The 144,179-nt window shown below is 37.9% G+C and overlaps 6 protein-coding genes across 8 annotated transcripts in view; 3 read left to right on the top strand and 3 right to left on the bottom strand.

Annotated features, from left to right (window-relative positions):
* Positions 1-725, top strand: part of LOC149021469 (oligouridylate-binding protein 1-like) — a 9,535-nt gene extending 8,810 nt beyond the window's left edge. For both annotated transcript variants that reach the window (XM_089149700.1, XM_089149699.1), the window contains exon 12: positions 197-725. In XM_089149700.1, the coding sequence (XP_089005826.1) occupies positions 197-469 (273 nt within the window). In that variant the 3' untranslated portion in view covers positions 470-725. The remainder of the gene's footprint in view (positions 1-196) is intronic.
* Positions 726-7,854: 7,129 nt separating this feature from the next.
* On the bottom strand, positions 7,855-22,909 carry LOC149021468 (protein FLUORESCENT IN BLUE LIGHT, chloroplastic-like). Its single transcript, XM_089149698.1, has 5 exons — positions 22,742-22,909; positions 19,440-19,759; positions 12,518-12,680; positions 11,812-12,132; positions 7,855-8,965 (listed from the first exon to the last, which is right to left on the bottom strand). Exons 1-5 carry the CDS (start codon positions 22,851-22,853, stop codon positions 8,763-8,765), a joined length of 1,119 nt encoding a protein of 372 aa, XP_089005824.1. The 5' UTR covers positions 22,854-22,909; the 3' UTR covers positions 7,855-8,762.
* Positions 22,910-29,258: 6,349 nt separating this feature from the next.
* Positions 29,259-30,265, bottom strand: LOC149021467 (ethylene-responsive transcription factor ERF017-like). Its single transcript, XM_089147125.1, has one exon. It carries the CDS (start codon positions 30,202-30,204, stop codon positions 29,569-29,571), a length of 636 nt encoding a protein of 211 aa, XP_089003251.1. The 5' UTR covers positions 30,205-30,265; the 3' UTR covers positions 29,259-29,568.
* A 6,311-nt stretch (positions 30,266-36,576) lies between these two features.
* LOC149021466 (auxin response factor 16-like) lies at positions 36,577-50,681 on the bottom strand. 2 transcript variants are annotated; one of them, XM_089149697.1, is made up of 14 exons: positions 49,504-50,681; positions 49,162-49,398; positions 48,234-48,346; positions 48,045-48,140; positions 47,618-47,674; positions 47,353-47,508; positions 47,160-47,244; positions 43,486-43,576; positions 43,234-43,398; positions 42,942-43,137; positions 42,015-42,153; positions 39,217-41,039; positions 37,221-37,411; positions 36,577-37,124 (listed from the first exon to the last, which is right to left on the bottom strand). In XM_089149697.1, the coding sequence occupies exons 2-14, from the start codon at positions 49,202-49,204 to the stop codon at positions 36,944-36,946; spliced, it is 3,336 nt and encodes a 1,111-aa protein (XP_089005823.1). In that variant the 5' UTR covers positions 49,205-49,398; positions 49,504-50,681; the 3' UTR covers positions 36,577-36,943. The 2 variants fall into 2 exon arrangements, with proteins under 2 accessions (XP_089005823.1, XP_089005822.1); XM_089149696.1 differs by having other exon boundaries at positions 49,162-50,681.
* An 11,336-nt stretch (positions 50,682-62,017) lies between these two features.
* Positions 62,018-128,021, top strand: LOC149021465 (nuclear pore complex protein). Its single transcript, XM_089149695.1, has 25 exons — positions 62,018-62,293; positions 63,278-63,657; positions 65,172-65,241; positions 74,695-74,810; positions 77,588-77,619; positions 78,604-78,729; positions 84,724-84,882; positions 87,511-87,603; positions 87,689-87,856; positions 91,158-91,256; positions 96,656-96,891; positions 96,983-97,040; positions 104,310-104,398; positions 104,943-105,074; positions 106,550-106,672; positions 111,336-111,434; positions 111,530-111,721; positions 113,425-113,599; positions 113,736-113,892; positions 113,983-114,182; positions 117,144-117,285; positions 117,356-117,516; positions 117,668-117,784; positions 123,126-123,222; positions 126,806-128,021. The coding sequence occupies exons 1-24, from the start codon at positions 62,214-62,216 to the stop codon at positions 123,198-123,200; spliced, it is 3,279 nt and encodes a 1,092-aa protein (XP_089005821.1). The 5' UTR covers positions 62,018-62,213; the 3' UTR covers positions 123,201-123,222; positions 126,806-128,021.
* A 1,437-nt stretch (positions 128,022-129,458) lies between these two features.
* On the top strand, positions 129,459-138,624 carry LOC149021464 (uncharacterized). Its single transcript, XM_089149694.1, has 8 exons — positions 129,459-129,734; positions 130,017-130,328; positions 130,683-130,776; positions 135,316-135,434; positions 135,847-135,990; positions 136,234-136,326; positions 136,419-136,506; positions 137,014-138,624. Exons 2-7 carry the CDS (start codon positions 130,017-130,019, stop codon positions 136,482-136,484), a joined length of 828 nt encoding a protein of 275 aa, XP_089005820.1. The 5' UTR covers positions 129,459-129,734; the 3' UTR covers positions 136,485-136,506; positions 137,014-138,624.
* Positions 138,625-144,179: the final 5,555 nt, after the last annotated feature.

The raw sequence follows: 144,179 nt of genomic DNA, 5'->3' as shown, positions 1-144,179 counted from the left end.
CATAAGGTGGAGGAGATCTTCTGCTACCTATCGACATGACTGATTACATTTGCACAACATTTTGTGACTTCTAGTGGCTACAAGCCAACTCTGTATGGTCAATGTATATGTATCCGTTTTCGTGTCTAGATATGTGCTGCATTTTTAGCAATGGTCATGATAATGTCCTTAATTTATTTTCATATTGGTCTTGCAGTGTTCTTGGGGTAGTAAACCTACTCCACCAGGGACAGTATCTACACCTCTTCCTCCACCCTTCCCCCCAGGCATCTCGCCTGCAGAACTTTTAGCCTATGAGCGCCAGCTAGCTATGAGTAAGATGGGTGGCGCCCAGGCACTAATGCATCCACAGGGCCAACATGCTCTCAAACATGGAGCAGCCATGGGTTTGGGTGCCGGATCAAGCCAGGCCATATATGATGGGGGTTTTCAGAATGTTGCTACAGCGCAGCAGCTCATGTACTACTGAGAGATGATACCCTTGATACTATAAACGTTGGTACTAAATTTTCTCCTCTTTTTTTCACCCCCTTCTATGGGAAGCCGTTGTACGGATGTAATTTGTAGTTACTGTGCAGTGATAGATGTTCAGGGGAACCACTTGGGATCTACAGGGAGGAAAGAGCTATGTCTTGGAGGCTTTGCTTTCTATTCTTTTTTTTTTTTTTTTTTTTTTTTTAAATATTTTACTATTATCATAGTGTTCCCCCATAAATGTTTGTGAAGCTGTTTTATGGATGATGGACCGAGCATCAGGTCTTGGTAGTTTTTTTCTTCCCTCTTACAGTTGGATGTTTGGTCATATTTGTCTGTAAATGTGTCTAGCAGAGATTTCATTAAAAAGATCGCAGGTTTGCTTAAGCCCATGTTAAAATATTCTCTTGAGCACCCATCAGCGGTTAAAGTTAGCTACCGTCTATTGAAAAGAATGAGGAGATGGGGATGACCTTCGCATTGAAAAATGAAATAACCAAAATGAGATGGATATCGTTTCACTGGTCTGGAATTTCTTTTGAAGAAGCAAAGCTACCTCTCTCATCAACTACACTTTTGGCTCTTACTACCAAAACCTCGGATCCCTACTCGGTAACGGATTACCAACCTATTAGCCTTTGTAATGTTTCTTACAAGGTCATTGCCAAATTCTTGGTCGCAAGGCTTAAACCTTTTTTATCCTCTTTCATTTCCCCCTTACAAGGTGCATTTGTTCTTGAAAGACTAATTCATCGTAATCTTATGATTGCATATGAAGTCTTTCATGTCCTTGGGAAGAAGAAATCTGGGGAAATTGGGTTATGGGATCTCTTGAAAGCTTATGATCATGTTGAATGGGACGTTGTTCAGGTTCCCCCCGGTCCCCTTAAAGGTGTTGTGGGGCACCCACTCTCCTATTGCTCAAGGACCCTTTTTCTCGCCTGGGGTAGCGTTATCTCTCACCTTGTTTCTTCCTTCTATGGGTGCTTCCGGTTTTGGGGTTACAGGGATCTTAACTCTTTTCAAGGTATTCACATTGCTAGACAAGGCCGTGAAATTACTCACTTTGTTTTTTATTGACAATGCGTTTACTGTTTTTTCTTGGATCTGTTCTCTAGTCTTTCTGGGCAGGAAATTAATTTTAAAAAGAGCAGGTTGATCTTTAGTACTAATGTTCCTAGCTGTCTTCGGGATGAGCTTGGTGCTGCTGTTGGTATATCTCATTCTGAACAAGTTGAGCAACTACCTAGGAACTCCCTTCTCTTGCTCTAGAACCTCAACCAATGATTTCAAAATTTAAATCTAATTTAGAAAGCTAACTCTCTAAGTTATGCTGGTCGTAAGATTCTTATCTCTTCAGTCCTCTCCTTTATTCCCACTTATTATATGCCTGTCTTCCAAATTCTGGAATGTAAACATTTTGGAAGCTTCTAATCCTTCTCGTATTTCTTGGAACAAAATGTGTCTCCCCACTTCTATGGGGCAGTTGGGCTTTCGGAAGGCAGAGGATCACAATAAGGCTCTACTACTAAAACTCTTATGGAGACTTCTCACTCAACCTGCCTCTCTCTGGGCCGAAGTGTTGAAAGCCAAATATTTTTCTAACTCGCCACACATCGATTGCACATTGGCAGTCTACTAACCTGCTTTAGGAGAGGGACGGGCACAAATGAGGACGCTCAAGACCTGCTACTTCCTGAAACTGGATAATGGGGAGGTCAGGGGGAAGGTATATGAGTCAGGCATGGGCCTGCTTAGCCAACCTATCGCTTCTCTCGGATGCTGTCTTGGAGCATTGAGAGGCTTTTGGCGCGAGTTAGAGCGACTCTTCTATTACATTATGGAGAAGTCCATTCTCGGTCTAGGTCTCTCAAGTATCATTACCGAGAAGGAAGAAGAAAGATTGATTGAAGGTATTACGTTGCCATTTAGCAAGACAAGTATGGTTTGCCCAACCACTCTCTTGGAGAAGTTCCAATTTGGATCAGTGGTCGATTAGGACTAAGAGTGGAACAATGTGAAAAATGATTGTGGAAGTGAAGAGGATAAGATTCATAGCCTCATGTACTTCATCGCTTGGTCACTTTGGAAGGCCTGCAATGATTGAGTTAGAGGCAACAAAAGGTGGACAACAATGGAAATACTACAAGGAGCATCTTTGGCAAATGAAGAATATTGGGCAAAAGGAAGACCATGGAGAAAGGTCAGTCCAAGATCCATGGGTCATAGTTGATAAGTTGATTTCATGCATATTATTTTAGACGATAAATTTACTATATTTCAATGTGTTTATAATTGTTTTATATCAATTCACCCTAAAATATGATATGAAAATGAATATGTTGCACCATTTCCTTTAATTTCTATAATTATGATGATTTTTTATATTTTCTAACAAATTCTAATTAAGATTTATTATTTTTACATGTAGGAAATTATCAATCAAATTTGCAAAGTATTATTGAAAAATTTTTGTCAAGAGAGTCCTAATGGAACCAAACTGGACTCTAAAAGCTTCCTCAAGTAAAAAACATGGAGAGAATGAGTCATTGCATGCTTCTATATTTATTTTCTATTTAGGACTTGATCAAAGAAAGAAAAAGAGGAAAAAGAATCATATTCAAATAAGAAAGACAAAAAAATCCCGTTTTTGAGCGTCTCCGTCCAGTTTTGATCAAGCCCTTCATCGGATGGTTATCTGGTGTCCGATCGAGCCAATTTTTGGAGGAGAGTTTCACGACTTCTTGATCTTTAAATCCAACGATGGTATTGGGCATTTGATATCTCTAAGTTAGTCCGATTTGCACCGTCAAAACACTCCTTGGTTAAGTCAGATAGGAACTCTGAGTTTGATTCGAACTCTTTAGCAATTTAGGGAATTTTTATTGGTACTCGAGAGAGACTAATAGATAGCTAAGAGAATCTCGACTATCAATCAGAAAAATATTTGTTAAATTATAAAAAGGATCAAATGGTGAGAATGTTTAGTTATGGTGAAATCCGACCCCAAGGTTTTTAGCTATTAATAAATCTCAATTTGCATTAGAGTCTAGAATAATTCTCTTTCTTATTATTTGTTCGAGTAAAACTGGTATAATTAATTTGGTACTTAATCTATAGTCCTCAAGGGAACGATCTTTTATCATTATATTACTTGTTATGACAGCGTGTACACTTGCGTTATTATTTTTCACAACAATAGTGATGTAGGGAGCAACACATGCACCCCTCTAGTTTAGCCCTTTGTGAAGCTTAACATTGATGCATCTTGGTTGGGAAAAGAAAAGAAAGGTGGTTTGGACATTATCATTAAGGAAGGCTGATGGTAATCCTATCATTGCAAAGTCTTCTCCTCACATGTTTGTCTCAGCGATGAAAGGTGAAGCGTTGGCGGTTAGAAATGGCCTACTTGAAGTTCTAGCCGATTGCCATGATTTTGTGCATGTGGAGACCAATGATCAACAGTTTGTCCATATGAGGTGAAACCAATGTACATGATATCCTTGAAAAAGTAGCCAGATTCTTGGGTTTCAAGATATCATTTATTCCTGGGACCATTAATGTTGTTGCAAATGTCCTAGCACGGAAGGTGCTTTTGGTTTCGGGCCCGACGGTTTGGTTGTGTTCTACTAGGTGATTGTTAGAGCTTTGGTTGGCCACCTCTTAAGCCCACTTTCATTAAACTACAAGGTTACCCCCCACCCCCCCCCCCTTATGGGAGAATATTGATCAGAACCATGTCTTCACTCCTTTGTTAGGTAAGGTTTTTTATTATTTATGTTGAAGTTATTGGAGAGAGTACTTGAAACCTGTTTGAGACAAGAAACCAATTTGGTTTTATACCAGAAAGATGCATAATAAAAGCCCTTTACTTAATTAGGAGACTTGTGATTTTTACTGACATAGAAAAAACTTATGATATAGTCCCTAAAGTGTTAATTTGGCAAGAGAAGAGAAATGTCACAAATAAATGTGGGGATATAATTAAAGATACGCATAATGGTTCAATGACAACAACAACAAGCCTTGTCACAATTAAATGGGGTCGGCTACATGGGTTCTTGCCTTTTAATCAGTTTTGTTTAAGGTCATGCTAAAATGCCTAAGCTATGCATATCTTTTCTCACCATTTCTCTTAAAGTTATCTTAAGTCTACCCCTAGCTCTTCTAATTCCTTCAATTTAGATTATATCACTTCTCCATACAGGGGCATTTACAGGACTCCGTTGAATGTGGTCACGCCATCTCAAATGACTTTCTTGTAACTTACACTTTTCAAAGTTACTCTCAAACCAAGTCTAATATGATTATTCTCTTATTTTATCCTTCCTAGTTTTGTCACTCATCCATATTAGCATCTTCATTTCTGCTACACTGAGTTAATATATATGATTATTTTTAACGGTCCAATATTCTGCACCATTCATTATACTTGGTCGAATGACGGTCTTATAAAATTTTCCTTAAGCTTTAAAGGAATATGTCGCTCACATAAGACCCTAGACACATCTCTTCACTTCATCCACCATATTTTAATTTTTTGGGAAACATTATCCTCTATATCACCTCTTTTATTTATGATTAAACCAAGGTACCTAAAACTTTCACTGTGATAAATCTCCTTATCATAAAGTTTACCATCTCATCATCTGCCCAATCATGACTAAGTTACAAAGTGGATATTTTGCCTTTGTTCTACTTAATTTAGAGCCTCTTGATTCCAAAGTTGTTGTCCATGATTCTAACTTGGTATTAATCCCTACTTGAGTCTCATTAATCAACACAATATCATCTACATACACCAAGGACCTTTATCTTGAATGTCTTTGGGTAATTCATCCATCATAAGTGCAAATAAATAATGGTTCAATGATAAATGTAAAATAATAGAGAGACAAGGAAGTGATTTCCCGATTATAATTGGGCTACATAGAGGATCAACTTAAAATTAATATTAATTTACACTCATAATAGATTATTTAACCAAAGACATTCAAGATGAAGTTCCTTGGAGTATATTGTTTACTGAGAACCTTATTTTGATATATGAGACACAAGTAAATATTAATACCAAATTGGAATCATGGAAAGTAACTTTAGAATCAAAAGGCTTTAAACTAAGTACAACAAAGACAAAATAGGACTATCAAAAGCAGGGATGGAGGGATTTTTAATCACCAGCTAGGACTGGCAGGATGGAGCATTGGGAGATGCAGAGATAGACATATAGAGTCTATCAATTTTGGAAGACAAAGCACGAATCCTTGGGAAGCAACTCTTTTGGGTTACAAACCGGGATGGATATAGCGTGTGGATTGAGATGAAGAATATGGATTAACTATCAACCTCGGATCTTCTACCTCAACCATCAAAAGGAACTTGGCCTCTAAGGGAGTCGAAACTAATGAGCTTGCCAACACAACAAAGCGTTAAATATGGCACTTTCCCAAACTCTTGCTCCAAATCTACTTTGACAATTAGCTTTTCAGCAACTAATCTACGGATGCGTATAGCTATTATCCTATGGTTGTAGGTGTGTTCTGGACGTTTAATTTATAATAGTAACTTCGATCAAAAAAAAAAAAAAACAAAGACAAAATATCTAGCGTGTAATTATGATCTTGATTGGACGACCAATTAAGCAATAAGACTTGACGAAAAATATTTCACAAAGCAATTATTTTAGGTACATTGGCACAATTACAAATAAAAATGGTGACATAGAGGATAATATTTCCCAAATAACTAAAATACCCCTCATGCTACCTCATCAAACTCTTTCTAGTGCCTTTTTTTTTTTTTTATCTTTTTCCTAAATTTGTTTATTTATTTACTTTTATTTATTCATTTAAAGAATTATTCACCTTTATAACCATGGTTGGAGAACAACATTTTCTTTATTTTTATATAAAATTATTTTTCTCTTTTTAATTTTTTGAAATTGGTAGTTTTATTAGGGGATGGGAACCAATACATATACCACACAAAGAGTGGAACAAGTGACTTCTTCAATAAGAGGTGTGGTGCCGCTCATTAATGATTGAGCAACCCTTTAATGGTAAGAAAAACATCATTTGATCAAATTGAATCCAAAATTTTGATCACTGCTTAATGAAGGGGTTCTAGTTTCAATTCTACCATAAGATATATTATGTAATATCCCAATCCCCAATATATAAAATCACTTGTTTTAAACATTAAAAAAAATCATTAAAAGAGGAAAGACCAGTCCTAATAATATGTTGTTGAATGTGGAATACAGTCCTTGAAGGATTACTTACTTTTGTTTGGGGAGAGCGGATGGGGTTGGATTAAATAGGCTTCAGTTTCAGCTGGTCTCTTATGTATGAGCTTGTCATTGCCTACTGAGAGTTGTTTTAGGTTTAAAAAAAAAAAGGACTTGTTGAAGGATTGTCTTCTCCTCCGAGTATCCAAATCTTATGGCACCTCAGTCCTCTGATTTCCTTTGTTCTTGCAAATCTAATTTCGTGAGGAAGAAATCAACTACATGTTAGTTTTGAACTTATGAAGAACATATTAAACATTACAACACCTTCCACATTTGCACCATACTATTTCTCCATTGACTGTAAGTTTGAGTTCCAGAATAGTCTTCTTTCATGAAGTCAATCCCAGTTCTGATTCTAAACTTATAATAAAATCCTCTCCTTTTCTTGTTTCTTGGATTCTGACTAAAAAGGTATGCCCAGTGCACAATGGGGAGGGTCATGATGCACCCAGGTTTACCTTGCTTCATTGAGAGGCTGCTTCCTGAATCAAGGAGCAACCTTACCCCGTTGCATTAAGGTCCACAGGACCTATTCCATGAAGCAGTTTTCTTGAATTCCTACTCCGACCACAAATTTTCTATCAGCTTCAAAAATAACCATATGGATTTCAGTTCTGCTTCCATGGTAATTGGCCTATACTCTAAACGTTTGTACTCCTCCAACTTTTATTTTTATGCTGATTGTTTTGAAGTTCCATTTCCAGCTGGATTTCTAGTTCTACTCTATATAATATCAGATTTTATTTTTTTAACACAGTTACTACTTTTATTACTATTGTTGAAACCAGTTGGTTTGCTGATTTGTTAATTTTTTTTTTTAAAAAAAAAAAAAAAAAAAATAAAAATAAAAATTGTTTGGTTATTTTTATTTTTAAAAAATTTTATTTAAAAAAAAAAATAATTATAAATTAATAATTTTTGGGTAAGGGGGAGGTCCCACCCCAAAAAACAAAAAAAATATGGGGGAAAAAAAAAAAAAAAAAAAAAGAAAATAAATAAAAAAAAAAGAAACACAAAAAAAAAAAAAAAAAAACCCCCCTTGAAACCAAAAGATGAAAAAACCCGGACCCAAAAAAAAAAGCCCCAAAGTTCTATTTCTAGTTGGATTTCATACTCTTGGAATATCAGATTTGGTTTTCTCATTCAGCTTACTAGTCTTATTTCATTGCTGAAATCAGTTGGTTTTTCAATACTATGTAGACTTGGTTATGGTGTAGTTCCAATAAATGATAAGACATGAGAAAGTCATTTGAGGTGCCACAAATACATTCAAGGAAAGCCTTTAAATGCTCCTGTACGAAGGAGTGACTTAATCCAGATCGTAGGGACTAGAAGAGCTAGGAGTAGAGCTAAGAGAACCTTAGGAGTATTGGTGAGAAAAGATATGCATGGTTTAGGACTTCTATCAACCATGGGCTCAAATAGAGCTGATTGGAAGGCACGTAATTGCTGGGACAAGACTTGTTGTCGCGTAATTCCTGGGTTGAACCCTGTGAGGTCTACCATTCTTGGTCACCACTCAAATTATCTTTCCTATTCCTAGTAAGATGTTCTTTTAACTCCAGATGAGACCATTGGACCAAATTCATATTTTGAGGAACTATTTAGTAAAGTGACCTTCGATCAGATTTTTATTCCCACCAGAGCTGTGATTAGTAATTATTGCAATCCTTCTAATCTGATAATTTTATCTTTGCTGCAATTCTAGTTTTCAACTGAGTTTCCAAACCTAATCTCTTAGGTCTCTAGATACCCATTATGATGTCAGATCATAATGCTAAATTTACAATAAAACATTTTTCACCAGATTCCCAAATGATTCATGAGTGCATAGCACAAAGACACCAAATAGATGAGTTATATTCTTTATACCAAAAAAAGGACTATTCCCGGAGGTATGGATTAGCTGCCAACCTCAAATCCAAAACAAGAGCTCTACTAATTTTGGACAAGCTGCATCATTGGCAAGGACAGCAAGAGCATATGAAACAGAGAAAAATCAGTCAACTTCTAACCTCGCAATGTACTTATCATAGAATTTTCCAGCTTGCTCAAGATCTCCAAGCTCAGTATAACAATCTGCAATTGCACCATAAGCATCGGTGTTACCAGAATCCTCTCCTTCTCGCTCAGAAATTGCCAGAACCATAGAGTGGTATTTTATTGCTTCCCGGAACTTCCCTTGCCTTTGCAGAGATGCCCCTGCAAAAAGCGTCAACATTAATAAAAATAAAAATAAAAATCAGAAAAATGTATCCAAGCATATGTACTTACAAAAGTATACACATTCATATGCATGTATTTGTCGCTATAGGTCATATTGCCATGTTCATGCATATTTATTCAATTTGGGCTGTTCCCAGAATTCAGGAAGGAAAAGTGTCTCAGGTCCTTCACGCCAAAGCCAGGTTATCCATTTGTCATATTAACTGTGTATTACCACAAAGTGCATACTTATCACCTATATTTAAGAGAGTGGCTAACGCTAATATATGGTAGCTTTAAACTCGAAACTTTTCCATCATAGATAATACACAAAGCCCTCACCAACTAAGCCTATACACAAACTAGATGTAACAAATTCGGACAACTGCAATCAGCTTCTTCAAGTTACCAAAGACAACCACATGAATTCTAGACTCTGGATTCTTAATATATTTTTTCTGTACAATTCCAGCAGGAGACCATCCTATGATGTTTTTAGTTGCTTCACTGCAACCTACTACACCAAATAACTTCAAGGAATTAAGTTGGTCTCCATTTTTTGAATTAACATAATTTTACATACAATATGTAATAAGAATGCGGTTGACACACAAATGCATACATAACACTTTGCATTTTTCCAGTTAATTCAATCAATTATCCATAGCCTCCATACCTAAAGCGACACCTTCTCCTATTTCCCTAGAATGTTCAGCCAAGTTCTAACTGCAGCAGTTATCATTAATGAAATGTTTTAAGTTTCTGCATTCTCACTGAAAGGACTGTATCAAGAAAAGGGAAACAAAAATGGAAGAACCCAAAGAAGTAAAGAATTCAAAACTTTGGATTGGTAGGAAACAAGTAGAAGAAAAAGTGATCATTATTTACATTCATTTCTAAATCCACCACCACCACCCCCCTTGCCCCCAAAAAAAAATCATTTACATGGGTACAGGAATTCAAGTCATATCTCCAATTTCCAAGCCTCAGCTTCTATTATTTTCTATTTATAATCATTAATCTCCATGAAAAGATCCAGAAAAGCTTGCCTTGTGAGCATCGGCACCCAAAGCACAATGACTATCTCAAATATATGAAGTTAGATGAATGAATACTATTCTGACAGGTTATTAGCAAAACCTTGATTAGCTTACCAGTACAACATGAAGAAATTCTGTACTACACGAACACCGAAATTAGATATTCCATTACACATCACGTCATACAATGCCAGCATACATTTTTTGTCTGAAAACTGTCCAAGTTCCTTGGTGCATAGGAAGGATCATACAATATTCTTTTTCTCATTGCCCTAAATAAAAACATTAGTTCACAACCAGTCAAATCTTGTCTCCAGGATATTATAAGGTTAAAAGAAAACCCTTGACAACTAAGAACCATGCATGTGTCGTTTTAACAATTTCAACTTCCTCTGAAATGGCCAAACAGCCCCTCTCACAAGATATTTTTTTGGTGCTAATTAAAACAAGTTGAAGAAGACCAACTCAACTTGGCCCAATCCCATATGCTTGGGAACAATGACATGAAATCTATGATATGATTCATGTTTAATATTCTGGTTTTTGCTAAGGTTTTTGCCTGTTTCTGATAAAACCAAGCCCCGCTCCATCTACTTGGGCACACAAGTCAAACCTGAAAAGAACAATACTGTTGAGTATTTCCATTTGGTGCAGAAGTCTGCAAATGCAAATGAAAGTGAGTTTACCAAGCAGGAATTATCTTCTTTTTTTTTGGTAGAACCAAGCAGGAATTATCACACCTGCCTTGAGTCGAATCTTGTTCACTATAATTTTTCAATTTGTTAGTTTGTACCATCATGTTGAGTGAGCATTGTTCTAACAGTCAAGTTGCATACTGCAATCTGTTGATTGTGGGTTCAAAACCTAGAAACAGCTCCTGCAAAACAAGGGGCAAGATATGCTACATAAGCTAAATTTGCCCCCCCCCCACCCCCCGGACCCTGCTGCAGCAGGAGTCTTGTACACTGGGACACTCTTTTTCAGTTTGTTCGATCATAGTGATTGAGACTGTGAGTGCATTCCCCCTCTTCCAATAAGCCAATTGTTATCTTCTAGAGAATCTTTGGATTTGAAAATCAGATGTTTTTCAGTCAATTAAATATATATTGAGTTTAGTAGTTTCAATATTACCTAAGAGCAAGCATATACATACAGAATGCAAAACCAAGGATCTTGAACAGGATATGCCACTAGCCAGCTAAGCTTCCTGGGCTGCTTCTCTCAATTACCTTTTTCTCCAATTGCTTATTCTGAATTTACCAACCAACAAATGAACAATGCTAGCTGGACAGTGTTAAAAAGCAGGATATGCAAGGTGTAAGCCAAAACAGGGGAAGTCCCTCTATTGTGGTTGTATACCAGTGGTACTCTTGCTTTGCTGTTACTTTATCTCTTTATTTCTTTACTAGCCTATAACACCTCTTAGATACTTAAATTACTTTTTGTTTACTTTCCTAGTCTGAATAGGAAAGTCTTAGTCTCCCAATCTATCGCAAGGACTTATAGTCCTTGCCATATTGTAATCTGGAACTTATTTTTAAATACAACAATATACAGGGAAGGCTATACTCATGTCTGTTCTAGAAGCCTTCCCTCTCATCTTTACTTTGATTGCAGGTTTTATACTCTCATATTGTCAGACTAGATTCTTTAAATGATGCAACTGGATAGACTACCCAATTGCAACACAAGGCTTCCTACTCAATTGCAATAAATACATGTGCATAGTGCTCAAATTCATTAAAAACAGACAAGTTAAACATAGAGTCATAGACAACAAGCAAAAAAGTAGGAAACACAGACCCAAGCCTCGAGCAGCTTTTTTCTCCTCTACAGGATCCTTCATACTCTGAGCAAGCTCAAGAGCTGCCTTAAATTCCATAAATGACTTCTCTGGATTTTGGTTTCTCAAGAAATGCTTCCCAGTTTTCAATCGTGAAATCAGCTCCTGCTTTCTCGAATCAACAATTACTTCATCATCTAGAATTCTACCACCAACAGGAGCATAGCTCAAATTGGGGGCATAGGACTCAATCTTTGCTTGCCTTCTCAAGGCTGCATTGATCTGGCGGAGTTGATCATTTAATCGTTTCAATTCCTCTTTCCTCTGCCGTGCAAGCAATCCTGATAAACGAAGTGTTTTTAGTGCAAAATGCTGAAAGAAAACAACATGAATTTGTATCTCCTAGTATTGGGTCCCTCATGGGCTATGTTATCCAACCTCAGACAGAGCTTTACCCATCTCGTACACCATGAAGTAAAAAAAAAAAAAAAAATGCCAGTCCTTAGAGATAGCTCAAATGTTTCTAGGTAATCTTGGATTCTAAGGCAGAAGGATGGCACAAGAGAAAGACTGTACCACCCCTAGCATGATGCTAATTGTGTTAGGCCTTTTACAAGGACCAGCACGCCATCAACATTCCATTTTTCAATCCAATATATACACTCGCATGAATTAAAGCTCCATGGATAGAAAAAAGAGGTGATAGTGAGGTTGCTATTATCTTACCTCCAACTGCAGCCCCTACAAGAGCTACAAAGAGCAGTAGAGGCATGTTGAAGAAAGAGTTTCCAGTCTCACATGTTTCTGCTAAAGCGTCAAAAGGTATAGTCAACATCAAAACAATTGATACAATAATCTTCTCTGCTGATAACCTGAATGATAACATGTGCTGCGACAGACATAATATCAACTAATTGTCAGCACTCAGAAGTCCGTGAGGCAGACAGCATACAAACATCAACATGACAAAATAAAATGCAAGTTTCATACATCAGTTTCCTGCTTTCTTAATAACTTATGGTATGAGGTTTTCTCAAATACAGACTCAGACATGAGATGAGCCATAACGGAAAAAAGAAACCCACAAAATAAATATCAAACGTGGACTATATAACCAAGGTTGATAATACAACAAAATAGGCAAAAACAATGGCCTATGGTTGGATTTGGGAATGTCTGGAGGATCAGAATCAAGGAAATTGAAATTCAGTCCATCAAACCAAGAATGTAGTTAAATAGTTTAAGTTTATTATGCATGATTAGTGAGAGGCTATGGGTGTATTCAAGTTTTCACCAAAATTTTGGAAAGGGCTAGACATCTTATCATATGGTCATCACACTATGTGTCACACCCCGATTTGGCCGAACTGGAATGCAACACTGGGAACACTTACCGGTCTGCTCCCAAACCAAACCAGGATCAAGTTGCCGTATGCACCCATTCGACCACAAGAATCGACCACAACATACTAACAAAGTTAGACCAATAACTGAGGAACCGAAAAGAAATTTGTGTTGTTTCATTTCCATCTAGAAGTCACTGACATGTATTTACATAGCCTCAAGGCTAGAGGGCATCACACAAAAGATAAAACCCCGATACTGTCTCCGAACAAGTGACATGCTTACAACAAAAAGGAAACAACACAAACTCCTCATTCAACACTACTTGTTATGCTCAAACTAGTTGGAACTCATATTTCACGGTGATGTCTACTACAACTAGGTCCAATGTATCCCCGAACACCTCACGTGGCCTATGTAGATCTACAGTAGGCACAAGTGTTGCATACACAGTCATCTCCATGATCAGGAAGAGTGAGATTCCACCAATCCTTGCAACTCGGAATGTGCGGCAATGAGTCCCTAAGCGCGAGGTCGGATGTAGGTGATCGGCATCTTCGGACACTGTAGAATCTATAAAACATACACACACAAAAGTGAGCTCACAGAGCCCAGTAAGGGGAACATCTAATGCGCAAACACAACAATATATCATGATGCACAAATATATGCTCTAGCACACAAATGCCTAAGTCCATGAAGGTTAAGCGCTACTCCAATCACAGTACAATATTCTTCCACCTTGGAATAGTTTCATATCATTCACATAATACCCCAAATATCATCAATATCATCAAGGGCCTCTAATCTTCCATCATAATCACACATTCACAAGAATACCACCAAACCGTTGGATTACTGACATTTCACCCCAAGTCAGCCATATAGTACTCACACATTGGACTACTCGAATTTCACCCTAAGCTACTCACATTTCAACCACATCCCATTGGCTGGCCAACACCTAACCCCCTATCAGCAAGGAAAGTAGCATTGGGATATGCCCTCTAGCCATGCAATCTACTATGATGATTATGCAAGGTCTGAGGTATATTCTGCGTCCTATACCACAATCATACAGCAGACCCTCGTATGTAATATAGAATCATAGCAAAGATGTTGTCCATTTAATTATAATCAATTAATTTCATACCGATCATTATCTGAGTAGTAATGAGTGTAGGAATGCGAAGCATGTCCATAAGTATACATCCATCATGCAATCATACAAGAGTGAGCCATTAATATCCATCTTATATTCCCACCAGAGTGAGTTGTCACACATCCACGGCATCCCTCGCACCATCACCGTTGGGCATGTATATTATCATTTTATTTAATATATGCAAATGCAATAATGTGAAATGACATGCCATACTATGCATGACCTAATTGCATCAGTTCTACACAAAATATATGAATGAAAATATAACCGAAGGAAATAATGCAAAAGATCCATGATGCATGAGGTTCCTATATTCCCACTCACCGATCATTGCTGACTCTTGATTTCAATATGATCCCTCCTTAGAGCTATTTCGATCAATCCAATACTTAACGGTTAGAGATCACTTTTACATGCAACAATCAACTCTTTCTCTTTGTAATCAGGCATCAACGTATCTCCTTTCCTATTACAACTATTTATCGTTGCAGCCTAAGCCTTGGCTTATTAATTTTCCACTAATATTATATGTCATGCAAATATTACTGCCCAATTCTATGTTTTATTATAATATGTATAACCTCCTCACTAACCACCGTCCAATCTCTTCACCTTACACTTGGCCTTCCACGTGGAGCATAATAGTGAGAAGGGAGGCAAGATGTCTCTTCTTTGTGCCACCTCAAGCTTACATATCATTGCAATCCACCTGTAAGTCGCTTCCAATGACACGTAGCTTCTATACATAGTATTCATCAATCCTTGGTCCCACTTAATTACCGCGTGGCTTAGTTATTCTGCGCACCTTTATACTCCTCGAAATATGGTGTCAAAAGTCAATCACTTGATGACCACTCCACTTCTCAGAGCTTGGTTGTTGAATTATCTTTTGGCCACAGTAACATTCCGAGCTCACCTTCCGACCTCTCGACCATCAGCCCTCAGCAGAGTCATTCTTCAGAATGTCTTTGCTATCAATCTGGTGGAGTTGAACCAAGGTTCACCGGTTCGAGTTGGTTTAGGTTAGACCAGAATCTTGAGGTGCAGGTGTTACACTATGTGTTCTTGATATTGCCAATTTCAGGATACAAGTATGAGTGCACATATAGGGTGTGCAATGAATCAGCTCACATGGGAGTTTTGTATGTCACTGCTAGATGATGAGGAACAACATTCTTTTGCTTGTAGAATTCAACTGGCCCCTTGACCAAACAAGTCCATGTCATTGCCACAACAATGAGGAACAACATTCTCATTAGTTCTGGGGACATCAATGGTTGATATCATCATTTGACTATATATTGATGTAATGGGTTCATAGGGTTTGATCATGAACAAGAAAGACACTCAACATGAAATCCACTGCTCTACTGGGCATATCTATGAGAGAGAATTTAGGTGTGTTGATAGATGGATATCCAGATCCAGGAACAGTTTTGTGAGGTGCTAACAAATTGCTGTGAAAATTAACGATATTCTTCAGTAAAAATAAATATTTCAGTTCAATAACTGACTGAATCTCCATAGAAGCATGTGCCCTGGACTGGGATTTGGCAGTAATAAATTCCACGGACTATAATCTATCATGTGAATTGTGCAGTCGATGGACTAATATGCAATCAATTGGATTAATTTGTGAATATACACTTTTTCGGGGATTAGGTACTAACTTATGTAATCCATCTATCACTATAAAGGATATTATAAAACCATTCAGATTAGACAGGATACCCAATGGGACTCCACCTCTTTCCAATTTTGGAAAAAAAAACCTGGGGACCTATTAGCACATCATGGTATTGTCGCAATTTAAAATCACATAGGGATCCCAAACACACTAAAGCCAGGTAGCCCAAATTTAGTGCCTAACCTCACCTATTAGAGAGAAGGAGAGAAGATGTCCATGATTTGGCCATTCCCCACTCCCCCTCCATTGTACTCCCACTCTCTCTCTTAGGTTGTCAAAATTTGTGTTTCTGAAACCTGGATGAGGAAGTGCCAGTCTGATTGTTTACCAATAAATGCAGGGAGTTGCATGAACATGTTCCATGGAGTGCTTAAGTGAGAATTAGCTAGGATCATGTTGAGGAGCTAGACTTGCAATTCAAAAGTAACATGTTTCTTCCCCATTATTAATTGTATGCAAATCTTGAATGCAAGAGAACAGTGTCACAATCCTCCACTGCATCGGGCTCTACCTACCTAACAGAAATCCTGTAAAATTCTTGATGCAAGTCCACATGTAAATGTGGTAGCCAGTCCTCTGTCATGCATTCAGTAGATCAGTTGAATGGCTCAAGATCAAAAAACCATCGTCATTAGAAGAAGATTGTTTAATTTCTCCCTTTCATTAAACCTTGAGCAAGTTTAAGCATGCAAGTATGTTTTTTTACCAAAATTCCAAATCCGGTTTTTCTCAAGCAGCAGGTCATTGCGAAATATTTTGGGATACTTTCATACCTACTAGCTTTTATCTCATCTTTGAATTTTTTTTATTCTTCATAGTTCTTCTAGTTTACCTCTGAGTATCTTTGAATGTGTTCTATTCTCAAATTCTGCAACTATAAATCTTCTGTGATCTGAACTTGTAGTACCTCTATCTATCACTGTTCTCACCACTCATATCTTCCATATTCATTCCCAATGACCCCCCAACAGTTCCAGGGGTTCCAACTAGGCAGAATTTCCATTTGTGCAGAACTTAAAACTGAACGTGCCACCAAGTTGAACAAACCTGAAAGCTTGGTTCCTAATCTGAGGCACTCCTTTGAAACCTTCAAAATTGAACAATTTCAAATAGATCAGTACTGATTTGATCTCAATCTAACACTACATTGAGTCCTAGGCATGATTTTATCACTAGAACCCCAAACCTTTCCTTGCTTAAAAAGTACCTATTTTGTCTTCAACGCTTAATTGTAAGTTTTCTTTTGATCTGTGATAAGGCCCACTGATAGTTGGACTTATCTTTCTCAAATCAGAAAATAGAAAGAGTAATTGCTCATGACAAAGATGAAGAACAGTAAAGTAGCCGAGAGTTGGCTTTCAATTTCATTGCATCACTCTGATTATCATACGTGAACAGAAAGAACTCAGATTCTCTTCACTGATAGTCAGTTCTTGGAATAATAAAATAAACAGAACTAAAATGTAAACCACTACCCCACAAAGACCATTACCCTGCCTGAGAGGCTCCCTCTCCCTGCAAGCTCAGCTTGCTGTTCTCCTTTTTCTCCCCCTCTCTCATCCTTCTCCCCCTCCTCATATATTCCCACCCGCAGCCTTCATAACAAACTCTAACAAACTCCTATTCTCCTATCCAATGTTCTTCTGCCATCCGGACTGTCGTTTCTGCTCCTCTGTCCATAGCAGAGTGGTGGTTGCTGTCCAATAAGGGATTGCCATTTGTCCTCTCCCTTTCCCTTGTTGCGAGTGTTGCTGCATTCTCCCCTGCACCAGCTGCTAGTTTTGCTGCATTCTCCCCTGCACCAGCTGCTAGTGTTGCTGTATTCTCCCCTGCACCAGCTGCTGCTACTGCTGTCCTCCCCTGCTTATTTCTACGTTTGTACACCTGAGTATGAGGAGCTTATCAATCTGAAATTCCAGTGATGGCAGTATCTCCATTACGAAATGGGCTAGGGCCCATAAAATCTTCTATTCCAGGTAATGTATATTTCATCCTTTTCTTCTCATCCTATTTCAGTTGATTTCATCCAAAATGGGTCTTTCATTCCTTGTTCAAAGAAAAAGATTTCTTACTGTCAACATGAAAAGAATTTAAACATATGAACATTCTTTAAGAATCAACCAGAGCTTTGGCAGGCCACATCGCTTGTGCTTAATATCAACAGTTAAGTACAACTCAAGAACATAATATGCTATGCGCATATATATACATGCATCAAAAGGCTCAAAATTTTCACTTCCACCCTCATATATTGAAATAACCAGCAAGTGAAATTATCAACTAAGAATGCAATCTAAGACTAGAACCACAATACCACTGTCTCAGGCAGGATCAAATAGCAAACTCCCAGATAACAAGAAAGAGAAGGTAAAATGTTGATCGGTTGGAGAAGGGGATGATCTCAAATTGGTAACCTTCAGTAAATATGAAAAAGAAGTAATACAATCCTTCAAAGTTCAAATCAGTGACATGCTGAAGCTGCAAATAGGGCCTACACAGAAGGATGAACCCCCAAATTGAACTAGACCAGAACTACAGAAAGAAGAGGTCAGTCAGGCTTTAGGGTTCTTGGGAAATCTTACATTCTCTTGAATCCATGGTGAGGTTATTCCTGCTAGATGGTCCTTGGCATCAATAATATATTGAATATAACTCCAAAATATTGAAGAAAGTAACTTGCTGTAGGAAATCCCAGCCACTTGCAGGAATCTTGGAATCAACCAAGCAGAAATATGGTTCAGAATCAAGAACTAGTAGAAGGAATGGACATCTCACCCTAGGTCTCTTGCCTATCCTATCTGAGGATTTCTCTCATTAATCAAAGTCAAAAAACAGAACTGGACACTAAAAGGGAAGGCCAAACCCAATCTTTAACTAATAAGGTGTATCCTAAGTTGTGTAGGAAAATGAAATAATAAAGAAAACAGACTCAAAATAAGACTGACTAATCTAATGAAGTAAATCTCATTTCCTACTTTCTACCCAAATTTTATGCTTACAGAATTGGTCAATTACAAAAAAAACACAATCAAAGTAATAATACATACATAACCCATCCCAAGGCTTACACCAAAATAAGCCTCTAAGCAGCTTCTCTACATCAGAATGTTTTGCAAGTATATAGCAAACCTAGCGTATAATCACATTAATTCCCCCATCCATCCTACATCATTAAGTCTCATTTAGATTGACGGTCTGCTTCTTGAACAATGATCAGAAAGGGGAAATGTTATGGTGCCATATCATCATAAAAATGAGATAGAACTTTCTTATCTTAATGCACATAAAAGAACTGATAACAAAATAATGATTTGAAAATTGCCAAAACAACCTTAAAATTACCCTTTTATGGGGCCACAGAAGCACTTTTGATTCTGCAGAAATAGGGCCTATTTTGGCAAACCAATATTTTAGGAAACAGGATCATGGAGCGGCTCACCATACCATCCTACCTGATGAGGGAATAAGCTTTCTGCAGTGCCACAGTCATAATCTGGTAGCCTTCTTTGACCAATACTAGAAGTTCCCTCAAACTTAGACATTTGTGAACCATCAGCCCTAGAATGAATGGATTGGAAAGTTGACAATAATTGCCTTGCTTCAAACAATATCTGAATTCTACTAGATGAACTACTAAAGGATGACATAATTTTCTCCCTTCTAAGTGAGAGAAAACCAAGCTTTTCTGATTTCAGCAATGCTTTTACTTCCCATAATTGCTTATAAATCTTTACACCTTGGACATGCACCATATCCTTCATTCCAAGCTGTGCTGTAGAAAATAGAAATAAAGGACAATAAGAAAGATTTGAGCTACAAATGCTGCAACCTACAAATTACCCATGAATAGCTTAAAATATTGCTTATAAATTGTAATCTTATTTGACTCATAAGCAAAGGATTTCTTTTCCAGATGCACAGTTCATATACATAAGTAAAGGTAAGGGGGCAGGAAAAGAGATAATCAGCCTTGGCCCATCAGGTGACTAAAGAGCATGAAGGCAGAAAAGGCGAAATTAAAACGTTAAAAGGACAACACAGAGAAATGATATCATGCAGAGGATGAGATAACTAAGTCTAGCAGCCATGGTACATTAGGTTGGTGGTTGCCTTGGACTTCTCCCTATGTGCAAAAGAAGCAAAGGGAGTTTCTGTTTCAACATACAACCACGAAGAGACTGTTTCTATTTATATATGTACACCCAGGATTAGAGTTCTTCCATCACAATATGTATTCAACCTAGCAAAATATGGATGAAATTCCAGATTGAATGGTGCTCATCCTCATCCATGTTTTGAAATCTCAACTGAGTTTAACAAAAAAAAAAAAAAAAAAAAAAAAAATTTCAACTGAAATGTCAAGAATATTGAGAACTGATTCAGAAACAGAAATAAGATGACGTGCAAATTTTAAAGAGGATTTGCAGATAGTGAAACGATAAAAATCAGAAATATTAAAACCCAATTTCGGATCATCTCATCAATCTTTCAACAATTTCAATCAGGGGGTCAGGAAACATCAGGAAGCCAGATATTCTTTTTTTTTCTTCTTTTACCAAAATCCAAAATCCTTTGTTCAGCAGTTGGTTAAAGGGTTGCTGGTCAATTTTGGAGCATTCCGGTGCAATTTGGTAGTTTTGAGCAACATTTTTGGGCAAATTTTGAATTTGAAGATAAACCCCCTTTCTCCTGCAATATGAACATCCAGGAGAGATTTTTTTTTTATTTTTTCATTTTTCCTTTTTCCTTTCTTTTCTTTTCCTGAGGGGTGGGAGGGAGTTGGTGTTGAGTAGACCGATCATAGGTTGACAAGGCATCGCCAGGATGTTCAGGCACAAATTACTCTATTGGCACCTAAGCATCTCTCTCACAGGGCCTTATTCATTTTCTGGTGTCCCTTTGGCTCCCCCCTCCTCCATTTCCCTCCTTCACTGCCTTAGATCTCCTAGTCGCTTTGACAACTATGAGAGCAACGACCATGAGCCGCTGTGATTCATAAGGAGACACTCAATTTGACCATGTCACTCAAGATGCCAACCATGGTGCACAAGCCCAAAAGCCCCTTGAGAGATCCAACATGCAACCTCAGAGTAGATGACAGGGAAGATGCTCCAGGTACAGAGAACTGAGAAGAGTTGTGGATATGGGGCATGGGTAATTGAGTGCACAATACTTTGCCCCAGAAAGCGCCAATTTCGAAGATGCTGGGTATGGCCAGTATAGCTTTTCTTCGCCATTCCGTATGAGTCTAAGGGTCAGCTGTACCAGCCTCCTAACCATACATGCCTGCTCCACCAAGCAGTCATTGTGGGACACGTATCCCAAGTAATTAATACCCTAGGACCCGTTACCTTGTACATGTTGATGATACCACCAGCAGGACTGCTGTGATGGACTTCTAGAGTTTCTTCAGGCAGAGTATGACTTAGCCATCATATGTGATACAATCAGAGGAACAATTCTGTCAGTCGGAGGGGCACAACTATCTTCCTAGTGGTTTTGACCTTCCTTGAAACTCTATTCGAAACTGACACAGAGCCAGGGTTGTAACGTGTAACTTGTAACACTGAATTACAAGCAGTTGCTAATTTGCAACCCACCACCATGGAGTGATTTGATTTAGACTGTAAGAATTAAACGAGGCAAGGACAGACCTAAAATGACCCTAAGAGAAGTTATGAGGAAAAGCATGCAAAGCTTATGCCTTGTATCAAGTAAGACCTCAAATAGACCTAATTGGAGAGCTAAATCCACATAGCCAGTTAAATAGGATAATGACATGTAGTTGTTTTTGTTGCTATAAAGAGTGTTTAAGAAAATGACAATCATTCTTTTTGAGTTGCTCACTGGATTATTTTTCTCAAGATATTCGGTCTCTGCCTAGACCTGACGAAAAAATTAGGATCACTTATGGGTTCATTGAGCATTATTATGATATAATTCATGGTTTATTAAAAGAGGACACTAGAATTTAAAAATTAAAATGGCCCAAAATCAGAATCTTAAACTTGTCAAACTCATATGGAAGAAAATGAACAGTAAGATTACTATGATGTAGCCCAGAAATAAAGTGGTTTAATTCCTTAAAAATAAGGAAGAAAGCTGAGCACAGACGCTTATACTACTTGACCAAATAAAGCCAGACATCCAAGTCCATTTATAACACTCCAAGCAATTAACAGCCCCACAACATTCGGATAGATGAGAACGCATTATGTAACAGTTCGGCAATCAGTGCTCCTTTCACAGGAAAACAGAAATTGGAGGACGTAAGAAATTTTAACGAGAATAAAGCCAGAGTACAGAGAGCTTGGTTTACCAAAAAAAAAAAAAAAAGAGTACAGAGAGCTTGGAAACAGACCACTGCCACAGTTTACGTGTAAGACCACAGAATCAGCACCCAGTATTGGAAAGAAACCGGAGAATGTGGGTAGTTTAAGGAAAATATCATTTTCTACTTCACGAAAGCACATGAATCAAAGTTGAAAAGGAAAGGAAAACTCAAAACTGGCTAAAACGAAGACATTGTCCCTGTTTAAATTACAGGAGAACGCGTAACCACAAACCAAGAGCCTCGTCATAGCACCACAGGCGAGGTATATCACGGATCGTTGTGGTCTCAAATTCAACAACAAATACAAGATAAATGATAAATACAAAGATTCAGCAAGGTATTTCCAGATAATTTTAAGTGAAATCGAAGAGAGGAATACAGAAACAAGAAACATAACACAGTAACATCGGAACTACTTACCGGCAGCATTGGTTATGGTGAGATTTTGTGCCGGAGAGAGTACCGAATGCCGCTTTGCACCATTAGGATTTGGGGGCGAAGACAGGCAGCAGCAACAGTCGACCACGGCCATCTGGAGTAGAGACAATAGCAAGACTGGAATGAAACTCTTTCAGTGTTATATCTTGTTTATCCGTTTTCGCTTTTATTTCTTTTTCATTGAATACGTTTTCACTTTTATTTCCTTTTCCATTGAAGTCTGGTCTGATCATGTCAGCAATATCAAAACCGATACGGACAAACCGATACCATCAATCACTATTTGGGATGTCAAAGTCCAATTGTGGCCCGTAAGACCGAAACCAGGTCATCTCCACCCGAAAAAGCTTGGATCCTGCGCATTAAATGCGTAAGATCATCAAGCCGAAATTTCAGCCGTAGGATCCGAAATTTCGGTCGAGATAGAAATTTCGACCGAAATTCCGATCCCATCGCCCAAAGTGAATGACTTGATGGTCCTGCGCATTTATTGCACAGAACCCAAGCAAGGTCCATCTCCACCCAACCTGTGGCCTCCATCCATTCACCGGACCAATATCAGGTCCATGATAAATTTCCCTATTCACCCACACTCATATGAGCGTAGAACCCACACCATCCCTACATGACATGGGCAAACACTATGAGTGTGGATGGGTGAAGAGGACCCAACCAGAACACTTAATTCGCTTAGACCCAATATTTATTTATTTATTTTTATGGGATTTGAGAGCTTTATATTAGAGCGTGTTTGGTTACATGAATCCAAAGATTTCAAATCTCTTGTTGCCCCCCGGCCCACGGCCAACCCTCCCGGCCGTCCCCTCCCCCCCGTCCTCCCCCATCTCTGTTCCCCCTTTCCCGTTTTTCCTTTTTGGTGTGGTTGTGCTTGTTTTTTTTGTGTTTCTTTTTTGGGTTTTTTTTTTTCCCTTTCTTTTTCTCTTTTTTTTTCCTTTTTTCTTTTTGTTCCTTTTTTTCTTCCTTTTTTTTCCCCTTGTTTTTGTTGGCTTTTTTGTTGGGTTTTTTGTTCTTTTTCTTTTTGATGTGGGTGTTGGGGCTAAGTAGGTTAGACTTCTTGGTTGTTGTCGACCACTTGCCTTGCAATACATATCTAACAGCCTTTTGCTCGCTCCAATTTGCTCAAACAATAGCATCTCCGGATGGCTAGCGGGCCCGTTGTCTTCCTTTGCCTTCAATCGCGCGTTGCTCATCTCCCTATTCGTGGGTGGTCTTCCAATTTTGCTAGGTGGCTTGGTTCTCCGCCCCTTGGGCCTTAGAGAATGGGATCATCAACCTATTCTTCTGGATCCAAATATCTTGCTCCCCTAGCGGAAAGGGGGTTGTGGTCTCGCTGCCTTTATTGTGTTGGTTCCTCGGTTGCCATAAATGATATAATCTTTAGCGCATCTATGGATCCTATTGGGTGGGTCAACAGCTGGCTTTGGGCTTGGTCCTGGTGCTTATTCTTCATCCTTTGGGGTCACACAGCAGTACCAACAACCATCATGCCTCCAACCGGCTCCCCCCCGCCGCGTCTTAGTCCGTGGATGCCGCTTGGGTTGGGTTTTGTCATGAGGATCACTGGGACCCTGTTTGCACTCTCACACCGTTGCTTCTTCGGCCCTCTGGTGAGGCCGGCCGGCTTTTCTTCTTTGGTGAGGAGTGGCTCGGCTTTTGGTCCGCTTGGCTTGTCCGCTCTTATGGGGATCCTCCACCGGTGATATTGTACCCCGTACCGTATTTGGGTTTGGGCCGCTTCGCTGCTCCTTTGTTTATGTTTCTGGTGGCCGTTGCCGAGGGCCAGTCGTTGGATGGCACGACTTCCGGCCCATTCCGCTCCTGGCCCTTCGTTCCCTTGGCTTTGCCTTCCGATTAATAAATTTTCCCCTCGCCACTTTGGTGTGGGTAACCATCTCTTGTATTCACAAATGGGAGATTTATAATCTTTTGGTTGTGTGAGTAACTGAATTCATAAAATCTAAGGATTCACCTTTTTACACTAAAAATATGAATCTATAAATTTATGTTTGTGAGGTGAAATCCTACTATAAAAGTGCTCAACATTTGAACCATGACTAATGTGTTTTTAGAATAAATTTATAGATTTCATTCCAAAGATTCAAGCTAACCAAATAATTTAATTTTATGAATCATAACTCCACAGATTTGAAATCTCTAGATTTTTTAAATATCTAGACTAAAGTAATCAAACAGGACCTTAAGGAATGGAGAGAGTTACATACTTAAATTACCACAAGCGTGTCAAAGCCGTGACCTTTTTACAGAGAGGTGCTAGTTATTGACTAAGCTATCCTCCAATGGACACCCGACACTATTTATAAGAGTTTTTTACTAGTAGTCTACTTAAGGGGATGAAACTATGACTTACCCAATTAGTGAAAAATATTACTGCATGTTCACTTTGAACAAAACTGTAAATTTATTTTTTACCCACTATTAGTTTATCTATTAGATTTGTCATTCTGTGTGGCAAAGTAAAGTTATTGCCTTTCCTTGTCACTTAAGTAGGTGACCCATTTTCTATCTACAACGTGCTGAAAAACTACCACACCACCTCCCCTGGCCAGCAACCACCTTCCCCCTTCCCGAAAATCATGGGATATGTTTCATCATTGAGAGATTCTCTGTTAATGAGAATATGTCTGAACATTTGATGTTGAATGACTTAATTTCTCTGTGAGGCCTCTCTGTTTTTCTTCAATTTTCTCTTAAATCTTCTGTTTCTATTATCGATTTACTTCTTGTTAGATTTAATTTTGAGTCGACGATGAGAAGATTGGATGCTTGGTGTTTTCTGAAAATGAATGTTTTCTTAATCGACTTTCTCAATTTCTAAAATCAAAAGCATTTTATACACCCGTAGTCTAGTCGAATTGGTGGATGAACTTTTAGTTATTCATGTGTTTTTGCCTCAGATTTTGAAAGAGACGATTCAGAGAAGGGTGACATTTTCATTCGTTTCCGGGGACTTTGAGAATTGTTTTCTCTGCTCTGCGCAGTCAATCAATGGATATAAACTGAAAATGTTGGAGGTTCAGAATTAAGGCTATAAGAAATCATGATTTCATTTCAGATTCTTGCTTCGACGAGAGTTCTCTTTTATATTAGTAAATCTCTTGTTCAACAGATCCCCAGTTCTTGATTCTGCAGTTATCTCTGGTTCAAAAAACCCGAGTCTTTCTTGATTCTGTAGTTACCACGGATTTTGAATTGGTTGTTGATGAATTTGAAGATGAGACAAGAACAACTAACTTTGCAATATATGGAATTTAGTCCAGAATTCTTCTCTGGTACAATTCCTAAAGATAAAAACAAAAATTTGGATCTTCCCATCCAGAGCACTGCAAGATAGGATTAGAAGCAACGAAAACGCATCTTCCAAGTCTTCTGAACAAGGAAGAGAACAGAAGACAGGGATGGAAACAACAATCGGATGCTAATGCATCACCAAAAGGGCTACCGCTATTGCTTCCATGATTATGAGCTTGATCGTTATAATGGTGATGGTGGTGACCTAACTTCCAAAATCAATTTCAGAACCAAATCTTCAATCTTTCTAGGAAGGTCAGAATGAAAGAGTGGTCGAGACATTGCAGCTGTTTCCATTGGACTCAGTACGAACAATCATCCATAGAAGATAAGATTACTCAAACAAACACAACGAAATGAAGAAGAGGGAGGTGGGGTGAGTGAGGGTAATTTGGTCATATTACATACTAGGTATCGTTCAAGGTAAAACTAAAACGTTTCAGCGAATTTTTCCGGAAAATCGGTGAATTTCGCCTGGTTCGGTGAGCGAACCAAAACACCGAAAAGCGAAATTACTAAATCTCGTCGAAAAATTGCAGAAAAATGATCAAACCAGCAAAATATTGGTGATAATCGCCGTCAAACTTGAGAAATATTGCCAATTCCGAAAAGGCAAGTAAAAAAGCTCGTCTACGTTCTGAGCTTATTTAACAAAAAATTAAATAAATAAATAATGGGATAATTACTATTGCCCCCCTGTACTTTGATTTTATTACTAATGTATCCCATGTATTTTGCAAAATTACTAATCCAACCTTTAACTTTGTCTATAATTACTAATGCCCCCTCGTTCCGTTGTTCTTGTTTGGCTTTCCATATTTTCTAAATCCCAATACCCTTTCTTTCTCTTCTTTTTCCCTGGTTCCCTTATTTTGTGGAATTCTCTGCTACCAAAAAAATCACCAAAATAAGATATAATTGAATAAATTATAGACCGAGGGGAGTGATTTTTGGACGTATCACCTCTTGTTCCTTCTCGGCGTTTGTGGTTTCGCTGGTGGGTGGCGGTTAAAGTTTCTCCCTGGGGGGTGTTCGTTTGCCAATATTAAGCCCCCCCCCCCCCCATTTATTTTGTGGTTTCTCGTTGCTGGGGGGTGGCCTCTTTTTTCCTTTCTTTTTGCATTTGGGTTTTTAGTCATTGGTTGGGTTTCATTTCTGTTTTATGGTGTTCGTCTTTTGTTTCTTATTTTATGAGGACGTGGACATTACTATTCATTTCGGCTCTCTCGTTTGGGGGGGCGTTTTTGTGCGGGTTTTTAGTTTCGTCGGGGGCCGTTATCCCATAATAATCCTTTCTTTGAAGTTTGAAGAAGAAGATGAGTGCCATCTATTTTGCAGTTTTGCCTTCCATCTGAACTACTCAGGTGAAGAAGATGAAAATAAAAAATTGTTAAACGTGAAAATGACATGACTAGTTGACTATAATATATTATTTAATTACTTTTTTAATGTCTTGTACCGAGAATCTGATAGTTTGCAGGATATATAAATATTTTACATTTTAAAAACTTTAACTTGACATTTGTTGATTTGCAGGGTATACGTTGGCGAGATTTCGCCAATCAACCAAGTAGCGAACCGGCAAAATCGGCCGAAAATTTGTAGTGTGACCTGCACTGCACATTTAATGCGCAGCATGTGCAGCGCAAGGTCGAGTCTCGACACCAAGACGGATGGTCGAGATCGAAATTTCGGTCAAGATTTCGATCTCGACCGTGCGCTGCACCGAGCTGCGCATTAAATGCGCAGCATTGAAGCACAACCCGAAAATTTGTACCTTGGTACTATCATTACTACTATCGTCCATGGGGGAGAAACCTATCTGAGTAATGGAAAGTGGGCATCTAGTAATATTTCTCATTTAAGTAGGCATGTCATAGTTTAAGGGGAATTGATAATGGTCTACTTATAAACGTCTTCTTTAATCTTTGGATCCCTAATTTTCCACTGCATCATATTTTGAGATCTCCTCCACCTGATAGTCCTCTATGGGTTGGTGAGCTAATCCATTGGCCTTCTTAATCCTGGGATTACTCAAAATTGGGGCTTTGGTTTTCTCCTTATGATATTGTTACAACATTAAGACTGCTATTGTACCTGAGGCTTTGTTAGATAGATGGATGTAGAAAGACACTCTTAAATGTGACTTTACTATTAAATCTGATTATTATATGGAGATGACCAACCTTCCAAAGAAACAATTTAATTTTTGAACTAAAATATGGATAATTCGTACTTTACCAAAAATTAAATTGTTTCTTTGGAAGGTTAGTGTCATAATGCGTTTCTTACAAATCTAACTCTTTTTAACAAAAGTGTCTGCTATACTCCTTTGTGCCTTTACTGAAAATGTGCTAATGAGTCAATCGTCCATATGAAATAAAATTATCATTATCAATAATTTACTCTCTTTTTTCAAATATATGTGGACCCCACAAAAAATGTGGGCTTATTCCTTAATATAATAAAAATAATTCAGAAATGGGACCCCCAATAGGTCTTATAAGGGCCTACAATATAAAAAAGCATTAGTGCTTCTCCAGTGGAAAAGTTATATAGATTTTCATTCTTTAGCCCCCAAATGTTGAATTTTAGTTCCGCCCCTAAATATTTATGTTGATCTTTTAGCCAAACGGGCAAGATGTTTGTGTTTATCAAAAAGAGTTGTATACTTGAACTTTGTTTCTACTGGAAAGCTATCCCCAGACTTGTTTACTTGAATGAAATTTTTTCTATGTTTGGTCGACCAAAAAAAAAAAGAAAAAAAAGGAACTATCATAGCTCAGTTCCATATGTAACACAACAACTTAAACTAGCCCTAACTTGTTTTAAAAAAGAAATTTGTTCTGGGTTAGTAAGTAACGTGCCTCAGGATGAGGTGAAGAGTTTTCTTAACTTTGTCATATATTTAAATAATTATAAAATTATTCCTTACAGATGTAGTAAAGATATATATAAACTTAAATGAACCTCAAATTAAAAATAATACGAAATTTTGAATTATTTATTTGTAATATTTTTGTTTAGACCATTAATTTATTATAAAAATAAAACGTGATTAAATTTAAAGGACAAAATTGAGTCACTCACTTATTCTTTAAGAAAATAATAATAAATAATTGAAAAACAGGAATCAAATCCATTACTCATAAGACAAAAAAATGGCTAGAGAATCATTTATTCAAAAAAAAAAGTTCACTTTTTTCCATAAACATTGTACAAAAAACATTAATACAAGAATACTTTGGTATTGATCTATAGTATTCTATTCTTTTATATAATTTTCAGAAAAATAAATAAATATGACGGCACGTATTCAAAAACTAGACGGGCCATCCGGCGCCGGACTTTGTCGGGCGAAGGTAACGGTCAGTAACTCCGACCATCGGAAAAAGCCCGCAAAGTGCATTCGCCATTTCACTTTACACAGTCAATTTCCTGTTACTATATTTTTTATAATTTCAAATCTGAATCTTCTATTAGAAGTTCCAGAGAAAAGAATCCCTGAGTTGGTCATCGACAGCACCATCATCGTCGTCGATAACGTTAAAAATGGAAGAATCTGTAACAGTAGAAGCAGAACCGGGTTGTGGCGGAGGCGGCGGAAAATATTGAGTAGAGAAGTCTTGAATTCCAGGGAATCCGGTGAAGTCCACACCTTCACCAGATCCCATTGTTGTTAACAGGTCAAAGAAGGACCAGTCGATGGACACGTCACTCTCCGTTGGTATACCCGAGTCCGCCGTGGACGACGGCGATGTATACTCAGATTGCAGCGGCGGTGGCTGAGGGTGAGGGTCGTTCGCGAATCGAACAGCTTCTGCTTGAATTTGTGCTGGTGAGAGTGACTCAGCACCGACGATTTGAGGTGGGTTATCTGGGAAATTAAATTTGGCGTTGCGTCCTCGCAAGCAGAAGACGGCAGCATCGAAAGCTCTGGCGGCTTTTTCTGGGGTGTCGAAGGAACCCAACCATATTCGTTCCCTGCTGTTGGGAAGTCTGATTTCTGATACCCATTTTCCCCACTTCCTCTTTCTTACTCCCCTGTAACGAAAAGAAGAAGAATCGTTTATCTCTGCTACTGTTTTCTCTGTAGAGACAGAAGGTTTCACCATTTTCTCTTCTGTGATATATTGACTTTGATTTGATGGAATGTTTGGGAGAAAGGGAAGATTGTTTGTGTCGTTTGCTGATGAAGGAATGGAATGACGGCTCTGTATATATATGGTTGGTTTTGGATTTTACAAAGAGCGAGAGAGTCAGAACTGAACGTTGGACTGGAACCAGCGTTGGCGTTTCAGCCGAAAAGAGCGTAAGAACAGCGGACAGGTGGCGGAGCTTGATAGGAGAATGGCGATGTTACGCGGTCAGGAAGATCAGAGATCGAGAACACGTTGGTTTTCTCATGAGCATCGTTTTCCTCATGGTACTTCTTTTCTGGTTTGTGTTAATTAATTAATTAATGGGGTCTTTGACCTGTTACGAGACATAATCCCAGTTAGACAAAATAAAAAAGACAGCTTTGGTTTCTTCTTATGGATAGTTGAGAGCTGAGACTGGGTGGTCCAGGTGCTGCCCACTTCACCACTACCTTTTGCACTTAAAGGAAGCACTTTCTTGTGGTCTATGGCTACAAGACAGGTAAAAGGTGATGAGATTGACACCATTTCCATCCACAAAAGTTCATAAACATACCTGTGCAGAAATCTCTGGAAGTGTAAACTTGCGGCACCTTTAATGGATATGTTGCTGAGATTGAATATGAACACTTTCAATAAGGATTCTCTTTATTTCAAGCTCACTCGGTCACTCCCAAGTGATTTGATAAACCTCATGTCTTAGATTCGAATCATTTCTACTTTTCTGTTTTTTGCATTTGACAGTTGTGTGCTCTTTGGCTTGGGCATGAGTGCTACCAGTTTCTGTGGACTATATTAGGCCTCCGGTGGGTTCCATTGACTGGGCTAGTGCTTGCGCTGGTAGTGCACGTGGCTAATGTTTGCATAGGTCGCACTTGATAAAAAGTTCAAACATTGCGTAGCGGGGGGCACTAGGTTGCCGCTACTGCATCCCCTCCTTTTGTTTACCAAAAAAATAAGGATCTCTACCTACTGCTAAATTCTCTTGAAGATAGATCCAATCTAGTGTGAACAGGTACATCTTTAACAGCTACCTATCGGAGACATTCTTTTTTTTTTCTTTTCCAAAAGATAAAATACATTATCTTTATTATCAATATAGAGTCTTTCTTAAATAGGTTTAAAATATCAATATCTGGATATGGTATCAGTCACACGCTTGTAAAAGACTTGTGGTCCCAAATCAAGTATTTTATTGTACTAACAAATATATTTTGATACGATTCAATAAACAGGATTCAACATTGGGGGCCAAAGAATGAAAGTCTAAATAACCTTTCTATTGATAAAATATCTAGACTTTCCTATTGAAGAAACACCAATGTTTTTTTACCCCACATAATGTATGAGCCCTTATGAAATCATTGGGAGTCTCATATATAAATTATTTTATTATATTAAAGAATAGACCCACATATATTGTGTAGGACCCACACATATTTGTAAGCAAAACAACCTTGTGGATGAAAAACCACTGGAGGATCACCCCGCGTACGAAAAAAAGACCCCTTTGGAGGTAAATTATTGGGGTTTTTTTTTTTAAACAAAAGATAGATAAATTAAAACATCAATACAAAAAAAAAATACACATGACTTCTTTTTTTTTTGTTTGGCCAACCACCGGTTTCCAAGGCTTTGCCCTGACTAATCCGGTGTTCGACCAAGGTTGCACACCTTGGTTAGCGGGTGAGTCTCCCAGTGGGGTTATTTTTGCATCCACAAGGTTTCAATATCTGAACCTTGCTTGGACCAAGCCCCCCCGGACACATGATTTCTACCTTAAAAGGTTAGATACAAACTAAAATTTTCTTTGGTAAGAAATGCAAATTAATTTTTTATTTAAATAAAAGATGTAAACCAATGGTAGTTAGTTTACCTTATTAACTATGGACATTTAATTCACAATATAAAAATCAAATAACAAAAATTCAAAAGAAATCAATAAACAAATAATATGAAATAAAATAAAAAAATGATAAATAAATTGAGAAAAAGAAAGAGTACCTAATTGTGGAAAAAATTTTTTTCCAAATTTTCCTTAACTCATGCTTATAGAAAGAGGAGAATAAATAGGAAGAAAGAAAGAGAAGAGAATAAATAGGAAGAAAAGATAAAAGAAAAGAGGGGAGAATATATACGGATTGAAGAGTTAGTTTTTAATTATGAATGACATTTATAGATATTATTTTACCTTCAAAATTGTTCTCAATATTAAGGGGGCCAAATAGTTTTTTAACATGTGGGAAGAGAAAAAACTGAAAAAACTAAGGGAATTATTTAACATAATTGCGCTCTTTTAAACTCTCTCATGCTCTGTTGTAAATATGTTTAAAACTTATTTTATATAAATATTTGTTTTAATTGTATCTTTTATCCATGGTTGTATTTAGTTCAATATATGGTTTATATATAATAAGAGCCCATGTATTATTAATTGGCTTATATATAGTATGAGGGCATACATATATATATATATATATATATATATATATATATATATATATATATATATATATATATATATATATATATATATATTAATATATCTATATGACTTGGGACTTGGGCCGTGGGCTTTGATTCGGAAGGCCATCCCGCTGCTGAGTGATTACGTGGAGATGCCATTAGAGAGGCACTCTCCAGTAGGGAGGTCAGCTGGATAGGTACCTTCTTGAAGGGAGTTGAACTGAAAGGTACCCTCAACAAAGAGAGGTGACTTTACCCTTTCACCCACAGCCTTTGGAGCTCTATATAAAGCCATTTCCAAGTTCATTCTAAGCACGGAATTTCCTCCTCCTCTTTCTTTCTCTCTCTCCCTGTTGTTGTTCTGTTAAGCAGTGAACATAACCTGATACACCTTAAGTAACCTTTTATGGGGTGCAACCTTAAAGGTTGGGCTGATTGATCTTTGGGTGAAAACTACTGTAGAACCCATATGCACAAATCGGGGTGTCTAAATACCTTAAAGAAAGTACATCTAGTACGTTTCAGCTCATTTGACAGTATTGTGAGAACAAGCGTTCAAGTATATTTGCAGATTCTTCAACAGCGTTATAACAAGCTCAACCCTTAATGCACCATTTATTTGCAAAATGGGGTGGGAAAAAAAGGGGTGAAAAATAAATATGTGGGCCCCATATGTAATCGGGTGAGAGAGAAAGAAAGAAAAAAAAATGAAGGAATTTTGTGAAAAAATGTTAAATGTAAGTCCCACTTTTTTATTTTTCACATTTTTTCACAAAATTTCACCAATTTTGTGAGGTTTTGAAAAATCATGGGATGAGAAAGTTAGCATGTCACCTCATAAGGGTGTCAATTTGAAGCCCGAACTGTTAAAATTAAACCTTAATGGGTTGTGTTTGGGCTAACAATGGCGGAGCCTGCACCAAACCGGCCAAACCGGAATTTGTTTTACAACCCGTTTTGTAGTTTTACATTAAATAATATTTGAATCATTATGTTATCACTAAGTAGTTGATATAGACAATTAGAAAATTTAAGCATGAATTCAATGATCAAATAGTCATTCTACTACTTGTAACGGCAATTAGAAGGATTAAGTATGAATGTCCAACTGAATTGTTGCTCTAAAATTTGACTGTGGGCCAACTGATTCACTACCAAACTAGTCTTGATTCCTAAGAAACAAGAAAGTGAATGTAAGCCTCCTCAGAGGACGAGAAGCCACCTCCAATGATTAAGTCAGAATCTGATGAACACAAATCCTCATAGGGAGGAGTAAATGCTCCAAAAAGACGAAGAGATAATGTCTTCTTGGGTAGTCGTAGAAGAATAAAACCAGAGTTAATGTTCTTGGACTTACTTCAATTCGTTATGAGTATTTGCTTATATACCAGGATAATGCTTCTAAGGTGGTGAAGATGCATTGTAGCCCTCGGATTTCTTGATCCCAAATGGAGGGTTGTGATGGTCCCTGATGGGTGGTTTGATCAACAAGCCAAGAGCCCAATCTTCTCGAAGAATCTTCAAGACAGCTATGCACAATCCTACCGAATCATGTGGTTAGAGTCACGTTGACATGGATGTGATAGATATCCCTTACTTTGGCAAACAAAACGTAAGGGTGTATTACTCGAGGAAGTCTTTGAGCGAATGAGAAGCTTCCTTGGGCAATGAGCATTTAATGAATCTTAATGCATTCAATGTAGAAATTAATCCGTTGATGACATCTAGAAAAGTAATGCGCAAAATCCTCTTACAATGTTACTTTGGCGAGACATGACTAGTCAGGCACTTAATGGAAGACCATTCGAGAAGTCCATCATGATAGTTGGCCGTCACTATGAGGCACTCCTCTTCTCAGCAAGTATTATGTTGAGAAGTGTCTTGCCGAGAAGTGCCTTATGAACTTCGTGAACCAAGACTGAACCAAACGTATTAGTTTGTGTGGTTTACTTGGGTCCAAGAGTTCAAACCATTATGTTTATCAAACATGAATGTATTAAGTTTGTTTAAATTGAGTCAATTACATACTTATTCAATCCAAAAGTATTTATTTTGCATATCAAACTAGATACCAATCCAAAAACAAAATAGATTTCATAGAAGATAAGAAAAAAAAATATCTATATTCTCACATAACAAACAAGAACTCAATTTCAAGACAATCAATTATAGCACAAAATGAAATTTAAAAAGGTTTTCGGTTTGAAGATTTGTTTATGGAGTACCATTCAATAGAGCCTGAGGAATGAGCTTGCAGTCTCTATGTTACTACTTAGTATCTAAGTTCTTGATTTTTCTAAAATCGTAGAATGACTCTAAATTTTTTTTTAATGGCAATGACTAATAGCAACTTTGTTTTGCATGGAAATTTGGCTATTGTTGAAGAATGCCCAATTGTTTGTTCTTATTCTTTTCCTTGCATACCATAAACCCGTTAATCAACCCAAGTCTAAACCGTTAGCCCTGACGGTTAGTTAGCCGAAACTCAAACCACAACAAACCAAAAAATGCCCAAAATTGTTATTTTGCTACTGTAAAATTCATGAATTAAGCACAGTTCATCGGTCTTTTAAGTTTGAAAACCTAAAGTTTTGCTCGTGAGAACGGATCCAAAAGATAACTCAATTGAGAGAAACACAGGATCGAAAATTGCACCTTCCTTGCAAAAATTTTTCAATCAACATTATGATGTTATCGATTCAAGGTTTCAGTTCAGAAATCTAAACAACAGAAAAAAAATTTGACGAATAAAATGAAAAAGAAGATCAACGAAATTCCTGTATTGGGGAAGTTAGAAAGATAACTTGATAGGACTGACGAACGAGTGGCTACAGAGAGTTCAATCTTGCAGTTTCTTTTACACAAAATTCGAACATTCGCCAATTCCTGAAATCATCTTCATTACCAGGTGATAAGTATTAAGGAATAAAAGGCCAGTGCTCTGTCCTCTTGGATTTCGACTGACATTTGGAACTGTTATTTTCAGAATTGAAGTTGGAAGAAGTATGCAATTTGAAAGCATGTCTGAATTTATATTGTAAGGCGGGTGGATAGCTAATCAAATCCCAAAAGGTCCAAAATCACTTTTAAGTTGAATATTCAAATTAAATTCAAAAATGGTTCTCAAAGAGTTCTAAAAATTTCATATGAAAAAGTAGCTAACAAGTATTTGGGTTTGGCAACAAAATTTGGTAGTTCGGGGCGGATTTATTATCAAAAATAAAACAAAGGTGCGGTATTATGATTGGTGGAAGGGTGATAAAATTTCGGCTGAACAACCTTCCGTGTGACCTGGGGTTTTGTTTGTGGCTTCTTTAAATTCTAGACTTCATGCCATTGAGGGAGTGAAATTTCTGAGGGGTCTGGTGTGGTGGGCGCCTTGTCCAACCAAAACCTTGCTTTATTAATAAAGGTGGCTTGGAGTTAATGAACTGAACCAAATTCATTAAACTTACTTTCCTCATACTGGTTTTCCGAGTGCTAAGCTGGGACATAATGGGCTACGGGTGAGTATAATAGAAGGAAGGAATCAGCTAAAGAAGGGTCTCTGTTGGTGGGTTGGGGGATGGAGAAAAGATTCATATTTGGAGAGATGCCTAGATTTCTGTGCTCCCTGGGTTTAAAAATCTAAGTATGGAGACAATTGATAACCAACTACAAACATACAACAGAAGAAAGAACCCCCCCAAAAACACCGAACACAAGCCGGCGGAGGCATAACCACAAATCAATTATATAATGGACCATTCATTGCTTTACACGCTTATAGAGCAGTAAAAATCCATCAAAAAAGATACATGTATATAGAAGTCGTAATCTCCTATCAGTTAAAACTCCAAAATCATACTGTTTCCAATAATCAATCTTGCTATTAGATGTACATTTGTCGCTGCAAATTGTACCAAAATCAAGTACAAAAAACCAGCCATGGGAAGGGGGAAGCCTACTTCAATCTGCATTTATGCGTCCATACATGATCCCTGTACGAGGGTTGAAAGGGCCAATTATTCTCCAGTCTCCAACAACCCCACAGATCTGCGACATGGCTGTACCATAAAGCGGTATGCAGATGGAAGCGAGTACCACAAAATGGACACTATTGCACAGCCCTTTGTTTCACTGGATCTTGTTTCCTTTTTTCTGACAACTCTTACAAACTGTCACACCAGCTGCGCAGATTGTTGTAGAGTCCAAGCTATCCTAAAATTATATGATAGGTTACACTATTTCCTAAACCTTTGGCCAGCCCTTACCGATCAAATGATGCAGCTGAATTGTCTTCATAGTTTCCCTTCCATGCATTCCCACTGTCAGACCCACTACATGCCTGATTGGCTGCTGGCACATTTCCCAAATCCCCATCCAAACTCATCTGCTGAACTTCAGCAGATGATAATATCTTGATGCTCTGGACGCAGCTTACAAACTCCCTGCAAACAGAAAAGCAAGTGTAAAATAAAGCAGAAAATATAGCAACATTAAAATGGAAACTCCTATAAAAGATCTAACTTAAAGATCTAACTTACTCCCAGGGGTCATCTCCAACAAGGAGAATATCATTTTCATGATCTACGTAGACCAATTTCCACTCAGTCCTGTGTGGATCTTCTAACTGTCCTTCAATCCCAAACATTCGTGCCAAGTCATAACGGAGCTCATCATACCCCTTGTAACGTGTGACATCTATGCATCTTCCAACGGATCCACGCTTTTGGACCTTAAGTTTGAAAACATAAAAAACACTCAACTTTGTCAGGTGGCAAATGACAGAAAAGTCACGTAGCAACATTGTGGGCTATATATCAAGGGAAACCAGGGGTTCTTGCTATATACAGTACTCAAATGCAAGATGATATCATGACCTAAAAATACACAAACATGTGAAAGATTGCCCAAGTGTTTAGTTTACATCCTGTGGTCTACTCATGCTTGTGTTCATCCAAGTGGTTTGACACAAGAAATGTCAAAAACCAAGGTTTGAAGTTTCAGCTCTAAGCCAAGTTTTGACCTGGAATCAAACCAAAATATTTCACCAAACTGTTTCAGCTTCTGGTTTCAAGGCCCAAGTGACCAAATTGGAGCTCGAAACTTTTGGAAAGCCCTATAAAGGTCATCCAAACATGTAGAACCTCCCCCTTATTTATTAAAAAACAGACACATCCGAACTGGTAGTTGGGCCTCAGACCCTAGAATGATATATCATTATTGGTACATTGTATAATTTCTCTAGTATGACTTATTCTAACAAAATTTAGTGCTAGAACATGCAATTCAATCAAAATAACTAAATCATACATTAGGAGTGAATAACTACAACATTAAAGACTACTCACAATTATCAAAATATTATATTAGTATTGAAATATGGGATTTGGCCAAATATCACAAAAAAAATTGAGGTTTTCTTAGAGTTCCCCTCTTTGGGTCCGAAGTCAGAAGTAGCAAAACAACACTGAAACCTGAAACACAGTCAAAATTTTGTTGAAACCACAAAATTTAGACCAGCACTTCGTAAGACCTAGATATCGCAGCTTTTTCAAGACTGGAAAATCTCACAAACTTCAATTTTAAACTTTCCCAGAAAGAAACCCCACTCCCTTTATTGAGTTTGATATTATTTGCTTTGCTGAACAGAGCTGCAGAGTAACCGATACAGTTGACTTTTGTGATCATCATGATAAAACTCTTAAAATTTGGGGATTGGATCATTTCCAATTGGAGTGAACTGAAATGACATAATCCCATCCACCTAAGAAACGATTCTTGAATTTCTGTAGTACCTTCCATAAGGTGAATGTGAATGACCAGATCCATGATAGGATTATAGGAAGTCATTTCCAAAAGGATGATTAATGTAATGTTTGTGAATTTTTGGGAATGATTGACTATCTTTCTAAACTAGCAGTCTTTAAAGGCACTTTCCACAGATTAACGCCCAGTATTATTTATTTAAAATTTCACTAAATGTATACCCAAATGCACTATCAACCAAAAGTATCTATACCGTATGATTTAAATTTTCACGTGTCCTCAGGTGCACTATCAAAAGAAAGTACCTATAAAACAAAGCCTCTTGCAAAGCTAAATTTTTTTAAGAATTCCATGGATCTTCTTATGGACACAGCAAATGAATATGTGTACCAGTTCTTCACTTGTACCTCATAACATTCCACTGTTAAATGTAAGTACAAGAGGGGGGATGGTTGTGTCCAACAATATGTAAATTGCAGAAGAGAAAGTAAATGTATGTTAATAAGGATATCAAAACAACCAAGCTGGTTTGAAAACTCATGAGTTTTCTTGTGACTTTTCAAACAAGTGTATGCTGATTATTATTATTTTTTATTTTTTATTATTATTTTATTTTTGTGGGAGGGGGGGGGGGGGGGATGTTCAACTTACAGAGTTATTACACAAACTCACTTATTTCTGACAACCCATCATACAGCTTATCAGACAAGTATGTAAGAATAAGAGAATCAATTAAATAGAAAGTCTGGAAAGTGGAGTAAAGTATCATACCTTAGTGAATGTTCGCACACGCTGAGAGGTCTGGTTAGTCCATACACCCCTATTTGGAACCCCAACCTCATTGATGGCAGCATCACTGGAACACCCATGCTTGAATGACATCTCTGGTACCCCAAACGACTGTGAACTGATTGCCGCGGTAGATATTTCTGTTTCAACATCTCTTTGATTACCACCGTAACCAGAAAGTAAGTTCTGAAGATCCTTCCCCAATCCAAACCCCCTTGACAGCAAAGCATCTGGTGTCAAGCCATCAATATTTACTCCAAAGAGAAGATTATTCCGCGTATCCACTTGACCTTCTCCATCCAAACAGAAAGCAGGTAATGAAAAATTATTCTGGAGGCTACCACCGTCCATGCCATATGATGTTGCAGATGAGGAGGCATCCAATTGATCAGTAATTCCACTACTATGTACTACTTGTTCTGGGTCTTGGACATTACGCTGTTCATTTTTTACCCGAACATCAGATTTGCTTAGGAGCTCTTGAACTGGATTAGTTGCAGGCTGAACTATTCCATCCTCTATCAATATGGCTGTACCTTGATGGTTTCTATTCAAGGTCGACGGTGAAACCTGGCAATTGTTAGTTGAAGGTGACGTCGAACATGATGGAGTATCATCTACTGGTCCAGAATGAGTGCTCATCAGTGCAGGAGGTCTCTGCTGGCCCAAGAGATGGTTTGAAGGCAAGGTTTGTGGTTGACTTGGTGGGTGTGGAGAAAGGTTGTTGGCACCACTAAGGGATTGCTGTTGCAACATGAATGGCTGCTGTTGTGATTGCTGGTTTTGTTGATGGGCTTGCTGTTGGTGTTGCAACTGCGGGCTGACTTGAGATAGTAACTGTTGCTGCTGCTGCTGCAATTTCTGCAGCAACTGTAGTTGAAGCTGTTGTTGGGATATAGGTGACTGTTGCAGCTGTGACTGTAGCTGCCTTTGCAAGAGGCTGTGAGGCTGTTCCCCTTGCTGCTGGAACTGCAGATCCTGAGGTAAAGACGTCATCAGGAGGGAACTCTGGTTAGTGGGATTGATATTTTGTTGAGGTTGGGTGTTGGGCATGAGTAACCGCTGCTGCTGAAGTTCAGGGTAGAGAGTTGGTTGCTGCAAATTTTGATTTGGTATCTGATTTGTAGCTGTACCACCATGACTGATGAGACCAGGTCTATTTATTTGCTGTTGTTGTAGCTGCTGCTGAAATTGCTGCTGCTGCTGATGTTGCTGTTGATGTTGCTGCTGATGTTGCTGTTGCTGTTGCTGTTGCTGTTGCTGCTGCTGCTGATGTTGCTGCTGTTGCTGATGTTGCTGTTGCTGTTGATGTTGCTGCTGCAGCTGATGTTGCTGTTGCTGTTGCTGTTGATGTTGCTGCTGCAGCTGATGTTGCTGTTGCTGTTGCTGTTGATGCTGCTGGGAGTGTTGCTGTGGCTGAGAGTTAACAAGAGTTTGCTTTATCTGCTGCTGCTGCTGTTGAAGCCATGTTAAAGAAGGCTGCTGGAGCTGTTCAACTTGCAGGTTATGTTGATTTGCTTTGGGGACATTCAACTGGTAATTAGGTGCACTCAAGGTCTGTGCTTGAAAGTTCAATATCTTCGAAGGGTCATCAGTGGTAAGGTTACTAGGCACTGCAGTTGAGGAAACCATTGATGGAAATAATCCCGATTGAGCAGCTGAGAACTGATGGTTCTGTTGCATGCTCATCCACTGGACCAGACTCAAGCCAGGAAAGATTGGATTCTGAGCATCCTTGAAGCCAATGTCATCAGCAAGCCAAGGCATTGCCCTTTTAAAAGCATTCTCTATGTCGGAGTCATCATCTGCAATCTCAAGATGGTGAGAAAACAGATACGTTGATGAGAATGATTTTGATGAATTCATTCCAAGATGTGAAAATATGCTTAAGATTAGAGGTCAAAACCAATACTCCTATGAACCACTCATTAAGTAAATGAAGCATCAAGAGAAAATAAAAGGAAAAATCAGAAAGTGCTGAACATGGTTATTAGAAACAAATTGTTCTTCACCACCCAACCCTAAAGTAGATGGGGAACCAATTGGCAATCAAGAAATTGTATAGAAAAGCGAGCAGTATAGAATAGGCAAAAGGTGAGACGCCTTTTTTCTGCAGAAAAGAAGGTAGTATATAGCAAAGTCATAGGCAAATGTTGGAAGATAGTTGGTCATGGATTAATGATTTGTATGACTTCTCAATTAGCAGGTATCAAAAAATATGCCCATATGTTGCACCAAAAAAAAATATGCCCATATGGATAAAGTTGTAGGTTACTTCTACAATTAACACAGATTTTGATAGCTAAAGTTAAGACTCGTCTTTCTTGGTGTTATTAGTAGAGGAGGTCCTGTTCACTTTTCCCCAGAAAACCAGATACTTTTCAGAACAAAGTTCAGAATCTTTGGCTTACTGAGAAAGAAAACAGACACTTAAGTCCAGCCACCATGGCAGACCAAGGTACAGTGAAAACCATCACTGAATTCATTATCCACCAAAAAGCAGCCAATTTTAATGAAAGAAGTGCACATCGGGCTTATACAGAAGGGAGCTGGTCCACAACCAATACACAGCTCTAAGAACCCAGCAACCAAGCATTTGGTGGAGTAAAGCCTAGCTGATCATAGACCGTGGGACCCCACTGCAGGATAAAATCTTTGAAAATAATACCAACAGCCTTGGCACCATAGAAGATTTCATATGATCGAGAAAAGTGGAATTCAAGCATATTAGGCCAATTATTTAAGTCCAACGTAAAACATGTTTATTCATTTAAACGCACCTGGCATCCCTGGTTGTTTAGGGAACTTGGGTCTGAAAAAAGGAGGTGGGCATATGTAGAAAGGAGTTGTTACAGGCTCAATCTCCCAAATTGAAACTCGGCTTGGACGCTCACCAGCTGTAGACTCATCCCACCCAACCTAGCAAGCATAAAAAGAATGTTAATGCCCAAGCAAAAGAGATTGTAGAGTAATTTATACACGAAAAATAGAATAAGAATTGAAGGAAATGGTTCCTGTCCAGAGGTGTACCTCCTTATGCCCCCTCCTTTTATCCTTCCCCAGAGAATACTTTTCCGCTACAACCCCCATCCCCAAAAAAAATAGCCAAACCAATAGGGGGCACTTACAGGGTGTTTCTTGCTTGAGTAGCCTCTGCTACCAACCAGGAACAACCTCCCAATATTTAAATACTCTTGAACAGATACCAAATGACAAACCTGTGAGAATGTCATCTGAGGTGGTTGGCCATGTGCAACAGAGACCAAGCGACGCCCCAGTAAGGAGTAAAGCTACTCAAGTAGGAAACACTGTCCCATAAATTAAATACTCTTGAACAGATATCAAATGACAAAACTCCATGAATGTCATCTGAGGTGCCTTGGCCATGTGCAGCAGAAGCCCAGGGATTCCCAGTAAGGAGTGACCTAATTTGTACTGAAGAAACTAAAAGAAAAAGGGGCAAGTCAAAAGTGACTATAGGTGAGGTCATGAGGAAAGACATGCATAGCATGGGTCTTGTCCCAAGTATGACCTCAGATAGACCTATCAAAACGTAAGGGTCCAGGTGACTGCACCACATAGCTAATACAGCAGACATTGGTTGTCCATATTCAGAACCTGTAGATATTAGAGTTTCCTTGAATGGAACGTGAACAGATAATTTAACATTACGATTTAATTTTACCCACAAAATTATCAAATCATACCTGAAGATTACGCCATTGTGAATTTTTCCATCTCACAGGATCCAAATCTCTGATACCAGTAATTGTGCCCATGTACCTACGTACTCCCGATTCCTCAGTCTCAAACATCATCCTAAATCTCATGCCAAGTGAAACTTGGGCATACATTGCTTTATTATATTTGGCCAGGGGAATCACAAACTCAGAAGGGCTGGCCCTATTCAGTCAAATAAAGATTGTTAACCATGTAAGCATAATCCTTCACTGAATTGACAATCACTTGGTAAGAAGACAACAAAAGTTGCACTGGTACCTTGGGTTGTAAAATATAGTAAATGGGCTGTTGTTTGCCGCAGCATGAGCTGCGGCTGCAAGAATTCCAATATGCATGCTGTCAGTGGATATGACTGATGAGGATAAGGTTGGTTGCTGTCTATTAGCGCGTCTTATGCCAAGGAGGAGCTGCGACTTCTCATCTCTGCACAAACAGATTGGTTTAGTTCCACAAGTGGGAAAACCAACCACAGATTATTATCATCATTATCATTATCATTATTTTGCTTACCTTATGAAAAGAACCGAATCACCTGCAAAGAGTCTTTTCGTGCTGACAAACACACTCCAACCTGTGGTAAGCAGGTGCCTTTTGGGTTGACCTAAAAAAGAGGAAAATGCTGTTATAACTTTCCTTGCAGAATTCAACAACCCCACACCTTCCGTTGGGAAACAAAACCTGAAAGAGAATAATGTTCACAAGTACCAAGAAAAGGAAAGAACAGCTACCTCTGCCATCACTCTGTCTTCTTCACATCTCACCCTATTCATACTTCTCTTGATTCCTCACTTCAAAACATCCTTTGAACCAATTTATGTTGCTTTTGTAGTAAACAGAACCAAAATCCCACCTACATGTTCCATCCCATTTCTCTCCAAAAGCTGCTTATTCAAACCCCACCCAGCTAATTCCAACACAAAAGAGGAAATCGCCATTTCACCACGCACCCACATGAGGGAGGGAAGAGACAAAGTAATGCCCACAACCACACGACAATAATCTTCTCCACCAAGGCTTCTAACCCACGAGTTGGACTGTAAACTAGGGGTGTCAACGGTTCGAATTGGGCCGGTTTCGGGCTGGTCCTAAAGGTTTCGGGCTGAAAAACACTCAGCCCAAACATGGCCCATCAAGAAAATAACGGTTTCGGGCCGGTGTGGTTTGGGTTCAGGCTGACTAACAGTTTGGACTAACGGTTTAGAATTGGGTTTACTAACGGTTTGGGTTCGGGTTCGGGTTTACTAGCGGTATGTTTTGAGTACCTTGTTGATATGTGGAATTTATCAAGAGCATGTGAACACATATAAGCATTAAGTTCTCTCCAAGTCTCTTGTGTTGGGTGTTCAAAACCAAAAAAAAAATTTCTACAAAGAAGTAAAAATGATAGAATTAATATACAAAAGAAGGTTGGCATCTTGATGAATTTTAAAGGGTTGTCTTTGATTATTCTCCCCCCTTCTTGACACTTGTAAAAATGGATAAATATAAAACATTAAAAGATTTTCTAATGATAATGCACTTGCTAAATATCTACTAAGCCCATCTTCCAAATGGCGAAGGCTTTGACAGGCTTGTTGTTTGCATATTCCAAAGCAAAACAATTAAGGAAAACAAATGGATACTTGGGGGTTTTCCTGTCTTTTACATTTAAATTTATTTTATTTTATTTATTTATAACGGGTTGGTTTCGGTTCGGGCTAGCAGGCCACACACGGGCTGGCCCGGCCCGGCCCAGCCCGAACCATTGCGGGTGGAGGTTGTTCAGCCCAAACACAGCCCATTAAGCTTCAGTTCGGGCCGAATCGGTCCGGTTTTTATTGTTCGGGTTAGGTTTTGACACCCCTCTTGTAAACCATCACAACCAAAAGCTCTTCAAGCATCACCATAACCGGTACCATAATTTTTTGCTTTTGCTTTTTTTCTTTTCTTTTCTTTCCACCCAGACTTATTTCAACTTAAATAGGTCGGTCTCTAATTCTTTTCTATCCTTTCCACCCAGACTTATCCCAACTTAATTGGGTTACATACACAGATCCAAATGGAACAAAGTACGGAAAACTGCAATTTTTGCTTGTTGCACCGGCATGGCCCTCATTACTCAGATTGTGACATGCGGCATTTTCCAGATCCACAACTATGATCTTCCCCGCCATTGTAATCACAGCCATTGGATTTCTAAAATGCCACATCTCACAATATGAATTCTGAGGGCCATGCAAGGCAGCAAAAAGGATTTTGAAAATTGAATCCTAACCAGAAGGGGAAAAAAACATGGGAGAAGAGTATGGAGAAAGTGATGAGAAAAAATATTGAAAATGATAAATGAAAGACATACAATCAGTAAGTGGAAAGAGCCCATCCCAGAGCTCAACAAATCAAGGTCTACTGCATGTAGGGGTGTAAATGGATCGGATTTGGATCAGATAGTGGTAATACCATATCCGCATACTATAATATTCAGACAAATTCGGATAATATCCTATTGTTTTTGGACAAATTCAGTTGGATAGTTATTTTCTTAAGTAAATTCTTCTAAATGGGTATGAATACAGATTGAATCCAAGTTTTCAACTCCCTATTGATATCTTTACCATTTCATTTGTGAAGGCTAGGCTTGAAATTTAAGAATTAGCAACTTTGGTAGTAATTTTAATACAAATCTAGAAAAATATTCACATATCAAGTAAAAAATTTATAAAAATAAGAAAAACAAATTCAAATAAGTAACCTACTCGGATAATTTTATCGAACGGATAACAATCGGTAGGAAAGGGGTATACCATATCCGCTTCTCGGATGGATTTTGGATACCTCAAAATAGATGCACATGCGAATTCAGGAGCAGATTTTGGTATAAGACTTATCTGCATGGATCCTTGATTAAGGCCATACTTGGTATAAGACCGAGACTATGCATATCCTTCTTCACCACTCCTATGATGATTTTAGCCCTACCCATAGACCATAGTTCTTTTAGCTCCTTCAATAAGAATCATACTGCTCCTCCTTAGTGGGCATCCCTAAGCACCTTCCTTAAACAACTCTTCCAGGCTTTGTCATTGATCGTGGCAACTCTTAAATCTGCTCCAATACTCTCATTCTGCTCCATACACCATAGCCAAGCACATAACAACCTCTATAACTTTTTCTTTAGTCACCATTTGCTAACTAAATCTAAAGTGGGGTGGGAAAAAGGGATGGAACGAAGTTTGAAAAAGTAAAATTTTTCATGACATCCCAAAGTATGGCTTGTTCGGTTCAATGGATTGGGAAAGTTGGTTGATGCGGCATGTTGCTTTCCCCACCCCATTCCATTTCAAAGTCCCACTAAATAAGTGGGATTTTGTGGAAAAGTGTGGGATACAACAAAAGTGGGATCCACATTTGAAACTTTTCCATAATATCATTTCCTTTCCTTTCCCTCACCCCACTACATATGGGCCCACATGTTTATTTTGCCCACCCCATTTCTACAAACAAACAGTGCCTTAAGGTTTAAAGAATTCTATTGGTCACACAACACTCCAGACGCACTTCCCCACATTCAAAGGAATATTCTATATTTATGATTGACCCAAGATATCTCTCTTTACTCAACTCCTCACTATTGGTATCCATGATACTGTGACTATTTCTTTTCACAGATCATATACTTATTCTTTGTTCTATAAATATAATCCCTCTTGTTCCCAAGGTGACCTCCAATTCTCTAGCTTAAAGCTAACCCATTCCTTCGTCTTATCCACCAAAACAATATCATCATCAAAGACCACACTCTATGGGACCTTCTCTCAATGGTTCTTGGTCAGATTGTCCATAAGGAGGAGCACTTGGGAAAAGTGCAAATAAAGAAGGTTTGTCTCACAGATCCCTCAGATCTCACAGTAGTCAGCACACCCTCGCACATAAAATTTATTAAAAAAAATGACTGTTAATTTATCCCACGTGTATAATTTGGACAATTAACCAAATTCATAAGGAATATGCAAAGAAAGCATAAAAGAATCACCATTTTGGGGGCAAACTGTAAAGGATTTTAGCGAGGAATCCTCAGTCAAAACAAGATATTCTAACATGCAAAGCAATAGTGGCATCAAGAAACGGATCTTAAAAGAAGTACCAAAAATAGCTAAAACAAAGAGATAAAATGTTTTTCCCCTTTTAAGTCTAAAACTGGAACATACCACGATAAATATGTCTGAACGTCCACGCAACATCATGCAAGTCTCTAGCTACTAGCTCTTGAGCAGGTGGTTGCATTGAAAAATCCTACAAGGGAAGTTAGACATAAGAAGTAGAACCATAGATGCACATTGACTGTTAAGATGCTCAGGTTTTGAGAAAAAAAAATATTTGGAGATGAAACAATATGCATACAAGAGGTGGGAATATCTTCTCTGCAGCTCGACGGGGAACTGAAAATCCACCATGAGTACTTGTGTCACTAGCGGTAAGTGTTTTGCAAAAAAACTCAGTGGGTTGCTTGTTTTGCTTGAGGCCCAAATCCGATGCCAGTAGAGCTTCCTTGTCATACTACATGAAAGACACCTTGCTTTTTCAAAGAAAATCATATGCAGGGAGAGGAAAAGCACAAAGTCCTACTAATCTAATAGGTGAAATACCAAATAACTGTCTGACCTACTTTATTTACAGGCTGAAGAGTCATCTGTGCATAGACCTCATCTGTCTCGGGATCAGCCTGATTCAAAAGATAATCATCCCTTGAGAAATTCATAAAATAGCTCCTGCTTCTCTAAATCATCAGATATGCTATTTTTTTCAATTTATATGGTACATTATGTTTGATCAAACTGGATAATTTACATACGAGTGAATGAAATATCACAAAGCACATGGCTGCATGTTTCGTCAAGATTAAGCAAACACTACAACACAAAAAAATAACTAATGGCCTTCTTTGCCCCCTCTTCACAAGAGAGGGAAGAACAACTTTGTGTTCTCAAGTCATGAATGAGCCTTCTAAACTAACAAAGATTACAAAGGACCATAAGCATTTGTCCTTTAAAATAAATTTAAATATCACAGAAGATTAGTAGAAGGTCACATACATGCAGTGTAACATTATGTAGCACACAGATCAGCTTTGAAGGAAGGTTGGGATAGTTAGGAATACTTTCATTTTCCTTGTGTATCGAAGCAGCAACCTGAAATTGTAGTGACCAAAGAAGATTCATTTAGGAACAAGAAACATAAAGTGGAGAGAGACTGAGAGACACCTAGAAAGAATGGGGGAGAACCTGTTCACTGTGTCCTTGTGGGAAGTAAACCACGAGACTGCCAACAGGAGGCAAAGATACCAGAGGCCCGGCACAAGCATGCCATAACTCCGAATTAATACTCCTCTTTTCCCCTGCTTTCGAGCAATTTGGAAGATTGTCAAGATATTAAAATACTGAGGTTCATGGAAAAAATACAGACAGTACTCACACTAGAACTCCTTTAAGTACATTCCCGCATAGAAAGAAGGAAATAATATAGTGGACTTGCACGGTGCAACAAACTTGATGCAGTAGCTAAACTTGTACATGCACATAACTACAATTAATTTAAATATCACTGTTGAATGCGCAGTTTTTTTTTCCTCCCACAAATTCTGAAACTCTCAGGACTAATATCTGGGATATATTTCCTGCTCACCTCAATAGTACGCACACAATTTCCCTTACAGCTTCAAAAACCCCTATATATTTTTATCTTTTTCAATTATCCTTCAAGATTCCAAGTCTTAAACTTCGATTGTGGCAGCAGGAACACGGCTGCAACCCCAGTGGCAGCCAAGTTTGTGATGCATCTAAAGAGTTACTTCAGATTCCTAACATTGCAATCAAGCCCTCAAATGAATCTTAGCAGTAATTTAAGTTATTAAGTGAAAATTTGGGGGTCTCTCGCGCTAATCTTGTCTGATATAATATAGATAACCAACTGGAATAGTTGTGTCCGTTAAAACGTCAAAAGATACACACAAGGTATCAGTTTACTAATTGTTTCTCAGATCAGTCAATACAGTAATATGCCCAATCGATCTTTGTAGCCCTATCAGTTCACACAAATGATTTCGGTGAATCCATTGACATCCACTTCGAAATTTTTTAATTCACTAAGGATAAGCTAAAAAGTCACGAATCAAGCGAGGAGATGGAGAGAGAGAGTAGGGGGGAGGCATACCTTCTCCAGCATTTGCCGTATAGCTGTTTAAGGGAGCTTTCATGGTCGCAGATCCCGTCAATAAACAGAAATATAATTCCGAAAAGGTAGCACTTTGTTCGGTCTTGTTCTATCTCAGCACCTACTCTTTTCTTCTGAAAATCTCAGAACTCCATAGCCCATAAAGGAAGTCTTGCCCCCATAGAGAGTTATCCACGTCTTTGAATCGTCGTCACCAGAATACTATTGGGAAAATTACTAGAGGGAAAAGAAGACAGAAGATGAGAAAAGGAAAAGAGTAGAACTCTGGAACTATAAGCCGAATCTTTTCCCTGGTATGAGCTGTCCCTCAGTAAAACCAACCTGAAAGTTGGATACTATGAAACTTCTCTTCTCGCCAAGAATGACAGCTTCGGCCTTCTGACGGAATTCAGAAGCCAAAAACCCAATATTCCCGAAATCGTCTGCACCTCTGTCATCAAACCTTCATTCTCCTAATGCCAGAAACGCGGAAACGTGAAATGCAAGAAAAGCCAAAACCACACCGAACTCCTTTATGTACCCCCTTTTTTCACTTCGTCTAGGATATCCATGACTGGTTGCCAAGTGCAGGCCCGTGACAGCCGAAACTGTTCTTCCTTTGGTGTGTTTCAACAATTGAACGAGCTATTCAAAGCAGCCAGATGTCTCAAAGCCAAAAGTTCTAGAAGTCGTCGCCACGTTAATCAACTAATTCTTCTTCAAGGCTTGAAGCAGAAACTGGAAAGCCAAACGTCTGCAATTGTCTGAGGAGCTAGGCTTGAAACAGAAACAATAAATGGAGATGTCTAAAACAACAACAGACACGGATATGACAATTCGACTCCGACTCGGCTTGAATACCGCCAGAACAACGATCAACCGAAGCTTCCTGCTCCCCCAAAAGTACAATATCTTTTATCATAAAATATACTTATTTTTGCAAATCACTACCCAGCCTCTACCAAATCAATCGTCTTTTCTTTAAGAGGAAAGATCCTTGGATGGAACTTGCTTGAGAGCTTCTCCTTGGATAACTAATGTAGCATACTCACAAGCAAGAAGAAGCCTTGATCTGATCGCTGCTATTGTCTCCGGCATGAACTGTGTGATCTGCTACAAGTTACCGCGGAAGCTCCAAAGGTACTCCAGAAAATAAATGCCGGAAAAAGTTCAGTTCCGATTCAGTTCAACCGGAACTTCGGTGGAGTTGAAGACTTGAAATTGGAAAAGTGACAAGTCGCCGGAGGGATGTAGAAACCAAAGCCTTCTATGCAACAAGCCGACACGAAACAGACTGGAGCAACTTAAAAAGAAAGCCGTGCTGGGCTCTGTACAGACAAAATGCCCCCACCCCTCAAATTCATCCTAAATTCCTCCAAATTCACATTTGATCTCTCTTTCTCTCTCTAGAGATCTTGTCTCTGAATTTTCCCTGTTTGGCACAGTGGTTTTCTTCCCCTTGTTTCGTGCTGCACTCGTCACTCATGGCTCCGGCTCTTTAGACAGGAAAAAGGGGGGAAAATGAAAAAGAATTACGCACACGCAATTATTCTGCCGGAAAACGCGGATGCTTTCACATGAGCCAAACCTTCTGACAACATTAATTATCTACCTAAGAAAGAGACGACATTAATTAATATTAAAGTATTCTTTGTTTTGGTAATCATTAATTAATATTAATTAGGAGATTAGCAAGAAAGTGGTAAGGTGGAAATAATAGATGTTTTACATGTGACCCACGATGGGCCACGGAGATGATTCCATAGATGGAGCAGCAGCTAAAAGTCGACGCCTTCAAACTAATTAATACACGGTCGGCTAGGATTTGTCCATCTCCCCAATAATATTTTCTTTTGGTAAGATTAATTATATATATTGTTTATTTTGGTTTAAATTAGGTTCCATTAAGTTCCTAATTGTATCTTAGAAACATACGATGTTAATACCTCGACTTCTATGTTGGTGAGCGGAATTATTATACCTAACTTCGAAAATGGACCCGCACAACATATTTTGGGGTGACTCTAATAACTTGTTTTCGGAGATTTGTGATAAAAGCAGAAGGTTTGCTTAGAACCCATCATTGATCTCAATTACTAGAAAAGGGTGTGGGAGTTAAGCTTCGTAGTACAGTACAACCCACCGCCAATTGATAGATCTGTTACCTTTTTTTTTATAGTAAATAAAACCTTCATATTAAGAAAGAGATCTATATTGGTTACCCTTAGTATTGTCTGTATTAGCCAACATAGCTAATTTACTACAAAAGTCCAATAGTGCTGGGGATTTAAATTTGCCAAAGCCTGTTCTAGGGGCATTCATTAGGGTATTAGCAAAAAATGGCGTTATGTGTAGTGGCCAAGCAGAATATGGTGTTGTCAAATGGCATAGCGCTGCCTCTTGGCTACACCAAAATTCCTGTATAGTAATTTGGTGTTTATTAGCATGATCCTGTCCGTTCTTGATCGTATGTATCTAACTTATATTTGCATATGAGGTTATTGAGAGATTTGAGGATCTTTTTTATTTTGTTTTGGGTGAGAGTTTCATGCAACACTGTTCTTGATAACTGATTGTAAGATCTATTGAATCGTTGTCGAGGAATCTACAAATATACTTGAACGTTTGTTCTCACAATACTGTCAAATGAACTGAAACATACCAGAGGTACTTTCTCTAAGGTATTTAGACACCCCAATTCGTGCAATACGGGTTCTACAGTGTCTTCACCCTAAGATCAGTCAGTCTAATGTTACTTCAAGTGTATCAGGTAATGTTCACTACTTGACAGAACAACAACAGGGAGAGAGAGACAGAAAGAGGAGGAAAATTCATTATTTATAATGAACTTAGAAATAGCTTTATATAGAGCTCCAAAGGCTGTGAGTGAAATGGTAAGGTCACCTCTTTTTGTTGATGGTGCTTTTCAGCTCAGCTCCTTTCAAGAAGGTACCTGTCGAGCTGACCTCCCTACTGGAAAATGCATCTCTAATGGCATCTCTACGTAATCACCTAGCAGCAGGCTTTCCAGAAGAGCACATGACAAAATGGGCCTTCCGGATCAAAGCCCAGGACCTAAGTCCAAGTCATATATATATATGTTAATCATGACAGGGTCACAACAATATTCAGGCAAATTAATAATATATGGGCCCTTACTATATATAAACCATATAATCAGATCCTCTCAACCCGATGTGGGACTAAATAAAACCATGGATAAAATACACAATTAAAACAAATATTTATATAAAGTTTTAAACATATTTACAACAATATCTCCATTATTTATTTATTCTACGTAGTGAAAAGCTCTCATTCTTCATCTCTGGATGCAACACACCACATTGATGTGTGAACTACATTACATTTTTGTTTGCTACTGTTTTATTCTATTTGTATTTATTCATTTTTAAAAAATTAACTATTTAATGAACCATTTGAGGTGAAGAATTCCTTTCTTAAGCTTTCTTTCAAAGCAAAGTTTATTTGACAATTGTTTATTTGATTTGCACAAAGTTTAATTAAAATATCAAATAATAATTGTCATTAATATATTTCGAGCACAATGGTGGCAATCTTCTACATAGATGTAGTAAGTCCAATAAAATCTTAAATTTTAACTTTCGTCCCTCCACATTCCCCCATTCTCCCTTTGTTGTGATCCATAACCGATAATCCAACTAGTTATGGAATTCCAAACTTGCATTGTTTTGGTTCAATTTGAACTTCTAGATTCAGTTACATTAGGTTCTCGCATACTTGACTTTCAAGTCTTCTACTCAAGCCATATGCTATAATAATCTTATGGTATGTCTTTCTTTCAATTTTTTTATTATGATAAAAATAATATTATAGTAGTCATATTATGAAATCAAATACTATAATTAATAATACAAGCAATGACATATAGTACTATTACAATCTATTAGTTTTGTATTATACTAAATAAAAAATATCTAAATACAATTTTACTTTTAGCTATACAAATAAGTATGTTAGCTGGAGTCTTGGAGACCATTGAATTTGATTTGATTTGGTTTGGTTTTTCGGTGTAAGATTTAATTTGACACTCCTAGCTAGAAGCAGAACATGAACAACACTAGTAGATCGGATTGTCAATTAATCTATCAGATGTATTTTTATTAATTGTCAAATTCCAATGTAGCATGGCTAGCAGAAAATTAACATATATCGACATGAGATTATCAATTCAAGCTCTATGTTATATACTAAGGTTTTTGCCATTAATTTTAAAGGTAAATTTAAGTAAGTGGAGGTCTCCCTGTATCAAATGTCTAGATCAGATTGTTAATCTATATGTCGATGTATCTTTATTAATTGTAAAGACATGACTCATGAGATCATCAATTTAAGCTCGGCGTTACATATAAATGTTTTTACCATTATTAATTTTAAAAAGTAAATCTAGATAAGTGGAGACGTAATTAAATATTGTAAAGTAACTAATGTATCCACACCTTCAAGGATCAAAAGCTTGCACGTCACCGTCACCGTAAAAGCGAGCCTTTTTTTTTTTGAGTAGACCAGATTCCAATTTTCTTCTAAAGTCAGTGGCCTAAGAATAGCCATACTAAAAATATATATTAATTTTTCTTTATTTTTTATCAATTGGCCAATTAAACAGGGATTGGTCCAACAACAACAACCAAACATCTTTCTACGTATTAATTTCTTTCGACTCACACCACTGCAGGGAAAAAATCGATGCCAAGTGTTGTATCTTATAATGTGATCCAAATTCTTAATCTAAACATAAATTAATATTGACATAATTTAGTAGGCAGCCTAAATGTTAGGTCTTCAACAGAAACAAAAGACTTGGATTGGGTAGGGTACAAGTTGATCTATTGGATCGACCCGTTTATTTAGTTATATTCTATAAATTGTGAGATTTGGGGCTTTTTATTTTGGGTAGGGTGAAAGTTTTATAGTTGTTTTCTTTTTGTTCATAGACATAGCACACTATATTGATATGTGAATCACGTTAAATATTTTAATTTGATTATGTTTGTTCTCATAATTAATAGGTCTTTATTTTAGAATTAAGAATTTTGTAAAGATTTATCTTTCATTTTGTGTTTTGCCGAAAAACTTGCACAGTCAAAGTGAAACGAACAAATGAGATATAGTTAAGCCGACCACAGGGTAATGCAGTATTTTGTATCAAATGATTAGTTGAGATTGTAACTTAAATTTGAACAATCCTCAATAGTCTTGTGTTTACTTTATTTTCTCAGCCAATCATTTGGTATATATGTGCACTGTTATATACAACAGAGAGTTGTGCACAGTAGATGATGTTTTCCCTTCCACTATTTTGTAAATTGTAAACATAATTAAGAAGATGAATTAGTTCAAATTTTATTTGACCTCTCTTTTTTTTTTTTTTTTTTTTTTTTTTTTTTTTTTCCCTTCTTTTTGGGGGCCCCCTTGTTACCACCTTTTGGATGGTGGGTAAAAAAAAGTTGATTGTGCTGGGAACTAGAAAAAGACTTCTCCATGAGGTGAGTCCTCTCAAAAAACTGGAAAGGTAAAGCATCACTCTATACAGTTGAAGATGACTTCAGATACGCTTTACAAATCAAGTCATACATATCAAATATAGGATGTGCGTGGACATACTTTTACATAATGAGAATAGCCTCTCATGTAATAGTAAGACCGATGAGATAATCGATTTGAATTGATCTTTATCGTTCCACGCTTTCCCTCTTCAAGAAGATTTGAAATACACTCTCCATGGGATATGGGGGAATAAATATATCTATTACGTAGAAGGAATGAAATAATAATAGATCATTCCCATGAGGGGGTAACGAGCATCATGTTGATACTGTTTGCATATATTCTTCATATTAGCAACTACCACAATAGGTCATCTTCACCAATAACCCATAGAGAACTCTTGTTCTAACTGAAACATCATATGATTTCTTAATTAATGTTTAATTTTCATTACAAGTAAATACTACGTCATGTGATGCTATGGTTTCAAATTGCAAAACACGACCAGAAGGTACTTATCCGTGTTAGTTCAATTATAGCCCAACTACCACAAAAATTTCAACAATATTAATTACAATTCTAATGGATTTATTTATTTATTTATTAATGTTTTCCCGGTTGAATTTTTTTTTAAAGTTTACTTGATGGCATGTGTCTTGTCTAATAAATTGTCACCGTGTTAAAGTGGATCTCAAAATATTTAAAAAATAATTAAAAATTAAAAATTATCTCACTTTTGATGATGAAATAAAATTTAAGTATAAGGAAATCATAGTGCTCAAAATTGGGGTGTAAATATATCCGATAGTGGTAATACCGTTTCGTATCTATTATATTCGGATAATATTCTATTGATTTTCGGATTCAATTGAATGATAGTTGGATAATTATTATTTTAAATGAATTACTCTAAATAGGCATTAATATACATTAAATACAGGTTTTCAACTACCTGTTAATATTTTTACCATTTTATTTGAAAATTTTGAAATTTAAGAATTTAGTAACCTTAGTAGTTATTAGTGGAAAATATAAACAATAGGCATATATTTGAAGCACACAAAATTATACAAATAAGAAAAACATATCAAAATAAGTAACTTAATTGGATAATTTTATGGATAATAATCGGTAAAAAAATGTATACCATATCCGCATCCTATTAACAGTTGGACGGATTCTGATACCCTTAAAGGAATGCAAATTTTGAAAGCAAATTTCGGTTATCCACCTACTCACACCCAAAAATAACTTCATATAAGTCATACCCAGCTTTTTATTACAAGGATTGCATCTAAACACTAACATACCGTCGATAAAGAAAAAAATCTAAGAGAATATTTCTTTAAAAAATCACAAAGTCTTGTTGGCTTGCATTTCTCATACTCCAAAACAACAAATCATATAACCTTATAGTGTTTCTACCCACTTAATGTATTTCTTGAACATTTAAGTCCTCAGGGTTAAGGGTGTCAATTGCGTATCGAAACCATTTAACCGCATCGAACCGTGCGCCGTCTAAAACCACACCCTACCGTACCGTTCAAAATTTGGTATGGTACGTACCGAAACCAAATTTATTCGGTACGGTTCTGGTTTTAGGTACTCATACCATCGGTATGTACCGAATTGGTACCATACCAAATTAATGGATATAAATGTAATTTTATAATGAAAACACTTCACATTTACTCTATCTATAATTCCCTATTTCAATTTTTTCGTTTCGTCCTTCACTCATCTTCTTAGATTTACTTGTTTTGTTTATGTTAATATCAAATTCTATCAATTGTTTTGTCATAATTTCACTAGGATCTTAATGAACTAATAACAAAAGTGTCACGAGTTTGTTTGTACCAAAAGTGTACCGCATTATATACCGTGTTTAAACATTTTTTCCGTACGGATTTAATACCAAACCGTTTTTTGCAAATATCGAAACCGTACCGTATCTTTTAAATGTGGTACGGTATTGTTCTGATTTTCGGTATTCAAAGTTGGTACCGTACCAAAATTATACCGAATTACCGAAACCGTACCGATTGACACCCTTCTCATGGTATTTTCTTTTTGCAAAATGAAAACTGATATAAAACGATACAGACTAAAACGACCCCGAGACAACCAGAGTATTGTCAAGCAAATCCTCAGGGTGTTTGAATAATGACTAATGAGATCACGTCGTCTCCATCAGACAGCCACTTAAGAGGCATCAAAGCGAGATCCACGCTATGGATTAACCTGGTGTTTCATTTAAGGAAGTCTATAAGATTATACCTTGTCGGCCATGATGCACTCTGCATTAATTCATCTTCGTCTTCATAATGCAACAACTAAAGCTCATATTTTTTTATTTTCTTTATTTTTGTTGGGTTCAAAGAACTACAACTCATTCCTTCTGTTACTCTTCCAGGTTTGTTTCTGTCACCTTCCTTCCATGATATAGTTGAGTCCGGATCTGCATTCCGTTGGAAGAACACTCTGTGCTCTCCGACGATTTTATCACCATAAATACATGGGACCCAGGGATTGGGTGATGGATTTTTTTCTTCTTTTTTTCTCCTGTGATTCCCACAAATTTTATAGTGGTAAAACTGTCCAGGAACACAGAGTGCTCTCCCTGACGAGATGATGCGGATTCGATATAGTTCAAGGAAGACTCCTTTCTTTTAATTGAGGTGGGTGGTCGCATCCCATCAAGGCCCATGGGCTGCTAGGTGGGCAGCCCGTGATTCAGAGCTGGAATTTGGGGCAAACCATACCTTCCTAGTTCCTTTTACGTGGAAAAATGCAATCCAAAGTCAAAAGTCTGTTTTCTGCGTTTTCTTATTTATTTTTTTAATGAGTTAAAAGTCAAGGTTTTTCAATAAATAAGATAAATAAATAAATAAAGATATACATTAAAAAATTTAGTCTTTTTATTTTGGTAAAAGAAGTCTAATCATTTATTGGGAACCTGGCTCCACGTGCTCGTGCCATAAGGTTCTTCGGTATTTGTTATTACTTATTAGTACGTTTTAGGTTTTACTATGCTAGGATATATTTATATAAAATAAATAATAAAATAAAATAAAATAAAAAACTCCTAAACCTGGACTAAATTACATGGTGTCCCATTGGTTAAGTTTAAATATTACAAATTACTTCTTTAACGGTCTAAGTCTTTTGATTAATGGTGTCAAAAGCTAACCCGAATCGTTAAAACATGACCGAACTGGCCCGAACCGAAGCTTAATGGGTTGTGTTTGGACTGAACAACCTCAACCCGCAATAGTTCGGGCTGGGCCGAGCCAACTCGTGTGTGGTCCGCTAGCCCGAACCGTTTAGTCCGAAACCAACCGAACTCAAACCAACCCATTAAACATGTTATTAATAAAATAAAATAAATTTAAATGTAGAAGACAATAAAACCCCCCAAGTATCCATTTGTTTTCTTTAATTATTTTGCTTTGTAATATGTAAACAACAAGCCTATCAAAGCCATCGCCATTTTGAATATGGGCTTAGTAAATATTTTGCAAGTGTATTATCATTATAAAATATTTTAATGCTTTATTTTTATCCATTTTTACAAGTGTCGAGGAGGGGGAAGAGAATAAGCAAAGACAACCCATTAAATATTTAAAATTCATCAATATGTCAACTTTCTTTTGTATATTAATTCTATAATTTTTACTTATTTGTTAAAATAAATAAATAAATAAAAAAGTTTTAAACACCAAACACAAGAGACTTGGAGATAACTTAATGCTTATATGTGTTCACATGCTCTTGATAAATTCTACATATTTACAAGGTACTCAAAATATACTACTAGTAAACCTTAACCTAAACCATTAGTCAGCCTGAACCCAAATCGCACAGGTTCGAAACTGTTATTTTCTTAATGGGCCGTGTTTGGGCTGAGTGTTTTTTAACTCGAAACCGGCCCAACCCAAACCGTTGACTCCCCTACTTTTGACCATTAACTTTGGGTTGTATAAGAACTCCTCCACATTGGTGGAGGTCTTATGTTTTCTAGTGAATCGGAGGTTTGATGTCATGACTCCAATAAGGCTGGAAGGACTTTAACACGTAATGAGCCATCTACCCACTAAACTCCTCGTAGCCATCATGACCAAATATATTTGAAAGAGACAAATTCTCTTGTCTAATGAAACTCTCTAAACACTCCTTCCCAATTTGAGCTATACAAGTTTACGTCACCTATACTTGCTCAAATGTAGGACTTACGACTTATATGATCAACTATGGCACCTACTACCATTGACCTAATGTATTAGTCAAAAACCTAGTTTAGGTAAAGGTGTCAACATCGGTACAGTATCGACTTTGAATATCGAAATCGTATCTTACATAATTTACATAGATATGGTATGATTTTAATATTTAAAAAACAATATATGGTACAATTTCAATATAAAATCGGTACGAGAAAACAGTTTAAACACTGTATATAGTGCGATATGATTTCGGTACCAAATAACCCATTTCACTTTTATTATTGGTTTATTAAGATCATATGCTCTAGAGGAAAGTTTTTATTGTTCAAAGTGACAATATATGTGCTTATGATCATAGGATCATTAAAGATAATTTAATGTTTTTACTTGAAGAATGATCAAATATCTTATCAACAAGATAATGATTAATAATAAGATTTTTATTGGGTCATTGTGGATATGATCTTTAATGCAACATCTTGTAGGTTGAAGTAGAATAGTGGTTTCACAGTGGGTTTGGAGAATTGGAGTTTAGACACCAGGGAACTTCTGATAGCGTGTATTTTAAACATCAATGGGCTAATCAGTTTACTTGACTTGAAACACAAAGCAAATAATATTTAATGTATACTTTAAACAATAGGGCTGTGTTTGTTTGCAAATGTGGGGTGAAAAAAAAAAAAACATGTGGGTCCCATGTGTAGTGGGGTGAGGATAATAAAATAAAATGAAGGGAATTTTGTGGAACAAATATTAATTGTGGATCCCACTTTTACTTTTTCACATTTTTTGGCAAAGTCCCACACATATTGTGGGGTTTTAAAAATGTTTGGGGTGGAAAAGTTGGCTTGCCACATCACTGGACAAATTTTATTGTCTCCAACTTTTCCACCCCAAGGCCCAAGCAACTAAACAAACTATATATATTTTTTTTAGCAAATTGCACTGGCACCTCAAAATTGAAGCATTAAAGCACTAATACCTCACTTTATGTTTAAAAAACACATAGGTTCTATTATATTATAATGGTTATTAATTGGTTAGTCTTATTTTTACAAAGACTATTATACCCTTGACTTATTATTCAATAAATCTATTGGATCCCACCGGAAGAACATCAGCATTACAGTCATGCAAACGCTAGTCCGAAACCACAAAGCAAGCTTCTCGTCCATCATCCAATGCTTCAATTTCTCGTATGCTCGAGTCATCATAAATTACATTCTTAGAGCCATGGAACATTATTTAGCCAATTTTCGATAAATTGATTGAAACAAAAATCTTTAAATATTGCCAGAAAATCGACGATTTTCCGGCAAATCAAATGAAAATGGTTGAAGGAGAATAAGAAAGAAAGAAAGAAAGAAAGAGAAAGAAAAGAGAAGCAATAGCAGCGGCGGTGCTGGAAGAGGAAGAAACATCAAATAAAAAGAGAAGCGTAGCGGAATGAGCACCCCCGTTGGAAGAGGAAGAAACATAAAGAAAAAAAGATTTGGATGAACCCGTGTTGATAGAATCGGTGCTTTGCCTAAATTGCTGCTTTTGCTCTTGCTCTTGTCGATGGATTGCTCGGAGCTTGAAGTTGAAGGAGATATGGGATAATCCTGTAACCGAGACATGGAGGAGGAACATTTGGAAAGTCGTGAACTTCTAGAAATGCGTGTGGGCTCTCTGCTTTGCATCGATCGTCTTTGAACATCTACCCATATAGAAAACAAAGGAAACAAAGAGAATTCAATTTGAAGGTAGTGGAATTGGGTTTTGGGTTTTAGGTTTGGAGAAACGTTGCTAATGGAGTTTGTTGGTGAATTTGGCATAGGAGTGTAGTTGCTTTGCTAAACCCATATTGAGATTGAACGAACGGAGCAAAGTGATTGATTATTCCGGCGATGGGCTATATAGCAGATGTGGGTTTGCTCGCATCGGATCAATTGCTCGGTGATGAGCTATATATGCCTATATAGCAAAGTTGAGTCCGATTACGGCTACTGATTTGGGTTTGAAATTGCAAGGCTGAAAGTGCTGCTACGGCGTTGGCGAAATCTTGGAAGATTCCCACACCATCATTTCCAACAAGAGGAAGACCATCGATGATGATGTATCACTACTTGCAATCCGGTGACCTAGACTTGACTTTGACAGCAAGGTTTCATAGCAAGAGAGTGGCGGCAGGGCTTGGCGGCATGAGTTATGATCGTTATAGGGAGCAGCAGGAGGAATGCCGACCAACCACTCCGTCCTTGAATTCCAATTTTAGTAATGGTATTTTTGGAATTAAAATAATTTGAACAGTGGATTAACAGTTTCACTAACAGAATGGACCGGTGTGTTTATTGAATTGGGGGTGTCTGTGTTTTTTAAACATAAAGTGGGGGTGTTAGTGCTTTAATGCTTCCATTTTGGGGTGCCAGTGCAATTTGCTCTAAGATTTTCCCACCCCCACCTTTATTCGAACAAACAAACGTAACCTAAATGATTATCGTTTAGAATAAGAACATTTAAAAATAGGAAATTACATATATAAGCTCTTTATTTGATATGTTATACAGTTTTATGGAAATTTGGTACGGGACATATCGCAGTATGATTACTATCAAAATTGGTATTGTTAAAATTTGATTGAGTACATCTGTATTGTATAGAACCGTATTTTAAAATTCGGTTCTAATACATATTGTACCCTACTAAATTTTGAACCATTTTAGACGCAATTTAGTGCGGTTGAACAATTTTGATACACAATTGACACCTTTAATTAGGTCAAAAAAATGAGTACTGAATGACTCACAACTACAAAGAGTAGGTAAACAATATATATTTTTAATGACATAACAAAATTCATTAATTAAAAGTAGAAGATAAATAAGACTTGTTACCATAAAGAAGGTGCCGAAGGGTTAAAACATATGGACATATCGAAACCTTCATAGTTCATATGATCTGGGGGGTAAACGATTGAAAGAAAAACATATAAAAGCATTATAAAACAAAAATAATGAAAATTTTTGGACGCGAAGAAAAAAAGGAAATTTAACGTGACGATGTGATAATTGATTTATGTGCCTATTTCGTATTTACTGTTTTATTTTCTCCGAATCCAAACTTCGTCTTACGAAAGTGAAAACTTCAATTAAGAAAACTATCCCACCATTCCCCCCTCCCAACGTTCAGCGTTCTTGTTTCACTTAATCACAAAAACGGTGTTTCCCGCGCCTGAACTTCTCTAGGGTTTAAGACTGAACGCGAAGAATTCCGTGGCATTCATCGTTGGTTGGAAAATCGATTGCCGTTTCCGTCGACATGGACGTCGAAATGGAGAATTATCCGAGCTATTTTGACCCTGAAGATCTTAGTACAAGAGAGCAGTTCCGCCGATACGGGTAAGCCTCCCTTAGTCCGCCTCACATTTTTTGTTCTTCTTTCCCCCTCAAGATAGAATTGTTCCATATAGTTACGGAATAATGAAGACGCCTTTTAGCGTCCTCGAACTGTTGTGTCAATATTTGTTTTCTTCCATTCCCTTTTCAAGGCTCTGATTCAGCTGAGATGGGAAAAAAAAAAAAAACTGTTAAAATTGATTAAGAGAAGATGGAAATAATGCAAGCTCTTTCATTTGTTCTCTACTTCTCTTGGCCTCAAGTCAGTCCAACCTTATTCCATCCACTTGCCATTAACGTGTAGGCCTTGCTCCCTAATCCGAAAGAAGCACTTTTACTTTTACATTGACCTTTTAGAGCCTTCATCTAGCATCGTATACTCCTCACTGGTTTGGGGCATTACTATTTCCCTGAATGTGAACCACAGTAGTTGACTGATCACACCCTGTCACTTCTTGTTATCCCCCTAGGTTTACACGGATGTAGATATTTTTTTTGGTTTTGTTGTTTTTTTCTTCTTCTTTTTCCAAGTTAATTGTCCTTACTAGGCTTTTCATTCATCCATTCAAACATCCTTATGGAGGGTTCATTCAGGGAAACTTACCCATGATGAGCTACTTAATTGGGTGGCTACTTTGGTATCTTCTTGCATCATATTTGCTGGACTACAAATATGCCTTAGGGTTTTTTTGGTTCTCTATTTACAATCTTGTGATGAATTGAAAACTAAGAACTTATACCATTGTGATAGTAGATATATAGGGCGAATCCAGTACCAAAGGCTTTCACCCAGTTGAGTCCGAGTGGGGTGAGAGGCTGTTTGATACCTTGATCTCAGGCTACAACTGTGGTTCAATGACCATTGCACCAAGGCCTGCCCGTTATGATAATAGATGCATATTTAACATTTATCCTAGCTCCTGTTTTTCAGCCAGTTTATGTAGAGGAGAAGCCGCAGCTGATTCTATTCCATGTTAAATATTACAGGAAAAGACATTCCACTTCAAGTATTTCCCCAAACCAAGATGGTTCAGTTTCAAAGTTTGGTGAAGCTGGAATTTTGTATGATGGACATAGTATTCAGAGGCGACCTAATGCAGCACTTCTCCTTGAAGAGATTAAACAAGAGGTTGAAAGTTTTGAAGGTGATGCTTTAGAAGGAACTCCGGCAAAGGCACCATATTCAGCCAAAAGGAGATCATCAGTTGATGGTCGCAGAATGTTAGAAGGGGATGCCAGTGTTGATGCAATTCCACAAGTTGGAAGTTTGTCGCTTAAATCTTGCAAGCGTGAGGATGAAGTGCTGGGAGATTTTGGAGAAACAACTTTTGCATTATTTGCTTCATTATTTGATTCTGCAATTCAAGGTTATTGAAATTTCCGACTGCCTTTAAGTTCACTTTGCTGAGTTCAAAGCCTTTGCCTTTAATTTCTGCTTTTTTTTTTTGGAAACATTTGTTCTGACTTGAAGTTCTCTTTTGAGTTGCATTGATCATCCAAGCTGATTCAGTTGCAGTGGGAATTATGTGAGCATTTATGTGTGGTTTCTGCAGCATACCCATATTTCCATTATTGAAATATTTAAGCAGACTGTACTGAGAACGTTTTAGATAATTTAAATTATGTTGCATGTCTATCCATTCAGGCATTAGAATCTGGCATCAGAACTTGCTCTGGTGATGCGAAGCATGTTTAGATTTTCAGTATTTCTGAATTTATTTGCATAAATCATTGAATGAACTCACTGAGTGCCATAAAAGTAATTAAAATAACATTATTTTTTTGTGCCCGTGACTAAGTTATTTATATTGCCTCTGTTTCACTTAGACCTAGATGGATAGGAGATGATCAACTAGGAACCAGTAAATAGATTCATCAATGAACAAGCAGGTTCAAAGCAGTAATTTTTTTGAAAAATTAGGGTTAGGGTTTAATGATCAGGTTGTTTCAGTTGAATGATTGGTGATCTATCAGTGAAGGTCTGGGGTTGCATTGATGAAGGGATAATGTCTTGAAGTTTCAGCAACTTAGAAATGGAGGTCCAGGTGTTGAGTAATTGAAAAAGCTGGAATGTCAGTGTTTACAAATTACAATTGGAATTTGGGAATGGGGCATAGATTGATTTTTTAATTATGTGAGATCGTATCCATATTTTAGGCATAAGTACTTGGGTGTGTGGGGTGGGTGCAAATTAGGGTTTCCTTGTAAGGATATCTTACTGGGTTTTAAAGGTTTTGAGTGGGACATTGGGGTTCAAGTAGTATTCGATTAAAAGTGGAAGCTTATTATTGATTGTGGGGAATGAGCTATAGGAATTTATGTGGTTGGAAACTGAAAAGACACAGGATAAGTTAGGGTTTGGGTCTGCAGAGGATTAGAAGAAGAAGAACAAGGGTTAGGGAAGGATTCAACTTACTGATTGTAGATAAACAGCATGTCAAATATGTTTCTGATTTTGCAGATTTTCGAGCCAGCATTTCTTTCCTTGTTTTGAATTATATCGTGTATATACTGAAATGTCTTTGTACTTGTTCACTTCATGAATGTACATATGCATTCTTTCTGCCCCACCCTCCAAAAAATTAGATGCAGTTTAATATTTGATTGTTCCCATGATTCAGTGAGTTGAATCAAGCATGCTTTGTACTAAGTCATGCATTTGTGAAAGTTAAGGTGTGTCATCACTTGACTTGCATATAGTTTTTTGTTTGCTTTCTCCTTTTTCTTCATCAAGTTTCATGCTGCTATGGGTCCGGTTTAAGTCTTTCATTTTAGTGAAATTTACTAAGGCTGTCATTTGATTTGGAATCTGGTGAAAAGCTTCTCCGTTTTTGTAAGATCCACATTGGCTTCCCTGTAATTGGCACTTTTTGTATTGCAGGATTGATGCCTATCCCTGATCTGATTGTACGGTTTGAGAGTGCATGTCGAAATGTTTCAGAGTCAATTAGGTTGGTGTGAATGAGAAACTTATCACTTATTTTGTCATATAAAAGTGTAATGTATTCTCCTGAATCTTCTAATTTTTCCCCAGATGATTGCCTTTCCATAGCAATATCATGCTACATCGTCTTGTTTTCTCAATTTATTTTAGCCATAACTCGTAGTCTCGTACTAAGTTCACTAGTGAATGATGTATACTGATGCCATTTTATTACTTTAAGTTGTAGTTTCTTTGACAATTTTCTCCACAGTTGATCTCATGTACTCCCTTTCTCCCCCAATCAGACAACATTGTGAACAGATGGTCTCTGCTCTGTATCTCTGATGAGGTACACTGGATTTTTTTTCCAAGTTAAATTGGCTGAAAGTATTCAAGTTTTATAATTTAAGCATAGGTTATTTTATTTTATTTCAGCTAGCTGGCTTACAAACCTCTATATTTTACAGTATTTCAATCAACATGTCAAAGTTTTGGTTAGATGCTTCATCGTGATGTATGTTAGATTGGTAGGAGACCAGCTGGAGCCAATGTTCAGGATCTGGGATGAACTGGTAAGTTTTGGTAGGTCAAAATAGGGTTTTGGGTCAAAACTTGGATTTGGACTGGTATGTGCGATTTGATGGTAGGGAGTGTTAGTGGAGCCTATTAGTGTAGGTTTCTAGATGATGTTTGGAAGATTAGTTGATGCGATGAGAGATTTGGGACTTGGGTAGGTTTCATAGGGATAATTGGGAAATTAAGGTAGAGATTGGATATATCTGTGGAGGTCTTGGGAATTTGGGAACAATGCTAGGAGATGTTTGGATGAATTGGGTTGAGCGTTTTCAGATTTGGGACGAGATACTCTCTTTTTTTTTTTTTTTTCTGTCTGTTCTGGATGTATAGGACCCACTTCTTCATTTTTGGGTTCTCCTAGGTGGAGTCGGTTGGGGTGTGTGTAAGAGTGACTTGTTGATTGCATACCCCTTGGCAGAAGTTCACTTGGTGAGAGGTTCTTGATTAAATCTTGAATCTTGGTCTTGAATATGAAGGAGATCTTGAAGGAACCGAGTAGCTCAGGTTGGGAAACTAATAAGAATTTGATGGAGGGGACGGGCAGACTGAATTGCTTTCACAAGGCTAAGCAATACTCAAAATAATAATCTGATCCTTCTTGCTTGCCTATTGGGTAACTTAATCTGACTAGGAATCTGAAATATGAACTGGCTGGGCATGTAAAACAGGCTTAAAATAGAGTCAACTATAACTTAGAAGGGAATGACCCCTTAGTTAAAAAAGAATACTCCAGAATAACTTAAATTGAACCACTGGTTCAAATCATCCCCAGCTGTTCCAATTTAGAATTCAAAAGAAATACTAAGAATGGAAATAAAAATATCTAATTTCAATATGCAATCTGATCAGTTGAAACAGTGGGGTCTTTGTCAATTAATAAGATGTAGGACTCCCCTAAACCTCCCTGGGGATTGAGGACAGGCATGTTTGAGTAAGCGGGTGTGCAGTTCATGTTTGCTACAAGGCAATAGGGCTGCTGAGGGCAATCTCAGTGAGGCAGAATCTTTTTGGACTTTTGCTAGGGGGAGATTGGTGGCTCCCCATTTGGGTGAGGATCATGTTAGACCCCCTTTGCTGGGTCTGGTGCCTTGCAACCAATCCTGATCCTCTTTTCTCAGGTTTCAAAATTGTCTCACGAGGTCTTTGTCCTTCACTATTCCCAGCCTGCTGTTGATATGATTACCTCATTTGTTTCACATTGTTTCACATTGTTTCAACTTTCAATAGAAACTGTCATTGTTCCATCTGATAGCAAGACACCCTGTTTGAAATCACCACAAGAGGCATCACATACCTAACCAATTTCAAGACACTTTATTTTCCTCAACCCATTTATGTTCTGAATAAACTGTCATTGGCCCCTCATTCACTTGAGACTAAATCACCAGTTCTTTAGTTCAGCAGTGAAGGGAATGGCGGAGGGCCATGGAGCTTTCTAGGTTGTCTGGTAAGTGTTGAGACCATGGGATCCTGGCCCGTCATTGGAGAACAGCAAGTTACCTTTGCTCCGATATGGATGAGAGTGTCATGTTGCTATCCCGTCTTTGGACTCCTTCAGCGCTTAGTTGGCTAAGTTGTATCAACAGTGCTATTGGGACTCCCTCTATTCCAACAGTTATACAAAGTCTAAAGAGCGTCTCTCATTGCTCAAATCTGCATTGTTGTCAAGGCTTTTGCTGATCTTTCCTAGTTCATCTGTGTTTTCGGATGGTGGGTTGAGCATGAGGTTGTCTGAGTGTTGCCGACCCAATGCTACTCTTGGAAGTCCTTTGGTAATGGAGCTATCCAGTGCACAAAATCTTCTGCTGACCAAGTCATTCAAATGCATGCTTCCAGAACTAGCCATTGAATTGGTGGAACTGTAGATAACATAATTCTGTAAATGGAAGGTCAACAGTCTTGATATGATGATGTTCAATCTCCAAACAACTCCACTTGGAAAAACCCAAGACCAGGTCAAGCCATCAAACAGTTGCAAGGCTTAATCTATACGGACAATCAGCACTTAACATCCAGCATCAATTGTTTGAAGGATCTACGACAACCTTTGGGTTCTTCTCACAGCACCCGCAACTTGATTTGATTGGATTCATTGAAAGAAAGCAGCAGCCAGATGCTTATACATTTGTAGGCACAAGCACAGTAGTCAAGGGGAATTAAAGAAGATGGAAGGAGAATAAGCAGGAAGAAAGGGGGCGGGTGAGGGGGATGGGTTATCTCAGCCCTGGGACTCTCACCCACAGACATGGTTTGAGAACTGGCTCTTGCCAGCCATCTCGTTGGGCCAAAAACCAAGGTCTCCTCAAGTTGGGGGAATTTTTCCCTGCCAACTCAGTGGCCTAACTCGGTAACTTATAAGGGTCTTTTGGGGCTACGACCAATGTTCGAAATGTTGACCCATGCCGCCGTGTCGCCCCCCAGCGACACGGCGACATGGGCGACATATCGCCGAAAGTCAACGACTTTTGGTAGGGGTTCGATGTTTCATCGAACCCCTGTTTGGAAGGGTATTTCAGGTCATTTTGACCTGAAATTTGACGTGTAACCTAATTTGAGGCCAATAAACACATTGGGAGTGTTATTTTGACCTAAAACATCACCTAACCTAAAGTTTATAATTGGCACATGTCCGGCTATATGCGGGCAAAATTGGAAGTTTGGAAAATTCATATAAACTAATGTAAATATGCAAAGAGAACACAAATACACTAACACAATTAGTAAAGAGATGTACTAAAGTTTACAATTCATTATACAATTATGTTGAGTATGGCTCATGCTTCACATATTGTTGCCGACGGATCCGGGGGTCCCGCTCCCCGGTGAACAGGCGGGGGTCCGGGGGGGCCACCCCCGGAGCTTTTAGAGGCCCTATGTCACTTTGGCAAAAAGTGAACGAAAAATCGGCGAAAACCAAACGAAAGGCTGTTATATATTCAAGATGTAGCGATATATCGCCGACATATGGTAAATGTCGTGTCGCTGGGGGGAGTCGTGTCGCCCCCGGATGGCGATATATCGCTGACACAGTGGAACCTTGGCTACGACTTGCTATCCAGCCTATTTTAGGCCGTTTAAACACATTGGTAGCCTTAGATTGATGAAAAAATGCCTGTATTTGTGAGTTCCTTTTCAGTCCGAAGTTTAATACCCCTGCGCTGTAGAAGGACACTTGTAAAACCTGCTGTAAACTGATAAGACCCTCTGAAAGTTGGACTTATCTTCCTCGAATAAAAAATAGGAATAATAACTACTCATAACTACAGATGCAGAACAGTAAAACAGCCGAAAGATGGCATTCATTTCATTGCATAACTCTGATTATCAAACGTGAACAGATATAACACTGATTCTATTCACTGATATTCAGTTGTTGGATTAAGAAATTAAACAAACTAAACCTGTAAATGATGACAACACAGATCCATTACGCTGCCTGAGAAGTTCCCCTCTCCCCGCAAGCTCTGCTTGCTTCTCTCTATTCTCCTCCCCTTTCATTCCTCCCTCTCTCCTTACATACCCCCAGCGTTCGTAACAAACTCTTACTCTCCTATCCAGTCTTCTTCTGCCACCTGGACTGTCTTTTCTGCTCCTCTGCCCTTAGCAGAGTGGTGGTTGCTGTCCAGTAAGGAGTTGCCATCTATCCTCTCCCTTGCCCCTGTTGCGAGTGTAGCTGTGTTCTCCCCTGGACTTGCTGCTAATGATGCTGTCTTCCCCTGCTTTTCTTTGCGTTTGTACACCTGAGTAATGAAGGGCTTATCATAAACATCACATATTTCATATTTATGAATACTAATACATTCAAAACTCAAAAATTATAAAGTTCCCGGGCCGAACATATATTATGCATTACACGTGTTAGATAGTGTTCAAATTATAAATTTCACATGACATGATGGACATAAAATTACAATAAAAATTCTGAGAGAAATCAAAATCTCGACAAGATGTCTAAGCTATTGGCGATATCTTGTAGAGATTTGACCAAGATATATCCAAGATATGACCAAGATAGCTGAGATGTGACCGAGATATGTGAGATATGACGGACATATACGAGATGTAAGCGAGATCTTTGTGAGATATGGTTAATTTTTCATCTCTCTACTCGTCTTGTTTTGCTTGGCTGAAAAAGTGAGATATCTTGAACCACGCCCAAAGCTATCTCAGCTTTCAAACATGGATATTTTATAAGCAATGTCAATATGGCTTGCAAATTTTATTTCCCTTGAAATTTTAATCGTTTACTTCATTTAAAGGGCCTAGTTATAGCTTGGTTAAAGCTCTCATGAAATAAAAGCTACTATGTTAAGGGATGAATCTTGTCAACAATTACATGGGAAATGGGCTCGTCAATCTGAGCAGGATTGGCCACATGGACAGTCTTGTTGAAATAGTACACATTGTTGTCCTTACAACATTTCTATGGGTCCTCTAAACAAGATGGTGACAAAGAATTTTATCAAACTAATTCTCATGACTGGCAGATTTGAGGAGGAAATGGGTCGAGGAAGAACAAAGATTGCAAATGCTTGATCCATTGGGTGTTGATGTTTTCTCTTCTATAAGGGTATCACTTTTTTTGAAAATTATGTAAAATAGTGGAATCAAGTTAAGTTCACACCAATTGTTAATCCCATTGCGATTTTTGTTTTGAAGTCGCAATTGAATTTCAGAGATCTATGGGCTCTTATCAACTCCAGTGACCTTTATAATTCCAGAAAGGGAAAATTTCAGGGACACCCCAAAATGAATAGGGAAAATCACAAACACCTCAAGAATATATCAAATTAGCAGAGACACCCCGAAATTTCTCTTAAATTTGCACAATGGTAAATAAAATTTCAGGGACATCCCAAAATGAATAGCAAAAAGTCATGGACACCTAAAAAATATATCAAATTGGCAAACACCCCAAAATTTCTCTTAATTTTGCACAATGGCACACTCCAAGTAACAAATTCTGTTAAGTCATGGTTAGATAATCTCATAATTCCTGAATTGCCCTTAATGTCTTGTGACTTTATAGTATTGCCCTTAACCCCTTGCCTATACTTTGGTAAAATTTCCTCGATCTACTGTATTTAAAAAAGATTTACTTTTAAGGTTGTTTAAATTTTTTTTTTACCTTGATGGGTTTTAATTTTAAAAATACTTACTACCTATTTTAATGCTTTTCATTCCCTTCTAATAAATATTTTGACCTTGACTACCCAAAATATCATTTAAAACTTTTTTTCCCCATATTTATTCCTAAAATTTTGTATCCACTACTCATGTTTTCTAAAAGATTTTTAACGATATTACCCCTACAATTTTAGTTGTCATGCATTATTTAAATATTTTTAGTATTTTATATTTTTACTCCTTTAATTTTGTTATCAATCCTCATGCTTTTTATGTTTTTGATAATTTACTCTCTAAAAAAATTATAATGGATAGCAAAAATCGTTGTCAAAATTCAAATTAATTAAAAAAAAAAATTGTTGTAAATTTTAGAAATCTCTTAATAATTTACTCCTTAAAAATAAAAAAAGGTTAACAATGTTAGGACCCTAGGATGAGGCCATGTGGAATGAGGGTGAATTAGGGTTTGTTGAGGTAATAAATAGAGGTAGAAGAGAGGGGGAGGGCATGGAATATTTGGGAGATTCTTGTGGGCAGCCGTAGGCTGAGGGAACACCGTGAGGTGTGGGGGAGTGACTGGCACCATAGAAACCAGTGTTATCTTGTTAAATTCTTGCATCTTGTATGGATTTTGGGAAGTATTAGTAGGGTTTTATCAATTGGCATCAGAGCAGTTCGATTCCAGGGAAAGAAGCGATGGAATTGCCATTGTTTTCAGGCGAAGAGGATGTGCATAGATGGCTGTTGTAGGTCTTATTTTTTGTTGGGAACATCACATCGAAGATGACCAACGGTGGCCATTAGCTGTTCAATATTTGGATGGAGAAGCCTTAGAGTGGGTGTACCGTAAGAAATGGCCAGTGTTCGATTGGATACACTTGGAAGCGGCTCTGCAACAAGATTTCGGTAATAGAAGAAAAACGGCAATCATCTCGGCTTTAAACATCGATATTGCTGTGGTCGAAACAAGTGACAGAATAAAGGAATCGAATGTCCATGATGAGAAACAACTTCTCTCAAAACTGGAGGTGCAGGACGGAAGAAGACATCCAACCGTTAGGGATCCTACTCACCGATCTTGGAGAAGAGAGAAGAGAATGAGAGAAATCGTTGTCGAAACCTATCGGATTAATTCCGCAACGAGCTTGATCACCGGTTGCAAGAGGGCGAGGGTTTGAAGGACGCCAGAAGCCATCGCTGGAAACCATCAGGCGGCAGCGAGAGGTGCTGTTCGCAAGAAGGAAGAAGACGATGGAGCTTTAGGTCTTTTGGGTTGGTTCGGTTCACATCAAACCGGTTTGTGGGTTTGATCCAAACCAAAGGGGTCAAAAATCATTTTATTTGGGCCACATTTAGGTACGTTTGTTCTCACCCATAGGGCCCAAACGAACCCCATTTAAAGATTGGACCGCTTGGTTCCCAAAGAAACCCCCGTGGGCCCAACCTATCTCATTAGCCCAATTCCCTTAACCCATGGTCTGCCTTTAGACACTACCCATTTAAAAGACCCACCTTGGGCCCAACCTATATTATCAACTCCAGGCCCATCTCATTTCATTTACCCATACTTCTTAATCCATTCCATTTTTATGACCCATAGGCCATAGCCCAATCCAGCCCATCAAACCAACGTCCAACCCATTTATCTTAACCCATGGTTTTAAGTAGTTGGACCGCACCCGTTTTCACCATCACTTATGGGCCTGGCCCAATTCGTTACACCAAAACCCATTGCCTCTCGTGACTATTACAACCAACAAACCAAACCCAAACCAGCCAAAACCAAGCACTTACCGAACCAAACCAGGAACTCATCGTCTTCAACCTCAGGACATCAAAACGACAAGGGAGGTGGCTCCAACCCTTGCAAATCACAACGGAGAGGGAGATGGTGACATCGGGACTACGGCGATTGAGGTACGACCTCACCAACAGGGGAAAACATCAATTTTTACCTCCCTCTTGAGAAAGACTTTGCATCTGATGCAAAACCCCAAGGCATAGACGCTGCGGTCGACACCGGTGAACCGAATCGAGGAATTGCCTCAACATAGTAGGATCGTGGCAACTCATATTGAGAGTCCTGATGTTCTCAGTTGGGATGTTGAGGCTCAACCTACTCGTCATGTTGTCCTGGGAGCTTCAAACTCGAGACCAGATCTGATATGGACTGGACACCACAATCATGCTGAATTAATACAGCTATGCGACAAGCATGTGACGACCAAACTTCTCAAATTTTCCATCACCTTGAGGACAAGGTGATTTTCGAGGGGCCGGTAGTTGTTAGGACCCTAGGATGAGGCCATTTGGAATGAGGGTTAATTAGGGTTAGTTGAGGTAATAAATAGAGGTATAAGAGAGGGGGAGGGCATGGAATATTTGGGAGATTCTTGTGGGCAGCCGTAGGCTGAGGGAACACCGTGAGGTGTGGGGGAGTGACTGGCACCATAGAAACCAGTGTTATCTTGTTAAATTCTTGCATCTTGTATGGATTTTGGGAAGTATTAGTAGGGTTTTATCAAACAACATCAACAACGATAAGCCTTGTCCCAACTAAATGGGGTCGGCTACATGGATCCTTGCCTTCCATTCAGTCTGTTTGAGGCCATGCTAGATACAAGGCCTAAGCTATGCTTATCCTTTCTCACTACTTCTCTTAAGGTTATCTTAGGTCTACCCCTAGCTCTTTTAGTCCCTTTAATCTGGATTATATCACTTCTCCATGCAGGAGCATTTATAGGTCTCCGTTGAATGTGGCCGTGCCACCTCAAACGACTTTCTCGAAGCTTATCACTCATGGGAACAACTCCCAAACCAACTCTAATATGATCATTCCTTATCTTATCCTTCCTAGTTTTGCCACTCATCCATCTTAGCATCCTCATTTTTGCTACATTGAATTTAAAAATAAAAAAGATTATTCTGATTTTTTAATTATTTATTCCCATGAAACAATAAGGTACAATGGATAAAAAATACTGTAAGTTTTTAATTATTTATTTGGGTGAATTCCTTCACTACGTCAGCTCAAGAAACAAGAGTAATGAAGTAAAAACTAGAAGAATCTTTGGAGTTTATCTAACCTACAATAAAATTGGGAAGAACTGTTGGGTAGGAAAAATAATAAATTGACTAGGTGATAGTCACTTAAGTGAGATAAATGGTATATTGGTCTTTCTAAGTTATAATATATAGATTAGTGTATAAGTATAAATATAATTTTTATTTTTAGTACAAAAGTATTGCTAAGGATATATTTGTTTTTTTCCTTTGATCAATTTACCATTTTGACGGAAAATGGGGTGATTACCAATTTGACATACTTGTTGGGTGTTTGTGGTTTCGCTAATCTTTTGTTTTAGGGATTTAAACAGTTTTTGGACGAGAGTTATTTTTTTTGGGGTGTGTGTGTGTGTTGGGGTGGGGGTTGGAAGGGTGGTGTTGTTGATGAAGTGTGGACTTAATGAAAACTAACTTCCTTAAGTTAATAATTTCAGCATGTCTTTGATATGGGAAACAATATAAATTAATACAAAATTTACATGACTATTTTGCTATTTTTTTCCCCTAAAAAATTATGTGCCAACAGTTCTCCTTGGCTCTTGGTTCTTACTATCATGAGGTCAGAGATGATGCAATTTAATATGATTGCTGAGAAAAATGGTACTCTCAGCTTGTTTGCACATGGTTTGTTTTTGTACATATTATATTGACATGAGATGGCCTTGGCACCCTTTAATTATTATGTGACAGCAGCATGCGTTATTTTTTGTAGGCATGAATTTAATGGGAGGCACCGAGCTGTGGAGGATAAGTTGATGAGACAAAAGGCCCGCCTATTACTTGATGAGGCAGCTTCTTGGTCTCTTTTGTGGTACCTTTTTGGTAAAGGTAATACATTTTAACCAAAAATAGAGGTTTATGTTTATTTTTCAATTTAACTTGTTAGTGGTACCTTTTTGGTAAAGGTAATTCAATTTTAACCAAAAATAGAAGTTTATATTTATTTTTCAATTTAACTTGTTTATGGCATTGTTACATGCTTTGTGGTCTTCAAATGCTAATGCCATTTTTCTTTTAGAAGTTTGTTTGGTAATGGGTTTCGTTGATGTCTAGGTTTTAGTCTTCTTTCGGTCGCAACTCTTCGTTGTCTGCAGGAGAAAATTCTGATTCTAATCATCCAATTGTTGAATGACTGTGTAGAAGTAAGCTTGCATGTTGAAGAAATTCTGATTTTTAGACATCCAAATGCTAACCCCCCCCCCCCAAAAAAAAAAAAAAAAAAAAAAAGAGAAAAAACAAAGAAAATTCATCCAAATGGTGAATGACTGTAGAAGTAAGCTTGCATGTTTAAGCAATAAATATATCATACCTTCTTCCTCACTGAGTATTGTCTATACTGTAAACTTCTCTTCAGCTCTTTTTGATATCAGCCTTTATTTTGTTTTTCTGACACAAAAATCCTTTTCAGTTGTTGGTTGGATTTATGGACCTTAGATCTTTTTAAACTCAAATAATAGAGATATAATAATGAAGACAAGACCTTATTATGCATTTTGGGTGAAACCCATTTTTGTGAAAATTTCAATGAGCAAATGCTCATTGTTTTCAAATTGGAGGCAACAAACATTATTTTTCTTTAAAATAGAACGAGAAGTTTCATGACTTTTTTTTCCCGAAAAATCAGTAAGTACAAATCATTAATCTTGAACTTGTTTTAGCTGGGAGCTGTTGGAAGTTTTGTGAAATAATCAACAGTATGGTTTTCAGAAGGGGTTTAAACTTGTAAGAGGGATTTGCACATAATAGAGGTTCAACTGCTTGGGTGAGGGAAATTTCTTGCTGGTGCTAACATGGGCTGGCTGGGTGATACAAGGATGGCAGTTGCAGAGAGAGTGGGTTGCAGTGATGTAGTTTGATGTGATGAGTGATCAGAATCTGTACTCTGATCACTTTAAGGATATTCATAATTTCCATTAGATGATTGTTAAGGTTGATGATGTTGACTAATAGTGGTGTATATGCTCATACTTCCTATGACCAAATTATGCATACCCACATCACTGGGGTCCTCGTGCAATTGTAAGTCCTGTTTCTCCTGTAAGCAGTGGGGTCCCATGGTCCTGACTCCTGATCTTGCGTAGCATGGGTAAACTGGGACTCACTTGTGAATCTAATTGGTTCCTTCCTCTTTGAACATTGACCATACTGGTTCTTTGCGCCAGATTCCTGACCAGTACTCACCACCTGAGTCATCTCATTAGCTCCACCATCACCATTCACCACCATTGGCTTTATGAGTATGAGCTGGGGTAGAGGCAGCACCGGCATCATCATCATCATTTGTGCTTGATCCACTTGAACTCTCAGTAGTAACAGGTTGGCCAGGTGGCTCCTCAAATAGGTTTGCTGGGTGCATTACTCCTTGTGTATGCATTGTACCTTCCTCTGATTACAAGTGAGCTTTCACATTCGTTGGGTCCATGGCACTGGCAATTATGGAAACATGCATCTTCCAGGTTGATCCATCACTGCTTCACCTTAATCACTCACCCACTGATACAGCATATCCTCTTCTTGGACAAACGATACCTTAGTCTCTTCCTCCTCAATGTGCTACGTGTTTTACTATAAATCAAAGAGAATATGCTCCAGTTCCACTCACAACCAAGGGATGACTATGTCTGTGATAGCACCTGAATGGCTATCTTTCTCAGATTTTGGTGCGCTTGCCATACAATACCTACCAGTTATTTGCATAACAAAATGTAAAAAACACATTTGGGTCTTGAACTCTCTTTCTGAAACAACTCGGACTCCCTGAACTCTCTTTCTGAAACAACTCGGACTCCCTGAACTCTCTTTCTGAAACAACTCGGACTCCCTGAACTCTCTTTTCCCAAGCAAAGAACTAGAATAGAGCGTTAAGGCACGATGTTAATCCAGTGGTAGCAGAAGGATGAGCTGAAAAACTTGTAAAAAGAAGTATTTTTTATTCTGCACGGTAGACTGGTTGTATAATTGGTAAGTCTGATTTTTTTCTTAACAGCAACATTGGTTCTTGATCAGGATTTGTGCACTCTGAGGTCATGGAGGCACAGGAATATTATTCAGAAATTCTCTGTTAGATAAATCTCAACCCAGGCTTCATGTTCCTTGCTTGGAATGGAAGGGAAAAAAGCTAGATTCTCATTGACTTGGAAGCAATGTTGAAGGTTGCAATTTCTACTGGGATTTGTGGTTGAAACCGAAATATACCACTGGAATGGCTGAAATGGTCAAAACATACCACCAAAATGGCCTCACTGGCACTGATATAGTCAATTTTGGTGGAAAAGAAAAGGAAAAAATAAAAATAAAATTAGAACATTGAAGGTCCCTCAATCACATGCTATTTCATTCCAACATGTCTTGTTCAGGGTTTTCTCTTTTTCCTTTTTGGGGGTTGGGATGAAGTCTTGTGTACTTACAGAGGCTAGCAAACCTTGATGGCATTATTTCAGATATCATTGCTTTTCTTGTTTGTCCTTAATCCATGCAGAATTTGAAGAAAAACTGTCGAGGTTTTAGTTGCATGATTCTTCATTTTTGTCCATGTAAAATTTTTGGTTGTTACCATTTCAGCCTTGTGGATTTTTTCTGAAGCAGGTCCTTGGCTATTCTTGCAGGCAGTGATGAACTTCCTGAAGACCTAATTCTGGTATTGTATATTGTGTTGTGTTCAACACTTTTTATCTCTCTCAAGTAGGGCCTTCAACTCTAAAAATCAAAAGGTGGCTGTTGGACTGTATGTTGTCCATATTGGTATTCGTTTTACGACCCAACTTGGATAGCTGGTATCCCATTAATCGTGATAGAGACCCAGAAGACAGTTCTGACCCTGTCATACATGTCTTCTTTTTTCCTTTTTCAACTCAAGCTCAACTTATGTTATTTTAAAGAGCTGTTTTGGCCCATGTGAATTATGAAATGACGAGATTTACCCTCACTGAAAGAGAATTTTGTGATGCTAATGGGGCAAAAAAGTGATGTTGCAACTTCTTTTTTTCCACTGATGTTGGTTACTGCAAGATTTTCCCATTATATATGGGTCAGGATATACATGACAGCTTGTTAGTGACCCCTGGATGTGCCATGATCTGCTACATTTGCAAACATGAGTACATCCATACGAAAGAAAGAGCCATACCAATCTCGCTGATCAAGTTAGGGCTAAAATCAAATCAGGATTTAGTACTTTAAAGTGAATTCATATTTACTAAAATTACATAAACCATTAGATATTATTACTGGGAGATGGCATCATCGTAATTATATGGAATCTAAATCATTTTTTATTAAATTTTGTTGATTGTGTTGGGCTGAAATTATACAAGTGAGATTCGATCTATATGATTTATCATTGATGGCTTCTAGATGGCTTCTTTTGCATTGCCAGGCATGAGTGGTTTGTTGCGGAAGTGACAGTGTTTTTAGTGGTGGTGGGTTTTACTCGCATGAACATATTGGGTGCCCTTGCCAAAATTTTATATTTGGCAATGATATCTTTAATAGAATAGGATACGTGTTAGACCTGAATAACTAGTCAATCCTTTGATGCTCCCACTTTCAAGTTTCAAGTAGCATGCAGATGTTTATTTATTTACTCAGAATTCTCTTCTGAGATCTCATGTTGTCTGAACAGAATCCAACAACTTCGCATTTAGAGGCCTGCCAGTTTGTGACGATGGATCACACAGCACAACTATGTCTCAGGATTGTTCAGTGGCTAGAAGGTTTAGCATCTGAAGCCCTTGATTTGGAGAACAAGGTTTGTTGACTTATTTTGTCTGGAATGCTGACCATTTTCTGATAATTTTAAGTGGCCTTCTTTTGTTCCCCTTATTGTTTCCAAGTCGATATTTATTAACCTGCCAACTTATCAATGTTGTTATTTTACTCCCATGGAATGAAAAAGGATCCTCCTTGGACTTTCACGAACATCAAAGTTGCTAGGTCATTATGCTTTATATATATATATTTTTTAGATTGAATGAATTATCTTTTTTTTTGGGGGGGGGGGGAGGGGGTTGGAATGGTTTCGCAGCTCACGTCTGTAACCTTATGCTGGTGCTATGATTGGCATCTTTGAAGCTGGTTTAGCTGATACTGTCTGAATGCAGCTCTCTAGATGCATGCATATTGATTATAATTCACAATCATCATTCAGATATATATATACACACTTGATGAGGGCACAATTAATGGAATATAATGTTTTTGAATCTGTTCAAATCACTAAAAAATTGTATATGATGATACCATTAACACTGTTGCAACTTTATGTTTACATTCACAACACATAATTTAGTGTAATTTCAAAGCATATGCCTTTTTGGATTTTGGCTTACATGCTTCCTTTCTGTTATGCTGCACAATATCGTAACTAACTGTAGATCCCTCTTGTTTTTAGAGTAGTTATTACAACTTAACTGGACCTTGTGTGAGGACTCAAGGGTTCATTTTCCGTATGTGTTTGACATGCTCTAATATGATGAATGGACCAAGCACTCTGATGTGAACAAGGGTCCACCCTCTGGCTGAAACCCTAGTGGGGCTGAAGGCCACTTGAAAGTGCGCACCTAGGGCTGGACGAACCCTAAAAAATTTTAGTTTTATTTTTCAGAGTCTTGTTTTGTTTAAAAGTCTTAGTTTGAGTTGGTAGTTGAGTTCGAGTGCTATGGGATCTTTCTTTAAAGTAGGACTTTTATAGATAGTTTGGTCTTTTATTTCAAGAAGAGTTCTTTTTAGTCTATGGGGTTGTTATTAATTGTAAGGGGTGTCCTAAATAATAAAAGAAACCTTCGTTAAGTTGGTTTCTAAGTTTTAGTTGAGTCCAAATAGTCTCCCAATTAGAGTTAGATTCTTTCTTTTCTACGTAAGGATATAAATAAGTCAACCTATCATCGAAAAGATTAGTCTGCATTGAATAAAGGTTGAAGATTACTTGTGGGAAACAGGTTGTAGTTCTCTCTAGGAGGGCCATGGCGGATTTTCTAGTATTCTTGCCTTCAATTGTAGCATCTTGATTCAAGAACCGGCAACATTCATCTACTTCCAGCAGCCTACAAGTAAGTGCATGCACCCTCTGCCCCTTCCCCTTCATCCCTGGCCATTGCAGCCCCTCCCCATTCCCTTTTTTCCCTTGCAAACCTAGGAAATCCCACCCCCTGGATTGTAGGCCCCTATCTCCTCTCCCCCACCCCTGCCAGCACCATAGATCCCCTCCCCTATGATAAGAACCCGATTTTAGGGTTAGGGTTTCTTGGATGAATTCCCTAAAATTGGAGGTTCGCTCAGAATCTTCTAGCAATTAATCTCCCAAGTACATGAGTCGTTCTGAAGTACCAAGGGTTAATAATGGTATGAGTAAGAATTATTTTAAACTGACTAGGGGTGAAAAGGATCAATCTAAAATTAATATGGGAAAGTTCTAATATCACAAAGCGATGGGTTGGGTTAATTTTGGGGAAAGGGAAAAATGAGGGTTGTATCAAATCCCTATTGGATGGGTTTGAGATGTTTGTGGACTTATAAAGAATTTATGGGAGGATCCTAGGGACAAGTTAGGAACTTAAGATTTAACTCAGTTGATATGGGTTGGCATTGAGATAGATAGGGTTTTGGGGATGAGGGAAATGGGTTGGATGACTTGGATCAAAGTTGGGAGGTTTCTAATATTTCTTGGATGGATCTTGGGCAAATCTTTCAATTTTTTTGTTTTTGTTTTTCCCCCTGGTTTTCCTGAACTGCTGCAAGTCAGAAAAGAGAGAGAGGGGGCTGAGGGAAAGAAGAGGGGGAATGGGTTGCTGCGGGGTGGAGGAGGGGTGGGAGGGGCTGAGATGTGTCGCATGGGGTATGGGAGGGGACCTAGGGTGCTGGCAGGGTGGGGGAGAGGGGATAGGGGGCTGTGATGCAGGAGGGGTGGGGTTTCCAAGGTGTGCAAGAGAGAAAAGGGGGTGGGGAGGGGTTGCGATGGCTAGGGATGAAGGGGAAGGGGCAAGGTTGCATGTTGTATGCTGCTGGAAGTAAATGAATGCTTGAAAATCCACAATGCCCTCCCAAGAAGGCCACAACCCAATTTCCCACAACATGTCAATTTTTTATTCATTGCAGACTTGTCAATTCTTTATTCATTGTAGACTAATCTTTCCAATTATAGGTTGGCTTATTTATAGCTTTACATAAAAAGGAAAGAATGTAACTCTAATTGGGAGACTCTATTTGGACTCAACTAAGACTTAGAAACCAACTTAACTAGGGTTTCTTTTATAATTTAGGATACCTCTTACAATTAATGACAACTACATTTTAATTAAAAAGAACGCTTCTTGAAATAAAAGGCCTAACTATCTACAAGAGTCCTACTTTAAAGTATAGTTGTCATGGCGACGAGGCGATGCGAGGCAAATTTAGCTGGTTGAGTCGATGAGTCGACGAGGCGCCCTCCGAAGCGCTTTTTAGGCGGTCGAGGCGTTTAAAGTGAAATTTTTACTTTTTAGTGTACATCTCATACACTAATTCATTATAAACCTATCTTATATATATATATAAAAAAATTAATATTAGCCATTTAGTCTACCTCAAGTCATCCAACATACTACAAACCACACATCGTAAGTCCTAAATAAATTCCAAGTATCATACTATCATTAACAAGAATCAAGATACGATTAAATGTAACTAAATAGTAAACACATAGATGCATGAGCAAAACAATTAGACACTAGACAAATAGAACTTGGTCAAAGGAATAAATGAGCAAACAATTATGGTTGAATGCCATTCTATCATTCTATGAGAATACAATCACTGCTGAAACCTCACCTAGATCTTGCAATCAATTAAGCAATTGTATAAGCGTAGTCCAATAAAAAACCAGCAATCCAGATTCACTTGCAGTAAAAATATGAAGAGAATAAGAGGATTTTGTATTGAATTACAGATCTACCAAATTAGTAGTACTTATGACAAAGAAGACATAATGGCTGCAACATCCTCTATACTAACACTGAAAAGCAGAAAGAAACACTTACCAAAGATTGCCCAAATAACTTTAAGCCTAAACAATTACAAAAACGGGAAATAGCCAATGCAGACTTAAACCAAGAGGAAATCAAAACCAAAATTCCAGAATAATAGAGGAGTAAGTCAAATAGAGCACACCCGACATGTAACTATCTAATCAGTTAACAATCTCCAAACAGAAATTAAAAGTAGCAACTTATAACATTTTTACAACGTAGGAAAAAAAAAAGCATTTTGGCAACATACCGTCACTTGAGATGGTGACTAGAGTTACCGGAAGCCGCTGCAGGCTCTGCAACTACGGTGGCTTTCTTATGAGCCTATGAAGGGAAAAATTTTTGGAAGGTCCAAAATTGAAAAAGAGAGTATAGTGGTGTAGCCGGTGATGTTTTTGGCTGTCGTTGGAGTAGCTGGATGTCGCTGGAGTCACTGGATGTTGCCGGAGTCGCTGGATGTCGCCGGAGTCGCTGGATGTCGCCATCGATCGAGTGGAACTCTGGAAGATAGTAGCATGCATCGATAGAAGAAATGAAAAGCTGAAAGAGAGTAACAACATCTCTGGTTGTCGCCGGAGTCAATGACTGTTGCCGGAGTTGCTGATTTCATTGTCGATCAAGTGGAAGATGAAGAGAGTAGCAGAGGGAGAGGGCCGAGAGGCAGAGACGATGAGAGATTAGGGGCTTAAGGCTCGCAAGAGTGAAGAGTCTCGAGTGAAATTCTCTGGTTTTTTTTTTTTTTTTTTTGGTTAATGATTTAATGTTAGAATGATCCCATGTATCTCATGTAAAACTTATATAAGCACTCAACCATTAGATGATCCCCAATTGGAATCTAATTTCTTTTGGCCTTTGATTTGGAATAAAAATATGGTGGTTTTTAAAATCCACAAAGGTGGTCGCCTAGGGGTCCGCGGCATCTGAGGCGACCACCTTATGGACTCCACATGAGGCGCTTCTCGCCTTATCCCGTCAAACTTTGCCAGGACGCCAAGGCGACGCCTTGACAACTATGCTTTAAAGAAATACTCCTTAGGACTCAAGAACTCAACTACCAACTCAAACTCTTAAACAAAACTAGACTTTGGAAAATAAAACTAAAATTCTGAAATTAAATTCCAGCAACTAATTAGGGCTAAAATTGACCAAAATACGCTTGTTTGAGGGTTTGGCCGGCCCTAGGTATGCCACTTTGGAGTGGCCATGAGGCCCACTCCAGGGTTTCAGCCAGGGGGTGGACCCATGTTCACATCACCCTACCCCCTGCAACAAACGCCAGCCCCTCCCCCATTCTCTCCTCTACCTTGCGGATCCCCCATTCCCTCTCTTTTCTCTATTGGCCCCCTCCCTTCCCCTTTTCTGACTTGCGGCAGATCAGAAAAACAGAGAAGAAAGAAAGAAAAGGAAAAGGAAAAGGAAAGAAAGAAAAGAAAGAAGAAAAGAAAGAAAGAGAATAAGATTCAAGAAAGATTGCCCAAAATCCATCCAAGAATACAAAAAATCTCCCTGCTTTGATCCAACTCTTTCCCATATCCCTAAAATCTTCTTTAAACCTTACTAAAACAAACCAACAAGATTCAAGAAAGATTGCCCAAAATCCATCCAAGAATACAAAAAATCCCCTACTTTGATCCAACCCTTTCCCATATCCCTAAAATCTTCTTTAAACCTTACTAAAACAAACCAAATTATCCCTTTTCTTTTCTTACCAACCCTAGGGTAATTTTTGACTTCAAAGCCATCTATAGGAAATTGATAAAACCCTAATCTTCCCAATACCAACCCATATGAATCCTAACTTGTCTCTAGGATCCTCCCATAAATTCTTTAGAGATCCACATCCAAGCGACCCCATAAATTATCCAGAAATTTTTAACCATCTCAAAGTAAACTCAAACCTTCCCATAGGATTTCAGAATTATTTGTTGGAAGATTCTAGGCAAACCCTTAATTTTAGGGAATTCCTAGAAACCCTAACCCTAAGATCGGATTCACATCACACTCCTTACGATTAAAAATTAGATAGGGTGTTACTGCACTGTTGTCAAATTTTGTTTTGTTTTAGATTGGTTTTGGGTTTGCTAACTGTTGTTATATTCCAGTTTTGGTTCCATCTTTATATTATTTTCTGGGAAGTGTTAAGTTGAATTTAGATATTTCTATCACTTGTATGCATAAAAGTGATTTACCTAAGAAGGGAAAAAGAGATAACAAGTTCCTATAGGAAACAGGAGAAGATACATATTTGAAGCTGTTTTAGGCTCTTTGTTTGGATCCAATCTCTTACTACCTGATTGCATTTGTTGTTCTACTAAAACTTTACAATGAGGCCAAATTCAATAATTCTGAGCTTTTCATTTCTACACTAACCAGAATAGGCATGAAAGGAAGACAGATGGTTCTCACTTGTTCTGTTTTTGTTTGTTTTTTTTTCATTAGATTATTTCTCAATTCTTAAAAACTTTGAAACAAAAGCTTGAAGTTGTCTGGGATAAACGTACTTTTTCACCACCTCTTGATTAACTAACTTCCTTTTTCTACTAAGTATGCTGCTTGTATTATTCTGTTGTTCATCCTTTTCTTATACTTCAAAAAAGCCTGGAGTTGTTTGGTATATGATACTTTTCTCGCTGCTTTTTGTTGACGTTAGCTGTTGCCAGTAGAGCTTGTGTATAGGTAAACTGATAATCATCTTGAGATTGAACTGTATCTGGTTTACAATGGAATTATGAATCTTGCAGGTTCGAGGATGTCATGTCGGTTCCTATCTACCCAGCTCTGGTGTTTGGCATAATACTCAAAGGTTGCTGAAGAGAGGCATCTCTGATCCAAACGTTGTTCAACACTTGGACTTTGATGCCCCTACGCGTGAAATGGCTCAGCAAGTCCCTGATGACAAAGTATGCTTACACACACCCATTCTTGACTTGTTTTGGTTATGAAATAATTTCCAATGCTCCACTTCATGGTATAAATAATCCCCTAGCAGTTAGATCTCAAGAAACAATTTCCATGCTCCCTCATGGTAGCAAATGATGTAGCATGGTAAATACATGGTGAGGGTTAATGATAAAGATATTCCAAGGACAAGGATTTATGGTATAGATGGACAAGGAGGGAGATTTATAGCCAGCCATAGATAGTCAGAAACAATGAGGAAGCATTAGATGTGTTAAACCTGAAACAACACCAAAGGTAGGTGGAAAATTTGAATTAAAAAAGAAAGAAAGAAAGAAAGAAAGAGAGAAAGCAATAGATGAAACATAACTGATTGAATCTGCAGGCCTGAATTTGCTGAAAGTGAAAGAAGGCTAGAAGAAATAGAAGAAAGTGAAAGAAGGCTAGAAGAAATAGAACAGCAACAAGTTTTATGGTACTCAATACCAGTGAGAACCCCAGTAATGTAAAAATGTAAGCAAAAGGTAAGGGTTCCAAGTATGATATTCCAGTTTCTATAAAGTCAGTAACTCAGTATAAAACCTCAGGATTAAATCAAATCATGAAGAGTTTCAGAAATTAGGAGGTATGGTTCTAGCAAAACCAGATTGTGGAAATTGCTTGAATTTGAAGTGAATGATGATAGGCTCTAGATAAAGCAGAAGGATTCTTCAACATCTGGTGGTTTGGGACTCAGACATAGACTGAATGAAGGTCTAGTGTAGGTGACAACTGACTGGAAATTTGATGTATCTGATAAGTAGAATGGATGATATGTTGATGGAATGGAATTAGAAAGTAGGGGGTCCAAAAATAGAAGGTTATGTTCGTAGCTAAATCCAGCCAATGTAATAACTCAGAATTGGGATCAAGTCTCCCTTTTAGATACATGTGTGCATCTCCCAAAAAGATAGGAACATCAATTGGCAAAGTGGTTGATGATTTGGTCTTCAAAAAAACTGGAGACTGCTGCCCAGAAAAAAAAATTCTAGGCAAGATATTCAGGTACATGGAACAGTACTCATTTTGTAAGGTGTAATGCCGCTCGGTTTTGCGTGGGCATTTTTACGAGGTTGCAATGTTGCGTTGCATGGTGGAGAGTTGCGTAGGTCTGTGGAAAGGGTTTTTCGGACGCGGGCATTGGGTTTCGAAAGGAGAGATGTAACCCATTCAATGGAGGAAATTTTAGAGATGTGTCTCTCATGCAATTGTAACTCTTCACGTCTCTCCCATTTAAGAGTTGTGTATTTTCGAAAGAATTTGGGAAGGGATGTTTTCCATCGGGGTGTCTATGGTTAGGGAAGGGGTATTTTGATCTAATGAAAAAACATACCATAACTGAATTGAGGTTGTACTTTTATATAGTAGTATGATAGAATACCAGCAGGGCCTTGCAACTGCTGGTCTCAATGGATAATTTGCTACCTATATGTTTTTATCCACTACATTTTAAAGCAAATTTTGGTTATGGTTGATGGATTGCTTTTCTGGGTTCTGTGGTACCTTTTGTTCTTTTCTCTGTCATTGTATCTTTCTTTTTTTCTTTCAAGTACTATCGTTATTTATTCTTTCTAACTCAAAAGTTATTCCTTTATGGATTCTTTGGCTAGAAAACATATACTGCTTTTTAACCTCTTTCAAAGTAGAATATTATGTGGACACTTAAACAATTTTCTAATGTGTTTGTATAGAAAAAAGAAAAATCATTGTATTAGTCGAGATGACCCATTGCTAGTGTTATAGTAAATCTGAGGAATTATCTTAAACAAGCCAAACTCACTACCATAGTTTGAAGAATCAAATTGGAATGGGTTCTCAGTCAATTCCTGAAACCTTTTGAATCATCCATAATTTTGGTCTTCATTTTTTGCCGCTTTTTCTTTCCTTTAGTCAATGAAATGGAAAGCTGCTTATGGTCATTGATTTTTTGGAAGTCTTAGCTGCTTCTTTCCGGTTTAGATTTGGGTGCTGGTGGATTCCAGCTGTTTATGGAGACCGATCCCATGATTACCAGGTGATATCTTTTTAGTTCTGTTCATGTGTGATCATCTCCATATTCTGCTTCTCCATTCTTTTAACCTCTCTTTTCTTCTAGCCTTCATCGTGGATTCATAATTCTTGCTGTTTATTTTTTAAGTCCTCAAATCTAAATCATTTTAAATCAGTTTCTCGTGCCTGATTATGAATGTCAATCATAATTTCTTGGTTCTTGAAGTCAGCGTTTATACTCACCAACTTGCAAATAATCTATTTCCTGAAGTTCTGGATATAGGGTTTCTTTGATGATAGATGTATTAGTCGTCTACAGTTGACCTGAATTTCAGATCATTCTGGCTGTTGGATTGTTTTATTCCTTGATTAATGATTTCTCAAACAATCTAGTTGGCCAATTATATTTTTAAGTAAAGAGATCTCTCAAATGCAAACAGCTAGGATTTGTTTATGGTTATAGTTGGAATCCATAATGCATTGTGTGTTTTTCTGCTTATGATGTTTATTCTTTTTGGGAGTTGGGACATGGTGTTACTTTTGGATACAACAGGCATTCAAATTTCTTCTGAAAGCTAATAACAACTGTCTTTTCTGAACAGAAGCAAGATGAATCTCTCCTAGAGGATGTTTGGACTCTTTTAAGAGCTGGAAGAGTGGAGGAGGCATGTGAGCTATGTCGATCTGCGGGGCAGGTAAAATTTCTGCTATAAATCCTTTCTTCAAAGTGTACTAGTCTTGAATTATTTCCCAGGATTGATATGGTCTTCCTTTTGGTAGCCATGGAGGGCAGCAACTCTGTGTCCATTTGGAGGGTTGGATCAATTTCCTTCAATTGAGGCTTTGGTGAAGAACGGAAGGAGCAGAACATTGCAAGCCATTGAACTGGAAAGTGGCGTTGGACACCAGTTGCGTCTTTGGAAATGGGCCTGTTATTGTGCCTCTGAGGTGGGACTTCAAGACTCTGACTTGTAGATTCTGCTTGCAATTCTGGAATGATTTGTATGCTCTTTTGTTCTCCTTCCTATATTTAAAAGGGCATACTTAATGCATGAGGCTTTTGCCATTGTGGGGTCTAAGGGAGAGTCATGGTGTGCTTTGGTGAAGCTGTTTCCTGAAAATGGTGCACACAGGGCAAGAGAATTTTGCTTCTATGGGATTTGGAGAGGGTCATAATGTATAGAGCCTTACTTGTGCTTCTCTGAGAGGGTGTTTCCTGACTTAAACCTGTGACCATGGGACCACTAGGTCACAATATAGCAACCCTACTATTCTGCTGAGTTCCCCCCTTCCTATATTTGTGGCTTAAAACTTTTGTGCTCTGAATCAACTTCTCCCTTTAATGAGCCTTAAATGCTATTAAGTACTTGGCATGGATTGCTGGGTGGGTCATTGGCAAGAAAACCAATTGACTGAAGGATATGGCAGATAAGTTGGTAACCTAAGAAAACTCAATCTGTTTGCCATTACTCCATCGTAGAAGATTTCTATTGTTATTACGTTATGGGACTTATTTAGTTAAGAGCACAATTGTCAAGGTTTCACCTAGGTGTCCAGGCGCTATTGTGGTTTTAGGGATCCTGGTGTCACCTTTTTTAAGGCAATGCCTGGGTACCTTGTTTGGTGTTGCATTGGTTTCTTCCCCTCCTTCTTGGATGCATTGTTTCCTGGACACCTTAAAGCCTTGATACCGTGATAATAATCTCTAAGAGTATTAAAAACACCAATAATTTGCATTGTTGGTGTGGGTAATGGAGCTAGAGCTCATATGGAGTATTGCCAATTGTGGCTTTACATAGTACTCTTACTCCGGCTCAGACACGTTAATATATTTTTTTGCCAAAAAAAAGAAAAATAGTACTCTTTTCATTTTGATAGTACTTTTTCAATTTTGTTTTATATACATTTACTTTTGCAACAACATTTTTCTTCTTATACATGAATGACTTGTATTTTTCCTTTTGGCTAAGCCTATAGAGAACATTAACACTGGTCGGTCTAATGCATGTGATTGGTGGATTAGATTTGCCACCCCTGAGTGTGGCTGAGGCCCATCGCTGAAAAAAGAGATCTTGGTTTGCACATAGGCCTTGATAAGTATATATGTATTCCCCATTGATGTGGTTGCCCTTGATGTAGTCCTGGATTGGTAGGAGATCAAACAGGAGCCAGTATACAAGATTTAGTATGAACTGGTAAGCGATCTAAACCCAAAATCTAGGGTTTAGTGATTGATGTAAACCCCAAATCTAGGGTTTATTTTCAGGATCTTATTCATTTGAACTAGCAGTAATTCTATTTTGATATTCCACAATTGTAGGTTTTGGGCTGAATAGGGTGGTTCTAGGGATGGGAATAGGGTCTACAGAGTTCGGGTAGGGCTAAGGGTCTAAGGTTTGATGATTTCCAGATCTGAATTTTGCTCTATATTGAAATTTAGAACTGAATCTCAGATCAGAGTTTAAAGAATTAAGGGTTTTTAGAAATTAGGGTCCTAGTATTCTTGGGTTTCTGGACCAATGGCTTGGGTTAAGTCCAGGGTCGAAGGTAGATTAGGGGTAGGGGAAGATGTATCCTAGAAAGAATTAGATTTGGTTAAAGGGTTAGGGAGATGTAAGAGTTGGGTTGGTTGCTAGGGTTTTGGGAAGAAGATGAGCTGCAGAATTTTAGGTATTAGTAAAGAGATTTGTGTTAGGGCTGGAATCCAGGGGGAGGGGAGGGGAGATTGCAGTGGAAAGGGGAAGGAATGAAAACCTAAGAAGTCTGTCTCTGTTTACAAGCTATAAAGGCTTTATTTATAGCCTTACATGGATGAACTCACACTAGGACTCAACCTTAGAAGGTCATTCAAACTAGGACCGTGATTGGATTAAGGACTCTTATTCTAACAAGGATTCTATCGGAACTCATTCTAGAATATCCAAAATACAAAACAAGAGTAGATCTAGACGCCTTGTAGAAATTCAACTGTAATTGATGGAATCCCTCTTTAATTGAAAATTAAAGATTCTGAAATAAACTTGATATAGCTCAGACTTCTATTACTACTCTGCTGTTGGGCAGCCCTAGCTGCTGGGCATCAAGCCCTGGAGCCCTTATTTGGTGCTGGGCCTGCATTAGATTTTGTCAATTGAATGAAGAGGAGTTTATCGTGATGGTTTATGGTTTTGTTGGTGGTGGAATGCTTTTCGAATTGAAGTTTCAGCAATTTATGATTAGGGTTCAGGTTTTTGGTTGGTGAAGACTTGAAGTAGTGGAGTTAGGGCAGGAGGATTGGTTCAGATTTCCATATAGGGAAGGGGTAGATTCAAGCTGCATTTGGTAAGGTTCTGATGGTTGTATTGGGCTTGATGAAATTTAGGTTTTCCATGAAGAACCAGAGATGAGGTTTTGTAGGGTTTTGGAGATTTTGGGCTGCAAACTGCAATTAGGTTCAAGTCTCCTACTGGGGCAGCAGAGTATTCAGAATATGAGCTGTTTCTGATTATGGAATGGTCTGTGGGTGATTTAGGTCTAGGAGAAGTGGAAAAAGGGAAAACCAAAAGAGAGAAAGCTAGGGTTGATTCCTAGAGGATTGAGGAATATTCAACTTACTGATTGGTGGGAATAGCAGGTTGAATGCTTGAAGATATGTTTCTATCTGCTGAAATTTCAGCAGCTAGGAAGATCTTTCAATGGAAACTTGGCAGGGTAGGGGGAGATAAAAATTTGAGGGAGGGGGAGGATATGAAATTAGAACCAATAATTCGAAGGGCGGAAATGCACAACATGATCATTCTTATTTGATAAGCTAGTGGCTCAACTGAGCATTCGCCACAACGGCTGGCATGGTTTTCAAATTCAAACTAGGACACAAAGGAGGAACACTATTACCCAAAACTAGGATTACTTACCGGACTCACAGTCAAGTCATAACCAGATTACTTGCGAATCTAAGGTTAAAATGAATGACACTTTAAAACTTAATAACCTAGACCAACGCCGATGATTCGCATTGGTGATGTAGGGATATGCGACACCTAATGGTGCTTGTGTATTGTGGAATCCCAACACCTGAGTCTGTTCTTAGGCAGTCGAACTGCATCACGATTTCTAATGCATCTTAAGAATCTAAGAAGTTTAGGCTGAATGGTTAGCTAGTGCAATGGTCCTTTTCACTCCCCTAATTTGTAAAGAATATTAAGTTCTAGACGGTGGTTCATAAATCATAATGCTAATATTCTTCTGCTTTTCTTTCTCCATGTTAAAGAGAGTGGCTGAGAAAGATGGTGAAAAATACGAGGCGGCCGTGTATGCAGCACACTGTAGTAATTTGAAACGCTTGCTTCCTATGTGCACAGACTGGGAGGTATTTGTCTGTGACTTGAGAATGCCCTTTCAATTTTGCTGTTTGATTAGCACGCATTCTTGTTCAATTCCTCATCATATTTTATTAGATGGAAACATATTCAGTTTATTTTGCGAATTTTTCAGGAAGTTCTTTTGAGGAGACCCTATGATGCATTTTGCTGTATTATCCACAAATGGTCTAAATGTTTTTGATGCAGGGGAAACCCTAGAAACTAGGGGACCTAGAAAGTTCGCTACTAGACTCTTAGAGGGAGACACCTATTCTTGACAGGTAGTTAAAAAAAGAACTTGCAGCAACTGAAATCTGATTAAGCATGCAGATAAAGACAATTAAAGCAGAGGAAGAGCAATCAGTCCTAAGTAATGAACACAACTAAACAAGAATAAAATAGAGAAACAAGGGGATAGGGATCATGGCATCATAAGCCTAATAATGCAAAATTATCAAGAATCCTAAAAGAATATTTGCTGTCCTGGTCAAGATGAAAATTCTAACAGATAATTCAGCAAGAACAATGCAAAGAAACCTTATAATTTATCTTCACGAACCTACTGCAATAATAAAAGACAGGAATATAGGATAGAGAATAAGTTACCTGCGGGCTCTGATGGGGGCTGCAAGCAATGGTTAAAAAAGAAAAAAAGACAAAGAAAGCATGCAGCAGTAAAGTCTGCCGGACAGAATAGATAGAAAGAGAAAGAGGAATGAAGATCCCAAAGAAGAAAGAGGGTAGCAGAAATGCTGGACAGAAGAAGATGGTTTTGTTCTTTTTTTTTTTTTTTTTTTTTTGAGAAAAGTGAGAAAGAAAAGAGAGAAAGGCAGCAAGAAGGCTGCTGGACAGAAAAAGAGACAGGTGGGGACTCAATTCATGCAGAGAAGAGAGAAGATGGGGAAAAGAGACTTACCTTGAGAAGAAAACAAGAGAAGACGATGCCAGGAGAGAAAAAACGTGGGAAGCTTTTCCATTCAATGTTTCATTGGTCTAATTCATCCATCGATTCCCATTACAAGGATTTAAATAGAAAAATCCATCCTAACCCTACAACTGGATTCCCAAGATTAACCCTAATTAACTCTCTACCCAAATCTAATATTTAGGGGCAAAATTGGAAACCCCCAATAAAATTAAAAGAATTTAACCCGTGGGCTAAATATACGCATGGATCAACCCAAACTCAAAATAACCCAAATTTGGGCCAACAATAATCCAAGCCCAAACCCACAAAGACTCAAAACATAACAAAATAAAAATCAATAACAGTCTAATACCCAACCCATTAGGACTCAAGAATAGAAAAACAACAAACTGCCTATAGGCTATGCTCCTCATCGAACCATAGGACTCTAGCAATCCGATAGCATCTGAACTCGTTGTCCATCCACATAGATGCTGCTGCGGGGTGATCTCTACACTGGCGTCAGCTGGTAGACTCGGAACTGTCGACTGATGTCCTCATTAGTTTTATGCATGAATAGTTAAAATTACCAAGTGTTTGAACATTACTTTTGGTGATAATTTAATCCTTCCAATGATCATTTTGGCGATTCAAGTTCTTTACTGCTTCTCTCCCCCGTCTATGTAATGTTGTTCATACTTTTTGATGAAGATATGCCCATTTCTTATAGCCAGCCCCATTTAGTTGGGATAATGAGTTATTGTGTATGACTGTTTCTCATTTTTTGAGCAAATTTCACATGTATTGGACACTGACTGCATATCAACATTTCTGTACACTTATCATCCCTTTTTCATTGAAAAAGACTGAAGGAATATTAGAGAAGGAATAGGGAGGAGGACATAGAAATAGAAACTGTCTACAGGAAGAAGGGAACAATGATGGTTTAGGATTGACTTAATGTCTGTATGAGATAGCAATAAGAAACTTTATACTTTATGCTGTAATTCAAAATGAAATGTAAGTTAAGGAAGAGCATGATGTAAATAAATAAAATTTCCCTCTCCTTGAGCAAGATAGAACTTCACCCACTGCCAAGGAATTATTGGTAAGCGTCTTCATATCAGCAATCAAAAGAGAAGAAAATAGTAGTACATTTAAAATGTGTTATGAGAGAATTTACCTGGCGAGTAGAAAAGCTGATGATAGAAGTAGAACTATGGACATTTTGATGCAATTTTCATATTATTCGATTTATTTAAAAAATTTGCATGATAAAGAGGAGGGTGGGATATGAATCCTCTCTTTCTGTCATGAGATTCATATGGTATCACCTACATCTTGGTGTTTGTAGTAGTAGCAGCCCTAAGTTTATTCCCTACTTTTATATGACAAATGAGTGGTCCATATTTAGATTTTTTTTTAAATGATCGAAATTTACTCCACAACACCGTATGCTATTGGTGGTTCACTTTGTTAGCTTGAAATGAGAATCATGAGATTATCTTAAGATTAAAGAAACAGGGTCAAATGAGGGCTGAGGTCATCTGTAGAATGATTGTAGGTCTAGGCAGAGGGCACTTATTTGAAATCATCGAGATAAGTATAGTTATTACTTTCATATTCATACAAATCATAATCATTTGTTATTAGGCTATGTTTCTATGGTATTATGGTGAGATGAACTTCTTATTTTTTTAAAATTTTTTTATTTATTAAGTTCTTAAATTACTTTTAAAATTTTTACGATAATCTTGCATTCTTACGGCTCTTTAATATTTATCCAGCTTATAAGTAGAATTATATAAGTTTGAATATGCTATTCGTGCTGAATGATTGTATAAAAACAGATACACTAGAATGTTTTGTTCATCAAGGTGATGCCATGTGGCCGCCTGATTGCCATGGCACTTAGGGGAATATGTCATGATTGCTTTACTGATTTTGTTAACCATGAGGAATTGAGGATATGGGTTGAAATTCAGAACGACCTAATCGAAATTATTGAACAAGTAATCTTGTGTTCCTATCCAAATACCCAATGACGCCAAGGTTCGAAATTTTGGTTGCGAGGCCAGTTTCGACCTGCCTCGAAATAGAGTTGTGGTCTAAATTTGGCAAACTTGGTTGAAACTTGGGAATTTTTCCAGAGCATCTCGATGGGTGGTTTCAGCTCTATTTTGATGGGTTATTTTATTTGGGTTTTGCTTCAACCCTACATAAAGCATAAATGACACAATGGTAGAGGTTTTTTGCATTAAAAAAACAACAAAAAGTACTCATTTGTACGTACTAATTGAGAGACGTGTATCCATTTCGATAAATACAAAGAGTTGTAAATTGTAGCAAAAGTACTTCAGTTAAGATATCATAAACATCATCATCATTAACCACACCAATAATTACATACATACTTATACTAGTATTCCACTATTTTAAAGTATAAAATAGAAAATGATTGGCATTTTTAAATATTTACAGAAAATGTGTAATAGTAGTAGAAAAGGTCAGTGAGGGGTTGTGGAGAGCAAGCAATCTGGTCCTGTTACAGGAGTAGAAAGTTTAGGACCTTAGGTGGTCTACAAAATTAGAAAGTGTAGACTCTGTAACTAATTTTCTAGCAACTTGTGTTTCCTTTTTTAGAACAGTTTTAGAACCTTAGGAAGTTGGTATTTATTTTTGAATGTATTTAGAATTAGTAAGTTGGATTCCCATCGACTTGGGGACTGCTTTAGAGCTGTGATTTTTCAATTAATAAAGGAATTAGAGGGCAGAGACAACACTACTGCAGAATCGTCTCACCCCTTCTTCTTCTTTTCATTCTCTTCTCTTTTCTTTTTTTTCTAGCTCTCTGCTTTCTTCTTCTAACCTGCGGCTGCACCTCAGTAGGTGATTCTGGTTTGTTATAATTTTCAAATAATTTAACTAAATAATTATCTACAGATAAATAAATTCGACCCCATCAGAACATAGATTGATTGACGGTGTCTCATGTGTTAGATTCAATGTCATTTGTCATGAATAAATACTATATTTTTCAAAATATATCGTAGGAATTTAATTTTTAAAACTAAAAAATTATAAAAATACTAGCACACCGCAAGAAAAATATTTAACTACATAAATTCATAGATCATGCTCCCAAACTGGACACAAATTGTTTTGAAAATAACATGTTTTGATGCACCAACTATCAAGAAATAATAATTTTGGAGGTGAATGCGCACACCTAAACAAACATGTTTTGATGCATCAACTATCAAGAAATCACCATTTTGGGGGTGAATGCACACACCTAACTTCAAGGTGTGTTTAGTCTCCATCAATTCAACAAGTGGATGTTTCTTGACAAACGACTGAAGGAGTGTAGGAATTGGAGGGGTTAAATAGGGATTTGATGTTGGATCTTAGGTCAAAATCTGCAAAATTGGAGGAGTACCGAAATGAGATATGCTAAATATGCATATCTTGTTGAAACTAGGTAATTTAAAGTAAGAAGATGGACCGAAATTATTGAAACAGTTGAGATGGTTGAGATTTGGTTGAAATTTTGACCAAGATGGACCAAACCAGAGATGGAAGTTTCGCTTTTCAAGTTTCATCTTGGCTGGGCAAAAAACTGAAATTTTGGTCGAAATTGAACTATGGATGCTGCTGAGAATTTGGTCTTTCTATTGAAGTGAGTTACACTCTGGACTTGAGATGTGGCAACTTACATCGGTAATCTTTTGAACTAAAACCAGTGGGCCCCACACCCAGCTTCTTCCAAACTTTTTTTTAAAAATAAATAAAGGAGCTTGGTGGTCTCATAATCACTCAAGAATTAACACCTTTCGGTTGATAACAGTGACATAACTCCTCTTCGCCATGGACTGAAATCATGTTCCATTGGCAGTTCCATGGATGCCTCCAGTTCTAAAGGGCACTGAATTTCTAGAGGGATGTCCATCACAGTCAATCTTGATGGTGTTCTATTTCCCTTGTGTAAGTATTGATTGCAAGGATTGTTTTTCTATCCATGTCTCAGATGATGGCAACAATAGATAGCATAGTTAAATCATTTAACTATTCATTTTGATGTGAGCTCAGATGGTATTTTTATCAAAGCCAAACCCATGAACCTGTATCTTGGCAAAAGGGTTATATTCAGTTTGTCTTTACTTGAAAGTTTGATTTACTAGTCACATTTTTGTCCTGTGATTTTACTGGCTTTTGACCTTGCAGAGTTTCACCTTAGAACATCTCATGGATATGCATTAATTTTTTTCTGTGTTTGTGTTTATTTAAACTACAAAATGGTAACAATAAAAATGGGACTGAATCTTGTTATGGCTAGGCTTTTGGCTGTGGTTGTTTCAATGGTTATGTTAGCATGGTCTGATTTTGGATTAGAGAAGTATGACAATGCTTCTTCATGTCAGTAAATACTCTCTTTATATTTACCTCCCCTCATATGGGATATTTCCGTCTCGATTTTTCATGATGTACGAACTTTTGCAGTCAGCTTGTTGGGCAATGGCCAAGTCATGGCTTGATGTTCAAGTCGATTTAGAACTGGCCCGGTTTCAACAGGGAAGAAATGAGCTGTTTCGAGGTTATGGGGATGCAATAGAAACAAGTCCTGGACAGGGAGACCAAGCTTTGCTGTCTTCAAATGGTTCCGACAGTTGGCCATGTCCTGTTCTCAGCCAACAACCGAGGGACCTTTCTGCTCTACTTCAGAAGCTCCATTCAGGGTATAACACTCTGCAGAGTTGCTCAACGTTTTCTCATCCTTTATGGTGGCATTATTTGATGCATATCCTCTTATGTTTGTGTATGGTGTAGGGATATGGTTCATGAAGCTGTTTCCCGAGGATGTAAGGAGCAGCATCGTCAAATTGAGGTTAGGAGTAAGGCTTTAATAATTATACTTAAAACTGTCTGAAGCTAAGAGCACAAGTTTGCATCTTGCTAATCAGTTGCCTTTTCAAACTTTACTCAAAATGTGGATGCTGTCAACTTAGAACCATTATTCATTGCTTTCCTCACCACTTCTATCCAAGTCATTCTGACACGTCGAATGTTTCATTTCCTTTTCCAAATAAACCCAAAAGGAAAGCAATGTTTTCTATTCAGAGATGAACTTTACCACATTAGAAGGGCAATTTGTTGGGATAACTGGAGTAGTCATTTTACCTGTTACTAGCGTAGTTCCAGAAGTCGATCTCAAGGGCAATCTCACCCTCCCAAGACAGCTAATTGACAAATTTCACTGACTTGGTGGAATTTCCCCCCCTCAATTTGAGGCTGGGATGAAACTTTCTATTCACTTTTTAAGGCCTTTTGAATATGGTGGTGCTTCAGATTTTATGAAATAAATAGTCTAAATTTGTGTTCGACTTCAAATCCCAAGTTGGAAACCACTACGCTGAAGTTAAACCCTGAAATGGTCTATTAGACACGTCATTATATCAATGCATCATATACTCATATATTAAAGGATAAGTTTAAAGATCAAAGCAGTTCTAATATATTAAACATGTTCTTAGTTCAAATTTCAAAGTTCAAATGGGTGAAGTTAAGTAGCAGCAGGTAAAAACCTTCTGTGGTGAACCTCTCTATCTCGGCAAGATCTAATCAAGATATCTGTAGTTGATCTAGCTGGGACCCTCATATGTTGTGGCCTGGTTCAAGTTTGGGTTGAGATCTTGACATGACCGAGAACTACAACTTATATCACCTCTACACTTGTCTCGTCACTTGAAATAAGTGAGATATCTCACAAGATTTGGTTTCTTTTAGTAAAGCAAGAACGAGTGGAATTTCCCAAGATTTCAACTTGTCCAATTTAACCCCCCCTAAACCCTCTTTGTTGGGCCCCTTACCCAATGGGCCCAAGCCCTCTTTTCCTAATTCTTTCCATAAGCTGGCCTCACACTCTTCTCTGGACCCTTTGGCCCATGGGTCTAATCAGCCCATTTCTAGCTTTGCTCTAATCTCGCCCATCTCCCCTTCTCAGAACTTCCAAGCCCACTCCCCCAAATTTGCTTGCACTATTTCACCTCAGGCCTGTAGCCCAACCACTTCCGACATCGTTTCGGATCCTCTCCTCTCTCCCCCTTCGCTTGCCCTTGACCGTGCTGAGTGTCGTAGGAGCAATCGCCCCGCTAAAGAGCACAACCCATTTGGTGACGATTTCTTGGTGGACCTCAAGTCTTCTAAGAAAAAGAAGAAAGAAGAAAAAAGAAGAAATCCGCTAAATAGTTGTTTGGCCCTATTTGGCCATCTTTCTTCATTCTTTCTATGTGGTTTGCTAGTGTTTTTATCTCTTTCTCTTTGTTTGCGGTGTTGTATTAGCGTCGTCGTCTTTAATATACTTATTTATTCATCCAAAAAAAAAAAAATGGAAGAAGGAACAGAGGTGATAAATCAAATTGGATGATGTGTGTTATGTAATTAACTTGTTCCCGCTTCATACGTATGATTTAGTCTTAGATCGATAGGAGATCAAATTGAAGCCGGTAAACAGGATTTTCAATGAGGAAGCAGGTGTGGACAAGCCAAATTGCGGCCAAACTAGGTTGATAATGGGTTTATGTCAATTGAATGATGGAGAGTCTGTCAATGAAGGTTTAAGGTTTCCTTCATGGCAGAATAGTACTGGAATTTATGTTTTATCAAATGAAGTTTAGATTTATGGGTTTTTAATAGTGAATGGAATTTTAGGGTTATGTGTGGGATTTGGGACTACGGTTTGGGTTGGGTAGTACTTGGGCTTTGACAATGATTTGGTCAAGCTTGGGTAGACTTGTTGGTTGGAGTTGCTTGGGTGATAATCGAGTTTTGTGTGAAAAGATCTTAGATGGAGGAAGCTAGGGTGATGTAACCTAATTCTTGGGTTTAGTTTGTTGGAATTATGTCCTAGAATTCTAGGGTTCAGCTAGGGTTCAGAGGCTAGGGGTGGAGTGCTAATCCTGTGACATTGCTGTAGCTTTAATTTCAGAATTGAATTGTTGAAGCTAGGATTTGAAAATCAGGGTCTCTTAAATCTTAGGGATTAAGAAGTGATGTAATTCTAGGGTTAGGGTTAGGGTTAGTGGAGAAGTTATTTTAGGTCAGCATGGCCATGTTCAACGAAGGCGGGTAAATGCCCCTGTACGAAGAAGTGATATAATCCACATTGAAGGAATTAGACGAGTGGGGTAAACCTAAGATAACCTTAAGATAAGTGGTGAGAAAGGATATGCATAGTTTAGGCCTTGTATCTAGCATATCGCTTTAAACAGAGCTGATATTGGAAGGCAAGAATCCATGTAGCCGATCCCATTTAGTTGGGACAAGGCTTGTTGTGTTGTAAACAGGGTATCCTATGTTATGAAGGAAGCCGTAGTTAAGTTGATTTCTAAGTTTTAGTTGAGTCCAAATAGAGTCTCCCAGTTTGAGTTAGGTTCTATCTTTTTGATATAAGGCTATAAATAAGCCAAGTCTTTCATTGTAAATTTTAGTCTTCATTAAATAAAGGTTGAAGGTTACTTGTGGGAAACAGATTGTGGTTCTCTTGGAAGGCCATGGCGGATTCTTGGTGTCTTGATTCAATTGCAGTAGCCATTTTGCGGCAAACCAGCAGTCTTCTTCTCCAGCAACCTCCAAGCAAGTACAACCCCACTCCAGTCCCTTCCCTTCATTGTAGACCTAGTTGAGCCCCGCTCCCTCCATTGCAGCCCTTCCCCAGCCCCTGCTTTGCCACTCCAGCGCCTCCCTCGTCTCTTTCTTGCGATACCCCCTCTTCCTCCTTTTTTCTGTTTCTTTTATTTTCTGGTTCTTGCGGCAGAATTCCTAAGAACCGTCCCTAAATCTCTTTTGCATCCCATTGATTATATTTTTTGTTGGTTCAAAAGAAGATTGTCCTGGGCGAACCATTAATTTTAGGGAATCCATCCAAGAAATCGTAGCCCTAAGTCTGGGTTCACATCACCGTGGCTTTGAGTGCTCACAGTAGTTCTACATTTATTAAAAATCAGAATTACATAACATTTTGATGATCTGACAACTCCACGATTGTATCAATATGAGTCACCAAATCAACTCTCTAATTTTCCATGGAGTTTGGTAACTGCCCCTGAAAATGTGCATCAATGGTATTCCGCACTGCATCAATGGCATGTTTAGTCTAGTTCAAGTGATTCTGTCGGTTGTGACCAATCCACATCATCAACAACAACAACAACAACAACAACAACAACAACAACAACAACAACAACAACAACAACAACAATAAGCCTTTTCCCTACTAAATGGGGTCGGCTAGATGGCTTCTAGCCCTCCAATCACTTTTGTTTAAGGCCATACAAGATACAAGACCTAAACTATGCATATCCTTTCTCACTACTTCTCTTAAGTTTATCTTAGGTCTGCCCCTAGCTCTCCTAGTTCCTTCAAATTGGATTATATCACTTATCCGTGCGGGGGCATTTATACACCTCCGTTAAATGTGGCTGTGCCTCCTCAAATGACTTTCTCGTAGCTTATCACTTATGGGAGCAACTCTCAGACCAACTCTAATATAATCATTCCTTAGCTTATCCTTCATAGTTTTGCCACTTATCCATCTTGGCATCTTCATTTATGCTACATTGAGTTTATTTACATGATTCTTTTTAACAGCCAACATTGTGCACTATACATCATAGCTGGTCAAACGACGGTCCTATAGAATTTTCCATTAAGCTTTAATGGAATACGCTGATCACACAAGACCCCGACGCACCTCTCCCACTTCATCCACCCTATTTTGATTCTTTGGGAAACATCATCATCTATATCACCTCTTTTATTTATGATTGAACTAAGGTACTTAAAACAATCACACTGATATATGTCCTTATGGTCAAGTTTCACCGCCTCATTGTCTGCCCAATCATGACTAAAGTTACAAACTAGATTTACTGTTTGTGTTCTACTTAGTTTAAAGCCTCTTGATTCCAAAGTTGCTTGCCATGATTCTAATTTGGTATTAATCCCTACTTGAGTCTCATCTATCAACACAATATCATCAGCAAAAAGCATACACCAAGGAACCTTATTTTGAATGTCTTTGGTTAATTCATCTATGATAAGTGCAAATAGATATAGGCTTAAAGTTGATCCTTGATGTAGCCCAACTGTAACTGGGAATTCATTACTTTGTCCCTCCACTGTTCTTACACTTGTCACTGAACAATCATACATATCCTTAACTATGTCCGCCTATTTACTTGCGACCCTTCTTTTCTCTAGTACTTGCCAAATTGACGCTCTAGGAACTCTATCATAAACTTTTTCTAGGTCAATGAATACCATATGAATGTTTTTCCTACACTCTCTATACCTTTCCATAAGTCTCCTAATTAGGTAAATAGCCTCTATCGTAGATCTTCCGGGCATAAACCCAAATTGGTTCACCGTAATTGTGGTTAGTGTCTCAAACAGGTTTCAATAATTCTCCCATAATTCTCCCATAATTCATTGTATGAATCATCAGTTTAATGCCTTTATAGTTATTACAATTTTGAATATCTCCTTTATTTTTGTAAATTGGAACCATGATACTTCTCCTCTAAATCCACATCAACCTAACAATTTTCTTCTGTTGTTGGAGGTTGGTAATTTGTTCTAACTCCTCTCAAGGTTCAAGATTTCTTCTTTTCTCGAGGTTTTGGCCACCTTGAGACAACTGAAATCTCGCAGGAATCTTGTACGAATTCTGCCAGGTTTAGGTGGTGCGTTTCAGCGAGTTTTACTGGTTATTTTTGGAGAACCTATTTTAAGGCCTATATAAACGCATTCCCATGGTTAGTTTGGTTAAAAGAACAGCCCTCAATGGTCTTTTGGATTTGTTCTCTTGTTGTTTGTCTTGTCAAATCTGAATGTATTTCCACATTCTTAAAGTATGGATTCACATTCATGGAAACCCTATTTTAGGCTGTATTAACACATCTAAATGATCATAATGCAAAACTAGTTACCTAAATAGGTGTTCTGTGTTCCAAAATTCCTGAGATTTCAATTGAAATTTCCGAGGCTTCAAGATTTCAGACCGAAATACTGAAATTTTGACGAAGCTTTGTCAAAATTCCAGTCAACCTGTCAAATTTTTTTGTCAGGTATGTTTCGTTTGGTTGGCCTAGAAACCTCCGAAAGGAAAATTTTTGCAAGATTTCATACCATGCTTCTTCCCAGTGATATAGTTGGATGATGAAGATATTATCCCCGTAGTGACAGCCTGTGATGGTTCTGATGTTTCAATAAGCACAAAACTATTAAAGTTGCAACATGTACCAAAAATTCTAAGAAAGATCCCAAAACCTTGAATAGGTGGATCTTAGCACCAAAATCCTAGAAGGTTCATGCTTAATTTCTTATACTAACTTGATGAGAGTCAGTCTCCTACAAAAATCAGTTCCAAAACATTGATGAAAGATTGATTTCAAGCCCCTTCCTGCCAAAATTCAATGTCAACCCCCAACAATGTCGTTGTCCACTTCTGGCCCCAAAATTTGGTCAAAAAAATTGATAAAACCTGATTCTTAAGCTAATGCATCCTTCCTCACTATAAACAGTCTCCATTAGGAAGGAAGGAGACCTAGTTACTATTCTTCAATGAAGAACTAGTCTCAAAACAATTCCATAGATACAGCATAGGATGCTGCATCACTTTTAAATAGAAACCGAAGAAACTCTCAAAATGATGATTGAGACTTTGAAAGGTGACAATTCCAGGAAGGTTGTAGCAGCAGTTCCTAGAGATCTTATTCTGATAGCATGTAAGTAATAATGAAAGAGAATCAGACTGTGTAACCTTGGGGGTTTATATATAATGACTTAATTGGTAATGGGGAAATAATAAACAGACATTCACCAAAAAAAAAAAAAAAAAAAAAAAAACGTAATACCTAACTACTCTTGACTAAAACCAACCAACAATCTTTAGAAAAAACAGGAATTCATCTAGGTTGCTGGCTTCTGGTTGTTTATTCAGCCATCCTTCAGACTCATATTGTGTTAATTTGTGGATCATAAATATTTCTGTGTCAAGGCAGGCTTCTTGGCACGCGTTTGGCTGCCTTTCTATCAGAATGGTTCTTGTTCAAAATTGACCTTTTTTTGTATTGTTTTTGTGGTTGGGCAGGGTATGGTCATGGGGGTGAGGTTCTGCCCGATCTTGTTTATACTGTCTAGGTTGAGGCTGAAACAAAAGGGTAAGGGGGAAACCAACTAGAAAGGTTGGTTGTTATTCTTTTGGAAAATGTATTTATCTTGCCAATCTGGATCTGATGAATAACCAATTTTATTTGAAATAGGAAAGTGCAGATGAAACACACATGAAAGACATATTAATACAGCTGGCCCTTCTCACCTGAATCTGCACTCACAACCCTTACCTATTAAGAATTTCAACCAAAAGACTACATTCACAATAGAGTCCCAAAAACATGTTTGGTGTCTAACAAGTGTTTGCTTTGCTAAATTACCTGCCACCTGATTTGCATTCCTTGGTTACCAGCAACTCTGTTAGCACACAGCAAACAACCAAGGAATGGGATATCAGACTGGCCTTATGATGTGTTCGTTGTGATATTGAAGATGGAATCATCATTGAATCTGTCAACCACCTAAATGCATTTGCCAAGTCTGAATATGAATAGTTCCCTGAAGTCAGGTTCCAGGCATGCATGATGGATTCCTTCCCTTATTGTGTGACATGGTCCAAAATTTACTGTGGGAATACCAAGGGTCCTGGAGTATTTTGGTGCAATGAAAAAGTAAAACATTTGAGATATTTGTTTTGTAAATTTTCCTCTTCAATCTGCAAAATTATTTGTATATTCTTTGTTAAACTACTTTGCTTTCCATCTTTATCGTTGTACAGTTTTGATCTATAATGAATGCAGTATTTTGTATGGATATCAAGAAGAAATGAAGAAAGTTCATTTATATGATAGTACGTCTCAGTAATAACTGTATCGGATTCCTTATGCTGAAACCTGATTTTGTCCCCTTGCCCACCATATTCAATTTCTCTTAAGTCTTTGCACAATATATATTTTCTCAGTTTATGATAATGTCATCATTTAGACATGGTTTATTTTGATTCCATATAACTTGTTCATGAATGTTCCTCTCACAATTACAGATGAACCTCATGCTGGGAAATATACCGCATCTCTTAGACCTTCTATGGTCATGGATATCACCGTCAGAAGTTGACGTTAACGAATTTAGGTAATCTATTACTTCATCTCCATTTGAGGACTATATTTGCATCCATTTGGAGCCTGGAGGTTTGGATCGTGACTTGTGATCAATGTCTTCACTGGATCACATCCTAATATTCTTATTATTTAATTATTCCCTCTTGTGATATTACTGAAGTATGCTATCCATCTATTACAAACGCACCAGCTAATACGTAAATGCCAAAGAAGTGGTTTTCATTGTGCTTGTAAATGCTTGAGTATCTCATAACTCTTCGATATGAATTTATTCTGGGTTCTCTCATTTCAGAGGTGGCTCATGGAATTACACAAAGCTTTTGTTCATTAGTCCCACTTTTGATTACTGGTGGTGAAATTACATAATTAATGGATTAATGTGAACATCATGAAAACTCACTCCATTGCCTTCCCCTGCCCCTGCTTTTAGCAATGGAGATTGCTGAACATTCTGGGTTTTAAGGACTCTGATTGTGCATGTGGTCTATATCTTTCTTTAGGGTAAATGCCTAATCATGGACGGGTCCTCTTTTTTTTCTATTGGTTTATTGCAGGCCTCATGGTGATCCTCAGATGATTCGTTTTGGGGCACATTTAGTGCTTGTTCTAAGATATCTACTTGCTGACCAGATGAAGGATGCTTTCAGAGAGAAGCTTATGACCGTTGGGGATCTCATCCTCCATATGTGAGTGCTTCCCAGTAGCAATGAAATCTACTGATCATTTCCAACAATAATCAGTATTTGGTCTGTAAATTGACAGTATGCAAGTCGATCATTTTGTGTAGTGAATTTTCTTCAAAGTAATTCATGTTTTCTCAAGATCAAAGGTTGCTCAGGCCCTCAGGGTGGGTGTGGGGTGGTTCAGAGCTAAATGAAATACTAAGCTAATAGCTGCAGTATCAAAAGATGCAGCACATAAATTTAAGGCTTGTGCTTTCATGACTCATGAGTGTCTCCTAGCAATTCAGACCTTTCTGTTTTGTGTATTTTGCACCAGTAGATGATGGAACCATTATGATTCATCATCCACTTGTTACTTTACTTTTAGGGAATGCAAAAATGCTGTTGCATGCTCCATGGTTGCATTTCTCAGTATCACTTTTCTCTCTCCTGTTAGGTCTCTTTGAAAGATGGTCCTGACTGCTTGATAGGCAAGTGTGCCACTTCTTATCATCTATTTCTTGAGTATTGGTACTCCTTTATGTAGTCTTCTTAAACTGAAGTCACCAATTAGTCCCTCTCTTTTGCTTATTTTCACTCACTAGGAGAACCTTGATAACCAAGGTAATGAAAGGACGAAGTTTGAGCTTGAAGTCTAGAATACTGTAATTGACATCCTTCATCATTGAACAATCTCCTCATTTTTTGCATATAAGAACAAGAAGTTTCAGGAGAGGGACAAAATGTCAGAGAAAGATTATTTGGAGACTTCTTTGGGACATCAAGGATTTAATTTGAACATTTGTACCTGAAATTATTAAAGTTTCTTTAGAGGTAGGTAAAATCTGTGTACTTCAGCTCGTACTTATCATTCCTATTGAGAGGACAACTTATTTTCTTGACACAACTTCTTCCGTCACAGAATTTCTTGTCAAGGACTAGGAGTAGGATTTCAACCCTTCATTTAGTGGTCTTACTAAGGAGACTCCCTTGACAACAAGACTTTCTGACTAGATATTGTAAAAGGGCATCTCAGGTGTATGAGGCTGCTGCTACCTCAGGTTCTGGAGAGGGGCAGACAGATTGTATGCAGTCTTACCCATGCTTCATGGAGAGGTTGTCCTGGATTCAAACCTCTGACCGGCAAGTTGCATTGGAGAAACCATACTGTGGCTCCAAGGCTTGCTCTCTGTTCTGACTAGATATTGAATTAATCCCATTTCTAGGGATGATTTTCCTTATTTATCTTCTCAAATTTTGTACGCGAAAGTTGGGCAGGTACAGTAATGTGATTATATTTATTCTAGATTGAGTAATCATTTTTTGGCTCAGATGTTTATATGTGCTATGTATTATGGAAGAAAGATAGGATTCCTGACTTTCCATTGGTACCCCAGCTTTTTTCCCATTATTCATCAGGAATGATCCCAACTACGACAACAGTTAATGCTTTTACTATGTTGGATTACTAATTTAGCCGTTGGTACATGCTTCTTCAGGTATGCCATGTTTCTATTTTCAAAGCAGCATGAGGAGTTGGTTGGTGTTTATGCCTCTCATCTTGCAAGCCACCGCTGCATTGATCTCTTTGTGCACATGATGGAACTCAGGCTTAATAGCAGGTAAGACTTTATCCTTTTTCAGTTTTTTCGACCCTTCTCTTTTGTAATGAGAATGTCAAGTGGGGTTCAACCTTGGTCAAACTTCATCTTATCATATAATTACTGTTGTCTCCCTGTACTATAGTTTAATTACTGCTTTATCCCTTACACTTTTTGAACTTACTAATCCAACCTTAGACTTTGCCTATAATTATTGATGCCCCGTTGCTATTAAGTTCTGTTAGTTATGTGATGATGTGGCATCTTTGATTAATCTAAAAATCCTACAGTAACCTAACGTTTTATATTACTTACACTTAGTAATAAATTACAACACTACCTTAGCAATTAGAAAAAAATTAATCTTAATTAAACGATCTTCTTCTCTAATCAAAACAAAGAGAGGTACATAACAAAGTCTTTCTTCTCATTTTTGCTGGGTCCCTTTAGTAATTAAGCTATAGTACAAGGGGGGCAACAATAATTATCCTTAATCATTATGATTACTATTTAAGTATTGTTTTCGTTGATAGGCTACCCAAATAAATTTTTAACAAGAGTGATGTGAACCTGATTTTAGGGTTAGGGTTTATTGAAAGAGTTCCCTAAAATTGAGGGTTTGCCCATAATCTTCCAGTAAATTTAAAAAATTAATGGCATACCTATGGATATCCAAGTAAATTGTTGGAATATCTTATGAGTGCTATGGGTTCATAGGGAAAGGGTGTGGGATGAAAATAATCAATCTAAATATATGGGAAAGCTCAAAACCTAGATGGGATGGTCTCTTTAGGGAATCAATATGGGATGGAAGGGAAATAGAGTTTCAAAATAGAATTGGGTTTGAGAAGGAATCTTATGATGGATATGGAAAAGGATCTCTTCTATTTCTTCCTTGAACTTCTTCTTCTTTTTTCTTTCTAGATTCTGCCGCAAGGAAGAAAGAGGGGAGGGTGCGATGGAGAGGAGAGAGGGAAAGAAGGGGCAGCAGGGTAGGGCGACCAGGAGGGATCCCAGGGGGCTGGAGGAGGGGATTAAGCTTTTGGGGGTTGGGGAAGTTGCTGCCAGGGGTGCAACAGCAAGGGGGTGCGGGTCTTAGGGTTGCGCAAAAGGGGAGGGTCTGCTGTACTTACTTTTTTGGGGTTGTTCTGGCTGATGACGGCTGCTGGAAGTGGGAAGAAGATGCTGGAATTATTGATAGAGATGCTGATCCTTTAACAAAACTCTTAATTACTCAACCGTGGCCTCCTCAACAAGGCCACGATCCTTAACTCAATTTTATTCAATAACCTTAAGCAATACAAAGAAAGTATAGGCTTATTTATGGCATACTAAAAGACTCTGACTCTAAGTGGGATTTCTTTATAGATTAGGATCCTGCCATATTAATCCATGGTGGGAGATCTCGTGACATGTCTCGCTTTTTCAAAGAAGTGAGACGAGATGGAGTTCAAGAGCAGAGAGTTGGGATATCTCGCTATATGTCGCCATGGATCTTTCCATATCTCATTGGAACTCTCAATTTTTGCCTTTTTTTGCGGATTTTGGTTGGATTTTCATTTGCAACTACTCTTAGCACATCTACAACATCAAAGGAAGATCAATAATTCTCTGCTTGTCTTATGAACTTATGATTTAATGACTTATTGTAGAACTTCTAATGATTGTATAATTTTTATTAATTCTACTCTTGAAAATTGAGATTGTGATACTCATATGGATGGAATTTTGATGACATTTAAGTTATTTGATGCATTTGACATATTTGCTTTTCATTTATATGCCTTAAAGGTTCTATATTACATGTTGTATTAACCTTGCATTCCCTAATCCCACAACATTTTGGTTTCACACTATCGGTAGACTTAGAAATCATACTTAGAGTTGTTTTCTAACAAATCCAAGACCATCAATGTGTTCAAAAGGCCTTAAATAGGCTAAATACCAAGTTTTTGCCCAATTGGGATCCTAAAACCCGTCGAGATGGGCCACTGAGTTGACACAAAAAATTGCATATCTCGACCAAGATCTTGCCGAGATGGTCGAGATCTCGGTTCTTCTAGCATGCATTAATCACAACCGTTGAAATAATATAAATAATAAAATATCTAATGAAATCTCCTTGAAAATAGATCCCCCCTAAGAATTAAGCACTAAGGAACTCTTCTTGTAAATAAAGACGGTTGGGAATCTTATCTTTAAAGAAGAGAATCCCAAGACTAAGGAACTCATCTTGGACTAAAAGACTAACTTATGTAAAAGAGCGCAAGTTTAAAGAAAGACTCCTAAGGACTCAAGAACTCAACTAACAAATCAACTAAGACTTTTAGATAAGACTGGACTCTGAAAATTAAACCCAAAATTCTGAAATTAAATTCCAGCAGATAATTAGGCTGAAATTGACCAAATTTACCCTCGTAGAGGATTCGGCCAGCCCTAGGTGCATCACTTTTAAGTGGCAGTGTAACCCACTCCAGGGTTTTGGCCCCTGGCTGAATTCTGGTTCACATCAAAGAGAAGAAGGAAAAAATGTACAGACGTATCAATGTAATGTAAAAGTGTAAAGATAGGGACACATGATCACCAAAGATCAGCATACAAGAAGAGTTATCACTTTCGTTGTGTATCATGGTTGATCTCCAACAAAGAAACACTTGGATCCTGGAACTGTGGAACTGCGTTACAGATTAGACCAATGAGTGAGCCTATGATAAAACCACCCTTGGTTAACTTCTGGATTTTACATCCTAACTTCTTATCCTCTGTTTCAGCAAATTGTTTTAGGAACCAACCTCCATTAAATGGTAGCTCTTGGACTCAATTCTAAAGTAGGCCAAGCTGTGAAGAAGCTTTAATTAGGAAAGAGGAGATCATTAAATGTCTGCCTTAAAAAGAAGTATCGGATGCAGTTGCACTTCCATTGTTGGACTGATTTGAGCTTAGACTGTAAAGAACCATGCTTACTCCTGGATTTTGGTCCACTAGGCGCAAATAGAAAACTTTTACTTCATCTGGGGTTAATTTTTGTAATATCATATTTATTATTATCCTCTGATTTTCCCAGTTTGGCAGGATTAAGTGACGGGGATCAGTCAGTCTTAGTTTCAAGTAGGAGTCTTAGCCTTTCAAATTTATGTATTGTGCTTGTAACCCATATATCGATTTCAGTTGTTTGAATGAATGGAAAATTTTACTAGCTTTATGTGAAGGCGTAAGTCTGTTATCGGTCAACCATGCTTCTTGCCTTTTAAAATGGTAAATTCAGATCTCGATCCTCTTTTCAGGTTTAATTTCTCCTCAAATCTTTTTATACATCTATCCTATTTCTTGTTTATTGCTGTTCCTTTTTTCTTTTGCTGCTGGCAATAGCATGGGGAAAATTTCATCCAAACTCAGTTACATCCTCATGGATCAGGCTGAGACTTAAGCATGTACTTCTCCATCCTTGGATGACTCAGATTGCACAATATGAGGTTGGAACACTCTGTAGTGAGTTCTGTTGGAGAGTTCATGTCTGTCCCAGGTGGAGATACTCCAATTAGAATATTTGATTCCTGATATTGTTACTGGTTTTTCCTAATAGGTCCAGGGACTAAGAAATCAATTGTGGAGGGAGTTCTGTTGGTTTATGGTTAACCATCTTCTGTTGAAGGAAGTGCTGATTCTTAGTTACTCATGAAATCCTGATTCCCATATTTACTTGAAAACCTTCTTTTTCTGAACTTTATTCCTAACTTCTTCCCCTCCCTCCCCCCTCCCCCGTCCTTCTCAAATGTATTTGCTGAGTTATTCAAGTTCTTATTTATCTCTTCTAAATGATTCTGAACTGTTCTGAGTCATAATTGTTAACGCGAATCGGCATCCCAAAGTGGTTAACGGGGGAACAAGGCATGAAGGCAACACCAATGAGGTGTGCAGGCAATGCCTTGACAACCCTAAATTTTGTATATTTATGAAACTTCCACCACCTCTTTATCACCTAGAGAAGAGATGGACGATCTCACACTACAAAAGGAATTAATTTCAAGGATTGGGATTCGCCTATCTCCTCTCATGCAATTTTCCAGCCAATTTATGTTTTCCATGGGATTGCTGGAACAAAATTTAATCTCTGTGATTATATCACAGAATCACAAGTATGTTAATTTTTATTTGCAGGCACGAATGCTTTTTTGGATTTACAAACCCAATTTCATTTGACCAGGGGGAATTTGTTCTTGATCCCTTGTCATTTCAGTTCTTAGGTACATTTTTTTCTTCCCTTTCTCAATGCCTCCCCTGCCTTTTATTAGACAGGATTAATTTGGGCACCTGGCTACAGTGAGGACAGATTCTCCCCTCATCAGCTTCGTCAGCCAACCAAGCCTTGAACCTTGGACCTCAAGGCTGGAAATATGATAAGCAGCATTCAAGATACCAATGGATTGGTCACTGAGGAGAGTTTGTGTAACTTAATTACTAGTGGTATTTAATTGCACATGATCAAAACACATCCTTGGAGTCTTGAAGTTTGGTTGCTTTAATAAGTTGTTAAACCGCAATGTGCTGTCTATATATTTCCGTTATACTTTTCGTTTTTACTGGGATTGTCCTTTCTTTGCTGGCGTAATTTTGTTCATTTATCATTCTGGTTTCATTCCTTTGGCTTTTATGCGTCAATGATGCATCACGTGCTTATTGACAGTGTGCATGTCAAATATAAAATCTTCCTTACTGCAATGGAGTACTTACCATTTTCACCCGTGGATGATTCTAAAGGCAGTTTTGAAGAAATTATTGAAAGGTATGCATATGGTTGTAACTATTGGAATTGACAAATTTATTTGGTTTGAAAGCCACACATGGGATGCTAACCTTAAGTTTAGTTCACTTGAGCAGGGTTTTGTCCAGGTCGCGAGAGATTAAGCCTGGTAAATGTGATGATAAGTTGTCAGATGTTGCAGAGCAGCGTCGATTGCAAAGCCTTGACAAAGCTATGGTTATTCAGTGGCTCTGCTTCACTCCACCTTCTACGATCAATAAGACTGAAATGGTTAAAAGCAAACTTCTTCTAAAAGCATTGATGCATAGGTATTTGCATTTTTATCTATTTATTGTGGATTCTCGTTAGTTATTACTGAATATTCTGAAAAGATGTGGATTTTATAAGGTCAATGTTATGTTTTTTTAATATCCCAGTGCTATCAGATACCTGATTTATCATCATTGTTTCCTAGAGTCATCATTGCCATTATTGGTATCTGCTACCGCAGTCAGAAAATTAAGAATATACTGTCATCTACCTGACAGAAGCTTGTTTTTAACAGAATCAGAATTAAAATTCATTTATTCTTTGCCTTAAAAATTTGGAATTGATTTTGGGGTACCCCCACAAAATGAATTAATAAATATGTAATGGTTCAAAGATATGCAGAAAAGGAAAAGCAATGACTTGTGCAGATCCGGCTCCTTTTTGGGCTTGTTTTCCTGGGATAAGCATAGGGTTGGTTCATATGGGGGTTGGGCTATTTGTTCCATCAGTTTACTTGGTAGTGGGCCTCCCTATGAGCCTAAAACTACCATGGTCTTACATGAATTTTAGTCTATTTTGATTAGTTTATTTTTGTTTTGGTTTATTAGATGTCATGTAACCACTCTTAAAGGTCACATGACTTAAATTAGCTACTTGGGATTAGACTTGTTGTTGTTTTACTTATCTCCTTAAAGAATTTGTTTTAAGGTACGAGTTGTTTTAATTCAGTTAGTGAAGCCAGTTAGAGTTGTACTTGTGTGTTAATCAGATTTTCATGTCCTACCTATACCCCATTGTGGAGGATTAGAAACTAGACTTGAAGAATCGAATTTTTACATTGAGCAAACTTGGCTGCTGCCTTCCTTTTTTGAGAGAGAATATTTTCTGTTTTTAAACTTTATAGTCTAGTATGCTGATTGCTTGGTGTGCAAATTCACAGTGTTTTGCCCCTTGTGGTTCAAAGTTCCAGGAGGATTGTAGATGCTAGGTGCTTATAGTCCTAGTTCCTCTGTTGACTGTGGAATCAGTCTTCTGCAGTAGTTTGCCCTACAAGTAAAGCCTGGAAAGCTTGTACCACGTAAGGGGGTCTAGTTTGAGCATTTTGATGTGAACCAGGGTCTAGGGTTAATTAATTGGATTAATGCCCTAAATCTAGGCTCACTCCAAGATCCTCTACCCTGAGAATCAGCAGACTTCTAGGGATGTTATCACCTCCAGTGGAGGGTTCTATGACAAATATATAGGTGCTAGGGTTAGGTTAGGGTTAGGAAAGGTTTTGGCCAGGCTTAGGGGTGTAGGGGTTAAGTTTTCAATCCTTAAGGTGGCGTTTGGTTCTGCAATTCCCTGGAATCCGCTTCAGAATCATGTTTCTAGGGAATCACGAGTCTGTGGAATTAGGTTCTATAGAATCATATTCGTAAAAAAAAATTGTTTGGGTACCCTAATTCTGGCAAGTGAATCTATCTGAAAAACCATTTGGTTACCCTGATTTTGAAAGTGAATCTGTCTAAAAAACTGTTTGGTTACCCTGATTCTGAAAGTGAATTTGTTTGAAAAACTGTTTGGTTACCCTGATTCTGTGAGTGGATTCAATCAGAATCACTTTGAACAACCATTTATTATTGTTGCCAATCCTTCAATTTTGATAGGACTATATGGTCTATTCTCAATTTATGATGTTAACAATGCCGTCATGTATGCACACGCATCCTTGTTCGTGTTTGTCTTTCTCAAAAGATTGATGTTTTTCCTTGTTTTGTAGCAACATACTGTTCAGGGAGTTTGCTCTAATTTCTATGTGGAGGGTACCTAAAATGCCCATTGGAGCACATATGATTCTTAGCTTCCTTGCTGAGCCTTTAAAACACTCAACAGAGACTCTTCTTTCCTCTGAGGCTCATGATGTTTCTGAGAACCTACAAGAGTTCCAAGATTGGGTAGGGCTTCCTTCTCCATCTCCAATTTCAAGATAATATATCTTCACAATGCTTGGCTTTTGCATGTACTTGGTATTGAGATTATCTCTCTTCTGGCTGGCATATTGTATATTACTTTCACTTTCTTACTGGGCAGACTGTGTACTATTCCTGTGATGCAAACTATCGTAACTGGCTCAAAATTGAGTTGGAGAATGCAGAGGTTTCTCCCTTGGAGCTTTCTTTGGAGGAGAAAGAAAGAGCCACTGCGGCAGCAAAGGAAGCACTTCAATCATCATTGTTGCTGTTAAGAAGTCAGTTTTACTAACCTTCTGTGCATGTGAGAACTTTTTATGAATCACATGCTTTGATGGTTAAATGATAGTGTTCAATTCATTGTACAGGAGAAAAAAGCCCTTGGTTAGCTATTGATGAAGTTTGTTATGAATCAGAAGAACCTATTTTCCTTCAGTTACATGCCACTGCGATGCTTCGTCTACCTTCTGGTGAATGCTTGTGTCCCGATGCCACTTCTTGCACTGCACTGTCGAGTGCACTCTACTCTTCTGTCAGTGAGGAAGTTGTATTGGAACGACAGTTAATGGTAAGTTTATTTAATTTGTCCCACCCTCTCTTCTCCTCCCCCCACCCCCCACCCCAAAAGAAGAAGAAGAAGAAGAAGAGCAAATTGCACTGGCACCCAAAAATGGAGGCCTTAAAACACTGACACCCCACTTTGTGTTTGAAAACACAGACACCCCAAAATTGAATTTTCATTGGACACATTAGTCCAATTTGTCACTGAAAACTGTTAAATCACTGTTTATTTATTTTTTCTTCCTTTATATCTTTTTTTTTCTTTCTTTTCCCTTTATATTTTATAGGAAAGAAAATAAATAGTGATTTAACGGTTTTTAGTGACAAATTGGACTAATGTGTCCAATGAAAATCCAATTTTAGGGTGTCTGTGTTTTTGTAACATAAAGTGGGGGGTCAGTGTTTTAAGGCCTCCATTTTTGTGTGCTGGTGCAATTTTGCTCCCAAAAAAAAAAACATCCCTACCTCCCTCTTTGCAAAAGAGAAAATTTTGCTGCTATTCCAATGCCTCTAGCATCCACATTCAAGAGGTTTGGAACCATCAAACCTGTGGGGCCTCAACCATTGCATATTCCATGGCAAAAACTGAAATGGAGTGGACGGGCTAGCTTCTTGCCAAAATGAAGGCTCTAGTCAATTATCCAATTTGCCTAGATATTGGATGGTTAAGAGCATCTGAGATGGACATCAAGGTCAAGGAATTCTAGTTTGGGCCATGAGGTGGCCTTCCAACTTCCAAGTGCTTAAATTTGTTTTCTTGTGGTTGTCACATTGTTGATAACCAATGGAGAAAGGCATGAGATCTCATGATCATAGTATTAAATTACGGTGAAGCTTCGCCAAAATTTCAATTTTTATTTATTTATGGGTAATTTTCATCTAGACCCCTTGAGGTTTGGTCCAGGTCACTTTTAGTCCAGTTTAAGTTTTCTTTTGCATATGGCTCCCCTGTGGTTTCAAGAAATGATTAAATGAGGACAAACTTAACAGAAATCATTAGTTTAATACTTTTTGTGACGAAAATACCCTTTTTTCTTTTTTTTTTCTTCTTCTTTTCAATAGGTTACTTTCTTTTATTCAATCTACCAAAACAAATAACAATTAAAAAAAGAAAATTCAAACAAATAAATCGAAAATCAACCCAAAAATGAGATACCAAGGGTTTGTCTTCAGATTCAGGAACGATGCCCAGATCAAAAACAACTCTAGTCCACATAAGCTTCATCACCAAACCAGTAACTTCAAAAATAAAATCCTGAGAAATTAAAACAATGAGGAAAGCAAGAAAAACCGAGGTAATCTTAACCTTAGGGAAGAAAAATCTCAAACGATGAGGGAAAGCAAAATCCAAAAGAGGGAAAATATTAATCCCAACAGAAAGAAACTTCTTCAAAATCAAAAGCTTTGTTAAGGATCGTAGAGAATCGTGGAGCAGAAGAATGGTGAAGATGGGAGAGAAGAGAGATCAATCGATTTGGTCCCATCGTGAATCAACAGCTTGGTAAACATAATACCCATGTTTTCGAACTTGATATCCCAGAATCGGTCCATCTTCCTCTTCTTAAATTTGATATCCCAGGTTTTGCAGGACTTTGAAACGTAATGCCGCAAAAGTTTTGCGAAGAATCTGATCTTGAAATCTCAAACCCTAAACCTTTGCTAAAAACTTGCCGCCATTGCTCCCAAATCTAATTTAAAAACGGAAAAAAGATTCAGGAGGATATTCAAAACCTAAGGATTGAAAACCAATACGTCAATACCAAAAAATGAAGAGCCAAATGAAGTAAATTGTCGACGTTTCGCCTTCATTTTGGGATATTGGAGAGGGTGGGGCTTCCAATCTTCAACCTGCGTTTGGAGATGGAGTTATTTGCTAAAGTTTTTTTTTTTAATTGTTTTTTGTTTTGGTAGATTGAAGAAAAGAAAGAAGTTTATTAAAAAATAAAATAATAAAACAACTAAATCGAAAAAATAACAAGGGTATTTTTGTCACAAAAAGTATTAAATTAACAATTTATGTTAAGTTTGTCCTTATTTAATTATTTATTGAAACTACAGGGGAGCCATATGCAAAAGAAAACTTAAACTGGACCAAAAATGACTTGGACCAAACTTGAGGGGGTCCATATGAAAATTACCCTTTATTTATTTATTATTTTATTATTTTTTATGTTCCAACCTTAAGTTTTGGTGGGTTTTTGGGGTCATTTTGAGGCCAATAAACACACTAGGAGCTATTTTTGCCTGAAACCTAACCTAAAGTGGTGTTTTTCATTGGCACGTGCCTGGCTGTATGCCGGCAAAACTGGAAGTCTAGAACATGAATTTTAACCAGTATAAATATGGATATGATGCAAGTGAATACTAAGATCTTCATTAAAATGCAACAAAAAAGACAACTACAATTCCATATACGAGTAGTCAAGTGTAGAAGTCAGTATCAGTAGTACTGTACTGAAACAGAGTGTGTATTGGAAGTGTTCAAGAATTAATATGAAATTTAATTTTATATAAATTATATTAGAGAGGCTATAAGGATGCGGAATTTGTATCTCTTCCATGTTGGTAGAATGAAATTAATCTCAACCCTCCCCCTCTAATTTGATGGGTGGCATTTCTTCCGATCCAATGGCAATGTCATATATATCATGAGAAACTTAGTTTTTGGCTCTCTTATGAGGAGACATAACCTCTATCTTTCCATCTGTGATAATCAAATATATGTACCTCTTATGTGGGAACTTACCGTAACCTGCAGAATTTGATGAACTTGGGCGGCTGTATGTTGCTTTTTTATTGTTTAATTTCTGTAAGAGTGAAGTGTGTTTCAATTGAATCAGGATGTTAGAAATATCACTCCTACAACTCTTTTCTTTGTAGGATTGGTGATCAAGAACACTAGGGTTTATTATCATCTTTCTATAATACAAATGTCCTTCACTATTGCTTGTCACTTCTTCATGGACAGGTTAGCGTGAATATTTCTGCTAAGGACAACTACTGCATGGAGGTAGTCTTACGCTGCTTGGCTGTAGAGGGAGACGGACTGGGGCCACATGACAGCAATGATGGTGGTGTTCTTGCCACTGTCATGGCAGCTGGCTTCAAAGGTTAGGAAATTGATCTGCCTCTTCAAGTTATGTTTCTTATTGTATTATAGTTACTAAGTTTTCAGTTCAGGTGAGCTTGTCCGATTTCAATCTGGAGTTACAATGGAGATATTGCGTCTGGATTCTTGGTATTCAAATAAGGATGGTTCTCTGGAAGGCCCAGCAAGCCACATTGTTCGGGGCCTTTGCCGTAAATGTTGTCTTCCAGAGGTCATTCTTCGATGTATGCAGGTAAGATTGTTCAATGGCATGATAAGCGCCTTATTTGCTTGTGTATTATTTGCATCTAAGCTCATGTGATAACCAAATTTTCTAGAATACATTAATTATATACCGATTGGATGGCTGCTTTTGATATTCCATATTCTTGGTATCTTTGCAGGTTTCTATTTCACTAGTGGAGGAAGATGATCCCCCAGAAAGTCATGATGAGCTTATCGAACTAGTTGCTTGCCCTGATTCTGGGTTGCTACATTTGTTTAGTCAGCAACAATTACAGGTGAGTGATTATTTAGGCCCTGTTTGAGTACAAGTTAATTGAAGAAAAATAAATGAAACTTTTTCTAATAATATAATTTTGTAATGAACTTAAAAACATATGCATCCTTATATCATGACTAAACTGAGCTCTTAAAATGAAGGAGGCAGCACGATGTGAACCAAGATCTAGGGTTTAATTGATTGATACAAGCCCTAGGTCTAGGCCCTGTTTGTTCTAGGTTGGGGAATGGGTTAGGGTTAGGTTCGGGGGTTTAGAAGGCTAAGTCTGTAACCGTGCTGAAATTTTAATTTCTGAATTGAATTTTTAAGTTGAGGTTTGAAAACTAGGGTTTAAGCTAGGGTTAGGGTTAAGGTTGAGCATTTCTTAGGGTTGAAGGAAATTGATTCTAGAAGGGCTTGGGGTTTGGAAAAAGATGAATTGCAGAATTTTCTAGGGCATAGAGGGGAAGGGAAGGTCTGTTAGCTAGGATTGAAGGTAGGGGATAGGGAGGGGTGTCTACGTCTTAAAGGGGGTGATTCTAGGTCAAGAGGTTAGGCAATTCTAAGCTTTGGAGTGGGGTTGCGACTCTGATTTTATAATTTCTGGAAAATCCCAGAATTTCTGCAAGCTAGAGGAAGAAGAAGAAGAAAGGAAAAGAAGGGAAGGGGCTGGGGATGTCATCCTAGGGTTGGGAAAGAGAGGGCATTAGAGATGTAGGGCTGGGGAGGGGTTAAGGGGCTGCTGCAGGATTTGGGAAGGTCATGGGGCAACTTGCAATGGCAGGAGGGGCTGTACTAGCAAAATTAGGGTTTGTGTGGGGGTAGGGGAGGGTTGTGAATGAGATGGAAGGGCTCTGGGGTTGGGATGTGGACTTTAGCACGTACTTGGTGATAGCTTTGGGCTTTCAACTTCACAAAATTCTGCAGAAAAACTTCACTCCAAGCTGCCACAAGAGTCTCCCTAGGGAACCCCACGACCTGAATCATTGCTCCATCAAATCTCAGCTTAATTTCATTAATCTGATATGACCCTGCAAATTCCAACCAATTGAACACCGAAACCAGTTCTCAGTAGCTCCGTGATTAACTTAACACACACACACATGGCACTTCAATGGGCACAAACACGATCTGTAGAAGAAATGTAAATGGCCAATGCACTAGACTCATCAACAAAACTCCATTACAATCCTCTCCAGATCTGAATTCACCCTTCAAAATGCTCCACCCACATGGTTGTCAAAAGCTTCCGCCTAGGCACCTAGGCCCATCTTTGGATCAAGGCGACACCATGTCGCCTTGCTTGGTGTCGCTCCCTTTTGCCTCGCCTTGTCGCCTTGACCACCATGCCTGCCCAAGGGTCTTCCCCTTCATGCAGGCAAGCTTGCCTCACATAACACAATTTAATTCCCTCTTCCTATCTACACCCTCTCTCCTAATATAGCCTTAGACCAATCCTAACAAACTAGCAACCCCTCTTTTCCACATAGGACATCATGGTAGTGGTTGCTCCCAAATAGGGTTTTGCCACTTGTCCCTATAGCTGATCCTGTCCCCCTTGTGTATGGATTTGATCCCCTACAACTTCCCTACCTCTACACCCACAACTTAGGGTCCTAACACTATTTCCCTCCTTTAGTTTCACCTTGCCCTCAAGGTGAAATCGAACATTGATCCCAAGCTGAGCTTTGGAAGCTTGATCTTCACATTGCTTGCTGCATAACCATGCTTGTTCATCCACAACAACAAACTCCCTAGGAATCATCCCCTTCCTGAGCCTTTCAGAACCGCTAATGTAACTTGTAAGAACATCATTGTGACCCCCGCTGAACATTGTTGCCGATGGTGAAACCCCGCAGCTGCTGATACCTTCATTTAGTTTCTAAGTCAAATGGCTACGGGCTTCGATAAACTCCAGCTCTTGGCAGTACCCTTTGAGCCCTTAACCATAGTGATCATTGCAAATGTTGACCAATTGGGATGACCAATTTAGCATACATCTGCCATCATCCCGTCCTCAACCTTTATAATCTTCAGTACGTCGGTGACGAAAAAACAAAATGCAGAGGAGAAACCAAGTCTGCCTGAAATCTGGTGCTGGGGGAGACATCAAGAGTTACCCAGTGAACATAACCCTTGCAGAAGTCACCGTCGTCAGTCCTCCCTCCGGGGTCATCTTCAATGGCAAGATGGATCACTGTCGCAGTTATGATTGAAGCATCCTCCTTTGCCATTGGGAGCTGCCTCTGGTGGCTCTGGTTCCCACATTCGGTAGGTTTTCTAATCGTGGCTAGGTCTCCCGAATGATGGCTGGAGGTACAAGACAGTCCGAGCCATTTTGAGTGTATGGTCGGTTCCTCTATTCGAACTGGCCCCAATGTTGGACTTGGGTCCAATTGTATGAGTTGGGCCTGATTTATTATATCGCTAGCTGGGGCCTTGGGTTAACAGAATGGGCTCGCATGGAAGTTGCTTATGGTTCCAGACTTCCAGGCAGCGCACTTTGTAATTTCCACAGACTGGGCGTGGCCCAACTTCTGGCTCAGTGTTGAGGGCCCAAATAGCCTCAACTCAGTCCTAGGGTCTTTGTCCAGTCCAACAGCTGCTGCAGGCCTCTCAATCCTCTCTCTGCAGTCTACAGTTGTTCGTTAGTGTAGGCATACAATTACTGCTTCTTGAGGTGAATCCATCTGCAGCAAGCAAGGTCATTCAACCCAAACCTCCATCCCAGTCCACCACTCAACAGGTCGTTGCAACTCCCTGGACGCTTTTTCCTCTATGAATTCTGACATCTCTAAATGGCAAGAGTAGAACACGTGCCGTGCTACAATCACTCCTAAAGAGCCCTGGTGTGTTGTCTCCCATCTGAGCTTGAGGCAAAGCCACCGCGCCCTGCAAAAAAAAAAAAAAAAAAAAAATCCTACTTACAGAGCCTGTGATTTAACTTCCAATGTTTTCCCCTTCATCAGGTACAGCTCTCAATTCCTCCTTGAACACTTGGTTCTTCTTGTCTTCTAACTCCATAAGCTGGGTTAAGGTTTTGAGTTTGGCTCACGGTCGACGCCTGACCCTGCAATTTTTGCACCCGTGATTAAGGTCTTCAACCTTGGACTCCATCCAACTGTTAGTCATTTCTCTAGATCAACGTGCACTGATACTATTTGACAAGACCCTTCAAATTCCAACTGATAACACCGGAACAAGTTCTTGGCAACTCCCTTGTTAACTCAACACCCACATGCACTGCACTTGAATGGCACAAACATGATCTGTAGAGGAAACGTAAATGGCCGATGCACTAAACTCATTAACAAGCTCCATTACAAGGCTCTCTAGATCTGAATTCACCCTTTAAAATGCCCCACCAAGGGTCTTCCGCCTTCCTGCAAACAAGCTTGCCTAACATAACACAATTCAATTCTCCCTTGCTATCTACACCCACTCTCCTGTTATAGCTGAGAGCCAAACAAACTAGCAAACCACCCTTTCCACGTAGAACAGCATGGTAGTGGTTGCTTCCAAATAGGTTTTTGCCACTTGTCCATATTGCTGATCCTGTCCCCCTCATGTATAGAGTTGATCCCCTACAACTTATCTACCTCTACACCCTCAACTAAGGGTCCTAACATAATCATAATCTGGATTTTACAATGTAGAGAGGCTTGGACTCAATTTTAGAAGACAAATCAAGGTAAGACTCCTACTTGAACTAAGGACTTATACAATGACTCTTTTATATCTCATTTTAGAAGGATCCAAATAAAACCAAGAGTAGCTATGGAGTCCTTGCAAAAGTAGACTGTAGCTAGGGGACTCCCTTACAACTTAGGGATCCCAACCTAAGTAGGACTCTTCAATTACTTGATAAATAATGATTCAAACTCCAAAATAAAAATGGATCCAGGGTCCCACAAACTGACTGGACCCAAAGAAACCCTAAGTTGACAAAACTGATGCAAAATTACCGAAATACCCCTGCTGGTACTAGAGGACCATAGGGTATGGGGATGCTATCCTAGGCCCATTTTTGGTCCTAATTCTGGTTCATATCACAGCAGCAGCTTGCAAGCAATTTCATTATTCAAATTCATGGTCCTTAATAGACCCCCTTGCAACCTTATTTAAAGGACTCAAAATAGAAGCTTGGACAAAAAAAGTAAAGGCTCCACCCAAAACCAAGAAAACCCATGGTATCAAGGGCCCACCATGCATATAACCCAAGGCTAGACTTATTCCTGAGAAAAGAAGCCCAATTTGGTGATCAATCTGCATCAAAAATTTTAAATTAATCTCTTTGCTTCTCAACCAAAATATGATGAGCTGTCTTTCAATTCCTACATTCTCTATTTTATAGCGCTGCATGTTTTTTAAAATTTGTAATATATTTTGTCCAATGAGATGAGAAGAAAACAAGAAAAAAGGGCACATACAATGTCAAATGCGTACAAGCAAAGTCCAAGGGGGCCACTTTCCTACGAATCCTTAAGCCAGCAATATTTGCTGAAAGGCTGTCTTGACCTCAAGCTACAACCGTGGTCCTCCAACCACTGGACCAAGGCCTGCCCCTTATGAGAAGAATAGAGGAAGTCTCCCAAAAAGGTTATGAGCTAAAAGAAGAAAGAAGAAACAGCAAATAAGAACTACCTCCAGGAGCATTTACTAACCGTAGAGTGCTGTTGCATAGGAAGTATCCCCATGATAGACCTAAATGCAGGTCCAATCAAACACCCAGACTTCAACACAGATCAACTGGTTAATCAGGGGTGGTTAGACTAACCAAAAATATGATTCTCCATTCACTAATTCATGCCAAAAAAAAAAGAAAAAAGAACTCAATTTGGCCTGGTTCTGTTCCAAAATGCTGAAAAACTCCAGAAACGTTTTTCGTTTGAATGTTAATATACAGAACCTTAGAGGCCCTAGGTGGCGCTGTGCTTCCAAAGTTTCAACACAAACAGCCCAGGTGCTTCATCTTGTGGGTTTTGATCTTCAGATCTGCATCATAGTGCCTCTTGGTGTGGCACTGTTGCTTTGTATTATACCTTTTTTCTTTTCTTTGGTGTTTAACCTGTTTATTTTTTTCACCTGAAAAGAGTATATGGTTAACATTTAGACAGTATGCTTTTTTTGATGACAATGGTGCTCTAAAAACTATAGCTTCACCTCCATATTGTATATGAGAAATAATGGTTGTTTATTCTTTACCACCTCACCCACAAAAAAGTAAGGCAAAAGTGGTCAAAATTCTTTCCAGGAACACATTAATTAAGACTAGAAAAGTAGTCTATATGTGGAAAGTTAGCTGATAATGTTAAACTGCTTTCCCACCCCAACCCCACAAATTCCTTTTTCTTCTTCAGGAATTTTTATTATCAGAGAGGGAATACTCAATATGCAAAATGGAGCTTGAAGACAGAAACTTTGGTGGTCCATAGGAGTCAATATGCAATCTCTCAGGTATTACCTACAAATCTTTTTTTTGGTTCATTATATGCCATCAACAATTGATTGATCCCAGAATGGTAATTAGAGCCTGACACAATTGTTTTTATAGGAAAATTAAATACTGGATTTTGTTAAAATGAAAATAGATTGAGAAGCCATGCAGATAATAAGCTGATTCATTGGTAAACTCAAATGTTCAGGAAACGTCTCTATTTTTAAAATCTGGTTAATGATAACTAAATAGAGAATGCAGTTCCATATGCTGGGAAGCATAGAACAACACAAGTTCAGGTGTGATGGTGTTCCAAAAAAAAAAAAAAAAGATGAAATAATGGGCGAAAAATTTCAGATGACGTTTTATAAAAATTCTAATGATCTAGAAGTGGTTGGCACTACAGTGGATCACTGAAAGGGTAGTCATTTAATGTGAAAAAACGTCATTTGTAGCTGGAGTTGTTAATTAGCCACAGTAAGGAGTAGTGATGTGAAATAGACTCCAGGAGTTCAAAGACCAAGGGGCAGACTACAAATTACTAGGGAGCAATGTGAGAGAACATAGGTATCCCTGCAGGTTGGCAATAAACATGGTTTCAAACATCTGAATGGTGAAATAGGATCTGCATCACCAACTCCATTGCAACAGTTGAAGAAAGGCTTTGTTTACTTGAATTGAGTGGATACTGAGGAGAGATAGCTGATCTTCTGAAGATGGAATTTGTATGGGAGAAACTGCGATAATGTCATCAAAACCCAATGTTTAAAATTCTTCAAGCAGACAGGAGACTGGCCACATCCCAATTCAAGCCAGATCAGAATTGATCCTGAATTGTCTGCAATCCTAGTAGTTGGAATCAGAAGAAAAAAAGATTTCCATAGATCTGTTATCTTTTGAATTTTGTTATTTAAAAGACTTGTAGATCTTTCTTCTACACTGAAGTTTCATTGATTTTATAGCATTTTATTGACTACAATGACAACTAGCCTTGCCCCACTTAAATGGAGTCAGCTACATGGCCCTTCCTTCTAATCAGCTCTTTTCAGGCCATGTTAGATACGAGGCCTAAGCTATGCATGTTCTTTGTCAATTTTTCTCTTAAGGTTATCTAAGGTCTATCCCTAGTTTTTTCTAATTGTTTCAATTTGGATTAAATCACTTCTCAGTACAAGGGCATTTAAGGACCTCCGTTGAACATGGTTGTACCACCTTAATGACTTTCCGGTAGCTTATTATTTATTGGAGCTACTTCTTGCCCAGCTGTAATATGATCATTCCTTACCCTTGGCCTTCCTATTTTTGCCACTCATCCATCTTAGCATCCTCATGTAACATTTTATTGACTAAAAGATTTTGTGGGCGTGGGGGGAAGAAACAGAAAATGAAGATCAAAGAGCTCCCATGGCTCATTCAGATATAGGTTTTGGGAATTGGATTCGGCTGATTCCTCAAATTCTGATCTAATTTCTGAAACCATGAGGAACATATTTGTTCCCTCAGGTTCTTGCATGTTGGATGAGATAATTATTTTTCATGTGTATTATATCTTTTTTTGTAACCTCCCTCTCTTCCTGAGAGAGGATTCTGATAAAGAAACCTCAAGTAAATCTGCCTTAAAGACTGATGAAGTGTATTGGTGCCACAAGAAATTAAATTGTTTCATACAGGGCGAACTTTGAATAAGAAATAAGCTAAACAACTTCATCTTTTCAAATCTGGCATTCAATATCTGATTCTCTAGGCAAGGTTTTTTGTCGTGTGTTTTCAGTCGCTTCATATTTTGCTTATGTTATATTCTCTTTGCTAGAGGTAGCACTTGATTACTTCAAGTTCACAACCCAAAATTGTTGCACCTTCTGTTTCTGGGGCAAAAGGATCTCTATTCTTGTATTTGAAACAAAGATACAGGACTTCGTACATCAGCTCTCTGGGAACCATTGTGGGGGCTTTCTCCTCCTCATAAGAAAGTTAGAAACCACACCTACGTTCTGGAGAACTGTAGAACCCCATAATATACTCCGTAAGAGGCCTATTTTCATTTCTAGCTCTGACTGAGAGCTGATTAAAAGACAACGTATTCCCTGGTTGCCAGAACAGATGCTACCCTACTAGTTAGCATAACAATACATGTATCAGTACTATGATACACCATTAAGAGTAGGCAGCACTTCAAGAAATTTTGGTCAGGTGTGGCCAAGCCTTTCAGCAGTTGGATTGAATTCAAGGGGAACTGGAGCAAGGATATTGAAATGCTGAAGCAGGTGTTGCCATGCCTCTCAACAGTTGGATTAAATTCAAGGGGAACTAGACCTACACTGAAATGGAGCTTCAGCTGATTTCCTATCTGATGGTTGGAGGCTTGATCCCCCCCCGGCCCCCCTTTTTTAAATCTATATAAATATCTGGGCTGAAACAAACATTACTACTATTTTTTTGTGTTAAAGAGAAATGGATTGTGGTAGATTTTTAGGCCTATGAATTAGATTCCTCAATGTTAGAACGAACACTACGAAATAGCGAATTGAAAAAGAAACAAAATGAAAACACAGAGATTTAACGTGGTTCACACACCAATGCGGTGTGCTACATCCATGGACAAAGAAAAAATTCTTTTCACTATGTAGAAGAAGCACAGAATGAGATCTCACAACCAATGGCAAAAAATGGCATTATAAGAACTCTCACCCAAAACCCTAACCGAAAATCTCAAATTTCTCAATGATATGGTAGGCAAACATAAGATACATATATATATATATATATATACTCCACTCGGGTAAACGGGTCGACCCATCGGGTCAAGCCCTCCGCTTCCACCACAGATCTCAAAAAACTGGTCATTCGTGTTGCCCACCACAATATGTCGATGTGGCTCCATCTTCCAAATCAGGTACAAGAATTCGGGTCACAACATAACACTTAAGTATTTACTTACGCAGTTTGATAAATGTCATTTTTGCAGTTGTAACCGAATGTGGAATTATGCTTTTATGTTTACTAGATGTGATGCGCTCTCCCTTTTATATTTTTGTTTATTTCCTATGTTAAGTATGAAGGCATTGTTAAATGAATGCTAGGAGGTTTGCATTTTTTTCTTTTTCTTTCTTTACTTTGTATTGTTATGAGCTCATACCGATTGAAATATGTTTTTGCGAGGGTACATGTATATGTGTATGTGCTTTTTGCTAGTTTAGTTAAACTATAAGATAAAATTGTTCCTGAGCCTCTGAGGATAAATGTGTTGGTTACTCACCCCAAAAAATAAAATGACATAAATGTGTTGAAGGGTTTTTATCCAGAAATTTAAAGTTTCACATAAGGCAGCAGAGAGGGTGAGGATTGACATTTCATTAGAGGCTGATCCATCTGAGGGTTTCATGTATGACTGTGACCACCCTTGGCTTGCATATGAAACCTTTTGCCAGATGTGTGTAAATATTTTAGTAATCACCCATGTGAGTGGCAAGATTATTCCTACATTAAATGCCTTTCAGGAATATAAAGGGCAAAGGAAGTTGTCAGTGTATATAAGTGTGAAATTTATTCAGATCAAGTCCAGATATGTTTGGCAAACTCATACTTAAAACTTTTGCTCTACAGGACTCCTATCAAAGGTGCCCCCACATTTGTGGTTGCTTATGAACAGTTCACAAGTACAGTGGAGACACGCCAGAAGCATCATGGATTTTGAGTTGAAGATTGTGAAAGCAGAGTTTTCAGCTACATGGCTATTAAAAATGCTACATAGCTATAGGGATGAAACAGATGGCACTGTGTAATGGGAGGCAGTGCTTGTGGTTAAAAGTGGTTTCCGTTAATTAATTTTGGGAGGTGGGATACTGAGTGTTTTTGGTTCTGTGATTGAAGAACTCCGCCTGTACCTGTAACTTCTTTTCCGATTTGGGTGGGGGAGAACATCATATGTTTCATATACAAAGACATGGTCAAGGAGCAAACATGGGAGGGTCACTATTGTTATGTAATATTTTCACTGGCTCTGGAATTTTGAAGAAGAATGTGTCGTTTTTCTGACAATACAAGTTGGCAGTTGTAGTAGATAGATGTAAAAAAGAATATAAAATATAGGCGAACGACAGTCACAACCTTGGGTCTTTTGCTGTAAAATTGCATATAGGTACACTTCATGGGAATCTGCAATCTTCATTTTCATGTTTTGATTTCTACTTCTCCTAGGTGTGACTCTGCACTCTTCAAGGATGGCATTGCAGAACCCCTCGTAGAATATTAAAGGCTTCTGTAGCTGGATGATTCTCCCAAAAGAAAATTTGAAGAGTGACTCAGTGTTGATCATAGACTTGAATGTGATGAATAATAGGTGCCAGACACAAGATTGCTGAATCATCTAAAAGAAAATGAGAGACACTAAGACGTGAACCATGAAGATCACAGGTTCAACCATAAAGCTCTCTGGGTGTACTAACTGTCGGCCATTGCCGTGAGAATTAACTTCTTCAGAGAGTGCTATTCCGAGATGGACAGTCATGGTTGAGCCACAAGCTCATCAAATCCTGCTTTGCGCAATTGTTGGCCTTGCCCTCGGGCATCCAGTTGCCCAAAGCAATGCTTCAACAACAGTTCCATTTCTACCTCAACGTTGCTGATTTGAGATTTGGATTCATTGTGTCAAGAATCGTCCCCTTGCTCCTGCAACAAAATACCCAATTCACCAAGTTCATATCCTCATTAGCTTATGCTCTTAAATCTATTGGCCTCTTCTCACCAAAGTTTAAAGTATCTCACGATACCATGCGATACTAGCCGTTACGTATCCATATTTGACCCAACCGATATGATACATCTCAATATGTCTCTCCATTTAATTACACTAAAATACATTAGTCATAGTGATACAATCTTGATCGGCTACCTTATCATTTGATCGACAAGTATCGATACTTTAAACCTTGCTTCTCACAAGCTACTACAAAAAAAGGTCTTGCAAGTTTTGGTCTTTAATGAATAGTAATAAAATAATGCTACCAAAAAAGTAATAATAATAATAATAATTTGAAACATAGTAATATTAATAAAATTATCCTAAATCCATAATTCTGTTTTTTTTTTAATATTCTTCTGCCACATAGGGGTGTAGGGATGTGAAGGAAGTATAATCATGAAATTTTTGAGAAAGAATTTTTCCTCTTAATTTAATTTTGAGATTCCCCCCCCCCCCTTTTCTTACGGTAGAAAATGGATTTGAGATTCATACGAAATTGCAAACCACTTTGTGCATATTTGACTACATGTTTAAAATAAGGGATAATAACTATTTCCCCAATACTTTAGTTTTAAAGCAAATTGTACTGGTACCCCAAAATGGAGGCTTTTAAGCATTGACACCCACTTTATGTTTAAAAAGCACAAAGACTCCAAAATTGAATTTTCATTGGTTATAGTTGTAAAATTTATCACTGAAAATAGTTAAATTAGTGTTTATTTTCAAAAATATCCCTGTAATAAACAATGTCTGAAACTTTTTATCGATAAATTTGATAAATATATCAAATTTTGGGGCCTTTGTGCTTTTTAAGCATAAAGTGGGGTGTCAATGCAATTTGGTCTTAGTTTTATTATTAATCAAATTTTCTTCTTCATGAGATTACTATTGCTTCCCTCACTTCTAATTGTGTTAAGTGGCTATTAGCATTGAATATATAATGTATATTTTCTCCCTCATTAAAATTTAAAAATAAAAAAATGGCATTACCTTCATTTATAGAAACTATAATGAGTGTCAATTATATCCTTACAATCTTATATTTTAGAATTAATTTTAGATTTGAAAGAATACCCGTTGTCACCATTTAAAATGTGATGAAGATCCAGATCAAGAAAATTTATAAATAAATTATTTTTTGATTTTTTTTTTTTTATCTCTAAACTCCATCAAAATGTGCATGGCTCAGAATTATTTTCGCAGCATGAACTTAAATTTAAATAGCAAGAATAGTGATATAGGAGAAAATAAATGACTCTAAATATCTATGTATATGTTGTAATTCTTAGAATTTACAGTAAAAAAAACAATAATAATGATATCTGCTGTAACATGATACTTATTAATGAAGGTCTTACTAATGCCCTAAAAATTATAAATCATATGAACTTTTTGTTAAGGTCATCTAAATTTGGTCGGAAATTATTTTTCTTATCAACCGTAATTATCCCTTAAAATAATTTTTTATACATAATTTGAATATAGAATAATCCTGAGAGATTCGAATGTTTGATCCAAAGACATTGGTCTTTACCTACCAGTCGCCGGTTCCACTATCAAGTCTCGACTGTTGAGTGGTGACGTTGGGGGTGACCAGCCAACAGACTGCAAAACTCAACTCTCAGATTTCAATTCTTTTTATTGTTCTTCGAACGACGAAAACTAGATATACCAAACTACTTTGTTCGAGTTCAGACTCAAGAGCTGAAAGACGGTGAAAGAAGAAGGCGGAACTAATTGGAGCAATCAGTTCAGTGAAATACGAGAGGATCGTCATCGATCGATTCAGAGGTACCTTCGTATATTCTGTAATCCAGTATTTTATTGGATTATCGAAGTTGTCTATACAGGGTTGATTTACTAGGGTTTTTGGTTTTGGCATTTCCATCTCATCGTTTCAATTCTAGCTAACTGAACGCAGTTTGCGCTTTTCTAGTTCAGTAATTACAACTTTGTATTGACTTAGAAAGGAAGAATAATTGCTCGAACAGAGATGATGATGTTGTCGTTATTTGCTTGGAATGGTAATGGATGCTAAAGTTAACATCCATTGGTTCTCTTTGTATGCTTTAGATGGGATCCACAGATGGTGTGGTGGAAATTGATTTCCTGGAGAGACGCTTGTTGCCGGATTCTGCTTCAAATGATGAAACTGAGAGCGAACACGGAGTTGAAACAGTTCTATACACGGCATCGTTCCAGGAGGCGGAGGACAATTATATCAAGTACGAAACAGCCAAATGGGTTCTTTACTCTCTGCCACTGATTTTGGCGTGGGGAATTGGGTTGCTCATGCTGTTATACATACCCGTTAGAAGATATGCAATGCGAAAGGACATCCAGTCCAGGAGGCTGTATGTCACACCAAATGCCATTGCTTATAAGGTAAATCCGTCCTGAAATTCACACTTCACGTTTCATTTATCGATAAACCTTTGCTATTAGTTCGGTAATGGCTTCAATCCAATCCCCCCGCGGGGTCACGGGGGCACTCCACTCTTTCTTTTAATTGGAGTTGAACCCATTGCCTCATAAAAACCAGTGACGTTTTGTTTGTTCATGTTGTATGATGCAGGGTGCCGTCCCTTGGGTTTTCTGCACACCAACTCAAAGTCTTATTTGTGTAATTTTAGTCTTATTGATACATTTGAAGGATGTGAATACTTTTTCAGTTTCATATTGGAAGGCATGAATTGCTTCTGTCTCTCATTAGTTGACATTTATCATGTTGACCATCAGGTTGCAAAGCCAGTGGCTTTCCCATGTTTTGGGGTGCTAAAAAAAGAGAAGTATGTTCTACTGCCATCGGTTGCTGATGTCATAATTGAACAAGGTAAATGTGGACTTATCCATCACATTAAGCCAGTTGCTAATGTTTCTTCACTGCATGTTTGGTGTTGTTGGTGAATACTTTTTGTCAAATTTGTTATTCTTTTTTCTAACCCCCCCCCGTTTCCCCCAAAAAAAAAAAGAAAAAAATCCAGCCTTTGTATCAAACCAAAAACTGTCAAAAAACATGATCAAGGAATCTCTGGCAGTTGGATCCTCTAAAAGTTAGCAGTCATTGAATGATGAAATATTCCAAAACTTTCTTTTGATTACATATTAACTTTTTGTCAGTGGACTCTAAATTTCAATGCAATTGAATAAAGCATTAGTTTAGAAACTTGAGAACTTGGCATAGATATAGCAGTTTTAGCTCTAGACAACTATCATAATCCTGATTGATGCTTGATTTTGAGATTGATACTTGCTTGGAGGAGAAAATGGGAATATACCTTGCATGAATAAGTTGTGGGAGAACTCGTACTACTAGTAGCAGTGGACATGATACCAAAATAATCTTTAAAGGCAACCAAAAGTGTAATATTAACTTCATTTATATCAAATTGGGAAAATTACATCTAACCCCCTTGGTTTTGCAAACAGTTACTTCTAGTACCCTAAAATCTCTACGATTATGTTCATACCTCTGGGGACTAACACTGTTAATTTTGTAAGGAATTGACACCCCAAACCCATTCCACCCCCACCACCTGAATTGTGGTCAACAGAGTCATCTGTCAGCAGCAAGACACTGTGACTACCTCCTGGCAAAACCCATCTTCTCTCTCCCCCATGGCAGAGCTTCTGCTTGAAGTTGTGATGTGACCACGAATCTTGCTCCTGGCCGAAACCTTTACTGGGCCCACTTGATACCTCCAAGAAATGTCCCTATACTGGACAAATGCCTTAGTGGGAACTAACACTGTTAATACCCATTCCACCCCCACCACCTGAGTTGTGGTCAACAGAGTCATCTGTCAGCAGCAAGACACTGTGACTACATGGTGAGTCAGCAGCAAAACCTATCGTCTCTCTCCCCCATGGCAGAGCTTCTGCTTGAAGTTGTGATGTGTCTTTTAGATATTTAGATTCTATCTAAAGGTCAAGATTACATGGTGGGATCTAATCTATAAAGGAATCCCGCTTGGAGTCTAGTTCTTTTAGTAGGCCATAAACAGCCTATTCTTTCTTTGTAATTCTTCAAGTCTGATTATTGAATAAAATTTAAGGATCATGGTTCCTTGTTGAATGGGCCATGGTTGAGCAAGAGTTTGTTCAAGGATCGGCATCTCTATCATCGATTCTAGTTTCTTCTTCCACATTCAAGATCCAAGCATTTGAGCAATCTTCTTTAAGAGTTCCAGCAGTAAACAAGTTCAGAACCCCTTCCCCCTCCTCATCTCTCACCCGCAGCCTTCCCCCACCCTTTCTCTTCCTTGCGCAACCCTAGGAGGCCCACACCACCCCATCGGAACCCCTCGCAGCCTCTTCCCCACCCCCAACAGCAGTCTAAACACTCTCTCCTACCCCTGCGATATCTCCCAACCCCTCCACCTCTCCCCTAGTACCCGCAAGCTTCCCCATCCTTCTTCTTCCCTTTGGCAGCACCAAACGCCACCCCCCGCAACTCCCGATTCCCCATCTCCTTAACCTCCTTTCTTCTCCCTATGGGATCGCACCAACCCCTAGGCCTCAGTCCGACTGTTAATTTCTTGAATAAACCCTTTTTCCCTAGGTCTGAAAAGTTCCTGCACTTCATCTTCTTCATCAATATTTTCTGCAATTCATATTTGAATCAAACCCCGATTTCATCATAGACTCTTCCTACACTCTAAAACCATTAGAACAAGCTCTGAAAATACAAGACAGCAAGTACAGTCCCTTTTCCCCCTAGCCGAAACACCTAAACCCCTTTTTTAAACTTTTTTGTTGAAATTCAGATCTGAAATTAGCATCACAGCAGGGTTTCAAGTGCTTAAACCCAACCCACATATCCATTGAAATTCATTTTTTTTTTGCTGGAAGATTCTAGGTAGCCCTTAGTTTTAGGGGAAATTCATCAAATCCCTAACCCTAAAACTGGGTTTACATTAAGTTGTCCTTTATATTCATAATAATAATAAACCATCGTCAACACTGTAAGACAAGAAACCTGTAAAGTATTTCCAATTTCCTTTGCTGAAAGGCATGTTTTGAGGAATAATAACAAATATAGAGGAATTTGGTGAGTAAAGTAGAGTACAAACACCAAGTCATTACTGAATTCAGTCTGAATTCCTCCTGCATGTCAGGGAATATTCTGTAGGTATCACAACTTTTCTAGTTCAAACATACCCAGAAATTATTGTCCAAGAAACCCAACCCGCGTGATACATTTCATCACACTTGACAAGCATGATCAAACACCTGTATCTCAGATGCATCTCTATCAATATGTTGCAACAATACAGATCAGATGCTAAACCCATCTGTATTGCAAGAGGGTTGAACCATTCCCATTTCCAAGACTATGATCCACTGATGAAATGTCTTAATTGATCGCATAAAACTTAAAACTGTTGTGAGGAACACCGGATTCTCGCATTATGCTGTAAAGGCAGAGAGAAGAATAAAATTCTGGGTGCATATATTAATTTTTGGTAAGCCCCTAAATTCTGATCTGGTGTTTTTAGATCGTCAAGCATTTTGTACAGAGTCATGCACAAGAGATTCAACTAACAATCAATCTACAGTAGGGTCGATAATAGTTGCAGCAATCAAACAAATCTTCAGTTAAATGCAGGTTCAAATTGAAGTTCTAGAAGCAGTTCAACATGACAGATGATGTGTAGATGATCAAAATACTTGTGGATTTTCTTCAAGCAGCTGCAGCAACATAGGGGCAGTAAGTAACAGCAGATTTTAACATCAAAATGCTTGTGAGCTTTTATCAAGCAGCAGTTGCAACAGGCGCAGTAATACTGGATTTGAACACCAGAATACCTGTGAAAATTCTTCAAGCAACACTGGTAACACAGGCAGTAATAGTAAATTTTGAACAAGAGAAGAAGATTAGGGAGCAAGGAACAAGAACTTTAGAAAAAGGGTGAACCCGGTGCCAAAGGCTTCGTGCCCCGGGGGGGGTGCAATTTTCCATTGCTGCATAGGAAAATTTTGAACAAGAGAAGAGGATTAGGGAGCAAGGAACAAGAACTTTAGAAAAAGGGTGAACCCGGTGCCAAAGGCTTCATGCCCTGGCAGGGGATGCAATTTTCCATTGCTGCATAGGAAAATTTTGAACAAGAGAAGAGGATTAGGGAGCAAGGAACAAGAACTTTAGAAAAAGGGTGAACCCGGTGCCAAAGGCTTCGTGCCCCGGCGGGGGGTGCAATTTTCCTATGCAGCAATATTTGCTAGAGGCTGTTTTGATACCTTGACCTCAGCCTACAACTGTGGCCCATCTACCATTGTGTCAAGTTCCTTCCCTTGAGCAATCACTTTAGAGTATAAAAGGGAGGAAGAAAGAAAAAAACGACAAAAATTGCCTTGCTTTTGATGAGCTGGCCAGGTGAGCATTTGGTAGGCATCTTTCTTTTTGGGGGCCTTAACCTAATTTCTGGCTGCCTGTTTGCAGTCTTCTGGACTATCTGTTGTCATTTTACCCTTTTTTTTTCCTTTCCGATTCTCTGTTTTCTCTTTTCAATGAAATTTACTGATTATGTTGAAAGAAATGAAAAAAGAAATTTGAATATTGAAATGAAAAAAGTAGGCTCGGTAGCATCCACCGATGCCCTTTCAGATGGACCACATGTATGAACAAATGCTGATTTGGGAACCACTGGGAATGACATCCAAATGAATGCTGACAGAGTTGAGAGAATATTCTGCCTGGCAACATGGGTTACCTAGCCCATTGTGCATGCCACTGGCTAGGCCTGTGGCAGGCTACATGTTCTTGACTTCAAAGAAACTACCTGTTAGACTGTTGTGAAAGAATTCCACTTGAATCAACTCCATTAACAATACTTTGATGAAATTTCTTTGGTTGTGATTGGTTTTTTTATATAAAAAAAAATAATAATAATACAATAAAATTGATTTAGTGCCATTCCACCTATTACATTTGTGATTCTATGTGTTCTTCATTTATTCTCTTGGTTTCAAGGCTGGGTGTTTACACAAATTCAAAGGCTTTTCGTGATTTATTGTCCATTCTTTTTGTTAAATATGCATCACTAAAATTAAATTATGTAATTATCCAAAATAGATGTGAAAAACGTTTAGATATCCCATGGGAATGGCTGTTAGTACATGCCTTTGTTCTTTATGATGTATATTCCATTTTGGTGACGAAACAGTTTCAGACAGAATCCTGTCAAACTAGCCAGTCCCTATGCCTCATAGTTTTGATGTATCAAGCACTCCTGTCGCATTCAACTTTTTTCTGTAACAACCATATTCTTCTACTCACGATGGAGAAATATTTTGAGTCATTTTATTTGTTCTTTTTTAGCCTTACTACCCCTTTGAACCTGTAAAATTCTGAGGAAAAACCATTTATTATCAGGATATTTGCAGAAATATTTTGGTGTCTATTCCACTCGAATTGAAAATGTCGGTGTCAGAAGGCCACCTGGTGATGATGTCCAAATCCAAGGAATAGCAGACCCACGGGCTTTCAGAAAGGTAAATTAAACTGTAGTTCCTGCAGTGGTTTTTCTACTCTTAGCCCAGTTCCAAGTTTCATAAATCAGAAAAGTGTTGTTTAGGTGAATGGATTTTGACACTAGTTGATGAATCTGCCTCCAAAAAAGGGTGCAAGTGTTTGTTATGCAACCCATATCCATGCAGCAAGTTTCAGCCCAATAGCCCCTTGTCTAATGAAAGGAAAAGCTTCTTTTTGAAAAGGTTGTCGATGAGAAAACTATATTTTGGCGCTAAACCAGAGAGTCCCATGTGATGGGTGGTCTGGGCCGTGTATATCATCCTTCTTTTTGGCCTGAAAACCATGTGTCTGCATGCTCCAATGGCCTGCATGTCATATTAGATAACAGTATTTTGTAAATGTCCGTTCACATCATTTCCTGTCCTATTTCAGGCTGTTCTATTGCGTCTTTCAAATATGATGAATGAGAATTTCTCACGGCAAGTTTCCATGACTGAAGACCACCAAAATTTCGGAATTGGTTATTCATCCACAGCTTTGGCACGCCATAATGTTGGTGCTTGCATCACAAACCCGGTATTTCCACTTTCTTGTTTGGTGTGATATAAATCAAACTAAATTTTATGTGATTACATATTTTCTGGGATCTTTTATTACTTTCCCTTGTGGAGTTTACCGATGGAAATGTGAAAGTTTTAATGGCCCAGGCTGCCTGAGGAAAAAGATGTGTTTTTTGGTTACATGTTCCTTTTTCTATTGCATCCCTTTTATTTTTGTTTTCTTTGTTTAACATAATTTTTGTGTGTTTTCTAATTGCAGATCTCTCCATCAAGATCTTTGAGGCATGATTCTTTTCCTACCTCTGGGGAAATAATATTACGAAAGCTAGAGGAGGTTGGAAGTTCTGTGAAGGTTTGCTAGCCTCATTTACTCTTTTGTAAGGTTTTTTCTTGTTTTATGTTTTGCATACTTTGACATGGTATCTGCTATCTATAATGGTGCAGAGGGTTGAAAGCCTAATTCAAGAGCAACATTGTCAAAAATCCGATAGCATAGAATGGAACAAGTGATTTCAAATTACAAGAGTTACAGGTTTGTGTTGTTATCAATTGCTCCTACACCTGATTTCTCCCAAGATAATGCTTTCAAAAAGAAATTAACGTTTCCTAGCATATATTTACTGAGGTGGTGATGATCAATTCCATTTGTATAGTGTAATTCTTGAAAAATCATAAATTCACCAACATTAGAGTATGCAGATTCCGTAGTTTCTTACTAGTATTATTTATATTTGGCATCTCATTAGTTTTTGGTTCATTCGTGGATCCACTTTGGTCAGCTGATTTAATTTATCTCTTGGTGTTTATTCAAACTTTTGAATGTTCTATTCATGATATCCCCTGAAAGGGGAATAATGTGGCTTATGGTCTCAAGGACATGGATCATGGATTTTCTTTTTCTTTTCCCTGCATCATTCTATCTACTTAATACTACTGGACCGTAGTTGTTCTTGTTATTAGGGGAGGTAAAACTCATATGACATCTCTCTTGACATTTTGTCTTAATCTAGATTTCGACCTTTTTTTCTTTTTAATACAGGATATCAATGCGCATAGACACTATACACCTACCCTGCTGTGAGATTTGCATGCCATTGTACATTTGTACCCAACAAATTTCCATTTGAGGCACTAGGAGTCTAAGTGTGATTGTATATATATCCTCGGTGATTCTGGTACCAATGAAAGGTTACTGATCTTCTTTCGGTTGAATGTACTTCATATCTCATGGTATGCAAGTGGATCTTCTTCCTGCAAGGTTTTGCTTTTTGTTGTAGAATACATTGTTACCTGAAAAACCAAATTTTTTTTTTAGGGATCTTGCTCTTTATGAAATTACTATTACCTTCCTCACTTCTAATGATGTTTAGAGGCTATTAAGGTCAAATATGTAATGTTCAGTTTGTCGATGTCCCCTTGTATTATAGCTTAAATTATTACCTTGTTTCCTGTTTTTTGTTTTTTAAATTACTAACCTAATCTTAGATTTTGCTTCAAATTATCTGCCATTAAATTTTGTTAGTTAATTAATGACGTGATATTTTGTATTTTGAAAAATCCTAAAATAACCTTGGGGTTTGAAAAACATCAATGGTTGGTTGAAGTAGAATGAAGTATGTTTTTCTTAGCCCATGTTCATGTTAATATTAGTATAATTTCTTTTTCTTTTTTTTGGTACAACGGGGCTTTATTAAGCCGGGGGATGGGGATGTTAATATGCCTCAATGAGAGTTGAACCCACGACGACCTCTTCACTAAGAGGTGTTGGTTTCAACCACTAGAACAGCTCTTCATTGGCTTAGTATAATTTCTATTTGTAACAATGGAGAGGCCTTTATGCAATGGTTGGCTGCACAGGAAGACTGTCTAGGACTGCACTTGTGGGAAACCGGAAACCTTCGGCATAAGGTTTGTCTTACAGTTTCTAGCTTTACTCATCCGCATGACAATCCATAGGACAAAGGGTGTTGTTGCTTCAACGCCCTCATAATAAGTTTGGATCATCTCCGCATCGGGGAAGCACTATGTGCTCCTTTGTCACATTTTCTCCACATATTATGTGTGGGGCTTATGTTGAGAATGATAAAATAATTCAAGGATGGGATTCTAGTGGATCTCACATGGGCTCTATACAAAACTTGTGGTGAAAACACATAAAGCTGATCTCCATTCCTCATAACCAATTTCAAAGCCTATCGACATGTCTTTTGAAGAATGAGTGTCCCCCCATGCTTTTGGTTCTTCTTCTCCTGTGGTAGCTTGGTTTTCGCCTCCTTACACCCATAATCTTCCCAGCTTCTCCATTATCTCTTAGCCCATCTTCTCCTATTCTCATAGACCCGTAACCAATTCTATTCACATGCCCATCACTTACATCTGTAGCCCTTTGGCCCTCTAGGCCATCCATAGGTAACAAACCATCTTTTACAGGTCCATTTCAGATTGATGTGACTTTTAAATGGATTTCAACCATATGATGTGATGTTAGGACATATGGCATACATCTACAAGGAAATGGATGGTCCCTGATAAATTTCCACCATCTTTTACATCTCTCTCATCCTTGGGTGAAATGACCTTTCTAGTCTTGTATGTGAAACTATTCTTGTACAACTCACTTTTGTGTTCCCCTCTGTTGCCTGTTCAAAAATCATTTCCTTAATATTTTATGTATTCCAAGGAGATTGCTGCTAGGCTGTAGTGCCCTAATTACCATGGGAATCCAATTAGGGAATTTTCATTAGATAGTTCAAAACTTGATTAATGATGTGGTCACCTATACGGGTTCAACTAGTGAATCTGCAGCATTGTGTTGCCAACGGTCGAGATTGACCGAGATTTCGATCTTGACCTTACGTCTCACTTTCAACCATCTGCGAGACGGACGGTCAAGATTTTGATCTCAACTGTTGGCAGCAAGTATTGCGCATTTAATGCGCATCATTTAAGTCTGCCCCCACCTATACAAGGTGAAAAACATCTGTGGGAAGAAAGGGGGGGACTTTCCAATGCCTCAGTTAGATGCCGACACAGCCAAATTTGTTAAGGAGCAGCAGAGCAATAAATTAGCTGACAAAGAATGAATCTGTACCTAGAAACCCCCTAGTCTATCCATAGAATGTACACTTATGATGATGCTTTAAGGGTCTCATGGTCATGGTGGTCCCTTACCTTTTGAGAAAGAACTTTTTTTATTTTTGTTCTATGGTGGTAGCAATATTAGACAAAAATAACAGAATGATCAGGTTACATTGGTAATATTTTCCTACTGAAGTTATTCTGAATAACTTTTTACACAGATTTAGTCCTTAATGAGTTATGATGAAATGGGAATCTTTGATCATGGCCCTTATGAAACCAAGCTGAGGAATTTTTGTCCAAATCTAAATGTAAAGAAAGAGGTCTTTGCACCTTTTCTAAGTGATTGATTGACTTGGTCCCCTTATATTGTTAAGGAGTTCCATTGTAGCTTCGAACTATGGTAATTTTTTTGTTCTTTATTAACCAAGTTCTCTTATATTTAAGGGGGATTATGGAGTCTTATTGTAGGTTTGAACTTCATGGCAATCTTCCTGTTCTTTGTTGAATAGTTATCTTTACTTAACATGTTGACATTTATAGACAAATTGAACATAACACATGTCAAATATGACATTTTGAATGCATCATATAAGAATATAATGGTTATTTTCCCCTTCCATAAGAACACAATGATCATTTCATGTGACCTCACTCCCGCCATATATTAGTAATCTTTCTAGATAAATTTTTGGAGTTTTCTTCTAATTGATAAAAATGTTTGAAATTATATAACATCATATCAAATCATTCATGGAGACTTCAATTTTCGAGCAGGAGATTTTTCCACCAAGCATTGAGGGGCATTGACCGCAAGGCATGTTTTTTTCTTTCATGGGCAAAGTTATTAATGATTCTTGTCAAAGAAGACTGAAGCAATAATGCTATTGGACAGGTTATCTATTGCTGACCCTTAATGGGTGGGGCTCATGAATCCGGATCGGATCATCGCCCCGTCAGGAGAGCACTCTGTGCTCCCCAACGACTTTACCACCACAAATTTGGTGGAATCTACAGGTAAAAATAATAAAATAAAAAAATAAAGATACACTTTTTTATGGCATCTACTAAACTTGTTTCAAAATCTAAATTTTCCCTCGCTCCTTTTACATTTCAAGAACAAATAATATGTATATCTAGTATAGCTCATTTCTCAAAACATGAAATCACTAATCGAACCAGTTGTTGGCAATGGATAGAGTTAGTCTCAAGAGCCCTAGAATGAGTTTGTAAGTCTCAAAACTCATTGATTAGAGAGTTTTCTTAGCATGTTTTAATTAACTATGTCATATTCATTCAAAGTAGAACAAACAATCCACAATAGATTGATTCACCGATCCAATTCTTGACTTTTTAAAAAGTAGTTAGTAACACAAAATTGAGAGAAAGGGCCAGAGAATCATTTAACATGAATAGAGAGAGATTGGGTGGTGGCTTGAAGAATCTTCTACCTTATTAGAGAAAATGATTGCCACAATAGTGGTATCACCATCATCTCTTTTACACATTGTCTCCTTGTTGACATTCTGGATTTTTGGTACATACAGTTGTTTCAATTGTTTAGAGATTCCATCTAAAATGATAGACAAATAATTTGATGGACTAATATAGTTGGCAAATATCAGCGTCTCATAATATAAATGTCGAGAGTTTGAATTTCATTAAAACCAGGATCAAAGCTCCACCATAAATTCAATTTAAAAAATTATAAAACTATCTTCTGCAGATGTTATCGAGGTGTGCATAACTTGGCCACAAATTAAATGAAGAATTTGTTCTATAACCAATAGGCAATTTTTAGGCAAGTATGATAGCCACCCTACAACCAATAAAGATTGATTATATCCATACTCCTCATCTACAATGATGGAATAGGATGGAGTGTTGTGATTTGTGTTGAAAATTTTTATTTGATATAGGAATACATCTTGTTCATATAACTATCATTCACATTAATCATCGTTAATTCGGGTCTTTCTCAATATTATCGAAGAGATTAGGAGTATATGTTCATCCTTATCAGGTATTTTTTGGAAAATGATCATATAACTATCCGTCACATTAATCATCATTAATTTGGCTCTTTCTCAATATTACCGAAGAGATTAAGAGTACATGTTCATCCTTATCTGGTATTTTTTTGGAAATTTATAGGTCTTCTAGTAGCCTCGCTAATAGCAAAAGGCTTTTAAAAGCTTAAGATTTGCAGGATTTGATAGGTGAAGTTACCAAACTTCATTGTTAACCCTTCTATTATTGAGTTGATAAGTTTTCTTCACTTGTTTTGATTAGTAAATTTCTACTTTTTCTAACCCATAAAGAAATTTTTTTGATGAACCTGAGAAAATTTTGAAATTTTCTATTTCTATTAAATTTGTATTTGTAAAGGTAATCACAAGAGGTAAGTTTCATCACTAAAATAGTAAAAAGTTCTTTGTATTTAAATTTTTAACTCAACTCTGATTTAGTTTTAAATTAGAGGGTCTGAGTTCAGATTTCTTTAGATATAGTTTGTATGGAAATTGATAGTCTTACCAAAAGAAAAAACTAGCGAGAGTCCTAAAAAGCTTGGCTCAACCTCAGTGGCAGCAGCTAAGCTTTAATGCTATTCTTGAAGGGCTTTGCATCACTCAGGCCAAAGATTTTTTTGAACATTATATCAAATAGGTCCAGGAGAATGGGAAGTAGGAAGGAAGATGTTTAAGAATGGAGATTTAAACTTACTGCCTCTGCATATGAGACTCCCACCAATAAAAGGTGAAATCGTTTGTAAGAATTGTAGAGAACTCTCATGGTGGAAAACTGGTAAACTGAAATTAATGTTTTGTGATGTACCTTTGGTTAAATGCTTACTCTCTTTTTCTTTTTCTTTTTTCAATTAATGTTTTGCGATCTACCTTGGTTTAAATGCTTACTCTCTTTTTTTTTTTTTTTTCAATTAATGTGCTGATGGCCCACTCAATGAAGCTTGCTGTTTTTTTTTGTTCTTTTTTTGCCAAACCAAAAAAGTAGTGATTATATTAAATGAAAGAGTTTAGGTCAAAAGACCTATACAAATGAGAGGAATCCACAATAAACAAAGGTGGTATACCCCACCAGGATCTGTCTAGATATAACCTGTCGGCACCCTTAGCCAGAAAATCCGCAAAGCCATTGCCAGTTTTAGGAATATAACTAAAATAAACCCTAGGGAAGAAATAACAATGCTTCAAAATATCTATTACTAAACTGAGACATATCCAATCTAAAGATGAGTGGAGACCCCGGAGAGCACTAACAATAGGTAAACAGTTCGAATGAATATGCAAATCAGCCTGTTGTTAACCATGAAGCACATCACCCTACATTACTTCCGAATAAACGGTTAAGATGATAACATTCTCACTTGTTGTTTGTGACTAAGTGGAACCAAAACTAATGCCCACGAAGAAAGTTCATGGACGTGGGTGGGGTCCACTGCATTTATATATTTCTAGAGTTTTTGCAATGAGCTCCTTTCCATTTTCATGGAAAACAAATCGCACCCCCTCTAAGATCAAAACCTTGCAAATACCCCCTCCACCATTAACCCCATTACTTAGGACAATTAAATAATTTTAATATTATCATATTACCCTCAAATATGGTAACGTTTGAACTTTTTATTTTCAAGAGTTTTTTATATGAGCCCCCTCCATTTTCATAGAAAGCAAGGCACAACCTCTCTAAAATAAAAAAACCTTGCAAATACCCCCTCCACCGGAGGAACATTTGAGGAAAAGCAGTGCGTACCTCATTTGCATTTTTTTTCTTCTTCTCCTCAATATGAGGTACGCACTGCTTCTCCTCAAATGTTCTTCCGGTGGTAATCGTGGGCGTTGATTGGCAGTAGTGATGACTACAAGGCATCGTGAGTAACTATGAGTAACTGTGAGGAGTGAGGTAATATGACTTTGAAAATAAGAAGTTCAAACATTACCATATTTGAGGGTAATATGGTCAATATTAAAATTGTTTAACAGTCCTAAGTAACGAGGTTAACGGTGGAAGATGAATTTGCAAGGTTTTTTTATTTTAGAAGGGTTGCACATTGTTTCCCATGAAAATGGAATGGACTCATGTAAAAAGCTCTTCAAAATGAAGTTCAAACATTACCATATTTGAGGGTAATATGGTCATATTAAAATTATTTAACAATCCTAAGTAATGGGGTTAACAGTAGATGAGGTATTTGCAAGGTTTTGATTTTAGAAGGGGTGTTGTTTGTTTTCCATGGCTCATGTAAAAAACTCATATTTCTATTTTTCCATCGAATTTTAGATTTTAATTTAAGATTTCAACAACCTTCAATGAGCATCTTCGCTCAAAAGGTACCACGTGGGTGTTTTTCGTCAATTCATTATTTGGGACGTCACCGCCTAACCGCTAATGCATCCGCTTTTTCAAGGATCTCTTATTTTCAGTATTTGAATTTTCCAAATTAAAAAACAATAAAATAAATAAAGTTTTGGGAACTCTATAATTTTTCATTTTTGGTAAAAAGAATATCTATTGAGAAGAAAGTAGTGGCTCAGGCATTTTACTTCCAAGCTTCTAAAGAATCGTGAAAATTAAACATTGATGATAAGTAGACACTCAAACCGGTTTGTTTTCTAAAGTAAACTTATACGGTCATTACTGCAATAGATTTTCATACGTTACTGCCCAACTATCATGACCACGTATGATGATACCTTATAAAACCAAGTATGAAATACAATTTCTCGTCTTCATTTAATAGTTGAAACTTGAAAACATCGTTATATAAGACAACACATGCGCATGGAAAATCCATAATTTTGATAGAATCAACTCAAATGCGAAATCTCACGCTTTATCACTACCTTTCACTCTCTCTTTCTCTCCCCTACTCTTCATTAATTTTCTCCATCAAAATAAGTTGGTAAGTTTCATACATCATAAATATTTTTTATTTATTTTTGGTACGGTAAATCATGCGCAATCATATTTTGTACATTGTAGTTAGTTGTACGTCATTATACCAAAAAAAGAATATTTAATGGATTAAAATCACCTAACAATCCCTTTTCTTTGATTAGGGTTCTATCACTCTTTATGAAATCATAAATGAGAGTCTTTAATAGGAGA

The sequence above is a fragment of the Hakea prostrata genome, chromosome 3 (genome assembly GCF_041222555.1).
Source record: "Hakea prostrata isolate BN-2017 chromosome 3, UWA_Hpros_2, whole genome shotgun sequence".
Classification (NCBI taxonomy): domain Eukaryota; kingdom Viridiplantae; phylum Streptophyta; class Magnoliopsida; order Proteales; family Proteaceae; genus Hakea; species Hakea prostrata.
The sequence above is the reverse complement of the archived record's forward strand: the minus strand, read 5'-3'. Positions and strand labels throughout refer to the sequence as shown.

What these genes read in the sequence shown, in the direction of transcription:
- LOC149021465 (XM_089149695.1), top strand. Translation starts at nt 62,214, where the DNA reads ATGGACGTCGAAATGGAGAATTATCCGAGCTATTTTGACCCTGAAGAT. An exon ending in AATGTTTCAGAGTCAATTAG is followed by an intron (nt 65,242 to 74,694) that starts GTTGGTGTGAAT and finishes TATTTTTTGTAG; the next exon opens with GCATGAATTTAATGGGAGGC. An exon ending in CATGGCAGCTGGCTTCAAAG is followed by an intron (nt 117,286 to 117,355) that starts GTTAGGAAATTG and finishes TTTTCAGTTCAG; the next exon opens with GTGAGCTTGTCCGATTTCAA.
- LOC149021464 (XM_089149694.1), top strand. Translation starts at nt 130,017, where the DNA reads ATGGGATCCACAGATGGTGTGGTGGAAATTGATTTCCTGGAGAGACGC. An exon ending in GTGCTTGCATCACAAACCCG is followed by an intron (nt 135,991 to 136,233) that starts GTATTTCCACTT and finishes TTCTAATTGCAG; the next exon opens with ATCTCTCCATCAAGATCTTT. An exon ending in AGGTTGGAAGTTCTGTGAAG is followed by an intron (nt 136,327 to 136,418) that starts GTTTGCTAGCCT and finishes ATAATGGTGCAG; the next exon opens with AGGGTTGAAAGCCTAATTCA.
- LOC149021467 (XM_089147125.1), bottom strand. Translation starts at nt 30,204, where the DNA reads ATGGTGAAACCTTCTGTCTCTACAGAGAAAACAGTAGCAGAGATAAAC.
- LOC149021468 (XM_089149698.1), bottom strand. Translation starts at nt 22,853, where the DNA reads ATGGCCGTGGTCGACTGTTGCTGCTGCCTGTCTTCGCCCCCAAATCCT. An exon ending in AAAGCTTATTCCCTCATCAG is followed by an intron (nt 12,681 to 19,439) that starts GTAGGATGGTAT and finishes TGTCTGTCGCAG; the next exon opens with CACATGTTATCATTCAGGTT. An exon ending in TGTAGGGGCTGCAGTTGGAG is followed by an intron (nt 12,133 to 12,517) that starts GTAAGATAATAG and finishes TTCGTTTATCAG; the next exon opens with GATTGCTTGCACGGCAGAGG.
- LOC149021466 (XM_089149696.1), bottom strand. Translation starts at nt 49,204, where the DNA reads ATGAAAGCTCCCTTAAACAGCTATACGGCAAATGCTGGAGAAG. An exon ending in TACGGCAAATGCTGGAGAAG is followed by an intron (nt 48,347 to 49,161) that starts GTATGCCTCCCC and finishes GCTCGAAAGCAG; the next exon opens with GGGAAAAGAGGAGTATTAAT. An exon ending in TACATAATGTTACACTGCAT is followed by an intron (nt 47,675 to 48,044) that starts GTATGTGACCTT and finishes CTTTTGAATCAG; the next exon opens with GCTGATCCCGAGACAGATGA.